This window comes from Dreissena polymorpha, chromosome 1 (assembly GCF_020536995.1).
Source record: "Dreissena polymorpha isolate Duluth1 chromosome 1, UMN_Dpol_1.0, whole genome shotgun sequence".
Taxonomy (NCBI): domain Eukaryota; kingdom Metazoa; phylum Mollusca; class Bivalvia; order Myida; family Dreissenidae; genus Dreissena; species Dreissena polymorpha.
This window is the reverse complement of record NC_068355.1, coordinates 12,969,819-13,113,997: the sequence shown is the minus strand read 5'-3', so window position 1 is coordinate 13,113,997 and position 144,179 is coordinate 12,969,819. Positions and strand designations below refer to the sequence as shown.

Sequence of the window (144,179 nt, the reverse complement as noted above, 5' to 3'; positions counted from 1 at the left end):
TGAGAATATATCGTTGCAGGAATTTTAAATAAACCGTTAAACTTAGTTAAGATTCACATCGTACATGCATGATATACATGCTGGCGAATTCGACTATACAGCCGTTTTCGATTTCAGAATTAAATATCTGGCTTATTTCGCATTTTTCGACACATGTTCTTCTGAACTTTTATTTTATTTTATATTGAAATATATATATAATAAGTTTTTTACACATTTTATATAAATTCATTTATATTTGACAAAATTGTATAATCTCGCTTTAACGAAAGGGAATAACCATGATTGATTCTGACAATATAGTTATGGACTTAGTCATCGGGATTTCCTTTTAAAATTACCAAAGCGTTCATAAAATGGAGAGTTATAACTCTTGTTCTTTAAAAAAAAATACTGACAACGTATTTGTGGTCTTTGTTCCTTGCACGTTTTCTTACTGCTTTCTATGCCTTGCTCTAGGGAGATACGAAAGAGAAAAAGCCGCATAAAGTCTTAAGCGAGATATAGAGGATATTTGTTCATGTCACTCGTGATCATAGAAAATAATATTTTCACTCGTGGTTGTCCCACTCGTGAAAAAATATGTTCTATTATACTCGTGAAATAACAAACAATCTTACACTGACATGAACAAATTTTCTTTTTGTATTGCCCTTTATCAAGAAAATAAAGTTACCCTTTCTCCCATGGCGTGCCTCAATACATTTCAATACACAAAATGACGTCATAAGTGTTTGTTATATTCTCCGGTAAAACTCTTTTACAATGTAAATAAACGGTGAAAAAAGGATAAAATAAAAAGAAAATTGTTGGATTCGGTGGAATGTCGATTTTAACAAGCAAGTTCTTGTTAAGTGGGTCAAACAAGGGAAGTAAATCTTAATATGATAATCTAAAAATAGAAAAAGTAGTTCCGAAAATTTTTCATTTTCACCGGTGAAAATAAAAATTTGTTTATTTTCACTGCTGCTATTTCACTGCACAAATGTCATATTTTGTCATAAAGTTTAAAATAATTATTGTTCTTGTACTCTGAACGGCCATTTAAAGCCCTCTAGTATACGGGCCGTGCTCTGTGAAAAGGGGGTTTATTGCATACGCGCAAAGTGCCGTCCCAGATTAGCCTGTGCAGTCCGCACAGGCTTTAAAGGGACGCCACTTTTCGCGTGAACTTGATTTGTGTTAAGAAGAGACTTTCCTTTTAGCAAAATATATCATAAAGCGGAAAGTTTCGTCCCTGATTAGCCTGTGCGGACTGCACAGGCTAATCTGGGACGACACTTTACGCACATGCACTAACCCCCTTTTATCAGAGCACGGCTTAAATCATTATTTCAAGTTTCATTGGAAACCTCAAGATTAGACGGGCGGATTACTTCAACCGTGCCTGTGTTACACGTATGTGTAAATTACTTGTGTTTAACACTTTTTACGGATAACAAATCTATTTGGATACGTGTTTATAACTATAATACAGTCATTTATATTCATAATATCGTTTTGAAGCGATTCAACATTATTGTGTTGTTAACTCTAGCTCCTCATTTATTCGGTGCAAAAGCTGGGTATTGCGATACTTCGATAACGGATAGCACTTCGATAACAAAGAAAACAAATTTCACGCGCGAAAGATAAGTTCCATGTTTTTTTAAACGTATATCCTTAATTAGTTTTTGAGACACGGTAGATGGTGGAGTTAATAAATTGTATAACCTTTTGTATTGTGATGAAATATTTCAATAAAAATAGTGAATATTTGTAAAAAAAAAAGATAGAACATTCAATCGGAAAACAGCAAAAACTGAATAATTAGTACAAATGTACACATTTCAACAAAATAAAAAATACTTAGACATCTTGCAATAAAGTGCTTGCATTTCCAGCATGTAGAGTAATTACTGCGCATTAAATACTGAAATTTTGAAAGTGTTCAATCGAATATTAACGAAGATAGAGCATGTTTAATTAGGTGATATTCATGATTTTGTAGACACTTTGATTCCCGATAAAAGACACTTCGGATAACGGAGACTTTCAACAAATCGGGCACTCTGATATCCGAGTTTTCCACCAGAACTGCGTTTATGTATATATAGACAAGTCTTACCAAATATTTGAAGTAAGAAATCAATATGCATAGTCAAAGGCGACATATCGGAAATCAATGCATAACTTAATTACAAAGACATGTAAAATATAACCAAGGCGTTGTTCGTTTTCAAAAATCACATTAATATAAAGTTATACTATTCGTGTTATAAATTCATTTGGTATACAAAACTAAATGCCTTTATCTGAAGAAATATAATTCAAGCGACAACACAGTCAAATAATAGTCTACATAAGGAATTTATTTTTTCGGCATAGCTGTCTATGCCAGCTTTTCACCTTACGTGACCTTTGTTAGCGTCAAATAGAATTCAAATAAAACTTCCCGCGGCTAAATACAAATGAATACACTTCATTGACTGCATTGGCTGATTTGAGCATTTAACACAGAACATTGGCATCAAAACCGCGTTCTTGTATTAAAGCCTGTAACACTGTTCATTGAAGGGGATGCGGACTTCTAATTGGAGAGAACAATTTGGAATTTATGCCATGTTTTTCCTTAGTTTACGAAGCATTATAGCATGAATCACACGTCTTTAAAATTAAAAGAAGCTGATGTTTACATGCCGTAAAGGGGCGGTCACTAAAACGCATACGTAAAAACGCAGACGATCAAGATACGGTTGGAGGTTACATTACGCTAATTCCGATTTGGGTCGAAAGCTCTCTCCGAGCCACGTTTTCAACAAAACATCAATATTTAAGAATCAATTATTTATTTTCAACATCAAACATTAAAATTCAAACAACGAAACAATAATAAACACCATAATAACGGACACCAATTACCGTCTGCATGTTCCTTCTTTGTTCATACGATATGCATTTTTCAATGTTACTAACCGTCATAATGTAAAGTGTGTGCGTTTCCCGTATGCGTTTTAGAGAGACCCCGAAATTTGCAGTGTTTAGTGAGACCCACTAAATTTGTAAACAGCGTAGTAATACTCGTACACGTCTTAAGTAAAAAAAAAATGTAATAATTTATACTAGTGTTTGTCTATTGCAATATTTATGTTACTGATATGTTAATTAAACGTGTTATTACTATTAATCGCTACAAGTGGCATCATAATTTTTATGGAACTATATTTCCTCACATTTAATTTATGCCGGTGTACTGCGGTTGTGTATTGCGTATCAAACCCAAGAAAGAATCAACGATTGCTGAAGAATTATTCATTTCAAGATGGTAAGAATAATTAATTGAAGATTTCACCAAACGCATATTATATCTAGTTTTCCGGGTTGTCAATGTACAGCAAAGCTCTGGCTGCAATTATGTTTATCCGTTGAAATTTAATTCAAACACCCGATTGATTGACGATGTTGACCTAATTCTTGATTATTTGCTATATTCCGGTTTGTTTACGGAGGTTTCGTAACACATATATTTCAGCGAGTCCGGAGAAATTGCCTCCCTGTGATTTTCTAAGTGATACGTTATAACACTGACTTATGCATGCTAAAGTGGATCAAATCATGGAGAGCCAAAACGCTCAAGAGTATGTCGATGCGATTATGTCTTCACAGGTAATCACCAAGGTGAACACACCGTGCACAGCTTCTCGCAAACGTTCGCTTTCAGATTCATCACAAGTTGAACTTGAAGGTTCTACAAAGAAAAGGTGTGGTAATTCAAGGAACCTGCCATTTGCGGTAAGACGTTCTTTATATAATGAATCGGACTCTGGTATTGTCATTACCAATGCTGACGTTCATGTTGACTCAAATCCTACAGTTGAGCAATTAGTCTTGAAATTATCAAGTGACATGCATCTGTTGTACTCCAACCTTAGTGAACGTATGGACAAGATGGAGTCTAATCTAGAGCAGAAAATCACGACAAAAATTTCGCAATTACTAGATAAAAGAATTGGCTCTGAGTTGATTGAAATAAGAAGTGAAATCAAGGCTGACTTGAAATCAGATTTGGATGAAATGAGTGTACGCATGGATTCGCCAGCGGAGGCATGCAAAACAGAGGAAAATATAGACTTGAATGTGGTGATACGTAATCTACCCGAGTCACAGGGAGAAAACATTGAAAATAAGGTTAGTGCATTGTTTCTTAAAGGGTTGAAGCTGCCAAACGTACACTTTTCTTCCGTCACTCGTAAACAGTCAGCTGATAATGGGAATGGAAACAAAAAGGTGTCATTGTTAAATTCCAAACTGCTGAAGATAAGAAAATGGTTATGTCAAACAAGAAAGATTTGTTCAAATCTAGACAGTATGCGAATGTGTTCATCAATCATGACCAACTCAAGAATGAACGGTTAATGGCGAACAATTTTAGAACATTGTTAGCAGCCCTGAGGCGAAACGATAATAGGATTGGTATGAGGGGCTCGCGTGTTGTCATTATGAACCATTCTGATAGCCGGCAGAATGGATTTTCTGATTCGAGGAGGGATAACGATGGTTTTCATCATAATTCAAGGGGAAACAACTTTGACAATCGCATTTCATCGGATAACGGAGGGGTACCAAACTACGCAAACCGTGGTTCTAGAAGCGGTAACAGAGGAGCGCTGGTGGCCAGAACAACGGGGGAACTCAGTGGCGAGAGCGTGGTATTAACAGAGGTCGTGGAGGAAACGGTCGAGGAGGAAATGGTCGAGGTGGAAACAATCACTTTGGTAACAAAAACTTTTAGGTCAAAACAGGATTTTGAAACGTTCGCGGGTGGAGTAGTGATCGTAATCATGAAAATTACTTATTAAGGTCATCTTATGTATTTAACGAGAACTTTGACATACTGGGTGTGGCAGAGACGCATTTACAGAATGAAGATACCATTATGCTCGACGGATATACCTGGATCGGCAACAACAGAACATTAGTCCACAGAAACGCCAGGCATGGTTCTGGCGGTGTCGGCTTTTTATTAGAAATGAACTGTACAATATTTTTGATGTTTCTGTATTAGATAAATCTAATGAAGGTATTTTGTGACTTAAACTTGAACATAAAAATATGAACATTTTAATTTAATTCCTTGTGTTTATTACTTGCCACCGGAAAATTCTTCAGGTTATTTTGACGTTAATGTTTATCTTGACTCTCTATTGGATGATATATATAAATTTCAGGATAAGGGACTGAAATTTCTGTGCGGGGACTTTAATAGCCGTTGTGGTGATTTACAGGATTTTATTAATGGTATTGTCTGTGTCCCTAGTCGTTATATTGTTGATTTTAAAACAAATCATTATGGAGAGCTTTTAATAGAGTTTTTAACAAATGTAAACATGTGCATTTCGAATGGTCGTATCTCTAAAGCTAATGATTTCACATCAATCTCAAGTAAGGGGTTTTCGATGGTAGACTACTGTCTTGTTAAGTATAATGACTTGCATTTATTTGACAACTTTTCTGTTTGTAAAGCTATTGACTTAGTTGATAAATGTAATATTATTGACGTTACACCATCTGCAAGTATTCCTGATCACTCTTTGTTGTCATGGGACATAATGACAAACTTTTCACAACAAAATGCATATTGTGATAGTTGATTTACTGGTCAGGACAGGTATTTTGAAAAGTTCGACCTCTCTCAAATACCTCAGGACTTTTTATCTGATCCAGAATGCCTTGGCCAGGTGAATGTACTAATTGATAAGTTAGAACATAGCTTGCAACTACAAGATGATGTTGATAGATTTTATGATGAATGGATTAGTGTCGTAAAAGATAATATGTATGATAAGGTGCCTTATAAGTCTATACCATTTGCGCATATTAGTAATTAAAAGAGAAAACCAGGTAAACAGTGGTGGAATGACATCCTCTCTGTTTTGTGGACAGATGTTTGTAAAGCTGAACGTCTTTGGTTGAAATGCCCAAATAACGGTGATAAAAAGGTACTGAAATCAAATTATATTGGGGTGCGTAAAAAAATTGACAGAGAAATTTAGCGTTGCAAACGCCTACAGTGGTACTCATTACAGAATGAATTGCTCAATGATTGTATTGTTAATGAGTCACAGTTCTGGAAATCTATTGAACGATTAGGGGTTGGTCATTGTAAGAAAAAGGGTATCCCGATGGAAGTTATTTTAGATGAAGGATCTGTATCCAAGGATGTTAATGAAGTTTTGGATAAATGGAATAGGGATTTTTGTACATTATTCAGTAGAAATTATGAAGAACACATTAATATTATAGCTGATGAGTCAGACACAGTAAATGAGCCCCTGTTTAATGATGGTATCAGTATCCTTGAAGTAATAACCGTTATTAAAGATGCTAAGCTAGAAAAGGCCTGTGGTATCGATAATATACATGTTGAGTCACTGAAGAATAATACATCTGTTTTACTTTTACATTCACTTTTTAATATATGTTTTAATAGGGGTGTGATTCCCTCTATTTGGGGTAAATGTATAATAAATCCCATACCCAAATCAGCAATGAATGATCCAAGAGACCCACTTTCATATATGGGGATTTCCCTTGCATGCTCAATGTATAAACTATATTGTAACATTTTGAACACTAGATTGGTTAAATGGTCTGATAATAATATATTAGTTGATGAGCAGAATAGTTTTAGGAAAAACCGCAGCACTATAGACCAAATATCTGCTTTGACCAGTTTGATTGACACTAGGAAAAAATCTGGATTGTCGACTTACACCGCTTATATTGATTTCAAAAAAGCGTACGATTTTATTAACAGGGCTAAAGTATGGAGACGTCTTACACAAATTGGAATACATGGAAAAATGTTTTCCTGTATAAAATCTTTGTATAGTTCAGTTTCTTCCTGTGTCTGATTGGATGGGTTAAAGACAGACTGGTTTGATGTCAATTGTGGCTTAAGGCAAGGATGTTCGTTGTCGCCTTTATTGTTCAATTTTTAGCTCATCTATTTTTTGAAAAAAAATTATGAGCTATTGTCATCACCTTGGCGTCGGCGTCTGCGTCGGCGTCGGCGTCGGGTTAAGTTTTGCGTTTAGGTCCACTTTTCTCAGAAAGTATCAATGCTATTGCATTCAAACTTGGTACACTTACATACTATTATAAGGGGACTGGGCAGGCAAAGTAAGATAACTCTGGCGTGCATTTTGACTGAATTATGTGCCCTTTTTATACTTAGAAAATTAAAATTTTGGTTAAGTTTTGCGTTTAGGTCCACCATTTTCATAAAGTATCAATGCTATTGCATTCAAACTTGGTACACTTACTTACTATCATGAGGGGACTGGGCAGGCAAAGTTAGATAACTCTGGCGTGCATTTTGAAAGAATTATGTGCCCTTTTTATACTTAGAAAATTGAAAATTTTGGTAAAGTTTTGTGTTTAGGTCCATTTTATTCCTTAAGTATCAAAGCTATTGCTTTCATACTTGCAACACTTACTAACTATCATAAGGGGACAGTGCAGGCAAAGTAATGTAACTCTGACTGGCATTTTGACAGAATTATGTGCCCTTTTTATACTTAGAAAATTGAAAATTTGGTTATGTTTTGTGTTTAGGTCCACTTTATTCCTATAGTATCAAAGCTATTGCTTTCATACTTGCAACACTTATTAACTATCGTAAGGGGACTGTGCAGGCAAAGTTATGTAACTCTGACTGGCATTTGGACGGAATTATGGGCCTTTATACTTAGAAAATTGAAAGTTTGGTTAAGTTTTGTGTTTTGGTCCACTTTACCCCTAAAGTATCATAGATATTGCTTTCATACTTGGAACACTCGCAAACAAGGGTACAGTAAAATGACAAGTTGCATAACTCTGGATGTCATTTTTACGGAATTATGGCCCTTTTTTGTCTTAGTAACTTTGAATATATGGTTAAATTTTGTGTTTCGATCCACTTTACTTCTTAAGTATCAAGGCTATTGCTTTCAAACTTCAAATACTTTCATGCTATCGTGAGGTTACTGTACGTGGCAAGTTGAATTTTACCTTGACCTTTGAATGACCTTGACTCTCAAGGTCAAATTATTAAATTTTGCTAAAATTGCCATAAGTTCTTTATTTATGATTAGATTTGATTGATACTTTGACAAAACTACTCTTACCTGACATACCACAATAGACTCCACCCAAACCATCGCCCGTGCCCCTTCCCCTCCCCCAATCCCCCTCCCTATTTTTTTAAGATCATCTCACAAATGACCACCACACCCTCACACTTTTTTTTTCCCCTCTTTTTCGCATTTTTGGAAGATAATATAATAAATGTCCACACCCCCACACAATGCACCCCCCTTAACTCCACCCCTCCCTCCTTTGTGATTGAAAATGAGAGTCCCTTCACCTTTAAAAAGAAAATAGATGAGCGGTCTGCATCCGCAAGGCGGTGTTCTTGTTATATTAACGATCTAGCTACTTACTTAAAAGCTACTGGCATAGGTATAAAGGTCGATGAAGACATTATTTGTATTCTGTTATATGCAGACGAAATTGTATTACTAGCAGATAGTCAACACAGTCTACAATTATTGTTAAACCATTTAGATAGCTGATGTTCGTCAAATGATATGGTTATTAACGATAAGAAAAGTAATGCTGTTCACTTTAGACCTAATAGTATTCAACAATGTGATAATGTGTTCAAATGTAAATGGTAAATCAGTGGTGTCAACCGTGGATAGATATACCTACCTGGGTATTTTATTGCAAGACCATTTGGACTTCAATATTACAGCCAAGGTGGTTGCACAGAGTGCTAGTCGGGCGTTGGGGCTCCTTATTGCTAAATGTAAAACTGCAGGGGGGTTTACATACGATGTCTATACTAAGTTGTATGATAGTTTAGTTTGGCCCGTGATAGAGTATGGCGCGGCAATTTGGGGAACAAAATCCTTTTCATGTATTTACGCAGTACATAATCGGGCAGTGAGGTTTTTTCTAGGGGTTGGTAGATATACTCCCAATGCAGCTGTAGCAGGCGAAATGGGTTGGGTTCCTACTATTGCGCGACAGTGGAAAAGTATTTGCAGTTATTGGTGTCGACTGTCCGCAATGCAGGAATGCAGACTTAACAAACGAATTGCACCCTGGGCTCTATCTAAGGGTAAAGGTAACTGTAGAAACTGGTGCTATTTAGTTAAAACTAAGCTTAGCGGTTTAAACTGTGAAGAGTTTTGTGATTTGAGGATCTTGAGTACTAATCATGCACCTCCTGTAATTGTACGATACAAGATTTTTGAACAGTATGTAGTAGACTGGCATACACCTATAAATCGTGAGCTAAGTGGTCGAGGTAATGGGCATAATAAACTTAGGAATGATTGTTTGTTTAAAAACATCTATGGTTCTGAAAACTATTGTAAAATAATCCTGCCTTTAAGTCATCGTGCAGCGTTTAGTAAATTCAGGTGTGGTGTAGCACAACTTAGGATCGAAACGGGGCGTTATGAAAATTTAGATGTCGATGACCGCAAATGTCCATTCTGTGACTCGATTGAAGATGAGTCTCATGTTCTGTTTCAGTGTTCTGTGTACAGCCATATAACACATGTTCTTACTCAGAAAGCCTGTATATTTAATCCAAACTTAGAAAATATGTCAATGTTAGAAAAGACTATTCTTGTGTTATCCGACCAACTTTTGATAAGAATAACTGCCAAATCCTGTTTTGAAATTCTTAAATTACGCTCATTTTATCTATGTAAATAACTAGATAGAGGCCTTTTAACAACCTGGTCAACAAGTATTTTATTCACCTATGTGTAATACGTTGTATTTTAATCTTTGAGTAATTGTACTCAACATGGTTGTAGATATGTATAGTTGGTTTTAAGGTTGAATAGTGACTGATGCTCTCTATTTCCTAGCAATATAAACTGGAAACCTATGATGTATCAATAGCTGACTTGTGTCTTAACACTTTCTTCTTCAACACCAAATTCTTCAATTATCCAGTGTCGCCTTGTTTTAGTACCATTAAAACGTCAAGTAGCCTTATTTAAGCCAACATCGCCTTTTTGTCATGTTTTCCAGTTTTCCTATTATTTGTACAATGATTAGCAATGGTTAATGGGTTTGATTGTACAGACAATATATGTTGATATGTTTGTTTATTTCGTATCGGATCCAGAAGGCCAATAATGTATATATATCAAAATCTCTTTATAAGGCTTTTGTATAGTGGTCATATGCAATATATCAATTTTATGAATCTTAAATGACATTTTTACAGTACATTGTATATGCTGGGACTAAATTATCTAAACTTGCTTCCTAGCACTTCTGAATGTTAATGAAGGAAAGATGGCTCTGCAGGGCTTAAAAGTAGATGTTTTAATGATAGGGTCGAAGGAGTTACTTCCCTTCAATCTGATATAGAGCAATTGTCTACAGTCTGATAACTGATTGTAAGTTTGTACTAGGTTAGAAGTATTTATTATCACCACTAATCAGCTTATCATGGTATGCCATGATGGTGGAATGTTTTCTCTTGGTGGTTAACTATTTATGAAATAATGTCACAATTCACATTGTTCGATATTTTTTGGCAACAATTTTGTATGACAAATAGTAAGATTGGTGGTGGCAATATAGCTTTTAACATGCATATTGATTGTCATGTAAAGTACATTGATAAGCTGTAAAAGTCTTTTATAACTCATTTTATGAGTGGCCAATGTTTTATCTTATTGTTTTATATATGCATAACTGTCATAAATGTAAATATTGGATGAGACTATAATAAATAAATAAAATAAAAAAACACTGCAGTTTCGTCCCACTGAATTTACTGTAGAAAACGGGTAGAGGGTTCGTCGCAATGGTAATATATAGGTGTGAATAATACCGGGAAACTTTAGCGCCTTTGATTAACACCTTTCTTCCATGTTAAAACAATAGTTTTTGTGCTGTTCTGTTCATTAATTACATACATTTAAACTCAATAAACGGTATAATAATATTATACATGTACTTATATATATATATACATTTCACAACACATCCATTTATTTGCAACCAATATTACACCAAACATAAATATTTACATATAAAACATAAAGACATAATCAAATACAACACAAATTCGCAATACATTAAAATACAACTGGGCTAGATTGCACTTTACCGGTACACGGTTGTTTACCACTATCGACAAAGCGGTGGTTTGGGGGCGGTAGCCCTAGATACTAAGAAAATATATAGGATAAAAAGGATTATTAGGTGTTGCGTTAGGTGTTCAGTATTAAGTGTTGCGTACCGGTAAAGTGCAATGGCCCCTACAACTCTACTCAATAAGACTACATACACAGAAATCATTTCATATATTATGTACACAACAAACAGTACAGTCAGACTTTTAGCTGTTATATGTCTATGTTCCTTTTCAGATGCCTTCGTCGTGGATTGGGTCATGTGTTGAATGGGGCCAAAGCCATGCGATGTGTCTGCATCTCCTCATTAGTTGTGTGGTGAGGATTTCATCGTCCTCATATTTGTCCCAGGTGTCGAATAGTTTTCAGTGGATTTTCTTGAATTTCCTCCTATGCTCACGGGCAAGCGCGTGCTCAGACACTAGTTGAATCCTCAAGTCCACTGTCACCGCCTTACCTCGTAGAAAGGGGATGAGCATGTAGAAGCCTAGTTCGGCACACCCTGCTTGCGTATTGATTCTTCGATGCCACCCTGAAATCTTTTGTGTATGTTTTCGCATGTCGTATCTATCATAAATTAATTCTACAATAAAAAAACTTACCATTTTCATATTTGCCCTGTTTTGAACATGCATTATTTACATAACTCCCATGTTCATGTAAGTTGTTGACATGTTTTACATATGAAGATTGTTATCAAAATATCTCTTGCATATATGTTTTTTTATATGTTATTCAACCTTTATATTGTGTACATATATTTGCTATGATTAATTTGAAAGTCCACGTGTTCCTTAATATTACATTTTTTATGCCCACGGTAGGGTGGCATATAGCAGTTGAACTGTCCGTCTGTCCGTCCGTCCGAAAACTTTAACATTGGTCATAAGTTTTGCAATATTAAAGATAGCAACTTGATATTTGGCATGCATGTGTATCTAATGAAGCTGCACATTTGAGTGGTGAAAGTTCAAAGTCATCCTTCAAGGTCAAAATTAAAAAAAATACAATCCAAGGTAAGTAATAAGCTTTTTAAGAGAGATAATTTCTAAACCTGCCAAATGATGTATTAAACTTTTATTTCAAAGCGGTGCAATATGGGGCATTGTGTTTCTGACAAACACATCTCTTGTTATTTATATGCTTGCAATGCTTATTTTGATTTTGCATGTGTTTCTCGTTTAAACATCGCAAATGTGTTGTCCTACTCATTTCCATTATGACTAGCTTGTATTTCATCTATTATTAATGTCGGATTGTCCAACATTATGCAAATAAATCTTTACAATTTCCTTCAGTAAATACTTAAGTTTAATGTGACAGTACAGTTTCTTTACACTGTTTTGTTACTATTGCATTTACATTAATTTCGTGTTGCATACTTTCTAAAAAGCTGATTACACCATCACTTTACATGTACATGTTTATTGTGCCTTTTCCTCTAATGCAATAAACACCACATTGATGTCTTTTGCAACATCCATAATCCTTACATAACATAATGTTTATTTTAATTTAATATCCTTGTGTACTTCTCTCAAACTATTATATAGAACATATTAACTTCCTTAATGTTCACTAGGATTACTAGCTTATTTAAAGTCCTGCACTATAAATCTCTGGATTGCACTTTCGATTCCCTGTGCAGCCAAAAAAAAGTGTGAATATGTATAGGAATATTCATTTATTTTCATTCATGTTACATTTGGCAACATTGTTGTCCGATTTGCACGATTTTTACTTGTTTCTATCCTAATCTGTCTTTGATTTATTCTTATTTATATTTGCGTTTATTGGTGTAAATATATTTCTTTGTACTTTGTTTTGTTCATTTTGTTATAATGTTCTGTGTTTCTGCAAAAAATTCAAATCACTATCATGCTTGCAATATTGAGTCTTTTATGTTTACATTCTACTGACATCTTAATACATTATCTTTTATTTCATTCCAACATAAGTTCATAGTAGATCTCATTATCTCCTCCATAGACACCAAGTACTGGTTCTTCCCAGGAAACGGACTCAACAGTGTCCGTATCTGCCTATAATAGGCCATCCTGTAATAGTCAGCAATTGACTGTAGGAACTACGAAGTAGAAGTATTTCAGTGGCAAATTTGTTTTCTTTTGATTTTGAAAGTAATGTATTACTCATTCAATACTTATTGACAATAAAACATACAATTAATTTCACCTCTTCTTGTTCTTCATTTTTTATTTGTATATACGGTAAAATATATTCTCTTATTATCACTCACTACATTCATTAAACTACATGTTCGCTTCATTACGTCTCCTTTCACTGGTGGCAAACATAACAACATCAACGCCGTATATCTTTTTAAAGATATTTCTTGTTAGTTGTAATTGGAGATTTAGAGAGATGACATTGCAAGTTGGCAACAGATCATGTGGGTCAACACGATCGTTTTAAATTTACTTAAGCAGGGCTCTATATAGTGGGAAACAATTGGGTCTTCAAGAGGCAAATACATATGTGTTTTTCATAAAATCATCGGTCGTTGTTCATAAGAGTCGCATCATCAAATCGATTGTAATGCGTAGCCACAACATTAAAAATAGTAAGCGAATAAAAAATTCCTTTTGATGAGATCTTTACGATTCACCTGACCCTTAATCACTTTATGTGTTGAATGAAAAGAAACACGGGTAAACAAAATGAACTAAATAAAAAAATGAGTCTTTGGAAAAACAAATGCATACATGAATTGTTTACATGTCATATCGCTCCAATTATGCAAAAAGGTACCATGTGCCTTCTAATTTCAATGTCACATGGTACCTTTTTGCACCAAGGGGAGGGATATTATGGAAGCAGATTCCTTTTTCTTTCGAATGTATTCCTTTTTTATTTTTACAGGATCTGAACCCATGAATAAGAATGCTCTGCCAAAGTATAGGTGCTTCTATTGTACAGCGCCTACATACATAACAGGAATATTCCGAAATCTTGCCTGAAATGAGCATTGTGTCACAGGCAACAAGTCCCTGACTTTAAACTATAGAGTACTAATTCTTCAGTTAAACTGAAACTGCATTGCATTTGCTTGCTTACTATAACTGTTTTCCACAGCAAATTCTGCATTTCTGATTCACTAAAGTGAGTGTGATGTATCTGATAAAAAGTGTCAAGTAATCGGGAATAGAAGTGTCATCGACATGATCGGTAATAGAAGTGTCCATTAAAGTTTGGCATCCGACTCTTCAAACATTTCCTAAAATACGTTAGTAAACTTAAATGTAACATGTTGTAACATTAAAGGATATATATGGATCTTTTATTTTGAATTATAAGCACGTTTTAATTTATTTCGAAATATTTATATTTGTTAAAATGTGTACTGATCATCCAATTCATGTGATTTATCGAGTGAAATTTTATCGCTTTTTATAAATAATTCACCGTTCATCAGTGAGTGTTTCTTTCTTTGCCACACCATTAATCGACCGAACAATGTTCCCTGTAAGAAAACCAAATGAACATAATATAAATGCAAAAAAAAAGCTGACGAGCTCACCTCTCGCGCGTGGCATTTGTTGTTCTCTGTTATCGATGTGCCATCTGTTATCAAAGTATTGCCATGCCCAGTATGATCACGTTGATTGCAAAAATGCTGAAATACAGACGTCTCACATCATTGACTCATTGAGTGAAAGATTATAAATACTGATTTTGGAAGTCAACAACTTTCAGAGCGATTTTTGTCACTCTTACTTATGTTAACAGCAAAGACCTATACAATACATTTTTATAGATCTTTGTTAAAAGTCCGACATCGCTTTACTTTACTTTAACTTTTTTAGGCCGGGTACGTTACATCAAAGTTAATTGAACAATATGTTTCACACCGGACACTAAACTTGATCGGCGCTATCTTGCAGTATTCCTGGTTAACCAAATAAAAAGTCGTATACGATGGCGATGACTATAAATAAGAAAATCCTGACTGTACTTAAGACTCACAAACAATTTCTACTTCGAATGCGTAAGATTGAAAATGTACAAGAATTAGTGGTTTTGTTTGTTTAATAAATATACTTACCTAGAATACCTTCACCGGTTGAGGAATACACAATATTATTAAGGGCGATGATGTCTTTTAATTGCTCCTATACGTACGCTTTGAATGTTCAAAAAGCAGAGTATGGCCACTTTTGACTCACTATTGCAATCGTATCATTATCACAACGAACGGCTCTCTATAGAGGGTAATCAAGTGATAGTGAAGATGCCGTTTATACCATTTATTACTTGTATTTATTGTTTAAATGCCCTCTTACTTTCCAGCCATATCAGCAAGAAAGTTACAAGCGTTTATTTCGTGTTTATATTTGCTCTTTATCTCACCTTTACTCGCTTCGAAATTTCTTAGCGGGATGACCTAATTAAAGCTCAACTACGAAAATTTGCGGGGAGTAATGTCGAGATATAAAGCGAATTTTAATACGAATTAAACGCTAACCACACGTTTACTGATATGGCTGGAAAGTGAGCGTCATTTTATAATTCACTATATCTTGACTATCACGTGATTACCACCTCTGCTCTACAAAGCTGCAAAATATTCCGTTGCAGCGTTGCTACATGTATCAACAACTATTATGTTACTCCCTCAACGTTGAAACAAAATAGAGCGGACATACCAGATAATGTTAGCACTTAAAAATTCAACCTGCGTTAAATACATAAAGTTTACACTCCATGAACACAAATGCTCAAATGCCATGCTTTGATTCAAATATTTATGGGCGTATATGCACACATGCTGACACAGCGAGATGACGTCATAACATGTGAAGTGTTACAAGTCATCCGAACACGGGCGACTATTGTAGTCATTATAGTAATGTCGAGTTGAAAGCAAATGGATATTATTAGTGCTTTGCGGTTAATGCTAAAAGGAATATTACGCTTGTCGATTAGTCCAAGCGTAAGTAGCAGTCTCATGGCTTGCTTTATGGCGCAGAGACTGCATAACACAATTATTTCAATTAAAATACTCTTTTGCCAATAGACAACCGTAATATTCCTTTTTTATTGACGTAATCGAAGTGTACATAATTCAATAAAATAATGATATGTCCTGCTTATGGAGCTTCTTCATGTTTCAGGTGAATTTGATTCAAATAAAATTACCTGCATAATTTCTTTTCCTGAATAATGCCGCTGAACGTTTGATAACAGCTGTGGTAATGTGTATAATATGTAGTTAGTATAGGACAACATACAACCCAACGAAAACGCGGAGAAGTAATCCAAATTAACCTTGTAGTGTAAACTCTCATTTTGTTTGAAGTGTTGTTTTGGCTGCGTGTGTTTATAAATTAAGTGACACAGTGCTAATGCCTTTTATTTAAAGGAGGCAAAATATGTTTGTTTTTCCCGCATGTCCAATATGTTATCATCACTAGATTCAAATATAATTGTGCCAGCGCTCACATTTCCGAGTAAGTAGTTACATAGTGGTGATGCAGCCTCTTCACCTGGATAGTTGGTTATCATTAGTTCTTTAGAAGTGACTAAACGGGATACGGATGACGTAACGTCTAAACTGCATTATTTTTGTTAACTGAACAAAACGTACTTAAATAATATCCATTCGATACCGAAACAGAAAAATATAAATAAATTGATCGATATTGAACAATGTCTTTGTGGCTTTATGTGACTCGGCGCCTACATCAAGTAATGTTATTATGTTAAGATAATTAAAACCTATCAAGAGGCGCTTTATGTTCAAGTATGCTTTAGACGGTTGAGAGGATCTGCGTCCGATTGTCAATAACAGTGCAAAAAAGGTACCAGGTGCCTTCTAAATTCAATGTCACATTGTACCTTTTTGCACCAAGGGGGGCAATATTGAAATATAAATAGTAACGATTTTAGACAAGCAAATCGTCTAGAATGATTGGACTCGTCTCAGCAACCTTCGATTCAGTATATTTAGTGTTTCGACTGGATAAGGTTATGTACCCAGTAATCACGCCGGGTATGCGAATACATGCTAATCAGGGACAACACTTTCCGCCTAAATTGGATTTTTGCTAAGAAGAGACTTCATTTTAACGAAACATGTCATAAAAGCGGAAAGTGTTGTCCCTGATTAGCCTGTGTGGACTGCACAGGCTAATCTGGGACGACACTTTACGCACATGCTTTATGCCCAGTTTTCTCAGAACACGACTCAATTGTTTTCTTTCAGGGACTGTCGGATATGCGTATTCGTCCCCACCGACTTGCACATCAATGCAACATGCATTTGATATCACCTTTCGTGACGGGTACCTTTCTGAAGAGTATGACAATCTAACGCTGGCTGAATGTCTAGCCCATGTGTATATATTACTTTGGTGTACAAGCGGTTCGCTATCACTTCACTAAATGCCTCTGTGGTGTAACGCAGAACTGTACGGAGATTCAGTACACAAGAGAGTTCGTTGTGTTGATGCGACGCACTTGCACCACAGGTGGGCATAGGTTGTTATTCGGAACTCAATAAAAAAAACTGTTTCAGCTATTATCTTAGACATCAAAATGATCTTAATCCATATGATAATGTTTTTGGAAATAAGTAGTATATTGTACCTCAAATTCTTGTCTTATGCGAATATTCGTGACATACAACTGCCAATAACGACAAAAGCATTATTGCGCCTTTGTTAGAGTTGAATATCGATAAATGTTTATTTAGACAATCTACTTCTAAAAACAAAGACACATTTACATATCAATATGGATACCCTACTTTTTATATGACACTACATATTAAATAACAATTCAAAATTTTCGCACGGTTGTAAATCGTAAAACATACGCCGGTTCATCCGGAAAACTCTATAATGCTATTGTAGTGTTGTGCGTCTTTTGATGCACATGCTTGTTTTCGTTTTAGATTGCCTTTTCTTTGAGTGCCATCTTTATCAAGGGACACTCGAAAATACGACAGCTCTCATTACTTACAATGCTACAGCCGATGCCTGTTTGCAGGGATGTTTGGAAACTAACGGATGTATTGCTTTGGTATATGGTTTTGGTCAATGTTCGCTTTATTCCAACTGTGGTACTCAATGCTATGATGATGACGAATGGGAGCTAATGAATTTTGTCGGATGGAGAAACTGTATAAGTAAGCATCGATTGCCGCATACCATTTGTCTTATTTAAATATACCATTGACTAGCCATGCACAGTTTGCGTGAAACCAATAACAAAGTTTGTAAATTCGTATATACATGTGTGTATCTTCATTCCTTTTTTAATCGATTTACGATAATGCTTATCATTTGTAGTGTCGCCATTTCCAATACTGTTGACGAGATTTGAATGTCAATTAAGGATGAATAGTTCATCCACGTTAACACATTCAGTCACTAACGTCCCGTCTGAAGTTGCATCCTCCTCCACCGAAACGTCTTTTCCAACTGAAACAGCGACAGTTGCCGTAATCACCCAGCCTGTATTATCAATTTTACAAACTGCTCCCGCCATAATCATCGAACTATCAACAGAAGCAACACCGTTCAACGTCAACACCAAACACCCCTCATCAGCTTCCGTTTTATCAACCGAAACGAAATCATCAACTGGATCGCCAGCATCCTCCTTGAGTGAAACTACACCAGCGAGAAGTACATTTGAAACCCTATACATAATGGCGTGCATATGCTATAAAAACAATTCATTCGGAAAATTAACTCAACGCCAAATCATGGATCTTTTTATCAACAAAACACAAATCGATAAAAAAAGTACACATTCTTTTTATAATAAACTAATCTGCAGACAGGATACCCGCATGTCATCACGAATGATGGGCTTGGCTGGAGTAGCTGTGCTTTTAATAGTGATATGTATTATAATTTCTTCAGACATTGTAAATGTCGTGTCAAAATTACAGCACACACGTAGGGTGGCTCATAAGAGTACCGTTTGAAATATCTAATTAAGGGTGCATAATAATGTATACATGACAATGTGATCTTACTTTAATTAACAAAAAGTAGGCTGCCTTACAAAGATCAAGATTTACATAAACATAAAGCTTGTTTAGAATCTTTAGTCTTTATACATAGAAAACATATACTATATGTCCTTCTTATATGATTTAGTAATAAATATTAAAGCCGATATAGATTTCAATAAAGGGTAATTTTATCAATTATATATATCAGTCAAATTAAAAAAAAAATGTACATCATATGTCCCTGAAATAGTATGAGAGTTTCCACCCACAAAAATGTTTCAAAACGCTCTTTAAATCATGATACTAATCATTGTTGTGTGAAAATAATCACTGATTGAAATAGCTGAGATACTTGACCATTATGGAGCCTCTCATTCTCTTCATAGAATTGTGTAGTTTCTCGAAACCCAATGTCCCGACCTGTATGTATAGAAATTGATGTCATCTTTCTTATATCTCAAACATGCTATTTTCATTTCAATTTACGCTAAGAAGTATATAAATAGACCGCCAAAAACCAAAATAAAACAAGCTTGATCAAAACTTTACTCTTATATTGTATTTGAGCTGTTTAAATGCCGTCCCTATGTTTAATTTTTCCGAGTCATTATCGTTACTACTTTGTTGATTTATGGAAATGTGCTAATTACTTCCCCTAAATTTGCTCTTCTTTGTGTGCCGTCATCAGTTTAAACGCAGTATTTTTTAATGTTTAAAAATGCTGGTACTATGGCGGGCGAATTAGAGGAAAAAAATCAAAGGTTAGTATGATGGTATTGGACATGCATCTTTATAAAATTCATTACCGTACGTCAGTTTTTGTATATTTATAAACAATTTATGTCGACTTTGACCTTCAAAATGCATTACATGTGTGTGTTTACATCAGATGAAATAAACATAGGCGCCATTTGGTTTATGACGGGGCACATTTGGTGAATTTGTATATAATATTCATTACCGTTTCCTATGTTTTTTGCAGTAGAGCGTAACGGTAATGATTGATATAATAATAAAGGAGACATTTTCTATAATATGTTATATATATGTTACAAAATAAAATATAAAATATAATTGCATAATGTTTATTAAATGATAAAAATAGTATTCAAGTTTTCAAATACATAATGTCATAAAAACACGTTATCTTCTTTTCAATGAAACCCGTTGTGACTTTATTATCCGTCGTGATTATTTTAAAATCGTATCTACAGCCGTTATTTTTATAAACCAAAATCTAAATCGTATATCAAAACATTGAAACATATTCGGTAAAGCTCTTTAAAATAGCTCTTTTAATAGTACCACGACTGAACTGTAGATACAATTCGAACAATCACGGCGGATAATTGAGCCACAAAGCATACTCTTACCCAGCGCCTGTGATCAATAAATATTTCAAGTGTTTAGTATATCCAGAAAACATTATATTAATTGAATAAAACTAGTTATTTATAAAATCATTAATTAGATCACCTTTGTCCAAGTATGTTTTTCAACTCGTATTGTATAGTTTCCGGGTTAGAAACTTTATTTAATTATAATATGAGTTTAAAAACGGTGTCATTAAGTCGAACCTTACACTTAGTCTTAGGTCAACAGGTAAACAATTCAGGGAAATCATGGTCGTCTTGTATTATATATCGACTTCTTTTCATTTACAAAATTTCTCTGAATGCTTCAGACAGAAGACTTGGTGTAGCAGAGAAACTTTTGCATGGCCTACTCTCACAAAGGGGCGCTAAAAGGGAGCTGATTGGCAACGATAGTGTGTAATCTAGCGGATATCATTGCCAATAGCAAGGGATTTACAAAGATGGCTTTGTCAGCAAAGGAAAGAATGGCAAGATGGCGGGCTTAACAATGGGCAGATAGAGCAAGCCACGAGCTTTACAAGCAGATAGAAAGAGAACGAAATCAACGAAGAAAAGAGACAAACTAGTTCAAATCCGTTCAAAATATGACGCCAAGAGAAAAACGCCAAGTCAGAAAGAGATGGCGCATAAACTCCAGAGAATACAGAGAATGAAAGAAGACACTTACAAATATTCTAACACCCCCTAATTCTCCTAATACCAATGAAGAGAATCCAAATCCTATACCTGAAGATAACCGACGCTCCCTGTCAGTGAGAAGTAGTCTGTCCAGGAAACGAAAGAATCAGAAGGCTAAATGTTACCGACAAAATTCAAAGCTAGTTATTTAATTAAAATGTCATCAACGTCTAACCAAAAGATACAAGAAAAGATATAACCGTCGGAAGAGAAAACAAATGATGTTAACAATGATGGCAAACATGATCAAGATACAAACCAGTTGTCAGGAAGGGCATACTCCTTGTATAAAAGCATGATAAATAACATTAATCGCAGATACACCGGCGCTAAATAAAATAAAGAGAGGCGTTTTATTGCAAATTTAGTAGACAGAAAACGCATATTAAAGCAATATGGTCTAATCACATTTGTAAAGTCAACGCTTTCCTTGTCAAGGATCTACAAAAGAAACCTCTGAGAAAACCAAATGTCAATAGTTTGCAAAAAAAGTCAAACGTAAAATCCTTTTATGAAAGAGATGACGTATCACAGCTTACTGCTGACAAGAAGTCAACTATAACAAGGAAGGGAGTCAAGAAACAAATCCGCCTCTTAAGTGATGATCTAAAAAAAATCTACACTTAAAATACATCAGTGAAAAGAACATAATATCATACATATTGTTCTGCCAGCTTCGCCAGTTTTGATCATTAAACCTAAAGAGAAAGACCTCAACACCCGTTTGTGCAGGATCCTTGACAATATTCGTCTAAAACTGCATGCTGCTCATACAGTTGGAATGGTAAGAACACAAAAAGGATGTAAACACTTTGGTCACAGAGATTGTTTGTGATGAAACAAACACGTCTTGTATGTACAGAGAATGCACACAATGCAAAGATAAGGTTCCAACCTTTGACTACACCAATGATAATGACGAACAGGTAAAATGATTTGAGTGGAAGACTAGAAGAGAAGAAATAGTGGACAAGGGAAGAAGTAGTTCTTGGACTGTGACAAAGACTGTTAAGGACCAAGATCAATGTACAAGAGAAGTGTTTCAGCTGAAATAAATGCTGAAATGCAGAGAGCATGTAGGCACATATTTAACATTATGAATCAATATAGAACACTAAAATATTTAAGATTGAATTTGACGCATGCAGAAATAATGGTTCACATTGATTTCTCTGAAAATTATGCACGCAAGTACTCAAACGAGATCCAGTCAATGCATTTCTGAAGCTGCAGAAATCAGCTTTCTCTCCATACGGGCGCTATTTATCTTCGAGTTGAAGTGATCCCAATTTGCACTGTGTCCGATTTTTGCGGTACGATCCCGCCGATATTTTGGCTCATCTCACATCCATTTTGAAATATGTCACAAAAGATAGGAATATCGCAAGCATTCATTTCATTAGTGATGGGCCAACTACCAAATACCGCAATGAAAATAACTTTGACTTGTGGGGACATAAGATCGCTGAGTACGACGGCTTCAAAAAATATATTTGGAATTTCCTAGAAGCAGCATATGAGAAAGGTGCCGCTGATGGCGTAGACGCTGCTGTTAAACGTGCAGACGACCAACAGGTCATATTGAAAAAGAATGACATAACGTGCGTTAAGGACTTCTTTATGATGCATCTACATTCACAATGAAAATGTTTCTGGTTGATGAGAATGAACTCAAGAAAGTTGATGCTGAATTATCTAGTGACCTTCGTCCTATTACAAGCACAATGAAAATCCACCAGGTATACGAGTGTATTTTTAACCCATTTATCTTTATGTAAATGCTTGTAACGTGTTACAGTTTGAATTTATGATTAGAATAATAAATACGATAACAAATAATAATAATAATAATAATAATAATATAATAATAATAATAATAATAATAATAATAATAATAATAATAATAATAATAATTATTATAATAATAATAATAATATTATTATTATTAATAATATTAATAAGGAATATAATTAGATCTAATTAAAATATATTTAATAACAATATTTATAATATTGACGATAATAATTAAAAGTAATCACAATTATAATGTAAATAAAATTCATATTATAATTAAAAATTAGACTGATGAATAATAATCTCAAAAATCTGTCACACTTTTTTCACATTTCAGATGATCATTAAGGGTCGGGACTCATTCGCAACGAGAGTGGTGTCATGTTTCTGTAAGCATCCAATAAAGTTACTGTGCGACTGTTATCGGCCAGATACTCACCAGTTTCCCCCGAGAAAGGGTGGTTCCGTATTATTTGAATATAATAATCATATAAATATTTCTAAAGTTACGACAATACTGACGGTATTGGAACTATGTCAATGTTAGTCGATTATAAACTTCAATTTTAATATAAACCCAATACTGGAGGATGGCTGCAAAACATGTCACACAATATTTGCTTTCCAAATTAAAGCTTAGTTCACTGCAACCGTTTCAAAAGATGATAAATTTATATCTGATTTTCTGACTTCAGTTGCCAGCGGACGATGAAAGAGAGCTTTTGAAGCAAGCTACTGAAGAGACGTCTAAGGTAAAGACGTCTATGGTAGAAAAGGCAAGTTCCATTCAAAATTCTTATTACATGTGTGAGACCTTTCTAAAAACATGCGCTGTTGACTAATACAAATTAAGTTTTAATCACTTTTGTAAAAAGTATAACATGTTGTATTAATGTGTAGCATACATTTGTAATTACTTTTATAGAAAGTCAATTTTGCATGTCAATTACGATCAATATGCTTTTTATTTGAGTTTGTTTTACCATTTAATTTCAGGAGGCAACAGTACTGGAAAAAATTTCATGTGTAGAGGAATCTCTCGTTAGAGGCTATGTGGTTGTAAACTATGATGGTATGCCCTACCCTGGTGTTGTGCAAGCTGTCGCTGAAAATGATCTTGAAGTACAGGTTAGTAAGGCAATCTTTTTTTTAATATAAGAGGTTTATTTTGTGAAGAAAAAATGCACTCATTTAAATCCGCAGGTCCCTAAAATATATATTGACTTCAACATTATAATGTCAATGACATTTACTACATACTATATAATTTTATTGTATGACAATAACTTCATATTAGATCACCTTACAATTACGACCAAATCAAATTATCTCCAAAATTTGTAAAACTTGACCATAACTGCTATTCTCACAAAAATATAAGTATTATTGACAGATCTAAAATCTAAATAAGAGAAATTCCATGCGTCTCCATTTTCATCAATCTGTTCTATAATAAATATGATATCGTTAATTTCAGGTTATGTAAAGAATCGGCAAAAATCGCTTCTTCTGGCCGATGATGAAAGATGTGTTGTGGTATAGGCAGGACACAATTATAACACTGCTCCAAAAAGAACCAGAGCAAGTTACGTCAAGACACCGACAGATACCACCTCATCTGTGGATGTTTATTGAACATGAACTCGGCATTTAAATGGCATTTAAACTAAACTAACACTTTTGTGCAACTAAAACTATACAACAACAAATATCTAATGTGTTGGGTATAAACGAAATTAATGTTACAAGGACGTTTGTGTGAGATTAGACTTGTAAACCCTTGAAAACAAAATATCACATTCGGCATCTTCTCATGTGGCATTTTGTTTTTAAGGTTATCAAGATCAGTGTCAAACATGCTGCCATGTAATATGAATAAGCGAATCAATATGTTTATAATATTAACAGATGTGTTGTGTTTTACATAAATTGTTTCTAGGTTGTGTTGTATAATGTTATCGCTACCGTTACCAAATTGAAAATACCGTTACGAGTTATCATTACCGTTACAGCAAAGTTTAAGTGATTTCTAAGCATGATGCTCATATTCTAGTTTTGTATTCTGTGACATCAGTAAATAATAGGTTGAATAGTATGTGTATGTGCAAGAACCGTCTCAAATGTTTCGCTTGATAAATGGCACTAAAATAGTAAAAATGCGCATTTTTGTAGTATTTGGAAATTCTTCCGTATATGTATAAGTCTTGGGTACATTATTCATAACGTGTTTTCAAAAGCGACTGTATTTAAAACATGAAAATGAATATCGATAATTTTGTAGCACTAGCTATTATTTGTTAAATAAAGCGTGTTTTATTATTTGTTACGGTAATGATATTTTTCCTTGACAGATGGTCAATAAAATAATATGAATTACATATTTTTGTGATCAATTCGCCCAATACCTAAAAGGCCATGCGATTAATATATTTCAATCATATAAACGCTTCTAAGCTTTAATTGCAAGCTATGTATTCCTAAGTATCAAGTGGTTTCTCTCGTACGTTTTTAATATATTGACTGATCACGTCTTGTGCTTTTGTGGAAATTTGCACATGCATAACGCGCAAGGTTCAAAATGGATTTTCGGTGATATGGACCAACATGACCAAGAGCTAGATGTAAGTAGATTTGCTATTTTCAGCTTACTCAGTGGCTAATTATGACACTGTCTTTATTAATCTCCTGCCTTTCTATAATTTACATTTACTTATAACAAGTAACAACCCTATGATTCGTCTGAGTCAGAGACAGCATTGACCTTGTGACCTGTCGAATATGTTCAATTTTAATTTTCCAAATAAATTAAAACTAGTTTGGTGTTGCATTATGGAAAAAGGTCACTGTTAAAAGCATGTAATATGTTTTAAAGTGATACGACTTATTTCATTCATGATGGTTTAGGTAAATTGCTCTCATGTTCAGCCATTTTGTTTTCTCTTTCACCGCTGAAAAGCGTATGCCAGGGGCGTAGCGATACGAACAAATAACAACAAACTGTACGGTTTTAAAACGCACATTGATTAAAAAAATGCATGTTGTAATCAAAAAAACGTTATTTTTACTTTATAGCAGCATTTCATGTGCGTATATTTTAACAGAAAACCTCATTCCACGGGCAGTTTACAGCATCGATTTAACTCGACGTTATGTAACAACGAGTAGCTACGCTACCGAAACCCGTACTTTATTGCGTCATCCAGTTCACGGCTTCTTAGAAATTTGCCTTACTTTGTTTTTGTTTTGACAGTGTTTATACGCAAGAATAACACGTGTAAACCTATTTTTAAATTAAAATTAAGGTAGAAGATAATCAGGAATATTTTAAGATGGAATTATCAGCAATGTGATGTAGTGTATGAACATTGATAAAAACACCCGGTCAATAAATAAAAAATTGAAGCTATAATATTCTACTCAACAGCATAAATCAATAAGAAATAGTTCAATTTCCTTCTGTTTAATCGATCTAGATTTTCGTACGTTATTAAAGGGGCCTTTTCACAGATTTTGGCATATTTTGAAGTTTGTCATTAAATTCTTTATATTGATAAATGTAAAAATTGGATCTAAAAAGCTCCAGTAAAATTTCAAGAATAAAATTTAAAAAAAGAAAAAAAGGTAACCCTCAGCAGGGCTCGAACAACTGACCCCTGGAGTCCTGGAGTACTTAGCCCACTCGGCCATCCTTCCTGACACAATGCCATATGTATGTTATGCTTTATATAAGCAATCCTCGTAGTTTCACAAAAGATAATGACAACAACAGAACTCTCCAAATTATTAATTCTTTTCGCGTTGCAACGCTTTATAATTTTCAAGTTTTTAAATCGTCAAAAGATGCATATAATGGCTATTTTAGAGCATGGTTAATGTTCAGTATTCCTAACAAATATCATAACTAAAACGAAAATTTACGAATCTGAAACAACTTTTTTTCAGTTTTGTCAATTTACCCAACCGTGAAAAGGCCCCTTTAAAACGATAATAAATGTGTTTTCAATAAATATTTCATTTTGACACATTAAAGTCGGTCTGTGTATATACCGTCTTTTCCATTTTCATGTTGCATTCGACATAACGAAAAACAAGAATCAACGTATATTATTTCATATTCCGATTTATTTATAACTGGAACAAAAAAAAAACAAGTTGAGTTCTTTGTATCGTTTTTCGATGTACTTATAACAAAACAAAACGCCAAGCGTAATTCCCTATTCATATTTCGTTTAAATTTTAATAATAAAAAACAATATATGAAAATTGAAACACAGTGCCTGTTTCCATTTACCGTTCTTGAATTGATATCAAAGCGCTGAAGGCACTGAAGATGTTCGCTATTGCATAATTTAACACACAATTCATTTTTCAAAATCAATCAGTTTGAAATGAACACACGCCATTCAACTTTCTAAAGTGTGTGTCATAGCGCACGGGTCGAGTTTTGTGTGCACTTTTTATCATCCTTATTATTTCATAGAAATAACTTAGACAAAATAAAAACAACATGCTTTTTGGACGTTCTGAAAGCATAGAAAGTATGATGAAAATGGTAATGAGAACTTAATATAAAGAAAATTTGCAGTCACCATCATATAAAAGGAATATTTTTTCTAATATCAAATAACTATTTTACAAGAATATATATTAATAATGAAAGTTCCGTGAACAAAACTTTTGATTTTTGACACCATATTCAAATTCAAAATATACAATCATCTTCGTATCTTGTATATGGAGGAATAAAAGTATATAAACATTGCAGTTTATGCTTAACTTGTTACCCGAGCAGTTCACACGGTGTCAACAACGCTGACATAAACATAGGTATAGAGCACTAATGCGCTTTTAGGCGTAGCTGTTTTACTCAGTTTTCCTCTCAGTGACTTGCATAACGCCAACAGACACGCATGACATTTTCGAATATTTAATAAGCTGATTCGAGATACAACCTCTGAATTTTTGCTACATCACTGCGTATGTGCTCAATTCAAAGGATGTAGCACTGTTCACTGTAAGGAATTCCGGACTACTCTCAGTATGCTTAAACGACAGAAATTGTGGCCCTGTTACAATTACTCGTTACAATCCATCTCGCAGAATTTCACTTTCGCCTCGAAGATGAGAAAACAATCATTAGCGAAATAGTATAGTGTCACGATAAGAGAAAAAAATTGTTTAATTATCATACCACAATGTTTGCCGTACTTGGTCAGCACGTCTGGAAATCATTCCTTAATGTGTGGATAGGCTGCCATTATAAACAAGTTTGCTATTTTGAATTCAATTTTGTATCAAAAAGCATTGTTCTTAAATGTGGCATTTTCAATTCGCAATAAGATTTGTAATGACCCTCGTCATGCGAAAATGGGTCTTATTACATATGCACCCATCATATAAATAGCCCACTCAGCTATCTCTCCTTCTGGTAAGGAGAAACATAACATATTGACTAATTTTATAGCGAACAGCATCGCCTATGGCTTGACTGCACAAAAGCACATGTTGGGTTTAACAAACGCTTGCCGAAACGCATATGACCCATTTTCGCATAACGGCGCTATTGACGTGTGATTTAAATGTGTCGAAAGAAAACTGCGTTTAAATCAAATATCTACATACGATATATTTCGATAGTGAAGAAAGATACTCATAACAAGGCATATAAGGACACATATGAAGTGCTCTCCCGTAGCATATTTTTATCTACTCACACTAATGTGTGGTTTGACAATGCTAACACACATTTCATGCGGTGAATATGCAACTTACAAGTGAAAAACACAACACAATAGTTTAACTTTTGTTTAATTGTATTTATTTATTTAGAAAAGTAAATTGCAAACTTTAGTTCAAAGTCAGCGTATACGCCGACTATATTTTTAAAAGATATTTATTGTTATAAATATATTTAATATAATATATTTAGTTGTTTTCGGTTTTAGCGATTATATAGCATTTTCGATGTTGCCTATAGTATGGCTGTAGTAATTGATGAACTCATATCCAAATGTCTATGTATTGAGAACTGTGAGTATAAACAAGCTAAACCTTCTACTAACCTTCTACTATTGCGTTGCTAGCACCCGTAAATACAAAAGATCGCCGCTCTCTGTTGAGAACCAAAGAACGTTTTCCAGAAATACCCGCTGTAGTAGCATGAACGAGGATACGAAACAGGTCATTCGTTTTATTATTATAAATTGTTTGTTTTATTCGGGTTTAGCGATTATGAAACTTTTTCCCGAATCTATTTATAGCCTCAATTTACGAATGACCTGTACTACGTCATTGAGGTGTATGTGAGAGCGTAACCTATTGCGTTGTTATCGCCCGTGGACTTTCCTTTGTTTATCGACAGGCGCATCTATTAATAGCCTCATATTATGAATGGACTGAGTAAAAATACTACGTCATGAAGACGCTGCAGAAAGTGGACTATTTTATTCATTCATAAACAATCTCCTCCGCGACACGTACAATACGATCATTGTTTATTGATTCTTTTCTATAAAAGGCACCGTTCGAAACTATTGCATTTAACACGATATTAATATCATGTTTCCATTTGTGAATGAATATAATTGGAGAACTCAAACCTCTTGCACAAGTTATACAACTCTTTCTGGCGCGGATACGCGTAGTAAGCGGTTATTGGGCTCCTAGTAGCTAAGGCGTATCGACCTGAATTTTCGACTGACCACCTTAGACGGTCGCTGAGCGACCATCTAAAAACGGGATTCGGAAAACGAGGGGCGCTCCGCTGTTTTGGGGAGATTAGTCGTGATTGATCTTTTTGCGCAGTTTTCTCCCTTAGACATTATTATTTTTGAATACATAAATGTAGACAATTATAGAAGAAGAATAGTCGAGTCTAAGGACAACTATTGTTGGCTAGACCTCTACTAAGATTGGAAAATAAATAGATCTAGTAACATAAAATTATGATAGAAATGTACATGTCTGCTTTTGTTCAAAATCATTGGATTTGACTACATTTATAACATGCCTTTCGATAATCATGGCACAATAAAATATCTTTTTTTAAGCATAGCTTTTCTCTTAAAGTAAGTACAATTGAATTATTTACTACGTTGTATTAATAAATGTAAAACAAATGAAAAAAGCCCCACATAATTGCTAAACATATAATTTCCATAAGTATGGTGAACAATTCCCCTGAGAGCATAGATTGCCACGTGAAATTTAACATGTATTTGTACTTAATCGAACGAATTGAAATTATATATCAAACACCTTTTAAATTGCACTTAACCATTTCATAAGATTCAAACAATTTTGTATTTATTCTCCTTTTGTCCGGTTCTTTCTTTCAATATTGGCAGTACTTATACAATTTAACATTCTATTATGTAAGGTGATATTAAAAGTAAAACATAGGGGGCATTTTAGCAGACGCCGCCGATTATTGTGCTTCTTAAAGCATCATTCGTGTCTAAGGGGTAATACTTATTGAAATACGGGACTCAGGGGAAGGGGTATTACAGCTCTTGAAATGTAAGGACCTCCCCCTGATTATAGAACTAAAACGAGTTTTTTGTAAAATTATTACTGAAGTTTACAAAGTTTAGGGGATAAGAACAAGAAGTGTCATAAGAGGCCAATTTTAGCCCTATAAAATGGTTGAATCGACATGAACTACCGGTACGTTGGGAAACATTTAGAAGACAGATTATGATCATTTCAATTTGGAAAAATACATTATTTGAAAAAAAAAACCTGAAAATATCTACATCTTCTTCTCTTACGGAGTGTTTTTTCCTCCCCCAAAATTTCACGTAAGAAGCCTTGCTGATCGAAATAAGTGTTTTATCCTTATGTAAAGGAAAAAAGTACGCACAAAAGCCAAGAATGAGTTACCTCCCCAAGACCGCAGCACAGAGCAAAGATCTATAAATAAAAATGTTTATTTATAGATCTTTAAACAGCGCCACTCGTTTTTCGTTTTTTGTAAATCGTAATATCAAACCAAAGACCTATAAAATACATGTATTGTATATGTCTTTGGTTTTAATCATTGATTTTCGTTATATGAAGATTGACACGAAATTTAATGGGGTAATACATTTCGTATTCTGTTTAATAATTAGAACAACGAAAAACGATATAAACATGTTAATTTTGTTTTCGTACTTTGTTTTTTGTTTCGGTTTTTTGAATATCGGAATATGAACTAATAAGCGTTCATTTTCATGTTTCGTTGTGTCGAATATACGGTATAGACGGTATATATATATACGGGCCAAAGTCCCTAACTCTATGCGTGTAAACTTATCAATGAAGAATTCTGAAAACAATTAATGCACTTCAATGATCACCAATGTTTAAACAAATGTGTTTACGCTATTAATTTTTTTAGGAACTTAAAAGTCTCTACTCTGAGCATTTTGGTTGAACGCCGGTTTCCACCCCGTACGCGTCACAGAAAACAACTTTAACTTCGCCCGAAACTATACGCATCCAGTCAAACCTGAGAACAGCGGTCAGTCAAGGGAAATGACCAAATTGACCGTTGTTCACAGGTGACCGTTGTTTTCAGATCACAATTTTAATATGGTTGGTCAATTGGTAGTATTGCTACGTCGTTACCCCACCCAGTCGTTTGCATACAGTGTAAAACAAAGGCTCATTGCCGATGACTAAGCATAATAACATAATTAACTTACATTGAATAATACAGAATAATATCTTATAGATTGATTTAATTTCGTATTGTTAAACTAAATCAATGACTTTATCAACGCTAGTATAATCATGCATTTCGTTCATTCAGTAAATAAAGCTTTTCACGTGCTATTGACGTCACGACCGAACAAGTCTTAACAGCAGATTCGCTGTCATAAACCGGTAGTACGGTGTAACTGTACCGTTCTCATTCATAGAAAAAGACGCAAAAAGTTTGTTAAAATTTATTCGTAGGCAAACATCACACAAACAGCATTTTCATTCATTATATACCTTATACAAAATACAAACATTCATTCATTCTTTATAAAAAAATATAGTACATCATGCACACACAACAATAACTAATCACGCAAAAAACTTAAAAACACACACAACCATTCTCACTCGCAACAATCAACACAATGCACTCCACGCTAAAAACTCGCTAATCTTCTTTTGAATGCTAGAACACTTGACCCCACACCGTTCAATCGACTAACGCAACGTCTGTGGTTCATCTATCGGCTGAGGTACTGTGTACATGTCGGTTAAAAGCGCAGTGCAAGTATTTCCCTATTCTTTATATTTTACCTATTAAATTAAGCAAGTTTGCGTGTGTTCTTTGAGAGCCTAAGTAAGAAGGACTATGAGAACGTAATCCTTACCTTCCTAGCTGCTTACTTTTAAAGAAATCCGTTAGAATGCGGTCAAAAATCAAACAAAATTCACCACTCTCTCTGTCAAACTCTAATTACACAGGATTCAGACCAAAGATAAATATGAACAACATTTTATTGAAATCTTTAATCATTTGTCTTCGGTTATTCCAAATTACAGCATCCCACATGAACAGACAACATTTTTATCAACGTTTAAATTCGAGTGGGGTTTGAGAAACGGCTTAAGACAACGGCCGTGGCTACTTATTAGATGGTCATGCCATCGGCTGCGAAAATAAAATTATGCTCAAGCCATCGGCTGAGGCAATGAAATTTGGCATGATGAGATGTGGACGTTACTAATTGACCATATTCGATAAAACTATCAGATATTTTGATCACAAAAACAGTTATAAGATTTTCATTCATATTTTGAAATAAAATGTGATGTGTGAGTGGATTTCTTTTTAAATAATTCATACTTTGACATTCTTGAACCAAGTCATTTACACGCAATATGTCTCCGCATCATGTAGAGTACACTTGACTCTCGCTATGCCGAAGACGGATACATCGATATTTCGTGGTACATTCTCGCGCATCGCTTCGTGTATCGCGCAAAATATCGTTTGTCGCTTCGTGTGTCGCGCAAAACACATTGTGTCGCTTTGAGTATCGCGCAAAATATCGTGTGTCGCTTCGTGTATCGCGCAACATATCGTGTGTCGCCCTTTGAACGCGAGACACGAGTTTTAAGATTTTCAATCGTATTTTGAAATAAAATGGGATGTGTGAGTGGATTTCTTTTTAAATAATTCATACTTTGACATTCTTGAACCAAGTTATTTACATGCAATATGTCTCCGCATCATGTAGAGTACACTTGACTCTCGCTATGCCGAAGACGGATATATCGATATTTCGTGGTACATTCTCGCGCGTCGCTTCGTGTATCGCGCAAAATATCGTTTGTCGCTTCGTGTTTCGCGCAAAACATATTGTGTCGGTTTGAGTATCGCGCACAATATCGTGTGTCGCTTCGTGTGTCGCGCAAAATATCGTGTATTGCTTCGTATGTCGTGTGTTGCCCTTGATGAAAGAAGGGCGAGATTATTGAAGGCGCTATCCGGACTCGGTATCTGCGTGATAATTAAACGTTCAACTTGTTAATTTATTTAAATGTGAATTTTAGCGGTCATTTAATTAGCAATAATTACTTTATACGTATCACAAACTCTGACATATTTTCTTTGGAAGATACACCCATTAATTTAACCCGGAAAACAAACCTTCTCAACACCCTATTATTTGTTTACTCGCAGCGTGCCGCTTTTATAATATCAAAGGCAATTACCACTATCAGACGCTTTACTTGAAAAATAGACGGACACATGATGTGCTGTGTTTTTAATTTTCGTGACTCGAGACGACTGACGCATGACCGTTGTTTTCAGTTCAAACATGAATTTATTAGTGGAATATAGTGGCAGTTGACCGCTATGGACAGGTGACCGTTATTTTCAAGTGTAATATAGAGTGATTTTCGTCGGGGGAATCCAGACTGACCGTTGTCTGCAGGTGACCGTTATTCTCAGGTGGCCGTTTGGTCAGTTTCGACTGTACTAGTGTTGACAAAAAACTGCAGCCATTTCCTTATTTTACAGGGCTCGCTTACAGCCACGTGGACAGTGGCTTTGTCGGCATTAAAAAGCGGTTTAGACGTCGCGATGTCAGTACGCTTGCACACCTGTCTGACGTCATGAGTGATTTTTCCCACTCCAGCGCCTCCGTCCCAGTGGCAGTGGGAAGATTGGCGCGCTTTCCTACAGCCAAAGTTCAGAGCGTTGCCGGGCATTCGGTATTGATTGTTTACACTTAATACGTGCTGTATAGAGTCTTTAAACAATTGTCACTGTAGCCATATAAAGAAAACTGCCATATCCTGTTTCGGCCATGTTTTTTTTAACAAACCGAGCCTTTATGGAAATCAGCTGAGTTTTCATGAGAACAAATGTTCCGACCAGGTTCATGAAGATTTAACCTGAAAAGTGTTAACAAGGCTTTACTGAAGCCATATCAGGAAAACAGACCCGCCCCTGGTATCCAGTTCTTTTTTTTAAAACTGGACCACTTTCGATCTCAGCTGATATATCATAAGCATTCATGTTCTGACCAAGTCTTATAAAGAATGTGCGATTAACGTTACTTATTAAATGTTAACAAGCTTTTTCTTTAAATTTACGTTCGGACCTAATGTGACTCAGTTACAACACAGCCGATATATCATTGAGACAAATGTCGTGACAAAGTTTCATGAAGATTGGAAATAAATGTGGCCTCTAGAGCGTTGAAAGGGTGGATGTTGACGACGCACAACAGACGACGATGAACGACTGACCAACGGTGATTACGAAAGCTCACCATGATCACGTTGTGCACCCCAAAAAGATAAATAATTAAACATAAACCAACTAGACCGAACAATCTATGAAATTCGTTTTAAATGTAGGTCCTATCAAAAATATATATTGACGTATCCAGTTATCCAGTTATTGAAAGGGCTGAATAAGTAAAAAGGAACCCGTTTCACTTATTTCGGTAAAATAGGACTAGTTACCAAAAAGACCATGGCAATTTGCTCGGTCCTCATGACCTTTTATCGATCGTGTGAACATGTCAAGGTCGCCGGTTAAACCGTTGTCATCAAAGAGAGAGAAAACGCGTTTTCAGAGAAAGCAAATTTATTTAAATAAAAACTTACACTTACAGATAAATATATAAAATGGCAAATTAACCAAGTTCATTGATGACAATTCAATTTTATTGTGTCTGCAAATGTTAGTATGCCTTTAATTGAGTTGTTTTAGTTGTAGTTGGTGTAGTTTTTATTTAGTATTAGAGCAAGTCCTTTTAAGCGGCATGGTGATATTGGTTCTTCATAAAAGTTGTTGTTTAAACACAGTCTTGTAATACTTTGTTCGGTGGCATATATTTCAGATAATCATTTTCAGTTTTAAACATATTTGGAAAGATACGAAATAGAAAATCTCGATGACATAAAATGTCTAAATTAACACAGTACTAAATAAGGGCACCATATAGTAAAAGTGAAAATGTCTGCTTAATACTGCATCAGCCAGTGCCGCTTTAGTAAATCAAATTGCTTAGTAAATTTGAACGTTATGCTCAAATAGGGCAAAATCTTTCGTTTCATCTAAATGCATGTATTCAAGACAACATTAAAAAGAAAAATATGCGTTCTCATTTTTTTTACTTCAAGATAACTTGACGTTCATCCGAGCACACTGCAATCAATGGTTATATAGAACAGAATTTGTTTTTAATTATGTTTCACATGTCACATAATATAATAAACATACATGTCTAGTGACAACAGGCGAGCATATAAAAATAATGTAATTACACAGTTTCATGAAACATTTGGAAATCCGTCAGAGAAAAACCATAAGAAATATATGGTTGAGGGGGAGGTGATCTTTGGAGTTTAATCAGCTATTAATCCGTTTAACAGATTTTGGCATGTATTGAAGCATGTCATTAAATGCTTTATATTGATAAATTTAAACATTTGACCTAAAAATCTCCAGTACAAAAACAAGAATACAATTTAAAAAGGAAAAAAAACAGGGCTCGAACCACTTACCCCCGGAGTCCTGGGAGTAAAATGTATCCCGCTTAGACCACTCGATCATCCATGATCATGCTTTAGCGGATGTATTTTTTACCTATATAAGACATCCTCGTAGTTTTCCAAAATATAACTACAACAACAGAACTTTCCAAAGTATTCAATCGTTTCGCGTCGCACAACGCTTTATAATTTTCAGGTTTTCAAATCGTCAAAAGATGCATATAATGGATATTTGAAGGCTCTATAAAGGTCACAAATCCAATTATTATGCATATCAACTGGTCTAATTTTTACCGGATTTCAGTTACTCTTGCATAAAAACTGCTAATAACACAGCTTAGGTACAAAGTTGTCAAAAATTATGGAAGATAAACCCGTTTCATAATTGGAAGAAATGTTTACATTTTTGCAACTAACGTGATGTGTAACCTCAGAGCGTTGACATATGCTAAAAAATGCCGAAAGAAAATTCAATTTTAATTCTATTTTAACAACTTTTTACCAGCAGAAAGTAACTTATTAGATCACTACAAACGTTTTAACCATTTAGAAAAGACCTACTTTGTGAGTGATACCGGAAAAAGTTAAAAGTCATCGTTATATTTTTGGTGACATGAGTCACTTTCACTTTCTCTTTCGCGAGTTAACAGCGATGTTAATAAACTGAATGTTTGTAAACACAATTGACTTGGAGGACACTTTATTTTGAGCTCAAAACAAGTTGTATTGCTCATTTTTTATGTCCAATAGCATGTATATATTGTTTTTTGATAAACTTTTTAAATAAAATATGAAAAAAATATTTTAAAAATCTGTAAATAATTACGTATCTTCACCTTTATAGAGCCTTTAAGAATATGGTAAATGGTCAGTATTACTATTTCCTAAAAAAATATCATAACAAAAACGAAAATGTGCGAATCTTAAAAAACTTTTTTTATTATTTTTTTCAATTTACCAAAACGTTAAACGGCCCCTTTAAAAGCGATTATAGAAGGATGTCATTTTACAATTAACGAATGTGAAGAAACAGGGAAAAGCTAGATGGCCCAAATGAGCATTAGCCTGGTGAAAATATAACGTACAATTCTTTGTGGTAACAAGAACAAAACGGAATCGAAGTTTAGATTCAAAGAAAACGACGGCAATATGCATAAAGAATAATAATTATGGTTCATAAAGGTTTGTAAAGATACATAAAAATAAGTTATTTATCAGAAATATTTGTAATTGTAAGAAAACGAAAAGAAAAATAGCAACACAAAATAAAGTCAGAACAACCAAGAAATATCTTTAAAAAAAAGATATACGGCGTTGATTGTGGTCGATGTTTATGGACGATCAAAAGTTATCTCTATGAGATAAAAAGTAGCGGATGCCTTTTTTTCTGCGCAGTTCTTAGCTACATCACAAGCAAATCAATTACGGGGTGTTGCGCCAGATTTCGTGGCTTATTTTGCTTTAAGTGATATTATTACTCAGATATCTATATTTACAGAATAGAAAAACACAAGAAACATGAAAATAAACGAGTACAAGCCGGCAATTCTCGAATCTTATTTAATTGCATAATTAAAGTATAGTGAATTATTGTGCTCATGCTTAATAAACTGGTCTAAATGGATAAATATTTCTAATTAATTTTATCAAAATTGGTCCTTATCATGCAAATGTTGAAAACATATTAAAAATCGATGATTGACATACCACAATAATATCGCCGAATATCTTTATTTAGTATCTTTCTGATCAAAACAGACTTCAAATGCACAAAAGTTACGAGACGGCGTTTATATAAAGATTTCTGCAACTGACCGCAAACTGACCTTGATACCTTGCGGATTGGAATGCGATGCATTAAAGTTAGGTAACAATTCTGCTGCTGAAACGACGGCTTGTTTACGCCAACTGTACAAGACCAAGGCAACAGCTGTGCCTAAAATATTGATATATCGACAAAGCGACTAAACGAACTATTTACTCCATCAGACAAAAATAGCATAGATTCCAATTTTTTCCTTCAATGAAAAGATCGCAACCCCTTCTGCGAACTCCGGTGATGAGCTGTATATAAACTCTGACTTTCACACACTGGCCGCGAATTGACCCGAAACCTCGCGAGTTGAAATGCAATGCAAGTAAGTACTTAATATGAGAATATAGCCTTCAGTATAAACGCTTTTGCGCTGGTAATTCTTTGAAATAAAAGGTGAACGCACAAACTGTATTTATGTCGAAAATTGATTGTAAAACTGTTCTATCTATTGAGCCTTTTCATTAGAGATAAAATTGTTTCATGCAGTAAAACAGTGTTACAAAGACGCGGATATGTTTCCAATGTTCTGGTGTTATACAATGGAATAAATGAAGTGTATTCATTCGTACCTAGCCGCGGGAAATTTTATTTGAATATTATTGGACACTTACACAGGTCAAGTCAGGGTGAAAAGCTGGCTTAATACAGCTTACGCCGAAAAAAACAAAAGTAACCATTTAGAAATTTAACATTAATAAATAAAGAACTTATGTAAAAGAACTACAAAAAGAAGATCCGTTGTTGAACCATTTAAGTACTAAGTATAAGAAGTCAATAACCTATCGATTATATTAAATTGTTATCTACAAACAAAAATTTTGACGAAAGTATAACATTATTTGATTGTAAAAGAAACAGCTTACATCGATTCGGCAGTTTTACATAGAGAAAGGTAAACAACCATCATGATAACATTTTATTTATTTCCTACCCAGTAAATTCCGTCTTTCCGTCCGGCACTTGTGTGTCCGGAGCCATATCTTGGAAGTGTTTTGGCGGATTTCATTGAAACTTGGTATGAGTATATACATGGATAAGAGGATGATGCACGCCAAATGGCATTGTACACAATCTGTTAATAACGGAGTTATGGCCCTTTGTATCTTGATAAAATGCTCACTTGTGTGTCCGGAGCCATATCTTGGAAGTGCTTTGGTGGATTTCATTGAACATTGGTATGCTTATATATATGGATAAGAGGATGATGCACGCCAAATGACATTGTGCACCATTTGTAAATAACGGAGCTATGACCCTTTGTATCTTGAAAAATGCTTTTTAATATAAGCTTAGAGCTTTATCTTCATTAGCACATGAGCCAGAGCCATGAAACTGCTATAGTTGTCCTCAATCATCTGGGGGTGCTTCTCATTCAACACCCATAATCCAAGGGGCTAAGGTCACAAATTTGATGAATTATTCATTATTTAGTCATTCCTTTACTAAGCATCAAGGGATTCTGTAATAACTGCCCTCAATTGTTCTCCATTATCTAGCTGAGTGTCAACTACATGTTTTTATAAGATCCGGGTTGCTAGGGCCATGGTCAAAGTCGCACACAAAGGTCAAAATCACACATTTTGATTAAACATGTCTTATTTGGTAAGCATTCTACCATACTGAAATGGATTCTCAAAATGTCCTGATGTTATCGTTCTCAATTATCAGGCAAAGCCCTTCACTTATACCTTTTCTTTTAGCTCTACACCCATCCGTAAACAAAATTTATTTGGCGGGGGATATCAATTTAACGAATGTGCTTGTTAAACTCGTGTTGAGTTCAATCATCTGGACAGACGTCATCCAATGTGTGCGTATATTTTGGTATATAATACTGCCTGCATTGTATGAACATTCAGGATAGGGAATCGAACATAGGAGTTAACAGATCATTTCGTTGTTTACGTGTTAACAGGACTTCCGCCATGTACAGAAGTCCTTGAAATGTTAAAAGTAACTTAAAGTATTGTGTGTATTAAGTAAATTGTAAAGAATTATTCTGCGAGTTTTTGTGTCTGTGTTACCGGTAATATGCGACACGCTGGATAACAATATATTATTGGGACAAATCTTCTGACCAAGTTTCATGAAGACCGCCCCTTGGAAGCCATGTGTTTCAAGCAAACATAATTATTTTCGAACTAATCCAAGATACCATTGAGACCAATCTTCTGACCAAATTTCATGAAGATTGGACAATTAATGTGGCCTCTAGAGAGTTAACGAGGTTTTACTATAGCCATATAAGGAAAAATGCCTCGCCTCCTGGCGGCCATGTTTTTCAACCGAAGGGCATCATTTTTTTAACTCTTCTAAGACATTAATGGGATGAATCTTCTGACCAAGTTTCATGAAGATTGGTCAATAAATGTGGCCTCTAGAGTGTTAACAAGATTTTACTATAGCCATATAAGGAAAAATGCCCCGCCCCTTGACAGCCATGTTTTTCAAGCAAATGTTACCATTTTCAAACTCATCCAAGACAGCATTGGGACAAATTTTTTGACCAAGTTTCATGAAGATCGGAAAATAAATGTGGCCTCTAGAGTGTTAACAAGGTTTTACTATAGCCATATAAGGAAAAATGCCCTGCCCCCTGGTGGCCATGTTTTTCGACCAACCGGCATCATTTTCAAACTCTTCCAAGATATTATTGGGATGAATCTTCTGACAAAGTTTCATGAATATTGGACAATAAATGTGGCCTCTAGAGTGTTAACAAGATTTTACTATAGCCATATATAGCCATATGAGGAAAAATGCCCCGCCCCTTGGCAGCCATGTTTTTCAAGCAAAGGTTACCATTTTTGAACTCATCCAAGATCTCATTGGAAAAAATCTTCTGAGCAAGTTTCATGAAGATCTGAAAATAAATGTGAACTCTATAGTGTTTAAAAGATTTTACTAAAGCCATATAAGGAAAAATGCACCGCCCCCTGTCAGCCATGTTTTTTCAACCAACCGGCATCATTCGTCCAAGACATTATTGGGATGAATCTTCTGACCAAGATTCATGAAGATCAGACAATAATTGTGGCCTCTAGAGTGTTAACAAGATTTTATTATAGCCATATCAGGAAAAATGCCCCGCCCCTTGGCAGCCATGTGTTTCAAGCAAACGTAACCATTTTCGAACTCAACCGTCATATCCAGAAAAGACATGTTCTGACCAAAGTTCATGAAGATTGGACCAAAAATGTGACTCTTAGAGTGTTCACATGTTTTCACTATATACATATAGAGAAAACTGACCAGCCCCCTGGCGGCCATGTTTTTTCACCGATCTGGACCATTTTCGAACTCTTCCGAGATATCAATGAAACCAATGTTTCCACAAAGTTTCATGATGATTTGGCAAAAATTGTGACTTCTAGAGTGTTCACAAGGTTCCTCTAAAGCAATATAAGGAATACTGCCCCTGGCGGTCATGTTTTTCAACGGACCGGAACCAATTTTGAACTCAACCAACATATCATTTAGACAAACATTTTAACAGAGTTACATGACGATTTGGTATCAAATGTGACTTCTACAGTGTTCACAAGGTTTTTCTTTTTGTTGACCTAGTGACCTAGTTTTTGACCCAGCATGACCCAGTTTCGAACTCAGTCGAGGTATCAATGGGACAAATGTTCTGACCAAGTTTCATGAAGATCGGACAATAAATGTGGCCTCTAGAGTGTTCACAAGGCAAAATGTTGACGACGGACGACGCACGACGGACAAAAGGCGATCACAAAAGAAGAAAAAACATTACACTTCAGTGTGGATAATCGTCATCTTAAATGAATTCATTATCAATTAATGGCCAAATCAGGTGGGAATCGGACAACAACAACGAGCGAGGCCTGGTATAGGGGAGATAACCATGGGTTATGGTTAGGGTTAATGCTAATCCTTACCCAAACCCGACCCCATAACCCTCTCACCTCCCCTTACCCTAACCCTCTAACCTCCCCATGCGCATTACAATACCAGGCCTCGCTTGTTGTAGTTGTCCGCTTCCCAAATCGGCCTCGCTCGTTGTCGTTGTCCGCTTCCCAAATCAGGTGCTCTTAATTAGATACCTTTACATGCCAAACATAACAATTTATAGCCTCTGTGTGTGTAGATATTGAATGCAACAGCAACTTCAAATGTCCATATTATTATCTAATTAGCAAAACATTGAAAAACATGTCTTGTTTAAAAAGTGATATTGACCTCGTTATACAACGAATCCGGGCGATTTTGTAAGCAATGTGTTACTGACTCACTCACGAGTTGTTACTGCCTCATGTTCTAATTCTTACATGAACATTCCGATTCCTTCATCCATACATTTCTTTCTCAACAGGTGTCATATTTATTAGGAATAATCCCTGGTAGTTTGTGACATCCTAGTATGTTAAACAAGAAACCGTCGGAGACGGGTGATGCTTCCCAAAGGTTTTTTTGTCATAATATTGCACTATATATTCAGATAAAAGGAAACGTCTTAAGGGGCATAACTTTGGACAAAATAATACGATGGATGGTTTAGCAACTTAAAAATTTCAAAGGGCCATAACTCTCTAAACAAGAAATCGTCGGAGAAGGGTGATGCTCCCCAAAGTTTTTTTTGGTCACAATATTGCACTATATATTCAGATAAAAAGAAACGTCTTGAGGGGCATAACTTTGTACAAAATAATACGATGGATGGTTTAGCAACTTAAAAATTTCAAAGGGCCATATTTTTTGAGGGGCATAACTTTGTACAAAATAATAGGATGGATGGTTTAGCAACTTAAAAATTTCAAAGGGCCATAACTCTCTAAATAAATCATCTAACCCGAACCCACAAATAACATGCGCATCTCCTCAAGGTAGTTAAGCGTCCCATAAAGCTTCATTGAATTCCAGTCAGTAGTTGGGGGGACAAGAATAGCACTATATGTACAGTTAATGGAAAATTTCAAAGGGCCATAACTATTTGAAAAATAATCCGACCAGAACCCGCTGGTAATATGCACATCTCCGCTTGGTAGTGAAGCTTCCCATAAAGTTTCATTGAATTCTGGTCATTAGTTGCTGAGAAATAACCCGGACAAAAATTGTGCACGGACGGAAGGACACACGGACAGACGAAGTGGCAACTATATGCTCCCCCCCAAAATTTTGGGGGAGCATAATAAATCACCTAACCAAACCCACAAATAACATGTGCATCTCCTCAAGGTAGTTAAGCTTTCCATAAAGCTTCATTGAATTCCAGTCAGTATTTGGGGAGAAATAGCCCGGACAAGAATTGCACTGTATGTACAGTTTATAGAAAATTTCAAAGGGCCATAACTCTGTGAAAAATCATCCGACCAGAACCGGCTGATAATATGCACATCTCCTCTTGGTAGTGAAGCTTCCCATAAAGTTTAATTGAATTCCTGTCATTAATTGCTGAGAAATAGCCCGGACAAAAATTGTGCACGGACAGACGGACACATGCACGGACAAACGAAGCGGCGACTATATGCTCCCCCTAAAAATTTAGGGGGAGCATATAAATGCTTTTGATAACGTTAATTTTACTTAAAGGATTACATTGTATTTGACAAAAGAAATGAATGTGTATACCACTGCACCAACAACAAGAGGCCCATGAGGGCCTGAATCGCTCTACTGCTATAAACACTGTGCAAGTTTGGAAGAAATAAGATGGAAACTGTGTACTAAATCGCGCAAACAAGCATTTTCTCAAATTCAAGGGGAGATTATTGTGTACTTATTTCTCAGATACTGCTCATATTCAATAGGGTTCAAGTCCTCATTGATATAAAGATACTGTGCAAAATTGGAAATAATTGGATGAAAACTGGAATTAATTGCGTAAACAAAAGGGATTTCAAAATTTTCTCATATTCAAGGGGAAGTCATTCTGGACTTATTGCTTCGATATTGCTCTTTATACAAAAGAGTTCGAGTCATCATTGATACAAAGACACAGTGCAAGTTTGCCAAGAATTGGATGAAAATTATGGACTTTACACTCTCAAATTCAAGGGGAGATAGTTCTGGACATATAACTCCGATATTGCTCATTTTCAATAGGGTTTGACTCGTCATTCTTATAAAGACACTGTGCATGTTGGGAAATAATTGGATGAAAACTGTGGACTTGCATAAACAAGCCTTATTTCACAATTTTCTTAAATTCAAGGGAAGATAATTCTGATAATTTTACTCTGATGTAACCCATTTTCAATAGGGTTCGAGTCCTCATTAATGTAAAGACACTGAACAAGTTTGAAAAGAATCGGATGAACACTGTGGACTTTATCGCGTAAACAAGAAAAAGTCTAACGCACGGACGGATGACGGAAACCACGCCATGACACATAATTCAACATTTGGCCTTTCGTCCACACACCAGGTTTCATCAACATAGCTGAAGTACCTTATAAAGTTATTTCAGCATCAAGATTCGGGAAAACAAATAGTCTCCTCCAATGAAACAGGTAGGGGGACTCACAAGCTACTACTAATAATTAAAGTGCGTTTCATTGAGTATCGGACTTAACTTCCTGCGAATGTGTGATGAACTGCTTATTTTAGGGCTTATGATATAACATGTTTCTGTTAATCAAACAGGTTTTCTGCTAAGACTTATTGTTTATGAAGATTTATATGTATATAAACTATATTTTTACCTACACAGTTGCAAATATATTACAGTGCAATATGAACACACACAAAAAGGTGGAATCCCGATTTGCTGAAATGGCTTACTCCTTTAATAACAAACAAGCAAATTCGTTGAATTGATATCCCCCGCCAATATGCTTCTGGACACAAAAGTATATATTTGACACTCAAAAAAGCATTTTTTCAAGATACAAAGGGCCATAACTCGGTTATTAACTGATGTTGTACAATGCCATTTGGCGTGCATCATCCTCTTATCCATATACATACTCATACCAAGTTTCATTAAAATCCGCCAAAGCACGTCCAAGATATGGCTCCAGACGGACAACACCAAAACAATATCCCTCCGCCAATGGCGGGGGATAACAAGTATGGAGCGTGTTTAACACTTCTTAATGTTCTGTTGATTGAAACAAAATCAATAAGCATATAATTTCAACAGCTGAAGTTCACAAAAATGTTAAAGAATAGTGCCAGTGTTCCTGCTTGTACTGATTTTTGTTGACCATATCAGTACATAATGTTATAAGCATGCAGAAAGTAGAAAGCTGCAAGTATACAGAATGATGCAAATGCATTAAACAAGAGGGTCTGAAAGGCTCTAAGTTGCTCACCTGAGATACAAAGGAACTAACCTGTACATTCTTTGCAGCCCAAGATATCATTAAACAATTATTTTGACCAAGTTTCATGAAGAGTGAGCTATAAATGTAACTTTTCAAGTCCTTACAAGGTTTTACTATAGCCATTTAAGGATAACTTCTCTGGCCCCTGGTATTCAACAGACCGCAAACTATTTTAGAACTCATCTAAGATATCATTACAACCAATGTTCACACCAAGTTTCATGATGATTGGACAAAAAATTGTCACTTAAAGAGTTTAAGTTTGTTACTTTAGCCATTTGATTAAAGGAAAAATGCCCGGCCCCCTAGTGGCCATTTTTTTTCTACAAACCTAAAACATTTTCGAACTCCTCAAAAATAACATTGTGACAATTCTTCTAACCAAGTTTCATGAAGATCAGACAATAAATGTGTTAACAAGGGTTTTACAAATTAAAGACATATATAGCCATGGCGACCATGTTTTTCAAGTAACTAAATCCATATTCGAAATTCGTCCAAGATATGATTGGGATTAATCTTCTGACTAAGTTTTATAATTATTTGACAATAAATGTGGACTCTAAGAGCATGAAAACAGTTTTACTATAGCAATACATGGAAAAATGTCCCCCGCCTCTTTCGATCCGGGGGCATAAACATGTGCTTACCAAGTTTCATGAAGATTGTACTATAAATGTGACATTTAGAGTGTTAACAAGTTTTTACTATAGCCATATAAGGAAAAAATCTCCCCCCCATGGCCACCATGTTTTTCAACCAACCAAAACCATTTTCAAACTCGTCCAAGATATTATTGGGACAAATCTTTTTAACAAAGTTTCATGACGATCGGACAATAAATAAATTTCATGAAGATCGGAAATAAATGTGACCTCTAGAGTGTTAACAAGGCAAATGTTGATGCCTCACGACTGACAAAAGGCGATCTTAATGCTAACCATGAGCACGCACATAATGCTCAGGTGAGCTCAAAAAGTTTTTCAGATTTAACGTTGACATATTAAAGTTTCTGGTACAACATCTATCATATTAAGCGTATTCCTGTGGGAATACTAGTCCAAGATATCATTAGGACAAATCTTTTAACAAAGTTTCATGGCCATCGGACAACAAATGTGTACTCTATAGAGTGTTAACAAGGTCTTACTATAGCCATATCAGGGAAAATGCCCCACTGCCTGGCGGCCATGCTTTCAACCAACCGGAAACATTTTCAAACTCCTTACTTAAAGATATCATTGGCACAAATCTTCTGACCAAATTTCATGAAGATCGGAAATAAATGTGGCCTCTAGTGTTAACAAGGCAAATGTTGATGCCTCACGACTGACAAAAGGCGATCTCAATGCTAACCATGAAACACATAATGTTCAGGTGAGCTAAAAAAAAGTGTTTCAGATTTAACATTGACATATTTAAGTTTTTGGTACTGAATCTATCATTTTAAGTGTATTCCTGTGGGCACATTGCAAAAACACTGCATTTTGTATAAACGATTGTAAAGTGTGGAACTAATCTATCTGATATAGGAATGCTGATCAGTTACGATAGTTTAACCCTTAATCCTGTATAAGGAAACTCTGAATGCCACTGTGTTGCACATGATTTATTCAACTTAAAATGTAGAGGCCAGTCAACAGATCAAATGGCCTTGTAAAACATTATTGAAGGATGACAACATTTTGAGATACTATTAGCACAACAAAAAATTCAATGAAACATCTATAACAGCATTATGCAAATAGTTTTAAAAATTCAATATATGAGAATGGAATTCTTGTTGTTAAACACATTTTAACTCGAGTACTCAAGTCGAGCATCACTGATCCCTTGCAGGAATTACCCAGTATTAATTTACTCCATGGTTTCTGTTAAATGAAAAAACTACAATAAATATAGTAGAGACCATTGTAATGAATTAATGTTGTTATCTTGTTACGGTAGACATACTGAAATATATTCCAACATTTTACAAAATATTTGTTTGTGCTATAAATGTAAGAGCACAAATATTTGTTTCAATCTTTTGAAGTAGTACAAAGAAGTTTGTTATGACATGGCAAGTAAAAGAATGTTCAATAGAAACACATTCCACAATCTGAATCTCTGAGTGACAGAAAATTCATGTAAGTTCCAGTATTAAATGGATTTAAACATATTGCACTTGAAATTTTTCCATAGTGCTCGAGCATGCACGGATCTACCTCATGTGATGGCAATAATCCAAAATATATAAGCATTCAAATTCTATTGGTAAAGTTGAACCGAAATTGTATAATTTCTGATCAAGACATTTATTACAATTTAAGTTATCAAGTAGACATGCTGCTCCACCATGAACATGGTGCATTGATTTTTCCGGTCTTTTCAAAACGTCATAAGTGCAAAACAACAACAACTTTCAATTAAAAATTGTTAACATAAGATTACAAAATTATGAAACATTTTAAAGCATTAAAATAATTGTCCATATGTAATTAAGTAAACAAGTAAAGCATAAAATAAAATTCTAGTTTTGTTTATTTTATGGTATCAAAAGGCATTCAATGTATTTCATCATACCCATAAACAAAAATATTTTCATACATGTGAAATTGATCATACAGAGATTTAAATGACTGACATTAAGTTCTAAACTATGGCATTATCCACGAAGCTAACACCTTGTAAAGGTCGATGCACGAAGGCATATTGGTAACACGAGCTAACGAGTCCCATTGAAAGGGAGGCAAGTTATCACAGCCTGGTGGAATACATTCCCAGGAGTCTGGAGTCATCTTTTGTTGCCATGGCAGCCCGGCTGCTGGTCCTATCGCATCTTGTATCGGAGAGTTTCGGCCATGTTAGAGAGCTCCCCCTCAAACTGGACCTCTACCTCAAAGTCAAGGTCACGCTGCAATGCACAAAGAGGGGGGTTGCAATAAATCTCAAATGCCATGGAGTAGGAAAAATGTCATTTTTAAATCAAAGTTAGGAGGAGAATGGCCAAATAAATTATTGATCACACTGTGTAATATCTAACCTATAATGTTCAGATAGGTCATTTGTCACTCTACCAACTGATATAGCTAGCCCTACAATGCTTTCAATACAAACATATTTGGGACATGCTCTGACAGACTGTGAAAAGGGGGTTTAATGCAAGCGTAAAGTGTCGTCCCTGATTAGCCTGTGCAGTCTGCTCAGGCAACTCAGGGACAACACTTTCTGCTTTATGATATTTTTCATATTTTTCGTTTTCAGAAAGTCTCTTCTTAACAAATATAAAGTTTAGGGGGAAAGTGTCGTCCCTGGAAAGCCTGTGCAGACTGCATTAAAACCCTTTTCACTGAGCGGGCTCATCTGTTCATATAAACATGTGTACATATCAAATTCCTAGAGAATATAAGTTGGCTGGCTGAGTATGAAAACTGCAGTCGTCAGTGCTGCAGTCAAACTAGAGCTTTGTCACAGACATGACGTATACCCACATGCCGCATTGACACAGACTATTTTGCATGCTGTCTTCACAAAAACAAGAGAATCTAATTATGGCGATTTTTAAAAATTATTATGCCATTATCATTTCTGACCATTTTGACCTTTGAACTCTCTTAAAATCTCATAATGAATGACATAGTTATGGCCTGGACAAGATCATTTACGGCCATTTTTGACCTTTGAACACAAAGTGTGACCTTGATGTTGCAGATATCGACGTAATTCTTTCGCGCGACACACCATCCAGTGGTGAAAAAATGTGCCAACTGATTTCAGGGTTAAAAGTTGGCAAAACTGAAAAACCTGAAAATTTTAGCTGGGGGCCGCCAGAACCCCCGGTGGGTCCATGGCAAAACGCTGGTAGGGGACCCAGAAGCTCCCGAGACTTAGCAAAATAACAAATAAAAAATAGCCTAGAAATTAACACAAATCTTAAAAATCACACCTGTTGTTCATTTTATAAAGGAGAGTCAATATATTTATTCTTTTTAAAATTTCAATCAACAATGAACATATACAGTTTGTCAACTAGTTCTGGATAATCAGCAGTTCCGATTAATTTGTTTTTAATTTTCCATAATGCCACAATAAAAACAAAATGATAAGTGTCTACGGTAAACATTGATAAAGGAGTAAATTAACCAATTTTTAGCAAGAAAGCTTTTGTATTATGCTTACAGGGGGGATAAATGCAGCAACAAGTTAACCGGAACTGATTGAATGAGTTATGTTTTGAAATGTGCATATGAATTATAGAAGGCTTTATTATTTTCAAATAAGCTTTTTGCTGTTTGAAAACAAATGCCATGACAATGTTTTGAAATACTAATTCTGCAAGTTGAATGATTTTAATACTTTGCTGAAAGGTGAACTTCAATTGGCTATTTTTGACAAAAATTGCATATATGCCATCTGGCCTAACCTGTTAGCAAACAAAATGAATTTTACCCTTTATTTTTACATCTTCTCACATTGACACTAAATCCCGAAAGAAATTATTGTGGTCAAAAGAATTAAGGTGTTTTGCCGGGTGATTCTAAACTTGTTGACTGACTGTACCAGGCAATACATTTTTTCAGCAATTCGCGAAATTTAACTCCACGTTCATCAACTTCAGCCAACCACTCCCGTCGCCATTTATTCTTGATGTCTGATTCTAGCACCTTTGTACTCTTAATTCGGCTCAAAGAACTTCATTCTTTTTATAAGTTTTACGTCGAAAAGCAACTATTTTTTATTATGGTGCTCGTTTGACGTAAATGATTTGACAATGTCCCAAACGCTTGCCTCCCTTTATTTTTCACGCGGATCTAGAATGTAAAGAACGATGACTCTTTCAGGCACCTGCTTTTGTTAATTTACCGAAAAAGCCGCTCATTCACCAAAACACATTCCGCAATATCCATTACAAAGCGTCTTTTTTTAGTTCCGTGTTTTTCTTGATCTTGACCTTGGAGATATTGACGTAATTTTTTCACGCAACACACTGTCCAATGATGGTGAACAAATGTGCCGTATGATTTTAAAATCTCACAATGAATGACATGCTTATGGCCCAGACAAGCTCATTTATGGCCATTTTTGATCTTTGAACTCAAAGTGTGACCTTGACCTTGGAGATATTGACGTAATTCTTTTGCGCCACAAACCGTCCAATGATGGTGAACAAATCTTACAAATGATTTTAAAATCTCACAATAAATGACAAAATTATGGCCCGGACAATCATTTGACCTTTGAATTCCAAGTGTAACCTTGACCGTGGAGATATCGACATACTTTTTTCGCACGACACACCCTCCCATGATGGTGAACAAATGTACCAAGTCATTTTAAAATCTAACGATAAATTATGGTTATGGTCCAGACAAACTTACGGTTTAAAAAACATTAAGTGACCCAATGAACTAGTTTTTGACCCGGCATGACCCATATTCAAACTTGACCTAGACATCATCTTGATACAGCTTGTGACCAAGTTTGGTGAAGATCGGATGAAATTTCAGGACAGACAGACCGACAAAGTGACTCCTATATAGCTCCCATTACCAATGGTAATGGGAGTATAATAATCTACTAGGTGATTTGACCCACAATAAAATGCTTAAGACACAACTTTATGCAGAGGACAAAACTATTTCAATAATGCACTAGTCCTGATGGATGAGTGCCTTTCAATTTGCACTGGTGCTGCAAACACATGCCCTAGTCCTTCAAATATGTGTGACATAATATATGGCTTAAAAAGTTTCTGAAAAGGTAATACACAGCAACTTTGTCATATAGCGGATAGCATTCAAAACTTAGGACTCATGTACAACATCACAACATTCTTCCTTGAGGAAAGCATGGGATTGAATATTTGATTGAACAATTAAACTTTGTAGCGCATTGAACCCTATGATCTTTAGTTTTGGCTAAAAAAATGTGTGGACCACAGCCTTGAGATAGGTAAGAATTGATCTGTGAAATGTACCTATATTATATACAACTTCACGTGGGTACGACATGTATTTGGCTGCCTGTGCCCTTGATGTTGGGCAAGTAGAATTATTGTTTGTCAAACTACACAAGCGTAAATGTTATGTTCAATGAAGGCACAAACATCTGGACCAAAATGGATTTAGCAATGAAATTCTTATCATACAGAAAATTTATGTGCACGAAAAAAACCTTTCTGTTCTACTTTCGGAATAAATATACTTTTAGAAAAAGAATTTAATTCAATTAAAACGAAATTGGTCAGAAAATACATGTTTTCATATCAGATCTTTTCACTCCTCCTGTGGGACCAGAGCTTTTGGGAAATTCATTCATCCTTTCAAAAATTAACTCGTCAATACAAGCTGATTAGTGAAAATCTGTTTCCTTTGTAGATGAGTTCAGTGAGAGCCTTACATTGTTCTTCTTGTTCGGCTGCATGGTGATGGTCCCAGTGATCTCTTCGCCACGTTTCACAGTCAGATCTGTCTCGTTAAAGTAGAACACGGTCTGCTTCCAGTGGGTGTACGGTGCCTCGGGGGCTAAAGGGTAGATAAACAGACAAGTTGGGAACAAAAGCAAAGCTGTGACCAAAAAATTGCAAGATAGTAAGCTATTAAGTAAGATATCAGGTTGCTATCTTCAATATTGCAAAAGTTAATGCAAATGTTAAAGTTGGCGCAAACAAACACACAAACAAACCAACAGACAGGGCAAAAAGAATAAGTCCCCCACTATAGTGGTGGAGGACATAAAAAGGCACTGACCAAACAGCAATTATGCTAAACTCAAAGAATGAGACGCAACAAACCTGTGGAGAAGCCGGTCTTCTTGTGACACTTGGTGAAGTCAATGTTGAAGTATGTGACGAGAGCGTGCACATAGTCATTGCGTCGACATGTCAGGTGGAACGGGGCTGTAAAATGAAGGTCTTCCTCCTTTACTGTGTAGATGTCAACCTCCTGGAAACAACATCAAACAAAACTGTTACTATGACACTCGTTCTTTGCCAGACACAATGGTCGTGATTATAGAGAATCTGATTGGCTGATAAGTTTATTAATTTACTGATGGCAAGTGGTCTTTTGCATCAATATTTGAGCAAATTGTAATTGGCTTGCATCAGTAACATAGAATTCTGATCGTACTGAAATCTTTGTTTTATCACTTATGACAAAATATTTTAAGACTTTTCTAAAACAGGGTTTAACCAAACATAGGTATTTTCAGTGTAAAAATGCTTGCTAGAAACTTGCATTTTAAACCTCAAACAGTTGCAAGAACAGGGAATGCTTGGGATTATAACTGAATTTGTTTTTAGAATCATGAGACCAAATTATTCACCATTTTTAACTACTTCACTCATATGACAGCAGTATATTTTTGTACAGCTACTCAATGTTTCTCTGATAAAAGCAGTAAACAAGAATCAAACTGGAAATACTCGGCAGATACAGACCATTGCATTACATGAATGTGAGACAGGGGGCAATGGTAGTAAGGAATAATGATTTGTAAAAACCAATGTCAAAACCATATCCACAAAAGGCTCAGATCTTACCTTGACAAGGCAAGGTGTGGAGACAATCTGTTTAGGGTCTATAATATCAAAGAGGGGCTAAGATCTTACCTTGACAAGGCAAGGTGTGGTGACAACCTGTTTAGGGTCTATAATATCAAACAGGGGCTCAGATCTTACCTTGACAAGGCAGGGTGTGGTGACAACCTGTTTAGGGTCTATAATATCAAAGAGGGTCTCAGATCTTACCTTGACAAGGCAGGGTGTGGTGACAACCTGTTTAGGATCTATAATATCAAACAGATCTTACCTTGACAAGTGTGGTGACAACCTCTATAATATCAAAGATCTTACCTTGACAAGGCAGGGTGTGGTGACAACCTGTTTAGGGTCTATAATATCAAAGAGGGGCTAAGATCTTACCTTGACAAGGCAAGGTGTGGAGACAACCTGTTTAGGATCTATAATATCAAAGAGGGGCTAAGATCTTACCTTGACAAGGCAGGGTGTGGTGACAACCTTAGGGTCTATAATATCAAAGAGGGTCTCAGATCTTACCTTGACAAGGCAGGTGTGGTGACAAGTTTAGGGTCTATAATATCAAAGATCTTACCTTGACAAGGCAGGGTGTGGTGACAACCTGCTTAGGGTCTATAATATCAAAGAGGGTCTCAGATCTTACCTTGACAAGGCAGGTGTGGTGACAATCTGCTTAGGGTCTATAATATCAAAGAGGGGCTAAGATCTTACCTTGACAAGGCAAGGCAGGGTGTGGTGACAACCTGCTTAGGGTCTATAATATCAAAGAGTGGCTCAGATCTTACCTTGACAAGGCAGGGTGTGGTGACAACCTGCTTAGGATCTATAATATCAAAGAGTGGCTAAGATCTTACCTTGACAAGGTAAGGTGTGGAGACAATCTGTTTAGGGTCTATAATATCAAAGAGTGGCTCAGATCTTACCTTGACAAGGCAGGGTGTGGTGACAACCTGTTTAGGATCTATAATATCAAAGAGGGGCTAAGATCTTACCTTGACAAGGCAGGGTGTGGTGACAACCTGCTTAGGGTCTATAATATCAAAGAGGGGCTAGTAAGATCTTACCTTGACAAGGCAGGGTGTGGTGACAACCTGTTTAGGGTCTATAATATCAAAAAGTGGCTAAGATCTTACCTTGACAAGGCAGGGTGTGGTGACAACCTGTTTAGGGTCTATAATATGAAAGAGGGGCTAAGATCTTACCTTGAAAAGGCAGGGTGTGGTGATAACCTGCTTAGGGTCTATAATATCAAAGAGGGGCTAAGATCTTACCTTGACAAGGCAGGGTGTGGTGACAAACTGTTTAGGGTCTATAATATCAAAAAGTGGCTAAGATCTTACCTTGACAAGGCAGGGTGTGGTGACAACCTGTTTAGGTTCTATAATATGAAAGAGGGGCTAAGATCTTACCTTGACAAGGCAGGGTGTGGTGACAAACTGTTTAGAGTCTATAATATGAAAGAGGGGCTAAGATCTTACCTTGACAAGGCAGGGTGTGGTGACAATCTGCTTAGGGTCTATAATATCAAAGAGTGGCTAAGATCTTACCTTGACAAGGCAGGGTGTGGTAACAACCTGTTTAGGGTCTATAATATCAAAGAGTGGCTAAGATCTTACCTTGACAAGGCAGGGTGTGGTGACAACCTGTTTAGGGTCTATAATATGAAAGAGGGGCTAAGATCTTACCTTGACAAGGCAGGGTGTGGTGACAACCTGTTTAGGGTCCACGACATCCACTAGGGGCTCAGAGATGGCCACCTTCCTGATAGTGCTCATATCAAATCCGTAAACATTGTCCCACCCTGAAATCAGACATCAAAAGATAAATAACCTAGATCACAGATTAAAATATGTATGTTTTCTCCGGCAAAATTCTTTACAGTCCCGCGAAATTTCTAATATCGCCAGTCCTTGTGACAAGCCAAAAAAATTGTGACTAAATACCAAAAAGTCTAATACTTGCCAAAAGAATGAAAACACCCACCCTCTTTTTGTAAATTTCGAGCCTTTTTGTCATTAAGAACACTAACGCGTCACTAGTTTATAGGAGTGCTCTCCCTTTGTTTTTTTTTCCACAAACGTCAATTTTATTGGTCCGACATATTACCACCTATCCAATTACAAACGTTGTAACAAAAACTACACATGAAAAAATGTTGTTGCTAAAGTTTCAATGGCGCTAGACAAGGCCAGATAAGGAAACTAAGTGATGAGGAAAAAAATAAAAAGAATATGAAGCAAAACAAGTAAAAAGAACTTTTCAAAGTAGTGGCAGTCTGACAGAAGTTGGCTGCATTATGACAAGTCAAAATCAATATGTATTGTAACGTATGTTGAAACGATCCAATACCGTGCAAGTCTACTAATCAATGCGTAGTCATGTTATGCTATTTTGTTTTGAGTCCGACTATAATTTAAAGCTGTTGTCCATCATAAACTCTAATCACAAGAACATGCAAACGTTTTGTTTAACTTTATCGAGTGTACTTGTACACAGGCTGCACATAGCAATAAATATGAGTTAAACTTTACGTAATTCTCTCATTATAAACTCACGCTGGTCAAATGAATTTTTGTCAGGACAGGCAAACTTCCATCAGCCTGTCCGGTTGACAGGCACTTTTTGGGACTTTTCAGGAAGCCTGATAATCCCCATTGGTGTTGATCCTTACAGAAATTACATAGTAACATTTGTTGTGAAATGGTCTGTTAATCAATTATAACTGATATTAAGGACTGTCAAGAGTAAGCTAGGCTCTGAGGTACACTTCTATGGTGTAGACAAGACTTAAAGAACATCTGCAGACTGGAAAACTTTGGGAGTTAATTCTCAAATGGATGCCACAAGACACAGATTATGTTCCACTATTTGTCGTTCTTTTCATTTGTTCAAACAAGAGCTGTGTTTGTGAAACACAATGTCCCCTACTGCGCTTTGAAGCCGCACAGAAGCTATACCTCAATGAGATGCATGCACTTGTGAAGTTTAAAGACCCAAGAGTTTTCATTTTATGAGCAAGGTTAAAGTTTTGGGACAGACACACACATACAATGACAGACAGGCCAAAAACAATATACCGCTGATCATTCGATCCGGGGGCATAAAAATTCAGATGTATTACCCAATGAACTACAAATAAGCACTTGACTGTTATTTTATAGAACTCGTGATGTCCAATATTCTGAAAATTCTCTAAGGACCCTGTGCAGTATTACTGGCTTTGTTTCATGGCCAACAGACATTTTCAGAGAAAACTTAATTATGAGGCAGGAACTTTTTCAAACCAAAACATCTATAAAATACTAACAGTTGATTTTCTCATCCTTGTACTGCCTGTCCTCAATGGCCGTCACATACAGGGTTGCCCTGTCTGGAAAGATCATACCATCTGGAGCCTGAAACCACAAACGTAGGTAAAAACTGTGTACATGATTTCCTAACATCTTCGTTTTCTCAAAAAGGTAAAATGCGTTTGAGTATATTCATTTTTTGTTTACGAAGAAATAATGGGACCTATTGACCATTTAAAAAGCAAAACTAGAAGGCCACATGCATGAGAAACATAACTGTTCTGAGGACTTAGGGTCAAATCCGTTTACTGGTTAACTGAGAAAATAAAGTATTTAAGTTATAATTTTTCGAGTTGTTGATTTCAAATTGTAAACTTTAAAAATCTTTGTTTAAAAAAAACTTTGAAGTTACAGCATAATTGGATTAACAATTACATCTCATTAAAACTAAATTCCTTTTCTTTAAGTATGCATGTATTCCATTAAATCCATTACTTGCTATTGTTTAAATAATTGTTACTGCTTTAAACTTGTGGCCTTAGCTTTTTTACATTTCCATTGCAAAGTCCGATTGATTAAGTAGAATGACTTACCAGCCACTTATCTCTAGCATATAGCACTGTCTGCAGCATGGACTCGTAGAACAGGCAGTATCCCATCCACTCTGAGATGATGATGTCTACCTTCTCGATGCCGTCAGGTAGCTCCACCTCTTCTACCTTGCCCTTCACCAACACTATGTCTGACAAGAAAAACATTTGTCATGGATATCTCTTTTGGATAAAGTGCTATCATATACTTATTTAAGAGATTTATTCAAAATATTGTTTTTTAATTTACTGGTGAAAGGATGTACAAATACTCAATCAGCACTTGCTAAACATGTATATACAAGAGAAAATGCATACATCATCTTCAATCAGCCATGTTTTTTTCCTTCTTTATTAAGTACCCAAAAACAGCCCTTTCCTAATGGGAAAAAAAACTACAAATTTCCAAATAGCTGTCCAAAAAATCTGAATAAAAGGTTACCAACAAGAAAAAAAGCTAGATTGTAAGCAAATTACATGTTTTTGTATTCTTATCAGATATTGCCTTGCTGATGGCCCAAAACTGCCATTTGTTTAAACATAGAGATATCAACAGCACTAATCATAGCATACTTTTGTCTAGCTTGTTGGACTCGATTATTTTCCTTGCATGATCGATGATGCCGGAACATTCAATCTAAAATACAGATGTTCATTATTAAACAGGTTGAGAAAAACATTCAACTGTTTTAAAATATTTCAGATCTTTAAAGAACCCATGTCGCATACAATAACAATGATCAATATGTTTTTTATTAATTAAATGAACAATTTTATAAGAATATCATGAACAAGCTGGTTGCTAAACTTATTTCATGACAGTATTATTATTGGTCTGCAAGACACCAATATGGAGAGCTTTTAGATTTAAGTCAAATATTACTTTAGAAGAAATTCCAGAGTATTTATGCACAATAACGTCAATAAGGAATTAGAGTTAAAAAAAGACAACTTCTCACCCCAATAACTTTCGCAGCCCCAGCCTTGGCAGCAAACATGCAGAGTATGCCTGTACCACAGCCAACATCGAGCACAACCTTGCCCTTGAACAGGTGCTTGTTGTGATAGATAGAGTTCCTGTATGTCAGCGTGCGCACTTCATCTTTCAGCATTTCCTATACATACCAACATCATTACCCAATTTATGCCTAGTGGACTATCCCATCCTTCTTAATTGGATCAATTATTTCCAAAATTAGGGATGTCTAGTATATTTATTTCTATATTTAGAATATTTTTTTACAGAAATTTCTTTAAGTAAACAGCGTAGACCCTGATGAGACGCCGCATCATGCGTTGTCTAATCTGGGTCTACATTGTTTGCCAAGGCCTTTTTTCTAGTCGCTAGGCATAAATGGGTTAACATACATTATTAGTAAACTTGCTGCTCAGATATTGGTCTGAATTATAAGACATGGTTTAACAGGCTCACCAAAAAACAATTGATACGGCATCAACAAATTCTGTCAAATATCAGAAAGGAATGTAAATACATGTACATGTATTTCCTGAATATGGTGACAAATTCCATGCACTTTATTTGATTAAGTCAATTCTTAAAGCTTAATATTTTTCTGCTATGATAAATTATTTTTTATAGCACAGTTTGATTTCAGGTAAGCAGGACGAAGACTGTCAACCACAAACGACGAAAAAAGAAGTTCTTAAATACATGTACCTTTTTTTAAATTATAAGTTTTATTTTATATTGATTAAAAAATATCACTACTGGTATATATTACATTACTTGAAAAAAGTTCATATTTTCAGTATATTCGGTAATAAAATTTTGCGATGTGGAATCGAATAACATCGCGAAAATAGGTGACAGAAAGATATACACACAATAAATAACGCAAGTAGATTTCTCATTTTATATATAAAATTATACAATTCACTACACATGCACAATTTGCATTCCTGGGTTTACCATGTGACGATGATGATCAATATACTTGTTTTATATATAGTTAACTGGTAGATACCTGGTAGACATACCCAGTAAAATGTTATTACCAAACATACTGAAAATATGAAAACTTAACAACTTTTTCAAGTAATGTAATATAGTTGCAACAACTTTTCTTAGCCAGCAAGAACCATGCAAACCATAATGTTTAAATTATATTTTTGTTATATACTTTTCAACTTACCTCATGAATACCAAAGTGGGCGTATGAGTCAAAGTAGTAATCTTTTGATGTCATCTCCTCTCCATTTTCTCCATTGACAGTACTGCTCGGGCCATTTGTAGTTGCCTGGAAACCAGTATTTAGTTAATGTGAGTAATGGGCGAGTACATTACAAGAAACACTGAAGTGATCTCTTGATAGGCAGGGCCCTCGTTTGGCCGTTTTTGGGGCTGATATTCGGCCCCATTCCCCCTTAAAATAGTATACTTTTTTCCCCTATTTCAGCTAAAAATTCCCCCCTCTAACAATTTTTTATTTTATTTTATACATTTGCCAACTGTTATCGTGCTATTTACCTTTGATTTAATGTATATTTATGTAAATTACATTATAATATAGAAATTTTAAGTGTTCAATGGTTGGTGAAAAGAACTTCTAACATTCTCATTTTCACCCAAAACGTTGCGAAATTCCCCCCTCTATGGGCCCCGGCCCCAATCCCCCAAAGTGTAGCAAGGGCCCTGACAGGGAACTGTCCATAACAGTGAAACCAATGTATGAAACCCATTTTTACTGCAATACTAAACTTTCTATGTGTGACTTATTACTATCCATGTATGATTTTCACATTTATTTAGAATACAATAGACAGAAAACTAACAAAAGAAGTGTCACCGTACACTAAAAACATGGTAAAAAACAGATACATTGTGTAAGTCTACTATATTCTACAGTGAACAACAAGTTGTGAGCCATAATTCAGCCATAACTAACTTGTTGCCCAAAACCTTTTCAATGGTCATCTACATGTATCTATTAAGGTTATTCAGCTTTGAAAGTTTGAGATAATCTGCCAGGCATTCAGAGAGGTAAAAAATATATTCTTGGGACCACTTATATTAATTCCATAGAGGAAAAAAAATACAAAGACGGGGATGTGATTCTGAAAAACAAGACAGACAAAATTCAACTCTGTATTTTCGTCAACAATTTAAGGTAGCGCATCTCTAATGATTTCCCGCGATTTATTTTACGATCATTGCCGATCTTCAATGATCGTTTTTTTCCGAGAGATGCATTTTATTTTTTTCAAACTTCGAATTTTTATATGTGTTTACCTAATATATTTAGAATACATTATTTTCACTATAAATATTGACTTTGATCCAATTATCATCTGAAACATACGATTTCGCGATTTCTTCAAAGATCGATGAGCCTTTTTACCTATTTACTTATGGATATCTAATTTAAGGTTGCACTGACGTGAAGTTGTCGTGGCCCAGTGGTTAAGGCGATGGACTAGAAATCTTTTAGAATCTTCCCGCGCAGGTTCGAATCCTGCCGACATTGCATACTTTTTGCGACGTATTTTATTTCTTTTCTAACGTTATTTGATTTAATATAGCATAATAAGCTATGTTTATTGTTAAATATGTTGAAAATTGTATGCACATCCTTCAATTTTTAAAATTAAAACAACGTTATGGCTAAATTGGGTAATTTTCTGCTGAAAATACGAATGATGCATGTTGCATTTTTATTTTTATTTAAAAAAGTCAACGGTAAATCTGTCTATTTCTTGGTATTTTTGCTGTATATAGTGTTTCTATAAAAAAAATTAGTTTAAAATATAACTTGAATGATACTATTTTGAATTATATGACACTTTGTTTTTAACCGACCCAATTTTTACTTAGCTGAAATCACTTACATTTCATTGCGCTATTCCGTAGATAAAAATTTGTAAAAAATAAATGTCTGTAAAAGAATACTTATTTCATCTTGTTTAAATTTTAAACACCTTAACTGCATCTGTACACACCAACTGCATGCCCATATAAGGAAATTTGAATGAATTATGGAACTTTTATATACCCCAGGGGTGAAAATAAACTGGACAAAAGCCAGGCGTGAGGGTGGTTTTGAAAAAAAAGGTATATTTTTTTTTAAAGCATGGAGAGCCTACCTACAAATTTGCATGTAGTTCAGTGAAATGATGCTGATTAGGAAAATAATTAATTAAATTATATTTGGATATGTGCCCATTAAGGGTGCGCTACCTTAAGCTCATTAAAATTTCTGGAAAAATCTGTTTCAAGTTATAAGAGGAGTTGGTAACACAAAAAGTTTGGGCCCATAAAATAATCCTATATATAAACAAGAGCTGTCAGAGGACAGTGCGCTCGACTATTCGAGTGCTTGACAGTATAACGTTAGCCATCATGGGGAAATTGTTAATATTCAATAATTTATTAGACGATCTTTCAAAAATAAAAAAGGAAACAAAAAAAATTGGGGGGGGGGGGGGTGAGAGGGGGTATAATGTGGCAGGGGTTTTTCTGCCAACTTTGGGAAAAGGAGTCTGACCAAATTGGGAATTTTTTATCAACAAAATTGCCCATTTTTTTAATTTTTGTTTTGTGAAACGGCTCATTTTGGGAAAAAAAAATGAACTAATCATGCTAAAATAAGTCTGTGGTTTAACAATTTTCTTTATATAAACACATGCAAAACAAACACTGCCCAAACACAAGTTTCAGCAACATTTTTGGCCGAGCTAAAATAGAGCCATGGGTATTTCATTTCATACTTTAATGTATTAAATGACGATTGAACTACAACTTTCTTACAAGGCTCTGAGCATTCAGTTGCCGATTTTGTGATTGACGGCCCTGACATTACTTCTGTTGCTGTTACATTTTGCTGCGTATCGTCCGAGCCTGTCTGTTCAGGGTTACTCGCGGCAGTAATTTCGGAAGATTCTGAGCGTTTCGAATACATCGTTGATATTGTTACACATCCTTTAGCGTCTATTTTTTGTGTTTTTTTAATGTAATATTTACTATTGTGCGAAGCCATGATTGAAAACAAGCGTCTACAGATATGGTATAGAATGTGTATTGTGCGGCTCTATATACTCTTGTATAATGCGGAACAGTTCGAACGTCATCGCTGAGAGTAAATGCATCCGGCAAATACACCAAAAAATCTGTGTCACTAAAGGCTTTATTACGTCGCGAATGAAGGGAAGTCACTCTTTCGATAAAAATTATGTTTACTTTTTAACGATTTTGGAAGATTTTATTTTTTGGAATTGGGAAAAATGCAATCAAAATTCGATTGTTGGGGGGGGTGGGGTGGTAGTGGGGGGGGGGGGGGGGGGTGAGAGGGAGGTATAATGTGTGGGATGGGGAAATTTATTAGGTGATGTTACAAAAAAAAATTTGGGGGGGGGGGGGGTTGGAAGGGGGGGGGGGGGTGAGAGGGGCGTATAATGTGGGGTGGCGTAATTTATTAGATGATGTTAAAAAAAAAATTGGGGGGAGGGGGAGGTTGGGGTAGGGGGGTGAGAGGGGGTATAATGTGGGGTGTGGTAATTTATTAGATGATGTTTTAAAAAAATGGGGGGGGGGGTTGGGGGGGGGGGAGGGATTCTGGGTAGGGGCGTGATGTATTGTTTGGGTGGAATCCATTGTGGTATTCAGGTAAGTGTTGTTTTGTCAAAGTTATAATAAAATGTGATCATAAAAAAAGAAGTTTTGGCAATTTAAGCCAAATGTTCAATAATCTAAGTGTAAAAGGGGCCATAATTATGTCAAAATGCTTGATACAGTTGTCTGCTCTTGTAAATGTTTATAGGTTGGGATCATGTTGGTAAGCAAGAATGCAAAATATAAAAGCAATATGTCAAAGGATATAGGAAATATTTGGGGTAGTACATGTACGCAAAGTTTAACATACAGTACAGCCAAAGCGGAACAAACGTATTTCGCGATCCGCGGCGGCAAGGCGAAACGAGTCGATGCCGCGTCAGTCGTTGAAGCCGCATCAGTATGCGGCGGCAAGTCGCATTTCGCCGCGAAACTTCGCATCTGTCCGCCGCGGCATGCCGCGATCCGTGGCATGCCGCGATCCGTGGCATGATGCCGAGTCGATGCGCATCAAGAAATAAAAAATCTTTTTTAAAATTATTAGTTACATGTAGTTAACAAATTTTGAAAGAACAATTATAACAAGGGACAAAATTGTCACAAAACCAGGTTTTCATTGTGAAAAAAAAATCTGATAAAGGGAGAAAACTCAAACTGAACTTTTGAAATGACCAAAAAAAATTAACCCCCTTTGTAAGTTTTTTTTTTTTTTTAAATCTATTTTTAGTCGTGGCGACCTTGACATTGGAGATATTGACGTGATTCTTTCGTGGGACACACCGTCCCATGATGGTGAACAAATGTGCCAAATGATTTTAAAATCTCACAATGAATGACATAGTTATGGCCAGGACAAGCTCATTTATGGCCATTTTTGACCTTTGAACTCAAAGTGTGACCTTGACCTTGGAGATATCGACGTAATTATTTCGCGCGACACACCGTCCAATGATGGTGAACAAATGTGCCAAATGATTTTAAAATCTGACGATGAACGACATAGTTATGGCTCGGACAAGCTCATTTATGGCCATTTTTGACCTTTGAACTCAAAGTGTGACCTTGACCTTGGAGATATCGACGTAATTATTACGCGCGACACACCGTCCAATGATGGTGAACAAATGTGCCAAATGATTTTAAAATCTGACAATGAACGACATAGTTATGGCCCGGACAAGCTTATTCCGCCAGCCCGCCAGCCCGCCAGCCAGCCAGCCAGCCCGCCAGCCAGCCAGCCCGCCAGCCAGCCAGCCCGCCCGCATTCGCCAATCTAATAACCAGTTTTTTCCTTCGGAAAACCTGGTTAATAATAATTAAAATCATAATAAATTTATTGTGCGCGGATTGTATTATCATATACATGTAAGCATAGTTAATGTGTCTGGCCAATTAAGTTTGTTTCCCGCCCGAAGTGTATGTATTTCACACATAAACAAGGTCACGTAATTATGTTTTCGCACATACAAGTGGTCAATGCTCCAGCATATGGTGGAATTATAAATTAATTGCATGTTGATTCTGCTATTATATTTTAGCTGAGAAAATTAGCAGTTTGAAGCCACATCAATAATCAAGACGGTGACGACGTATTTGTTGTTTTGTTAATTATCAGCTTATTATAACTATTGTTTGAATATGCGTATATAAACGCGTTTTATTTTGTTCATATTATACAGTTAATATCGCTACTAATTACCCGATAATCCCGTATATTCCAGTCTTAAAGCAAATGCTGGTAAATATTTACGATACACAAACATTCTCTATATTTCCTTAAGTATCAAATACATTTTGGCATTTGTTAGGCCTAAATTAAAATTGAGTTTGTTTGCCCTTTACCGACCGACACACTTTTTACCCCCCGACCCAAAAAATGTTATTGCGATTTCTGAAAACGTATTTTTTTTATTTTCGTTTTTTTCGACGATGATAAAAGAGCCAAAAGCAATATTTATTCATGCGCGTATTTATATCCCTGTCTATTATTATCGCCCCTGACCGATCTAGGTCGCTCCGATGGTTGGAATTTCATACGCCCCAGAATAGACAGTAATGCAAGCGTCTATAACCAGCATCGCGATCGGCTGTGTTCCGTGAAAATGGCCGAACGACATCATACTTAACCATTGGTTCGCGAAAGTAGTCGGACATATACGACTTTACGTTCGTTGTACACATGTTGTTAACGTGATCCAAGATGGCGGACAATTAAAAGAAATAACGATGCTCAGCGAGAACAAATAACTATCGAATTTACGACGGACATCATATAATTAGTATCGATTAATGAAAAGAGCGTGTCATTCTACGATGGAGCATAGGTTTTAGATACAAATAAAACTCTCTTTTTTTTGCAAATGTATGAACTGAATGTCACAGAACAAGTGATGAAGTGTTTGAAAATTGGAATGCAGTCTACTCGCAAAGAAAAATACATCTAACAGTTACAGGATTTTTTTTTGTCGAAAATGCAAAATAAAAGACAAACATGATTTGATTTATATGCAAGTGGATCAGTGTTTAATCAGATTCATGTGCATATTCTGCTTTATTATGTTTGCCACACTGAACAGTTTACTGTAATGGCATGTTAGTGAAATGGATATGTAAAGGTAAACTTATTTAATTTATTAATGTCTCTTAGCTAAATACATCGACAACACTCAAGTATATATGTTTAAAGCGTTAGTATATCCACAAACTAAAACTAACACCCTTAATTTATTTCCCCAAATCAAGTTTTCATGCTTATGTTAGTTGCAATAATACAACTCCCAGCTATTGACCCTCTGAGCTGTACGTATGTACTCATAAAAGCTCAGAGCATTCAAGAAGAAATAATGCTTTATAATAATGTTCAGTTTGCCCTTTTATGTATTTACTTTTCCATGCTGAGACTATGCACTAACCGGTCAAACACTTAAAATTGAGGCCTGTAAAAACTTCAACAGGCCTGTGAATTGTTTCTCCTGGTAGGCAAGTCTGGCCTGTAAAATGTGATGGTCTTTCGCCACGTCTGAATTTTTCCATTAAAGGCTTTGGGCTGTCTTTCTACACTCCTTCAATGCTTGTTGCATGCTAATTAAGCCAAATTTAAGGGAAAGGTTTAAGTTAAAAATAAAAGCTGTCTCGCTGTTAAATAATTACAAATGCATTTGAGCAATTAAAATAATATAATGAACAAATATTTGATGTAATAACACACAAGCATGCATTTGATATTAATATATGCAAGAAACAGCAAACAAGATAATGTTAAGCTACATAGGGCTTCGTACACTGCAACAGTTCTTTAATATAAGTGTTTTAAATATTCATAGACTATTAGTGTATTAAAAATATAATTTCTCAAAATAAAATAAAATAATTTTCCTACCTACCTACCCACCTGTAAAATTTAGGGTCGGTAAAGGGCAAACCAACAATATTTTAATTGTGGCCTTACTATTTATAGAGATGATGAAATAACGTCTAATCAGGGCGTTTTTCCCCCCACTGAACACGCGATTTACGCCTGACGTGATGTTCATGTATTTATACAACACAAAATACACCCAAACTTTCCAAACGACGTTCTACATGTCTGCATAATTTTCGCGCGCTTTTTATGAAACAAAGGATATTTTAGCACTGTTTATTTGACGCTAGAATTTGCCAAAGGACGCGTTAGCATTAAAATTCGGAAGTGTGTTTCGGATTACAAATTTAATAATGATAATCAAACGAAACATAAACAGTTGCGCGTAATTAATTCTACGCTACACATACATGTATGTACATGTAGGTGGATATCTTTTCACTCGATCCGCGGCGTACGTATGCGGCGGATTTACTCCGCGAAAGTACGCGAGGTTAATACAGACTCGGCGTCGTTGCGCGGATCGATGCCGAGTGCCACGGCGATACGCCGTGTGAACACACGATTCGGCCCCGCGGACTAATAATCTGGCCGTGGCATAGCCGCGGATTTTGTTTGTGCCGCTTTGGCTGTACTGTAGCTTTATCGATAATATGCATATTCTAAGTTTAAAAGGGGCAATAATTCTGTCAAAATGCTTGATACAGTTGTATGCTCTTGTTTATAGGTTGGGGTCATGATGGTAAACAAGTATGCAAAATATGAAAACAATATGTCAAGGGACATTGAAAATATTTGGGGTAGTACGCAAACTTTAACATTTGCTGCATATTCTACATGTAAGTGGAAAAGGGGCCATAATTATGACAAAATGCTTGAGAGAGTTGTCTGCTCTTGTTTATAGGTTGGGGTCATCAGGGTTTTTTTTGGCCCGATTTTATAGCCGAAATTCGGCTATGTTCCCAATCCCAAAAAGTGTACTTTTTTCCCAAAGTGTGGCAAAAAAAAATAATTCCCAATTGCCAAAACAAACAAAAAAATTTTTTTTTTTTTTTTTAGAAAGAAGTCATATGTGTATTTTATCTCAATTTCAATTCAATTACATCTAAAAAAGTATTATTTGATTTTTTTCTTTTAATTTGAATGATTACAGGGGTTTTTTTTACTAAGAAAGTGACGCCGATATTCGGCGTCTTCGCCTACCAGAATTTTTCCCCTTAAAATACAATTTCCCCACCAAAAATATCATTTTTGACCAAAATATAATATTTTCTCTCAAAGAAATGTTTATTTTTCCTTGGGGCTTTCGACAATTATCCAATTTGCACCATGTACAACGAATTTGCGCTCTCTCTCTCCAGACGAACACACAACATCTGGGAATCCCAGTTATTCTAAATATAGCTCTTAAATAACGTCATGTAAACTGGGCAACTAATCGTAATAATTATGTGACTATTTTACTGGATACCGGTCTTGCGCGAGAAGGGTGTTTCGTCAATTAATTACCGGAAACCAGTCGAATTTTCATCCGGGCTATGTGCAAGCCGAGGTATAAACGTGAAAACAGAAAAAAATGTCTCACAATTAGCGTTCTTACACAAACAAAATAAAACATTCGAACTCGGAAGATACTAAACGCATCAAGGCATTTTTTAAGAAAGAATCATCGAAAACCGTTATAACCCAGCAAGATTCCGAGGTAATCAACATCGACAATTGTGAAAGTGAAAGTAGACAATCGGCAGCTGCCGCTCCTTTCCCTTCCAATACTGTAGCAAATCAAGATCGTCAACCCATTCATCATGAAATTGAAATCACAAAATTGACATCGTCCCCCGGCCGCAGTACAAAAATATAGTTGAAAACATTTCCCATTATTAGATCTACACCTGCAACTTTATTAAGGACTTTGACTTTAATACCTGTTAAATGTGTTTAAGAACAAAAAGGACAGAGACAAGTCTCTTTTGATGAGTTATAGACATTGAAATGAAGAGTTTTTATTTTTTCCCCTAAGGCCACGACTTTTTTTTTTATTGGTTTACAAAAATTATTTTGAAAATGGTCCATCGGGCGGTCTAAAAAAAAAAAAAAAAAAAAACATTGGAAAAAAGTTAATACTAATAACATCAGAACAAAGACAACATATCTTTTATAACCTTAACACAGAGACAAAAAAAAATAAAATTATGCAATGAAACACATCTATATCTTCAAATGAAATGAGTCCTAAAAGCACCTTTTGTAATAGTCCAAATAATTAGACGTAAGCTACCCCGCTTATGTCGATGTAAATCGACCTCATATTTATAGGAGTACTTTTGTAACATCAGTCAATTTTAAACACTCCATTACATGACATGCGTTCTCCTCCCATTAAAACGAAAAACTGCGCTTTATTTCCGTAATTCGATGCGCACCATAACGCAATGCGATGCCTGTTGCATAAATCTTATATAATATAAACTAAACTACACTTACAAAAATTATGTGTTTGCTCTTACTCGACTTATTAGATCGTCCATGAAAAAAAATCCAGGTAGATCGATTCCCGCGTCGTCGCGGTAATGTTTGTTTAAGTTGTTGTTGTCATGAAAACTCATTGATTTACAACACAAAACGTCTTATTTGAACTGACGCGAATTAATTTAATCATATTTGTCAACTTCGCTTTTGCTTTATTTTGATAATTTAATCCAAAGTTTAATGTTAGCAAGTGTTTTTGTACTGGCATTGTAAACAAGGAGTCAGTAAAAGTCTTCCGAAAATGTGCAGTCTGTGTGAATTGACAGTTTGACGTCATCAAAGGAAAGCCGCTTGCTGTCTGAAGCAATAAAGCGACAAATTTCGCGCCAACAAAATTGGCTTCATTTGTCTAGCATGCCGAACCAATCGTGTGTTTGTTACTCAATTGCAATCCTCCAATTTAATAATAGCACGTGCATAGCTCCGCCTTCGAATCTTTTGCAGAGAACGGAGGGGGAGTTTAACAGTTAATTGAGCTAGTGTTTTACACAAGTTGAGTTCCGATTTGCCGAAATTACTCAATGCCCTAAGCATTGAAACGACAAATACATTTATCAATGATTTTCCGAGATATACCGATTTGTTCCGATTTCCAAACTTTTTGTAAAGTTCCTATAAACTATGGCGGACGTGTTTACAAAATTCCTTAACACATATATCGTAAATAATGGGAGTGTTTTATTGGATTATTTATACTAATTATTAAATTGCAAGGTAATACTTTTTATCTGCTATAATATCGGGTTTGTTTAATATAATTAACATGTTAAACAATATATTTGCCTCACAGACTCGGAAATAAATTTTGATGGGGTCGACATTTTACTGACGTTGATTTTCCTATTGTCTGTAATTTTTGCTAGCGTAATTTTTACCCAAAATAAATTTTGAGAAGTGCCCATACAAGGACTGGTACATAATGTGTCACATTGAAAATTATCCCGGTCTCTGCAATATGCAAAATATGTGAACCAATCGTTGATTGTACTTACTTGATTTTATTCGCAACAGTACTCAAACCGGATGGTTTTCTTTCTCGTTTCGCTCGTTATTCAATGCGGTCGGGAATAACATATATAAAAAAAAGACGATTTTCCGATTTTATTTTTTTCCCCGTTTTCCAAAAATTAGGGTCGGCGGTTTTGTAAACCAAGAAATATAAAAGTCGTGGCCTAATATCTCTCTTTCGCACTCTTTTTTTCCCCTTTCACCCAGCGTCCAGCGTCTTCCCCTTTCTCTAAAAAAAAACCCTGGATTATAAAGAGTTAAATCAAATTTAGTATTTCCCTAATCAGTGGACTTTTCGTGTGGAAAAAAAGGCTAATGAATATATTTTCCCAATTTCATGAAAATGCCGATAAAATTCCCAAATCCAAAGCCATGGGCTATCTTCCCAAAAAGTGGAAAAAAACCCTGGTCATGTTGGTTAACAAGTATGCAAAATATGAAAGCAATATGTCAAGGGGCGATGAAAATAATTGGGGTAGTACGAAAACTTAACATTTGCACACTAACGGCATGGCACGGAACGCCGACGCCGGGGTGAGTAGGATAGCTCCACTATATATATTTCATATATAATAGTCGAGCTAAAAATTGACAAAATACCATAATTAACTAGATACAGACAAAAATCCTTACTTTACATTCAACTACAACACAGTCATGATAGATTTATTTAAAGTCACTATCACGCTCACCAATACATACGGCTACTGTATTATGCTATATAAAAACATTCGACAACTAGTAGTACCATACAATGGTTAATTACAATAGGAAGACCCTAAAAACAAGTAACATTGATGTAAAAACGTTATATTACAAGCATTCGGCAAGTTTTAAGCATCTAAATATCGTTCCACGATGTAATCTACTTTCGCTTTCGAGTCAGGATCGGATTAATTCTGGTTGCGTTCATTTGCATAATTTATACATGTACAAGCCATTTTCGCATTCGCTAAGTTCCAGTTACCCAGAATTCATTTGGATTTCACAAAATGATTATTCATGAGAGCTACATCATGCTTCCGACGCTTACCGTGTCCAATATCGTGTTCGCCCGTAAATGTTCGGATATTTCACGGGAGATATAAATGGAATTATTTGTGGCCACAAAAAATAAAAACGAGCACTTTGTATCTCAGAGCTCCAGATAAGGGTCGTATTTTCGTAATTACGAAATTTTCAAGTCTGTTACGTATTTATTTTAAAATCTTGTTGTACCATTAAGAATTACAAAATCAAGTTACGAATATTATTTTTACATCGGTTCGTATCGATTTTTATTGAGTTCTTTTCGAGTATTAAAGATCTTTGCGGTGCTTATATAGAATGGTTATCGGGTTTGTTTAACAAAGCGCATTTTTTCCAATAAAAGCAGCGTATATAGTCTATCTGTCAAAAAACAATGGCGGCGCCCAGAGAGCGTCCTAAAAACTGCAAAGCTTCCAAAAACACGCTTTTAACATATTGTACGCAAAGTGAGCCGAAGTTAAATGTTTAGAAAGACATTATAGAAATGATCTTATACGATGTTGTATGTTCAGTTTCCGACACAGTCGGAAAAGCTAAACAAAAACGCGACACGACGGGTCCAAATTTAAACACACAAAAAAACATTGAACAAGTTGAAGGGACAAGTCCCGTGGCTAATCGTTAAAAAGATTGAAGGGGAGACACATTTTAATTGTGAAATATGTAAAAATTCATCTAAGGCATGCAATCTAAGCACAGTTTGGGCATATGAAGGTATTTGAAAAATAAAATTGTATAATACTAAAAAGACACTGCTGAACTCGTATAAATAAAGTTGCTAGTATGTTTATTTTGATTTTTTTGCATGAAAAGAACCATTATTATTTATTATTAGGTCATTTATAAAAAATAAGAATTATTTTCCAAAACTTAGTAGTAACGTAAAGAATAAAATTTCAGAGTTAAGAATTCTTTTTGAAAATCTGGTAGTAATTTAAGAATTTTACAAAACCTTATCTGGAGCTCTGTATCTCGTTAAATCAATTCTACCAGACAACATCTAACGTTGAAATTTTGCATTTTGCTAAAAGGAACATTGATTTCTTTATGGGTTAGCTTTAAAGTTTATTTAACGAAATCAGCGATTTTCCTTGTCCAATTGGGATAAGTACCCGTACCGGTCCGATTGGGAAAAATTGAGTCGTGAAAACCTCAAAATTGGGAAAAATCGAGTCGTGAAATCCTGAAATTGGGAAAATCGCGTCGTGAAGTTTGGGTCTTATTGAATACATCATACAGTTCATACTTAAATGAACATATCCATTTAAATAATCATTTGCAGGCATGCCTTAATGACCATTAAGTTATAAAGTTTATATAAATAACAAAATATTATAAAGAACACACCAAATCAATTACTAGTTGTTTTAATCTCTTTTAAAGCAATGTCTCTCTCTTTCATTTTTGTGAAAATTTCAACAATCTTTGATGTTTGATCATCACTCAGTTGCTTGCATCCCTCCCTGCACAGCATCATTATTGCTGTTAATGTGTCCTGTGATAGATGGTTCCGATTGGTTTTTTGGCATAATATTTGCTATTATGACTCATTTCAAACTACGATAAGGTTACAAACCGACGTAAAACAGTACGCTGGCTGCCTGGCAAAAGAACCGGAAACAGTAACAACTCTATTGATTGAATGCGCTGAATAATAAAACCCGAAATTAATCGAGCGCGTGGTTACACACAACTATACGATTTTCTTTGTTCGCTCGCCGAAAGTTGGTTTTTTTACGAAACTTTCTATCGTTTTGAGAAAAAATTCGGACGCTGATTGGGATTTTTCCAGATGCCGATTGGGAATTTGGGAATTTTCGCTCGATTGGGAAAGTACCGTTTTGGGAATTTGGGAATTTTCGTTCGATTGGGAAAGTACCGTTTACCGGTACTTTATAAAGAAGGAGGAAAATCGCTGGAAATATTCGATATTTTTGAGCGTGATTGTTACTTTAATTAAGTAAGCTTCAGCATGACCAGACATTCTGTACAGTGTTTATTTTTCACCATTTTGGGAATGGGGCCAGGTCCCTATGAATTGGGAAGATTCGCGGCATTTTGACGATAACAATTGGGAAATTATTGTTGTTGCTGTTTTGCAAAAAAATACTTCAAATTCAAAATAGAAAAGTTTTCAGTATTATTTTTACTATGGTGTTCATAATGTCATGGCTGGATTGGAGATAATAACATTTTTTTTTTAAAACCTTCTATTGGGAATTGATAAATTCCAAGAAACGCTAACGAAGGCCAAGCGTCAAAAATTGTCGCCGAACAACATTTGGCTTCCTATTGGTTCACAAAACTAGACTGACATCTACAATTATTCGTTGCATTGCACAACAGTCGCACACACAGAACTAGTGTTTGAACTGTGTATTTAGAGTTCATTCAACTGGTGAAAAAATACATCTAACAAGATTATCGTTCAAACATGGAAACAGACAAACATGATTTGATTCATATCAGAGTCCTTGCTACACTTTGGGGGATTGGGGCCGGGGCCCTAAGAGGGAGAAATTTTGTTTAGTTTTGGGCAAAAAGAGGAATTTTAGATCTTTTCAACAACCATTCAAAACTTAAAATTGCTATATTTTAATGTTATTTTCATAAATATACATTTAATACAGGGTGAATAGCACAATAGCAGCAGGCAACACAAGTATAAAAGTATAAAAAAACAACATTTTTTTTGCAGGGGGGAATTTTTAGCCGAAGTAGGTAGAAAATGTATACTATTTTAGGGGGGGAATGGGCTGAATTTCGGCCCCAAAAATGGCCAAACGAGTGCCCTGCATATGTTCGTGTATCTGTGCATAATCAGATTCATGTGCATATTCTGCTTTATTACGTCTAACAAGAGATGTGTTTGTCAGAAACACAATGCCCCCTACTGCGCCACTTTGATTTTTTTTTTTTTTTTTTATTCTATCCCTTTAAATTGTTTACTTCCCTTGTAAAAATGATCTGTACATGCCAAATGATAAATAGAAATTATCTGCCTTTAAAGCTTGTTACTTCCCTTGGATTTTTTTTATCTTTGACCTTGAAGGATGACCTTGACTTTTCACCAGTCAAAATGTGTAGCTCCATGAGATACACATGCATGCCAAATATCAAGTTGCTATCTTCAATTTTTCAAAAGTTAAGGGCAATGTTAAATTTGTCAGACGGTCTGACTGACAGTTCGACTTCTATATACCACCCTACCGGGGGCATAAAAACCCACACTGTAATAACAAAATAACTGTGACATCCAACATGGATTTGTTTTACTAAATTAATGTTTGCACTAACAAATAGACAAAAATGGACTTACAAATTGAAAGATCACATCAATTTAGGTTTGCATACCAATTTTCATTTAATGTTTTATAATAATTTGCATTTAAATAACATTTGAGTTCATGCCTCTAGACACCAAGAGTGTGTGTGTGTGGGTTTAATCCTGTAACTTTGAAATCTCATTACTTTGGATGTGGTGATTATTTGAAAAATTCAAAGTGTTCTGATATTTTTTTCTAGGAGTTCTTTGATAATATATGCAATAATTAATGATTATGGCAAAAACTAAAATTATCTTGGGTGCTAATGGCACAATGTGTAAAAATGTTGATGTGATCCTTGTTAGATTTAATGATTCATACCATGTGTTACTTACCTAGCACTAAATACTAATGCATTAGCATCTCCAGAATAAATCCAGCCAGGGTACACTTTCAATATTTCCTTCACAATGACAACACAGAGACATTCAATGTTACCAAATGACAGAAATGTGCACACAGCAAAACATTGGGACACTCTCGTGTGCTGTGTAAAGTTTTAAAGTAACAAATCTCTGTATCTCTATCTGGTGGTATACGTAGAATAACGATTGGTTATATTTTTACGGGGGAGAGTTAATCATTAAATAACCTTAAAACAGAGATTCTTACCATTACCAAATAATAAATTACAATTTTATTAAAAAAAATATTTCTTTGTGGATATGCAGGACTTAAGAAGTGTTGAAACGGCTGAAAAAGGATATGACTTTCCTTAAAACTTCTACCTGGTGATGTATCATACCAGGCACGTTCCGACAATACAATAGTGAACTCGTAAAGGTTTTAATTGTCTATAAGAATTAATTTTTAAATACCTCCATGTGGTCAGCCATTTTCTCTTCGCACACGTGTTGTGTAAAACGTAAAACACACAGAACGGTTGCTTATATTTTATATTAGTAACTGCTACTATTGGATAAATAAATAAACCAGTCAATGCTAATATCGATGACGCATTGTAGTGCGGATCAACGAAAAGGGCCAGTAGTAAAATCGGTCTTAGTTAAATTGGTCGTAGTTAAATCGGTTGTGAAGGGGTTTCGGCTGCTTGAAAGCTATCCATTTAACGCTGCACAATACCGGACCAATGGGGTTTCTTCTAGGTATGCCCCCAAGGCTAAAGAACACATTAAAACAGATATCTTCTCATTAAAACATTATTTTTCTCTTCGCTTATTAAATCGATCTGAAACTATATTTGCCCCATCTTTTAATGATAACAATTTGTGCTGAGCAAGATATTTGTTTAATATGAAAGACCCGTGCAGATCGAATGGTTTATGTTAATGGTAGTATTGCTGTAAGTACTAAGCCTAAGAAAAAGATTATCTTCAAAGCCATATTCTCTAGGACCAGTAGTCAGCGAATGAAGCTCTTTTCTATTGGTCCAATTCCTTTAACCATATGGCACATTGTCAGGTGCCTGCGAAAGAAAGATGGTGTATGAAAAAATAATCAATTACTTATCCAGAGCGCACTCCTGGTTAAAAAAATGATTTTAAATATCAACTCGAATGTGTATTTTCATCAATACAAATCGGTAAAATTATTAAGCGTTTGCCACGCTCAAAATTAATCCATAATTTTGAAAATACTTGCATTAACATTAAGAGTTTAAATGCACTATGTAATTTAAAATGGTCCCAAAGGGACAAATTATTAAAATATCGGAAATGACAAAATATTAATGGCATGTAATAAATAGCTAAACATGATAAGAAAATGGCTTAATTATGCCTTCTAAGATAAAAAAAAATTAATATGGGGCACGTTTGTTGGGCACATTTTATGTTTTACATTTTGACGCCATTACTGTGAGCATTTTAAATATACATTTGCTAGGCACCGTATTTACCAAGTATGATATTGCATTTGGTTAAAGCGATGTCAGTTTTCATTTTATGGAATATCAATAACTCTTGGTGTTTCATTTTATAACTGTTTGCTTATTCATTGTGTTGTATTTGCTTACAAGTACTTCATAATGACATGATTGTTACCAATGCAAATTTACCAGTCCTGTTTCCAACATTATGATCAACTTAATTAATATGTTAGATTTTGCTTTGAAAGGTGCCTTAAGGCGAACTTTGTATTTGACGTTTATTCTTGCTATTCTAATTTTTAATATACTATAGTTCATAAAATATAGTTTCGTTTTGTCTGTAAATCCCTTTCAGCAATAACAATGTTACAACAAATTGGGCTTCGAATGGATTAACGAATGTAAAGTGTGTTTATCTATGCTTCGGCAATGCAATGCCTTTCCATTTTTTTGCTTGGGCTTTTAAATACAAAATACCTGGTTTAAGCGGAATATGCTTGTTTGAACAAAAAACATATATTGCAGTAAATACCAGTGGCGTAGCCAAACCCAAATTTTAGGCGAAGCAGTATCTAAGGTCATTCTAGAGGGGTCCGGGGGCATGCCCCCCCCCCCCTCGTAAATGTTTGTATAGCTAGAGCGTCTCTGGTGCGTTTTAAAGGCCATTTAAACAACATTTTATACCTAAATTATCGGAATCGTGGACGCTATATATGACCGTTTAGTATCAATAAAGCTGTTGTAGTTCAGACAAGTTCACCGTGAAAAAAATCATGTACGATTTTTTTTCCATTAAGAGCTTGACAGCACCATAGGGCTCTTTAAAAAAGTTTAACTACATTAAATCAAAAGTGTTTTCAATCATAATTGCATATTAAAAGGATAATTGATGGAAGTTTTTTGAAAAAAAAACGCACCTACTGGAGTTAGAACCAACGCAGTGGCAATATAATAGTGGACAATATATCCAGAGTCTTACGCGTAACCAATTGCGTCACAGGGACATATTGATTATCACGAGGAGAACAAATATTTAATTTAAATCAGTAAAGTTTCTTGCCTTTCTTTCAATTTTCGTGTGAAAAGTTTTGTCTTAGCACTCGGTCATCATTTGTTTGTGAATATCATAGTGCCTAAAATCGTTATATTGCCTCAATGTCTTATAAAGATTTTATTCTTTGAAAGCAATTTTCATTTTTTTCCTGGTAATCTCAAGATTGCTCTGCAAATGTTAGCCGAGGCAATTGCCTTTGTGTGCCTCAGCGTGGCTGCGACGCTGAATACTTTTTACAGAATACATTTGTACCGAATCTTTGATATCTGACCATCAGCGGTAACCCAGCGTTGATTCATCGCGTATACTACATTTATTATTGATGCTATAGTATAACGGTCTAACACACATATGTGTTCGCTGATGCAATGTAGTGACGTTTTTCGTGTGGGTTAATATTCAAACAGGATGGACAAAAGGCTGGTAAATAGCGTTACATTTAATGATGAGTCCTTGGGATGCTTTCTTATTAACTGTGTTTCCCATTATTCTAAAATAAATATATACGTCATTAACGTGTACATGAAATTAACCCACCGAAGATTTCCATTCGAATGTTCTGAATCAAATGTTCAGCGGGCAAGAAATAAATCTTATATAAATGATAAAATAAATAATAATTGTAAATATGCAATTGGCATTCTTCCTATGCTGCACACGATTTAACTCAAGATTACTTGTTCATAACAAATAGGAAATATAACATTACGGACGTACTGGATCGCACGAGGTGATTATGTGACGCTATATAGAGTGAATACGCATATATGTTGCACGTACTTTAAAGGGGCCTTTTCACAGATTTTGGCATTTTTTAACTTATTCATTAAATGCTTTATATTGATAAATGTAAACATTGGATCGTAAAAGCTCCAGTAAAAAATCAACAATAAAATAAAAAAAAGGAAAAGAACATTGCCCGGAGCAGGTTTCGAACCAGTGACCCCTGGAGTCCTGCCAGAGTCCTGAAGTAAAAACGCTTTAGCCTACTGAGCTATTCCGCCGAGTACACATACTTGACGTATTTTATACCTTATATAAGCAATCTTCTTAGTTTCACAAAATTTAACGACAAAAACAGAACTCTCCAAATTATTCAATCGTTTCGCGTTGCAACGCTTTATAATTTTTAGGTTTTAAAATCGTCAAAAGATGCATATAATGGCTATATTAGACCATGGTAAATGTTCAGTATTACTGTTTCCTCACAAATATCATAACTAAAACGAAAATGTGCGAATCTGAAACAACTTTTTTCAATTTTGTCAATTTACCAAAGCGTGAAAAGATCCCTTTAACGGAGCCTTTTTCACAGATTTTGGCATGTATTGAAGTCTATCATTAAATGCTTTATATTGAGAAGTGAAAACATTGGATCTAAAAAGTTCTAGTTAAAAAACAAGAATACAATTAATTAAGATGGAATGTTCACTGTCGGCTCGGGTGCTACTTACAAGTACCTCGGGTACTCTAAAGTATACTTTAATGTACCCCGGTACGGAAAATATACTAACACGTACCCGGCCAATTTAGACTGTTCCCGAGTATTATTCGAATATTGACATAAATGCGAACATAATGAACTTGAAAAATAAAGCCGACAACGACCAATTTAGCGTTAGAATTCCCGGATACGTTTCAGCATATTTTCCGTACCTGGGATACATTTAAGAATACTTAGGAGTAACCGAGTACATTTAAGTAGTACCCGATCCGACAATGGTCAATCGAGCTAAAATTAAAGAACGTAAAAAAGTAACCCTCAACTGGGCTCGGACCACTGACCCCTGGAGTAAAATTCTATCGCCTATACCACTCAGTCATCCGTACTCTTATAGAGATTGTTGTAAATTATAGTTTATATAAGCAATACTCGTAGTATCACAAAATTTAACAACAACAACAATTTTCATAGTATTTAATCGTTTCGCGTTTGAAACGTTCGCTTTATAATTTTCAGATTTCTAAATCGTCAAAAGATGCATATAATGGATATTTTAGAGCATGGTAAATGTTCAGTATTACTGTTGCGTCACAAATATCATAACTGCAACGAGAATTTACGAATCTTAAACATTTTATTTAATTTTGTCAATTTACCAAAACAGGAAAAGATCCCTTAAAGACATTGTATATTTTACCACCGCAATAAGTAATGTTTCAATGCAGTTCATATACATACTGTAAAACTAGGCGGGTTATACATGTCATATAAATATATATTTTACCATTAGTGAAACCTAGCGCAAGTGTTTGATTAATAGAGGTATAGAATGTTCAAACGCATGAGATATCTCCAATATATAAATGCTCATACCTTCATTTACATAAGAATGTTAAGCATGCACAGATGTAAACATGCCATAGTCCCAGATATAATATTGCGCCTAACGCATTTAGTGTTTTGGGTATTTCCTGAACAGTGCTGTAAATGCTCATGGCGCTTGTAAATTCTTTATAGATCTTCACGAAAACAAGCATAACTTAGTTTTAATTATGTTGCGAATTCATTTTCATAATTATTTTTAAACAAACCTCATGTCCATGTTATGGGGTTTTCTTAGGCAGTGGCTAGCCGTACGGCCGCATGAACAATACGGTAGTTTAGACTCAATCTCTATGTTAAGAGTTGGCCAGTTCAATACATAGAATTATAAACAAACATCAAAAACATAAATGGGAGAATCAGTTAACTCTTTCACACAAAGTATTTTAAGACATCAATAAAAGATAAAACCCACTACATGTATAAATGGTACTGCTTCAATAATGTAAAACAACAACAACAAACGAGTACCATATAATAACTTGACGAGTCTATATATCCACACTGTACTAAGTATGGGTAAATATGTTTGACAAAGTCAGTCAAGGAAGTCTGCAAAACCTCTCCCCTCTCTATTGAATTTGCTCAGCACATAGTTGGTGTGTCAATCCACCTGCAGTCAGCTCCACGGCTAGGATATCGGTTGGAGCATTACCCAAAGGCATCTGGGTCTCATCTTTTAGCAGCTGGAAAAGCTCCTTGCGTTTCTCTATTATTATGTCTAGTGCATTGAAATCCACTTTGTTGATCAGCTTTTGTATCACAGGATCCATATGAGTCACCTTCTCAGGCACGGCTGCTACGACGTTGAGCAGTCGAAAGTTGATCTTATCTCGCTTTGCCTTCTTCATCATCTTGTCGTCCATTGTGCTCAATATGGCCTCATCAGTGATATCCTTCGTTGGCTGGATGTTCTTTGGAGATGAGATTGGGCTCATCATATCATAGTCCTCATCATCACTCTTCTTTTTCTTCTTCTTTTTCCTTATCTTCTTGCCCTTGGTTTTGTAATCAAGTCTGACAATATTTATGTCCATAGACTTTCCCACATCTGCCATCAGCCTTAGCTTCTCAGCGTGCTGCTGGTGCATGTAATCCTGTAGGGCATACTGCTTAGTCCTGATGAACTCTATCGAGTAGTTCAACTTCTCCATGTACTGCCCTGGTACACTCAGGCCATCATGTAAAGGTGTCTGTGCATGAGTGATCACAGCCATATCCGTCATTATTGCCAACTCGTGGTAAGAAAGCTGGGCGGGAGGCAGTTTCACCATATCCCAACGGGCCCGGGGCTGTGTGAGCTCAGGGTTTCGCGGAGACTGGACGTTGACCACCCCGTAAAACATACGATCGCAGTATGGCAATCTATTTAGGTTGATGATGCAGTATTTTGCCAAGAAGTCCAGTAAGTCATACAGCTGTTGCACTTCCTGAATGGCGACCGGAGCTTCTTCAACCTTGGATCTCCAAGAGGCAGGAGACGCATTGTAGCTTAGTTGTATTTTTGGAGAAGGGGCAGTTTCTTCTTCTCATGGGGACGTTCTAGCATCATTCTATCAGTTTCATCTCCTTCTTTACAACCTTAGACTGGTACCGCTTCTTTTCAGGTATTTCAGGTAACTCTGGAATTTCAACTGGAGGTAACTCTGGGATCTCAATGGGAGGTAACTCTGGGATCTCAATGGGAGGTAACTCTGGTGCACTTGGCTCTTGAATAAAGCTTGCCTCCCTTGGCGAGTGGAATTCCTCGGAGGGCTGGGGTGTTGGTGTGGTTGCCTTGGATACGTGGTTTGAAGAAGGCTCATCTTCAGTTTGCTCAAAGGGTAGTCCTGGTGTTTAAGGCTTATTTTCCTTATTTTCCTTTTTAACAATCTCTCTCTTCTTGGGTGGTGTCACGGAGCGACACGTGTCTGACCAGGCCTCTGCTGCCGCAATCGGAGATCACGATATTTGGAAGTAACATTCTGAGTCACAGAATAAGGCCTACTAATAATACTACCTTCTCGAATGTAACAAACATCGTCAGGTAAGGTGTTTTCGCCATGGTGTCCCACCTCCGGAACGTCTCCTCTGGACCGCCCGTCACATCGCCGGACATCCGGTCTGTTCCGCTGGACCGCATCATCAAATCGCCAGAATCCGGTCTGCTCCATTGGACCGCACAATCACATCGCCAGACATCCGGTTTGATCCAATGGACCGCCCCATCACATCGCCGATGACTGTTATTCCTTCCTCTGTTCCTTCTTCCCAGATTGCCTCCTTGATCCGCGCTTCCTCTACCTCGCTCTCGTGCTCAAGCAACTGGCGTTTGTGCTTAAGTACACGCTGTTCCTGTTCGAGTACACACTGTTCCTGTTCGAGTACATGCTGTTCCTGTTCGAGTCTGTGTTTTTCTCTTAGCGTTCTCATCTTGTGTTCTGCAAGCAAGCGTTTCGCCCTGGCACTTCTTAAGTTTGACCGCGATGACGCTGTCGTACTTGCACGGCTTACTGAATATATCTTATCGTCATCAGGCGCCTTCTCATCAGCGACCAGCCACTGTGAAAGTCTCTCCTGGAACTCGTCGAAATTTTTCCGAGAACTTTCGAATGATTTCGATAAATCTTCACACATTTCGTACACAAACTAACACACTCTTGATGAACACATTTTAATGTCTCAAAAATTTCACACAATCTGTCGTCCAGCTGCTTAATAATCGCATAATTTTCGTATGACGACATTTTTCCTTCCAGTTTTTTTTTATACAGCTTCGTTAAATTTGCTATCTGGGTCGAACGCGAACGCTTCGCAATATTAAAGTCTCTTGATCCGTGAGTCGCCACTTCATTACTTATTATAATGTTCACATGTGTTTTCAATCTTGAATCTTCTTCACATTAGCGTCGTTTCTTCACACACTAAGTTGAAATTCGTTTCTCCCCACGGAGTTGAAAACGGGTTATCCACACGGAATAATATCGCGAATTGTTAAGAGTTGGCCAGTTCAATACGAAGAAACGAGATATGCGTCTTTATTTTTATTCGCTGACGATTCTCTAAAAAATAAATACATACATTTATAATATATACAGTCAAACATACCAAATTATTAACATAGTAGTCTATTTAAATAAATAATTCAAACGATTGCGCGTATGCAATAATAATGATAATACATACAGAAATACATATACAATATAAGTACCAACAATACCGATATATATTCTTCCATACACAAACAACCACACTCTTAAAACAATTTAAACTTAACAGATATTTACGTAGAATAACAATGGATAAAATGACGTCGGATGCGTATATATATATATATATATATATATATATATATATATATATATATATATATATATATATATATTTCGCGCCAACGTATTATTTCCCGTAAAATAACGGCGTTAACACTCTACAATCGGTAACTATAGCAGAGGCGTATCCAGAAAATGTTCAGAGGGGGGGCTCAACAGGGGAGGGTGCGGGAGGGGTGTCCCCTTCCTTTGTCGAAATTTTTTTGAAATGGCACCTTGAAATGATGCGATTTCCTGCTATCTAATCAGCATTTTGCATGATAAAAGTGCATGTAAAACAAATAAGAACTTGAGTTCACACATAAAGTGTGACAGACACACGGACAGACAGACACACAGGGGTAAATCAAACGTCTCTCAAACCATTAAAGTGGTGGGAGACATTATCTTTATCCATAACTTTTTTAACGGAGTTAGATGTGTGGATCTCCTATTTAACCTTGTTGGATATCCTACTACGTCAACTTAGGTACAACATTAAAATGTTTATGTCCATGTCCCTATGAATGGAAAGCAGGCACACAGCGGACAACCTGTCCTGACCCATTGATGATCTTAGTTTTGTCTTAACAAGTCCCTGGGCACTGGTACTCCTTTCACACTCGCATGATGTGACAGGGAACACACATGATATTGACAAAACAGTGTAAATGATGGGGTACAGCTGGGAATCACAATGTGCAACAGAGCCCTGAAGGGAAGTAGGTGGGTTGGGTACACCTTTCCACCTAGCCTGCCATATAAAGTGCAACTCGGCAGGGAGGGACTGAGGGGAAGGGAGATCATCATTGAACCATTCAAGGTCACTAGCACTGACAGGAGAGGAGCACATTTGTTCAGGTATAAACTTCATCCCATGGCTGCCTTAGTCTGCAAATCACTGAATTGGGTGTCCATTTCGTTCACAAAAGTGTCAACAAAGGGAGTCGTTAGGTTTCTTGTGTAGTTTAATTCGGGTGTTGCTGCCTCGATATTGTCACGCTTTAAGGAAATGATTTAGTTTCATATAGCAAAGTAATTCTTCATTTTTGAGTCTTTTTTAAATATTAAAAATATGGATGAACATCAAAGCAGTTAGCCCGATTTGTAAAATACCAAAAACAAAACAACAAAAAAATAATTGCCATTCATTAAGTGTGCAGTTGAATTTCACTGGCAATAACTTGCTACTCAAAAGGACTATCACTCTAAAGAGCTAATACCAATTAAATTCATCAGAGAAATTACCGAAAAAATAATTATGATTGTCCATTGCGTTCGTCTAAACTCTTTAATTGCTACAAATTGAACTAGAAATGGCGCGGCAGAGGCCGACGCGTATCCCCACGCCGAATGTTTGACCTAGGTGTGCCCAAGGGTTGGTAATGGGGCCATGCATAGCTGAGATTGACCGTATTGTCATAAGAGAAGTTCATCATCAATTAGAAGTGAATTGGTGTAGAAATGAAGAAGTTATAGTAAAAGGCAATTTTGGGTGGGTATGACATATGTGGGCAGGGCGCCCCAGGGTTGGTAATTGTGCCATGCATAGTTGAGATTGACCGTATTGTCATAAGAGAAGTTCAGTATCAATTTGAAGTGAATCGGTGTAGAAAAGAAGAAATTATAGTAAAAGGCAATTTTGGGTGGGTGTGGTCTATGTGGGCGGGGCCCCAGGGTTGGTAATGGGGCCATGCATAGTTGAGATTGACCGTATTGTCATAAGAGAGGTTCAGTATCAATTTGAAGTGAATCGGTGTAGAAATGAAGAAATTATAGTAAAAGGCAATTTTGGGTGGGTGTGGTCTATGTGGGCGGGGCGCCCCAGGGTTGGTAATGGGGCCATGCATAGTTGAGATTGACTGTATTGTCATAAGAGAAGTTCAATATCAATTTGAAGTGAATCGGTGTAGAAATGAAGAAATTATAGTAAAGGCAATTTTGGGTGGGTGTGGTCTATGTGGGCGGGGCCCCAGGGTTGGTTATGGGGCCATGCATAGTTGAGATTGACCCTAATGTCATAAGAGAAGTTCAGTATCAATTTGAAGTGAATCCGTGTAGAAATGAAAAAATTATAGTAAATGGAATTTTTTGGTGGGTGTGGCCTATGTGGGCGGGCGCCCCAGGGTTGGGATTGGGGCCATGCATAGTTGAGATTGACCCTAATGTCATAACAAAAGTTCAGTATTAATTTGAAGTGAATCCGTGTAGAAATGAAAAAATTATAGTAAATGGAAATTTTTGGTGGGTGTGGCCTATGTGGGCGGGGCGCCCCAGGGTTGGGAATGGGGCCATGCATGGTTGAGATTGATCGTATTGTCATAAGAGAGGTCCAGTATCAATTTAAATTGAATCGGTGTAGAAATAAAGAGTGATAATTTCTGACGCGGCCCCACCCCAACCGCTATAACTTTTGACCCAGGGGTCAGATCAAAATTCCAAATAGTGCAGGGTCGCACATATGCTCATAGCTACCATGTGTGTAAGTTTCAAGGTTCTAGTGCTTTTAGTGTAGGAGGAGATAGTGGCCAGGACGGACGGACAGACAGACAGACAGACAGACAGACGGACGGACGGACGGCGGAGATAACCACAATATCCCCACCTTTTTTTCAAAAAGCGTGGGGATAAATATTGTTATTCACAAGTCTCATGCGGCAGCCATTTGTAAACATTTATCTATAGCTAAATGTATGGATGAATTTCATTAGTTTAATGTATCTTCTTCAGCCAATCAAATAGCGCAGTTTATTACTTACAGTCGATGAAGCGTGCACTTTAGCTGACGAAGGTTAGATCGTCTGTACACATGCCTGGGGGCTAATCACACAAATCGACAGCTGTTTATGGCTTAATTAGGGACACATGACAGGAAATACACAAGTGGATTAAAATTGTAAGGGGCTCATTTTATTAAAAATCGTGTCTAGCCAGCCAGCTGGGGGGGGCTTTAGCCCCCTAGCCCCCCACCTAAATACGCCTCTGTATAGTGGTACACCATACCAGGGTGCAGAATCAACGGGGTTTTCAGGCGGTTACACACGGGCTAGACAGAATGTAAACACACCGTTAGGAACATTATTTTTGCAAATATCTCAAGTTCTTGAAATAAATTTGCAAAAATATTGAGCATAAAAGACAGTTTTTCTTGCAGTTTGTGCCGATATCTTAAGGTATACGAATAAATCATTGAACACGTCTGAAATCGGTGACAAAATTACACCTTACGTGACACGCAGTACTGTACATGGATTTTTCAACAAAAACACGTGCTTATTTAACAAAGTAATTCTGATGTATTTCACATTTCCATCTGCAGCATAAAATCTGTCTTTTGTGCACAATTTGAAATTCTTCATAGGTTAATGTCGAAATCGGCTGAAGATGCATACGTTATCCAAGCAGACTATAAACCGCACCTTTATATTCGAACGTTTAATTGGAAACCCCAACAAAGTCACGTGATCCTCCATACTGTAATGCATTGTGTACACTATTATGGCGTACCATTTGAGTCGAAAATCAATAATACCTTCTAGGTAAACAGAGAAATGTACTTCGACGTACATAAATACAAAAATTATACTTCGACGTACAAATATGAAATACACTTCGAAGAATATATTTGTACGTCGAAGTACAATTTGTACTTCGACCTACATGTTTGTACCTCGACGTACACATTTTCTGAACAGCCAATCAAAACGCTCGTCTCTTGAGCCGCTTTTCCTTCAGATTTTCATAATAAATGTTTAAAATCTCTTTAAATTGAAGAAAAATGAATGAAAAATATCAAAATTGAAAAAAAAATCTAACAAACAATTATAAATAAGTATCTGCTTGGGGGTAAATTGGATGAAAGAAATAATTACATTTAAATCGAAAAATTCAGTCGCGGCGACGAGTACACATATTGTTGAACCCGTGTTTGTGTTTTTCTAAGGAACGGTATTTATGCCTCTAAACTCGCAAAAAGTGTCTAGTATATCTACATACTCGTAAAAGTAAGATTTCCAGCTTTCAGGTGATACTAGATTGGTAGAAATCGGTCGAAAAGTAAATATACAGCAATTGAATAAACAAACCATGTAGCAAAAGAACCGGCGTATTATCCGTCATTAAAGGGGCCTTTTCACAGATTTTGGCATTTTTTAACTTATTCATTAAATGCTTTATATCGATAAATGTAAGCATTGAATCGTAAAAGCTCCAGTAAAAAATCAAGAATAAAATTAAAAAAAGGAAAAGAACATTGCCCGGACCAGGTTTCGAACCAGTGACCCCTGGAGTCCTGCCAGAGTCCTGAAGTAAAAACGCTTTAGCCTACTGAGCTATTCCGCCGTGTACATATACTTGAAGTATTTTATACCTTATATAAGCAATCTTCGTAGTTTCACAAAATTTCACGACAAAAACAGAACTTACCAAATTATTCAATCGTTTCGCGTTGCAACGCTTTATAATTTTTAGGTTTTAAAATCGTCAAAAGATGCATAAAATGGCTATATTAGACCATGGTAAATGTTCAGTATTACTGTTTCCTCACAAATATCATAACTAAAACATGAATTTGCGAATCTGAAACAACTTTTTTCAATTTTGTCAATTTACCAAAGCGTGAAAAGATCCCTTTAAAAGGCGTCTTCTGATTTGCTAACACGCAAGGGTCGGTAAAAACTGTACTTCAAAGTACAATTTTGTACGTCGAAGTACACAAAATGTACTTTGACGTACATATTGTACGTCGAAGTAGCGCATTTAATCGAGCCCGAAATAGTAAAGTATAATAAAGTACATTTCTCTTTTTACCTAGTTGGTCTTGTTGACTTTTGACACAAGTGGTACGCCATAGTACACACCGGTCTTACTGACAATAACGTAGTGACGTCACCATCTATGTATAGAATGTACTGTAATGTGTTTTTTCGAAAACGAAAGTTTTCCCACTGTTCTATATTTAGATGGAAATTCCAACACATCAAACACGCATGCAGTTTTGAAACAATTTTACTAGCATGCAAACCATAAGCGCTCTTCACACTAGAAGCATGGAATGTCAATGTGGAAATTCGACATTAAAACAATATTTAGATACGGACGATGACACTATCATCGGGTTTAACTGCCCGCATTGCGAACAAGAATGGCTTACAAACGGGTATTACTCTGCCTGTGGAGAACCGAAAGCAAAACTCGTGTTCAATAGACAAGAGTATTTTCAACAAGAAAACGTTCTCGAGAAGGAGCAGGAGGTGTTTCAAGTTAGGGGAAGTCGAACCGAGTTCGGACAAAACGACTGGAGAACGCTGCAACCGGGTGACCACATTACGTGGCATCGACCATATATTATATGGCACCATGCTATAGTCCTTTCCGTTGATGAAGGAAAGAAACAAGTATTGGTTATACACTGGACTACAGCAAAAGATGATCAAACCAAGTACGAGGTTGTCGAGGAATGGCTTATCGTGGAAGAACAGTCGGGAACTCTATACCGCATTGATTACCCGAAGGAAGTCACTGATAAAAACTCCGCCAAGCTTGTTTTGTCACGGGCGCGTTCTAAACTTGGGGAAACCAAGTACAACTTGATGGCTAACAACTGTGAGTCTCTAGCGTCGTTTTGTAAAACCGGAGTTAGCGAAAGCTGTCAAGTAAGATGGCTTTGGGGAAAATTGAAAGAAACGGCCAATATTGTGAATGCCAAAATATATACATCTGTTCCAAAAGTTATCGCCACTCTAACGGTACAAGAAACGCTAGAAAGCGCTGTGGGATTGACACTGGCCGAAGGAGTTGAGAAGGTCTCGAAGGCAAGCAATTACGTAGGCGCTGGAATCGTCGTGGTCATAGAAGGAGCGCATATGGTATGGGACTTGAGCAAAATGTACGAACGTAGGCAAGACGGTAAGCTGACACGGAAGGATTTCATTGAGTCTAGCACGCAAAGATTCATGGAGGCATTATGTGCCGCTGGATTGGCAATCGTTGGAAGTCTCGGAGGCGAAGCTTTGGGTGGAACAATTGGGGGCGTCATCGGTAGTGCTATGCCAGTTATCGGGACGGCAGTCGGTGCCGCGGTGGGCGTGTTTATCGGAAGTATCATCGGAGGTGCCCTGGGTGCGATATCAGGGCGGGCGTTCGGCTCCCTTCTCGGACCTTTCGTGGGAAAGGCTATCACTTCGTTAATCAAACGTGATGACAAGGCGGTGAGAGTAATCAGCGATATTTTCCCTGGGGACCAGATCATTTTCTGCCCGTGGTTTTTGCACCCAAGGTGCCATGCTATTGTAGTAAAGATTAATAAAGACGAAAATACAGTTAAGGTGATACGAAGTTCATACGCGAAGGGGGTTGTGGAAGAATGGAGAGACTTCTGCGAACCCATTTACAAGGTGATGTACAACGAGAGTGACACGTACGATCCTGAAGTATCCATTTCAAGAGCCAGATCTAAACTCGGACAAAACGAATACTCGCTTTTGACCAATAATTGCAAACATTTTGCATGCTGGTGTAAAGAAAAGGACAGCTGATTTTGGTGTTCAGAACAAGGCATTTCAATGCATAAAATAAACGTTTTCTGTTGTGAATTCTTGGTAGATTGTGTTTATGTTCCTGTTGATAAAATGGTTTCAATTGTGTACATTACTAACCAAATACATTTAACAACATCGTGCAATATATTTGTATATTATTACTTCTGATACTCACCCTTCACGATCTTAAGTAAAACGTCTTATTATTTAAACTTATTTATGACACATGTTATAAAGACCGGAGCTATGTAGTAAGTGCATTATATTATTTACAAAAAAAGCATTTATCAAACATCTGGGCCTGTATTCACCATCTGATTCTTAGCAATTCTTAGACTTAAAAAAAATAAGAAAATAAGTTAAAGAAAAAATACTTGAGTCTAATTCACGAACTCGTATTGCTAAAGTATATTCTTAAGAATAGAGAATTCTCCTTAGAATTATAAGAATGTTGGTGAATACGGCCCCTGAATTTAAATTGTAGTTGTTAAGCAATGTTTTCCGATTGTTAACGATGGTACTAACCAAATTGTTGTGGCATTATTTGTATCCTTTATTTAACAAATAAAAATGTTGATCGTTTTCAATATTTGAAAGCAATTTATTTTTATCATATCGATTTAATTACGAATAAAGATGAAAAAAAACGTATTTAGCGAGTCTATCGTTAGTGCTGCTTGTTCATCATCAACAGTGTGTTATTAACTTTAAAAAATACAGCTCAAGATGTGCGCTGTTTATATTGCGTTTTTAGTCCCATACCGGTAAAACCGGTTTGCGCTCAGTCAGTCTGTCACACTTTTCTGGATCCTGCGATAACTTTATAAGTTCTTCATATTTTTTCATGAAACTTGAAATATGGATATATGGCAATATGGAGATTTTGCACGCCATTTCATTTTGTTCCTACGTCAAGAATTCTGGTTGCTATGGCAACAAATAGACTAGAGATATTGCTGAAAATGGTGGAACTTTAAAGTTCTTCATATTTTTTTTCATGAAACTTGAAACATGGATAGATGGCAATATATAGATTGTGCACGTCATTTAATTTTGTTCCTACGTCAATAATTCTGGTTGCTATGGCAACAAATGGACTAAAAATATTGCTGAAAATGGTGGAGTTTCACCAGTAGAGGACTTTCGTTGCTTGGCAATAGTCTTGTTTATATCTAGAATGTGACGTTTCACATTAATCTGGAGACACCAGAAGACTCTTAGAAAACCAGGAATAGCGAAACAGTACCTTGTTTACATGTTTAATGCCCAAACAAATAACAATGCAATACAGTCTCGATAATTAAGGAACAGAATATCTCTTTAAGTACAAACAATTTTAGTGCAATTATCTAGTGTCTAATACTTGAATATTGTTAAATGACATATGGTAACTTAAGTTTCAAATAGACATTGTCATACAAGTGAAGAAGAATATCCCCTGATGTCGCTTGTGCCATCATGCAGCTTTATGTAATAAAACATGGAAGTTGAAAAATGAGCTTTACTATTGTAACTTTAGAGATATGGAAAAAATAGCACATTTTCATGCCATTATACGTGCAAGTTTGATTGTTGTTTTTAAAATATGAGAAAACTGCATGCAGTTATCTAAGTTTGTGTCTAAGGACTGAGGACGAGACTGACGTTATTGGCATTTTAAATACCCCCCCCCCTCTTTACTCCATCATGGAGGGATATTATAATAAAAACAAGCAAATTCATTCAAATGATATCCCTACAAAATACATTTTGTATATTGATTGGTGGAGATGGATGAACAGGACAATGCTTCTCATTGATATCTATACACGCATGAAGCTTCACATTGAAATATTGTATTTAATCTGATATATATCCCTTAAGATCTTACAAACACAACACAAGAAAAAGGTGAATGGCAGTTCTTCTTATTTGTTATCTATACATCCATGCACTTTTCATGAGATATAGCCCTGAACACTTACATCATAAAATAGGACAAAATACTCTTATGTAAGAAAGTGTAGGTCTATGGTTCTTGTGCATGGTACTTCTCATTGATATCTATACACCTATTAAGTTTCATGTTGATATCTTACATAGTTTCTGATATAAAGCCCAGAGAAGTTACATAACAACAACAACACAAAGCAATAAGTCTTATTCTAGTGTTTAATACTAGTTGTTGAGCATGGCACTTCTCCTCATGAGTGTCTATACACATATGAGGTTCATAAAGAAATCTTACATAACCTATGAGATAATGCCCCAAAAAATGTGTAATATACAGACATCATACAGAAAACAACAAAGGGCAATAACTCTCATTAAAAAAAGATTGTCTTAAAGGACCAAAGTTGCTCACCTGAGATACCAAGGAACTTATCTGTTCTCTGTGCAGCCCAAGATATCATTAGAACAAAATGTTCTGCCCAAGTTTCATGGAGAGTGAACTATAAATGTGACTTAAAGAGAATTAACAAGGTTTTAATATAGCCATTTAGGAAAAGAGCCCCATCCCCCTGGCGACCATGTTTTTCAACAAACTGGAACCATTTTTAAACTCATCCAAGATATCATTGAGACAAATAATCTGAGCAAGTTTCATGAAGATCGGACAATAAATATGGCCTCTAGAGTGTTCACAATTTTTTACTAAAGCCATATAAGGAAAAATGACCCGCCCCTGGCTGCCATGTTTTGAAATCAACTGTATCCAAGATATGGATATGTTTTGACAAAGTTTCAAGAAGATCGGACAATAAGTATTGCCTCTAGAGTGATAACAAGGTTTTACTATAGCCATATTAGGAAAAAATGCCCTGCCCCTTGGTGACCATGTTTTTAACCAGCCGGAACATTGTTTAAACTCGTCCAAGATATTATTGGGACAAATTTTCTGATCAACTTTCATAAAGATCGGACAAGAAATGTCGACTCTAGTGTGTAAACAAGGCAAATGTTTACGCGGCTAGACGGACAAAAGGCAATCACAAAAGCTCACCATGAGCACGTTGGGTTCAGGTGAGCTAAAAAACTGTAGGGTTATGGTTCTTGTGCATGACATTTTACGAATTCATACATGTGTATCTATACACCCATGAAATTTCATGTTGAAATCTAACATAGTTTATGAGTTTTAGCCCTAAAGGTTTGTTACACACAGATAGACGGAACGAAAACACCAAACCTTTATCCCTCTGCCTTTGTTGGGGGAAAATAACAATGCATGACTGCAAGGATATATATGACAATCAATTAGTGCAGCTCTTGTTAATTAGGGACGACACTTTACGACTTAATTGGATTTTTGCTAAGAAGAGACTTTCTTTAAACAGAAAATATCATAAAAGCGGAAAGCGTTGTCCCTTATTAGCCTGTGCGGACTGCAGAGGCTAATCTCAGACGACACCTTACACGCACGCATTACACCCACTTTTCACAGAGGCTAGCTCTTATATATTGTATTTAAGCCATATGAACCAATTTCAGTTATCGTTAAAAGATTTTTGTTTAGAAAAGCAAAAAACTGCAATGTAATTACTTTATTATGAAAAATAGCAGTGCATGTCATTGATGAAAAATAAAAACAGTGGCAAAAAACCATTTTTAGAAAGAAAGGAAATAATTTAAATAGCATATGACAATCGTCATACAAACTTTGAACAACAAAAATATACCTTTCTTAATAAAACAAGAAAGAATAATAAGTTGGCTTAAAATAAATTTTGGAAAATGGAACTAAAAAAATTGAAATTAATTGGAGATTCAATAATTCCTCTTGCTTTTCATTTAACAGTATGGGAAAAAAACATGTTATACTTTCAAATGAATATTTGTTACATGGTAAATTTTAGATGACTTAAACTTCCATTCATGTTACCTATAAGACTTCACTGAACAGTAGCACAAACATTTAACAATCAAATAATCTTCGCACTACAATGTGCAAATATAATATGTCTTGAAAAATACCTACGGATAACATCATTGACATTTTTTCAACATATATTTTCCAAATTATTTTTTGATGTTTATAGTATTTTACTAACACTGAAAAAATCCTATACTTCAGATACTGACAGAACATGGCATTCACAGCGATTTCTTAAATAATAAACAAGTCAAACACAAAATCATAGAAAATACAGTTTATAATAAGGTCTGTCCTTATATAATATGCCATGTAAACAGATAAAAAGGAATTTCTTTTCGCTTTATTATTTTGTGTTTTTTACTAGCCAGTAGGACTTTGATTATAATACCGTTTATCATTACAACTTAATAATCTCTAAAGCGTTAAAAAAAAAAATCTTCTCTTTTATGTTTTTTTGAGCAAATAAATAACTCTTAAATGGAGAACAATATCTTAATTCCACTATAATAAATACAAATGTTACAGCATCCTAAAGTTTAAACCTATTCAAGTTCCCACCATGTCTTCATTTCTTGGGGTTCTTTCCCCTGACTTCTCATCTGTCTCTATTTCTTGCTTCTCATCAGACCCAGTTGTTCCCCCTGCCTCTGCCCCTGTCTTACAGCCCCTGTTGTCTGTAGAAAGGGGTTGATCCTCCCTGATTCTGAATCGCCCCGTGGAGCATATTTCCAACAATTCCCTCAGTCCTCTGTTCTCTATTTCCAGCTGTGTGAGACGTTCTTTATCTGCTGCAGATGCGTCTTCGTCAACTGTGACGGACTTCTGCATGATGTTGGCCATTTCACAGATTTTGTTGATCAACTTTTCCATTTCCTGTGGAAGTCAAGACGATGAGCATTCCATGTAGAAAAAAAGCAAAAACAAGCAAATATGTTGAATTGATATCCCCGCCAATATCCTTCTGGACACAAAAGTGTTATATTCAGATTTTTCAGATACAAAGGGCCATACTCTCTTATAAACAGATGGTGTACAATGCCATTTGGCTTGCATCATCCTCTTATCCATATATTTACTTGTACCAAGTTTCAATGAAATCCGCCAAAGCACTTCCAAGATATGGCTCCGGACACAAAAGAGCCGGACGGACGGAAAGAGGGACGGAAAAACTGACAGATGGACAGACAACGCCAAAACAATACCCCTCCGCCTATGGCGGGGGATAACTAGTTATTGTTTGAGTTGTATGAAAAAGTCTGATGATTGCATACCATATTTATTAATAATAGTAAGAAAATGAATGATGATGACCCATACGTAGTTTGAATTAACATATTTTACTTGCTTTAGTTTATATTGTTAATTGTAGAAGGGTCCCCTTGTCTTACTTGTTATAATATAATATAAACATTATTAAGAATGCCATTCAACAAAGCAGCACTGAAATATATTAAAATCTATTACACAAACAGTCAACAATTTTTGAGTTGGAAAATTCTTAACAACTGCCCCTTAATGTGAATAATTAATATAAGAGGCCACATAATTAAAAGGCTGTAAAGTCCACTATAGTCTCATAGCATGAATGAACAAGTTAAATTATATTCAAATTAACTAAATAATTACTTATATGACAGTATCCACCACATGACTTCAATTAACCAGCTTGAATCAATATGCTATCATTGAAAACTGATTAAATTGTCACTAGTTCAATTAGACGGAAACATATCTAAAATCATATTTGCCTAAATAACATCAATGATTTCAAAAGCAAAAATATGTTGAGTTAATACTACATGTAGTAAGAATGAACTATGTGAATAAAATTCCTGGAAACAACCTGTGTTCTTGTACAAAATGCCAATCCATTTATGTTTGTGCCACACTTTTGGTAATTTAAACATGAATTAATAGACAAACCAGGCAGTTCAACATATTGCTACCTACTTAGCTATGGAAACTTTTCAGTAAAGGGATGACCCTGAGTGCACATACATGTAAGTAACTAACTGAAACTTCAAACCTTGGACTGGTCATTATTTCCCGCCAGTGCCTGTTCACAGTTCCTTGTCTCTATTAGCGTGACGACCTGTTCCCGGTACTTCTTCATGATTAGCTCCAGCGCTGACTGGTGTTCCTCTAGAGCAATCTGGAGTTCTCGATTCTCCTGCTGCAGCTCCCGAATCTGCCGGTTCTCCTGCGCAATTCCTATCACCAGGTGCGACCTGGGTCGATGCTTCGCTATCTCGTTAAGCTCCGTGATATCGTCCTGGTACTGGAATATTGTAAAAAGAGGTGTTTTCTTTCCATGGTAACTTAGCAAACCTCTACTATTGAATCAATTAAACATGAACAAGGGCTTATGGAGTTTAAAGCCATTATTGAGTCATATTCTCAACTGAAAAATTAACCATTTTCTTAACCCTTACCACTAAGACACGTATTTTGAAGCATTAGTGGTCCCTTAGAAAGTAGATTTATTTTAAGACCTTTCTTTCAAAATTCAAGTTTCAAAGGCTTCATTTCCAACTCTTAGATACTGATCAGCAGCAAAAAGCATTAAACCTTAACAGACTGCAAGCTATTCACTGGCTGTTCTGGTTTTATGCTGTTTGCTTATAACTATTTTCACTTTGCTTCTGATTCGAAAGAGGGTTTAACCAGATTTCATGGTTTGAATATGTTTGGTAATACAAACCTAAATAAGTTATCATTTTCAAATATTTGGATTCTGTTATAGACATTTGTAGTGTGTGTCAGAAATGTAAACAACTCCTTACTCAATAACAAAAATAATCTAATGCTTTTCATAAAAAAATTAAAAAGCCATTCTAAATATAGAATAAAACACTTCACAAAGTGAAACAAGAGCTGTCAGAAGACAGCGCGCTTGACTTTTCGAGTGCTTGACAGTATGACGTTAGCCATCATGGGGAAATTGTTCATATTCAATAAGGTCAAGGTAATATATTCATATTCTAACTGGAAGAGGACCATAATTGAAACATATTGATCGCTTATGTTTTAAAGAAGTGGTACATTATTGACATTTCTGAGTTCAGGTATCTTTTCCACAATCTATTGTACATTTGTAAAGACATAAAACAAACTAATAAGATTGTATTTCAAGTTTTATAGCAATAGCTTGGGTGGGATGGTTGGACGGTCTTAAAAAATAAAATAATAAAAATTAATATTTGTGTGTTTTTTTAAACCATGTTTCACAAAAAAACAAGGGACAAAATTGTCACAAAACCAGGTTTTCAATTTGAAAAAAAAGTCTGTTAAAGGGAGACCAACTCAAGATGTGCATTGTTACTGATTGTTCAAAGTTACCCCCTTGTTTCAAAATCAATCTATTTTTAGTCTTGGCGACCTTGATCTTGGAGATATCAACGTAATTCTTTCGCGCGACACACTGTCTAATAATGGTAAACAAATATGCCAAATGATTTTAATATCTCACAATGAACGACAAAGTTATGGCCCGGACAAGCGTGATCCGCCCGCCCATGAGATACGCATGCATGCAAAATATCGATTTGCTATCTTCAATATTGCAAAATTTGACCTTTGACCTTTCACCTTGAAGGATGACCTAGACCTTTCGCCACTCAAAATGTGCAGCTCCACGAGATACGCATGCCTGCCAAATATCGAGTTGCAATCTTCAATATATTGCAAAAGTTATGACCAATGTTTAAGTTTTCGGACAGACGGACAGATACCATATATTTGACCTGTGACCTTGAAGGACGACCTTGACCTTTCACCACTCAAAATCTGCAGCTCAATGAGATACACATGCAGGCCAAATATCAAGTTGCTATCTTCAATCTTGCAAAAGTTATGACCAATGTTAAAGTTTTCGAAAGGACTCACATACTGAACAGTTCAACTGCTAAGGAAACAAGCGATGTGTTTGTGAAACACTAAGTCCCCATATATATGACCTTTGACCTTGGAGGATGACCTTGACCTTTCATTACTCAAAATGCACTGCTCCATGAGATACACATGCATGTCAAATATCAAGTTGCTAGCTTCTATATTGCAAAAGTGACATTAAATGAGCGATTTTGACCCATATATTTGACCTTGAAGGATGACCTTGACCTTTCACCACTCAAAATGAGCAGCTCCATGAGATACACATGCATGCCAAATATCAAGTTGCTTTCTTCAATATTGCAAAAGTTATGACCAATGTTAAAGTTTTCTGACAGACAGACTGACGGACAGACTGACAGTTCAAAAACTATATGCCACCCTTCAGGGGAATAAAAAAACACTTTGGACAAAAACATTTTCATCTATATTCTTAATAACATATATTTGCAAAGGTCTCTTTAATCTTTTACAAGTCATATAGTCATTATATTACTGTTGCTATAGATAGAGAATACTAGGTTAGTGTTGAATAGAGAGAAGTCTATGTTGCTTGGCTCGAACACCGAAAGCACTCACCAAAGCTCGCGCTCCGGGCGTTCTAAGCCTCGCCAAGGCTCAGGCTCCCGGCGTTCTAAGCCTTGCAACTTAAACTTCTCTCTATTCAATGCTAATCCTTGTATTCTATTAATCCCATCGCATTTTGACTAAACAAGAAAAATAACAAACAAACGTGGCCTGTTTGGAAACTTCAAAAACAATGAAACACAGTATTCTATTTATCCCATCACATTTTTACTAAACAAGAAAAATAACAAACAAACGTGGCATGTTTGGAAACTTCAAAAACAATGAAACACAGCGAACGATTGTTTGTTTACTAATGGCAAGCGACAGGTTTATTCAACAAGCTGGGATAGAGGCTAGTCTATTCCATGGGAAGTTACAGTGCCAATGTCGTGGTGAACATGGGATAAAAGTTGTTTTTGAATAATAGGTGTTCTCTAGAAATTCCTAAATGTCACCTAGTTTCAATGGCTAATTTATGACTTAAACAATGGAATCTAGCAACTGAATTTCAAACATAAAAATGTATCAATAAACAAATATTTTTCTGGGCTTAAAATAGATTTTAAGTGTTTGTTGGTATCACATCTTGATGAATTTCCTAGAGTTTCAAGCCAGTTCTGTGTTTTACAATCAATCAATCTTTGTTAAAATGACATTGAGAATAATTCCACATCTCTTGACTTAGCCAAACAACACTAAATCCATAACGGTACAAAATGTTTTTGACAGATGCACAGTCATCCAATTAGTTCTTCTGATTTCGTTGTGCCGCATTACAAACATGTAACATAATATAACTAGAAATGGCGCGGCAGAGGCCGACGCGTATCCCCACGCCGAATGTTTGACCTAGGTGTGCCCCAGGGTTGGTAATGGGGCCATGCATAGCTGAGATTGACCGTATTGTCATAAGAGAAGTTCATCATCAATTAGAAGTGAATTGGTGTAGAAATGAAGAAGTTATAGTAAAAGGCAATTTTGGGTGGGTGTGACATATGTGGGCAGGGCGCCCCAGGGTTGGTAATTGTGCCATGCATAGTTGAGATTGACCGTATTGTCATAAGAGAAGTTCAGTATCAATTTGAAGTGAATCGGTGTAGAAATGAAGAAATTATAGTAAAAGGCAATTTTGGGCGGGTGTGGTCTATGTGGGCGGGGCCCCAGGGTTGGTAATGGGGCCATGCATAGTTGAGATTGACCGTATTGTCATAAGAGAGGTTCAGTATCAATTTGAAGTGAATCGGTGTAGAAATGAAGAAATTATAGTAAAAGGCAATTTTGGGTGGGTGTGGCCTATGTGGGCGGGGCGCCCCAGGGTTGGTAATGGGGCCATGCATAGTTGAGATTGACTGTATTGTCATAAGAGAAGTTCAATATCAATTTGAAGTGAATCGGTGTAGAAATGAAGAAATTATAGTAAAGGCAATTTTGGGTGGGTGTGGTCTATGTGGGCGGGGCCCCAGGGTTGGTTATGGGGCCATGCATAGTTGAGATTGACCCTAATGTCATAAGAGAAGTTCAGTATCAATTTGAGGTGAATCGGTGTAGAAATGAAAAAATTATAGTAAATGGAATTTTTTGGTGGGTGTGGCCTATGTGGGCGGGCGCCCCAGGGTTGGGATTGGGGCCATGCATAGTTGAGATTGACCCTAATGTCATAACAAAAGTTCAGTATCAATTTGAAGTGAATCCGTGTAGAAATGAAAAAATTATAGTAAATGGAAATTTTTGGTGGGTGTGGCCTATGTGGGCGGGGCGCCCCAGGGTTGGGAATGGGGCCATGCATGGTTGAGATTGACCGTATTGTCATAAGAGAGGTCCAGTATCAATTTGAAGTGAATCGGTGTAGAAATAAAGAAGTAAATGTAAAATAACCTAAAAAAATGAGTGATAATTTCTGACGCGGCCCCACCCCAACCGCTATAACTTTTGACCCAGGGGTCAGATCAAAATTCCAAATAGTGCAGGGTCGCACATATGCTCATAGCTACCATGTGTGTAAGTTTCAAGGTTCTAGTGCTTTTAGTGTAGGAGGAGATAGTGGCCAGGACGGACGGACAGACAGACGGACGGATGGACGGACGGCGGAGATAACCACAATATCCCCACCTTTTTTTCAAAAAGCGTGGGGATAACAATTTCTAGGATATCGATCCTCTGTCATACTAATCAATTTACACCAATATTTAACGCATTTTACATTATGTTTAACACATTTTACATGATGTTCTATACAAGCTAAGGCTGCACCAGGCAGTAAATGAGTTACAGTATGAGTAATCCAGATTACTTCTCTCATGGCCTCCATGCGTTTGTGGAGGTTACTGGTCTGTGAGATGAGGATGTCGGCAATCGTGTCATGTTCCTTCAGTCGGCTCACGAGCGTGGCAGCATCCGACAACAGCTTCTCAACTGAATAGGCCATCAGTCAGGATGTGTAGGCATGAAACCTGTCATCAATCCAGAATGGGTAATTTTAATGTGAACATAGGCAAGAGGTCCATATGTCTCATAATACAATATCAGTAATTTTTCCACCTTTGGAGGAAAGCAGGCACACGCTGGTTAGGCAAGGCGCCTCCCTTTCCATTAATTGAATGTGATCCGGATAACATTATGTTCCAGTCTAAAATGTTTGCTAAAATTTTTTAACCATGGCATTGGAATTTTGTATTTCTCTTCCCATTTGGTATAAAATTATGAACAAGAGCACCGCCTTGCGGGTGCAGACCGCTCATCTATTTTCTTTTTAAAGGTGAAGGGACTCTCATTTTCAATCACAAAGGAGGGAGGAGTGGAGTGAAGAGGGGTGTATAGTGTGGGGTTGTGGACATTTATTACATTATCTTCCAAAAAAGCGAAAAAAAAAAAAAAAAAAAAATCGGGGGGGGGGGGGGGGGGGGGGGGGGGGGGGGTGCGATGGTTGGACGGTATTTCAAACATAACCGTTTTAAAAAAAAATGGGGGGGGGTATAGTGTGAGGGTGTGGTGATAATTTGTGAGATGATCTTAAAAAAAAAAAAAAAAATCAAAAAAAAATTGGGGGGGGGGGGGGGGTGGGGGTATAGTGTGAGGGTGTGGTGGTCATTTGTGAGATGATCTTTAAAAAAAAAAAAAAAAAAAAAAAAAATTAGGGGGGGGGGGGAGGGGGGAGGGGGGGAGGGCACGGGGGATGGTTTGGGTGAAGTCTATTGTGGTATGTCAGGTAAGAGTAGTTTCATCAAAGTATCAATCAAATCTAATCATAAATAAAGAAGTTATGGCAATTTTAACAAAATTTAATAATTTGACCTTGAGAGTCAAGGTCATTCAAAGGTCAAAGTAAAATTCAAGTTGCCAGGTACAGTAACCTCATGATAGCATGTAAGTATTTGAAGTTTGAAAGCAATAGCCTTGATACTTCGAGTGGATCGAAACACAAAATTTAACCATATATTAAAAGTTACTAAGTCAAAAAAGGGCCATAATTCCATAACAATGACAACCAGAGTTATGCAACTTGTCCTTTTACTGTACCCTTATGATAGTTTGTGAGTGTTCCAAGTATGAAAGCAATATCTATGATACTTTAGGGGTAAAGTGGACCAAAACATAAATCTTAACCAAATTTTAAATTTTCTAAGTATAAAGGGCCCATAATTCCGTCCAAATGCCAGTCAGAGCTACATAACTTTGCCTGCACCGTCCCCTTATGATAGTTCATAAATCTTGCAAGTATGAAAGCAATAGCTTTGATACTGTAGGAATAAAGTGGACCTAAACACAAAACTTAATCAAATTTTCAATTTTCTAAGTATAAAAAGGGCACATAATTCTGTCAAAATGCCAGTCAGAGTTACATTACTTTGCCTGCACAGTCCCCTTATGATAGTTAGTAAGTGTTGCAAGTATGAAAGCAATAGCTTTGATGCTTAAGGAATAAAATGGACCTAAACACAAAACTTAACCAAAATTGTCAATTTTCTAAGTATAAAAAGGGCACATAATTCTGTCAAAATGCATGCCAGAGTTATCTAACTTTGCCTGCCCAGTCCCCTCATGATAGTAAGTAAGTGTACCAAGTTTGAATGCAATAGCATTGATACTTACTGAGAAAAGTGGAACTAAACGCAAAACTTAACCAAAATTTTCAATTTTTTAAGTATAAAAAGGGCACATAATTGTGTCAAAATGCACGCCAGAGTTATCTAACTTTGCCTGCCCAGTCCCCTCATGATAGTAAGTAAGTGTACCAAGTTTGAATGCAATAGCATTGATACTTTCTGAGAAAAGTGGACCTAAACGCAAAACTTAACCGGACGCCGACGCCAACGCCAACGCCGACGCCAAGGTGATGACAATAGCTCATAATTTTTTTTCAAAAAATAGATGAGCTAAAAATGCTTCTGCTTACTAATAGACAACATGTGCCCCTAATGTACGTAAATCATCAAATTAATACAAACAATGGTTATAGTTTAGCCAAATACAGTGTAACAGTCAAAGAAAACATAATCAAAACAAAACTCTTTTTTACATTTTTCACACACATACATGTAAACAAGAGGCATATGAGGGTCTAAATCGCTCTACTGCTATAAACACTGTTTGGAAAGAATAAGATGGAAACTGTGTACTCGCGCAAACAAGGAGAATTTTCTCAATTTCAAGGGGAGATTATTGTGAACTTATTTCTCCGATACTGCTCATATTCAATAGGGTTCGAGTCCTCATTGATATAAAGATACTGTGCAAATTTGGAAATTATTGGATGAAAACTGTGGAATTAATTGCGTAAACAAGCCGGATTTCAAAAAATTTTCATATTCAAGGGGAAGTCATGCTGGACTTATTGCTTCGATATTGCTCTTTTTAAACAAGAGCTGTCAGAGGACAGCGCGCTCGACTATTCGAGTGCTTGACAGAATAACATAAGCCATCTTGGGAAAATAGTTCATAATGAATAATTTATTAGACGATCTTTCAAAAATAAAAAAAGGAAAAAAAGGAAAATTATTAGGGGGTAGGGGGGGGGCTGAGTGGGGGTATAATGTGGGGTGTGGTCGTTTATTAGATGATCTTTCAAAATAAAAAAAGGAAAAAAATATATTAAAAAATTTGTGGGGGGGGGGGGGGGGGGAGAAGGGGCGGGCAGGGATTCTTGATTGGGGCGTAGGGTATTGTTTGGGTGGAATCCATTGTGGTATTCAGGTAAGTGTTGTTTTGTCAAAGTAGTAATAAAATCTGATCACAAATAAAGAAGTTATGGCAATGTAACTAAAGTAATATGCATAATGGAAAAAGAGCCATAATTCTTACATTACGCTTGATACAGTTGTCTGCTCTTGTTTATAGATTGGGGTCATGTTGGTAAAGAAGTTTGCAAAATATGAAAGCAATATGTGAAGGGACTGTGCAAGTTTGCCAAGAATTGGATGAAAATTTTGAATTTATTCACATAAAAAAAATGATTTTTCAATTTTTTTCTCAAATTCAAGGGGAGATAATTCTTGACTTATAACTCCGATATTGCTAATTTTCAATAGCGTTTGACTCATCATTCAGATAAAGACACTGCAAGTTGGGAAATAATTGGATGAAAACTGTGGACTTTATTGCGTAAACAAGCCTTATTTCACAATTTTCTCAAATTCAAGGGCAGATAATTCTGGACTTTTTACTCTGATGTAACCCATTTTCAATAAAGTTCGAGTCCTCATTAATATAAAGACACTGAACAAGTTTGAAAAGAATCGGATGAAAACTGTGGACTTTATGGCGTAAATGTGAAAAAGTCTAACGCACGGACAGACGAAAACCACGCCATCCCATAAGCTCTTCTGGCCTAAAAACACTTTCTATTAGTCTGTCTAGACAAAACAATGGGTTTGACTCTGGTATGAAATGTCACAACATGGGCTAATTGGGTTGTAACACATATAATTAATATATTACAAATATTCATTAAAATCGCATTAAATTATTTCATTAATTTTGAGTACCAAGAGTAAAGTATTAGTATTTGGTACAAAGTTTCAAATCATGTAAAACAAAACTCATTTTAATAAACTACACAGATTAAAATATCAGACTCTACATGTAGCACGAAATCCACTCTAGGGCAAGTTATTCTGGACTTTTCAAGCAGAAAACTGCCCACATCTGAAAATGCATTTTTTCCAAAATGGCAAAGAAAAAGCCAGAAGCTTAATAGTTGTAAAATTATTGCATAAATGTATCATATGGTTCCCTGATATTGAGCGTTTTACAAGGCTCTTGTGCTGATGTTGCAAGCATGCCCTCGGAGAATTTTTTATCAACTTGCATTTCTACGCTTAAAAATAAATACATACACAACCAAAATACAGGTATTATTGCATTTCAAAATCTTACTTCAACTAAAATAATCCAAATGTATCCATATTTCATTCATTTTATTGGTCCTCTTCATTGAATTTCCCCCATAATTGCAAAAAGAGCAGACGACTGAGCTAGTGCAGTGTTTTTTCATTCAAATTTGGGTCCAGTAAGGGATCTATTCCTCATGTAAAAAAGGATATATTTTTCCCATATGGGACCAATAAATTCCCAATTGAAGGTTTCAAAAACAACATTATTTTTTTTAATTAGTATCAACATTTAATTCATCTCAAGTCAAGCTAAATAAGTTGAACCTTAGTTTATTTAAACTTGAAATCACTTGTAGACTAAATTAAAGTATTTGTTTGCACAAAAAATCATTAAAACTAATTTCCCAATAGTAGTGAAAAACACTTAATTTTTCCCAAAACCAAAGGGACCCAGCACCATTCCCAAAATGGTGAAAAAAAACACACTGAAGTGTTAACACAACACTTTAATTGCTTTGATTTATTGCACAAAAATACTTTCACTTTCTGCAGATTCTCAGAAATTGTTTTATAACAAATTCAAGCATAAGAACAGTGCGCACACATTGCGTCAGGGATAATACGCATGTTCGATGGAAACACTCTTTGAAGTTTATTTAATGAAATCTTTAAATAGTTACATATATGCCAAAAGTTTTAAGTTTAAATGGCCAAATGCCTATTGCAATCAAATGCTCTTCCTTTCCAGTGTGATGCTCAATACAAGGTATCAAGGAGCGTAGTTGATTTTATTGCGGTGTGAATGGAAATATCAGCTTTGAGTGGTTAACCAGGCTTGGTGGTCGCAGTGGTGTTATAGAAATGGTGTCCACCTAGCCACTTGGCGGTCACAGGTTTGATCCTCACTATGGAAGCGTTTTATCGCATTTTCGAGCTAAAAAATTAACGCAGACTATGTCAAACCTTTTTCTGGAACGAACTGCAGAGTGTGCGAATGTTCTATCATGGCATTTCATGCAATCTCTATAACCACAACTCTACAAGAACCCACGACTCAACCAGAACCGACCATATACTTGTTTTACCTTCCTTTAAGTCATGTCTGTATTTATTGCAAGTGTACTTATGTTAGTTAAACAACTTACTCATCGCGCATACGTGATTGCGTGTGACGAGAACCACGTTCTTTATGTATACTAAGTGATCGAAAAATTAGGCTACGCTTGATATAAGGGAATCATATGTAAGTAAATGGACTCGACAGTGTCCATATCTGCTTATAATAGGCTTTCCTGTAATAGTCAGCAATGGACTTTAGGAAGTACGAAGTATATTTGTAAATTGTAATTTGTAGGACGAACGGACACAGAGCGAAGGCAACCCCAGAGCGAACGTGAAATAAAAATAGATACTCGCAATGGTGAATAGCTATTATTTTACAAGTTTAGATAAATGGCGAATAAATATCAAATTTTGTTTAGAATATAATAATATCACCATTAATAACGTGTCGAAATACAATGTACAGTAATGTTCGTTTTCTATTTCCCTATTTTCTGTATTTAACAAAAGTCCATTTCATGTAATTCGCAAACATTTAAGGGTTATGTTCAACTTTGCTAGCAGGCTCTTTCGGCCCAGTCCGAAATTTCAAGCTGATTCGGCCCCAAGCTTATTCGGCCCCAAATCGACCAGGCTCATTCGGCCCCATATTTTATAACACCTATTAACAGCTGGTGTATGATTGAATAAAGGTGTTCAAAATGATATATATTGTGTTGTCGGTGTGTTCCTTTGTATTGCTTTTGATTATTGATGATAAAATGAAATTAATTGAAAACCATTATTGTTTTACAAACTGTTACCAATGTTTGTAATTGTTTAAATTGTGCCGGCTTTTATTTGCATCAATTGTCGGTTTGTTTGTTAAATATTGCGTTTGATTAAAGGTATAAATGTAGGTATTAGTTTCATAAGTTCTATTGTTGTTTTTTTTGTCGGTTATTTCACAGGTGGTTAGCGTGTGGCTATGATATTAATTAGTAAAAACATCATTTTGAATGATAAATAATCATATTATAACGAAAAATTAACTTTTATGAAAAAAAATTCACTATCAAATATATATATAACAAGGTATGCAACTCAAAATCACCCCAAAACAGGGTGCATCGCTTTGAACAGCCATATCTTCATCAATTGTGCAGCGATTTTCACGATCTCAGTCGTATTCAACGCAGAAATGAATTTCCTTTCTGGAAATGTATATGTCTTGCAATATTTTTACAAATGCTGGGTCAACTTTTAAGAAATAACACGATGCACAACTCGCATGACCCAGTTGACAATGATCATGCAGTCTTTAAGACTGAAATCTTCACGTAGTAAAGGGCATCTTCACTACAAAGTTCATGTACCTCGATACCATAATTCAAGAAAACGTATGAAAAAACATTATTACCGTTCTTGTCGTTACATTATGCATCAAGACTAACTGTCCAGCGCCGTTTGAAACCTTTGTTTACATGCATTTCAACTAACTGACATTTTAAACACACGAGTGATTTCATTGGTCCAATGCGGAGGTGTGTCTTTACAACTGGAGATTTCATTCATAAAGACTGCATGATCATTGTCAACTGGGTAATGCGAGTTGTGTATCGTGTTATTTCTTAAAAGTTGACCCAGCATTTGTAAAACTATTGCAAGACATTTACATTTCCAGAAAGGAAATTCATTTCTGCGTTGAATAAGACCGAGAGCGTGAAAATCGCTGCACAATTGATGAAGATATGGCTGTTCAAAGCGATGCACCCCGTTTTTTGGGGGGGGGGGGGATTTTGAGGTGCATACCTTGTTATATATTAATTTGATAGTGATTTTTTTTCGTTATAATATGATTATTTATCATTCAAAATGATGTTTTCACTAATTAATATCATAGCCACACGCTAACCACCTGTGGGTTATTTAGCAATTCTTAACGGAATTTTGCAAAAACGTATAAAAGTGCTATTAGTGTTTTCATTGGTATCATAAATCATTTTGCTGTCTATGTTATACTTTGGTTACTAGTTCTATAATCGTGCTGTAAAATTTGGTATGATATGTGATGTTTCTTGTGTAAATCGTAAATAAATTTCAACAAACAGTGTAAGTGTTAGTGTTTGTGATTGTGTATTTGTGATGGACGAGGACAAGTGTTTGGTGTGTAAGAAGGCCGCTCGATCGCTTCAGCAGGTGACGTTTGCGACAAATGGCAGCATCGCACCTGCAATACAGGTAAGTGTTTATTCAAACTCTATTTATTAAATATAATGTCTAAGATTTTCGACAGTCAATCGATTGTCCAATATAAGCGAGTTTTTTTTATGTCCAAGTAACCAAGATTTTCCACTCGGCCCTCCCCTCACAAGTTTTAATTTCTGAGTGTATTTCGCATATATAATCTACATATGTTTTATGTATACGATCTTTAATAAACAAAAGTTTCGTTTATACAAATACCAAATTCTTAAATTAGAAAGTTGTATATGGATATCGACAAAATCTATTATAGCCGCCCTAGTATGCATACATTGATACTTTTGGTCACAAATACTAACAATAAAATTCAAAATTCTCTCGCGAAACATTGTAAAAATGCTTTTAAATGAGAACTGAGACATTTAATGCAAACGTGAATTAATCTAATTGCCTTATTACAATGTGTTAATCTGGTTACACACATGTATTTTACAATCTGATAAAGGTCATAAAACCGGGCATAGGTGCGGGTGCTATTCATTGGCTTCACTCGATTATGAAAGACGGGGTCGTTGTAATTAATGAATTATGATATGGAGTTTATTATTATAGTCTCATCCAATATTTATATTTTTCATAACTTTGATTACATATAACATTAAGATGATGATGCAATACAGGTTAGTGTCAATGCCAAATGACTAGCTAAGATTACCGACAAATAAATTGTTTTCCTAAGTAAGCTTGAACATGGGTCTAATTTGCCAATTTTGTAATTTATTTTATTATCATGGTTATAGTTTGCAAATTTTTTAATTTGTTTTATTGTCTGTTCAAAGTTAACTGATTTATCAACTTAAAGGGGCCTTTTCACAGATTTTGGCATTTTTTTTTAACTTATTCATTAAATGCTTTATATTGATAAATGTAAACATTGGATCGTAAAAGCTCCAGTAAAAAATCAAGAAAAAAAATTAAAAAAAGGAAAAGAACATTGCCCGGAGCTGGGTTCGAACCTGTGACCCCTGGAGTCCTGCCAGAGTCCTGAAGTAAAAACGCTTTAGCCTACTGAGCTATTCCGCCGAGTACACATTATTGACGTATTTTATACCTTATATAAGCAATCTTCGTAGTTTCACAAAATTCAACGACAAAAACAGAACTCTCCAAATTATTCAATCGTTTCGCGTTGCAACGCTTTATAATTTTTAGGTTTTAAAATCGTCAAAAGATGCATATAATGGCTATATTAGAGTATGGTTAATGTTCAGTATTACTGTTTCCTCACAAATATCATAACTAAAACGAAAACTTACGAATCTGAAACAACTTTTTTCAATTTTGTCAATTTACCAAAGCGTGAAAAGATCCCTTTAAATTTACATTTTTTGTTACCTGTTAATCCGAATACACACCAAACATGTATTTAACAACCTGATAAAGGTCATAAAACCGGGCAAAGGTGCGAGTGTGCTAGACAATGGCTTCACTCGATAATGAATGACTGGGTCGGAGTTATTAAAGAAAACAACATCTGTTTAATGCATTAACGATGTGTGAACAAGTGTATGCTGTCAATAAGAATAAAAATTGATACTCTATTGGTTATGATGATAATTATGATGATGATTATTATTATACTGATGATTGTGATGCTTATGATGAATGATGATGATTAATATTAATATGATGATTATTATGATGATGTTATTGCATTATTAATAAAATGAACAACTTGTGTGCAGTAAATTATGTATTATGTAATTATAGTTAATTGATGTATTGTGTTGTTAAGACGTATGTATTCCTTATCGTAATAACTTTAACCTTGTCCAAAAATATGTAATATAAATTATTTTATAGGTTTTTTTATTTTCAACGGCGTCTTATATTCTTGTATCTATTCTTCTCATTTCGACGACGATATACCTGAAGCAAAAGACACGATATTTTTTTCAAATGCATAAATCCTCAATAAAGATAATATATTACTGTAATAAACAATATTCCATAGTTTTAAAGAGTTTCGACCAACATATTTTCAACGATTAATTCCAATAAAAAACGGGGCCGAAAAAGCCTGGTACTTGGGCCGAATAAGCCTGAAATTGGGGTCGAATAGGCCTGAAAAAACCGGGGCCGAAAGAGCTTGGGACCGAAAGAGCCGACAACCTTCAACTTTTATGGTTACTCTACACTAAATCCCATTACTATATGGTCCAATATGGAACGGCCAACTTGTAATATAAGGCATTTTCCGTCCTTTTCTTTATTTCATAGTGTGAAAGGTTAGCATCAGTTAAAAGATGAAAATGTCTTCTTTTTTTTCAAAATTTGAATAAAAAAGAGATGTGATGCAACTTCCAAGAAAATCGTATTCGCCCAAATGCAAGCACATCGGAAAACACAGTTTTGGCAGTGAGATTTCGACATATAAACACAGTACTTCAACAAACGCCCAGAAACATTAATTGTTCAACGTAGTCCCAAAGGACTGCATTAAAATGTCGCAGTAGCACATATGATACAGGAAATATCCGCATAATTCATGGGTGAGTTTTATGATGTTCAAATTAATGCACCACTTCAAACGGCTATATTCTAGTGCCACGTTGTTCAATTGAGCATTATAAACGTACCTAATATGATAATATGCGCATGATTATTTACGGACAAAAGCTTACTTGATTGCTATGTAGGATAATAAACCAATACATGTCAAGAAGTTATTGATAACAAGAACATGTTAATGTTTTTAATAAAATAACTATGTAAGTAAAACAATTAATTGTATTTTGTTTCTTGACGAAACACAATGCTTTCACATCTTACAAGCTATTCGAATCTATATGTTATTTAATATGTTCGTGCATTTGGGTATTTTTTTCTGCCGCAGGATCGAAAAGATGGCTATAGCTTTTAATTACATCATAAATTATTTAAACATATGGTAAACATATATGATTTTGTTTAAGTACAAAAGACTTGTTTGCAATTCAACTATATAGTAAACACAGGTAGTTCGGTGGCTGTACGTATTTTTGGCCTTTTATTGTCCCAGTTTAAATATTTGGTTAACACTAAAAAGTAACCCTTGGTAGCCATTCTTAAATCATAGTATGCAATGCATATATTTATGTTGAAGGTGTATTGTAATGAATGATAGGGCAACACATGTTACGGATTTTACCAATGTAACCTGGCGTTTATTGAATATGTTCTTTCTTAGCATATTTTAACTGCCATGGTATTCTGCATCCTAAGTAAACGTCTAAGAAACATACCGAACAATTAAGGAGTCTCGGACATTATAAGTTGCTAAACCCAATATTTTTCGTTCACATTTTTGTCAGTACCACCGTAATACAAATTTTACTCATATAAACATAAATATTGATAAAGACAGACTAAATGTATTGATACATATGTGCGTTATATTTGAATGTATGGTAGCAAATTATTTGCTATGATCAATTTCCCGGCTATTGGTCTTCCGCGTTGGTGGGAGTTGCAACTTATTAAGGCTTTTTTCGTGTAAACTCCCCGCCTGAAATCCTGGTGGAACTTTAATCGGTAATATGAGCCACATTTACTATTTTATGGCTTCAATATACACAAACACATAAATATATCCCTTGTTCAATTAAAACAACTCACGTGATATGGTGTGCTCGCATAATAAGGCTATTCAGTTTCAAACGCGTCAATGGTTACATTCTACATCCCCGCCCCGCCCCCCCCCCCCCCCCAAAAAAAAAGTCACGCCTTCTAAGAGAAATATAAAGAAACTAATTTTTTTTTGTCGAACCCTCTGGCGGAAAGTTCGATATAGCAGTAACAATGGTCATATGTGCGAGCTTGCGATCGATCGATCTTGACAGGACTGCAAAATTGTGATTCATCTTGAATCTTAAAGAAATTTCCACAAATGTTCACAATGTATCAGGATATGTTGTTTACATGAAAAGCCATGCAAAGCTACTAACATTAATACCGTATGGAAACGCAATTAATATAACGTAATTTTCATATTTCTTATCAAAACTATATTTTTAAAATACTAACGAATGGTCGGCGATTTTCTTTTATAGAAGTTCCCGTGCTTCTTGTACTTAGCCAACACCTTTCAGAATTGCAGGTGCAATCGGCTGCTTTGGTAGCAGAGGAAGGGGAACATCGCTAGAAGTTTTACTTAACATTAATATGTTAAGAAAAAAAATGTAGAAAATGTCCATTTAGTGAAGTCCAGGGCTTATGTTGGAAACCCCCCAAAAAAAGCTTTAACAATGCCTTCAACATTAACACATTTATAATGAAGTTGCTGAGTGACGTGCTGAACTATGTTAAGATTTGGTTCTAACCATTTTTTACATCAAAAATTTTGATCACTCTTTCAGCACTTTGCAAAATTGTTAATACATCATCAAAAACTCACTTTCGCCAAATTCAAAAAAGTTGTCGACACACTGGGGCAACATTGGTGCAATTAAGATCATGTTATTATAATACAAACAACAACGGAGCATTTTACACTATGTTTAATAAATAGTTTTACGAACTGGTTTCGTCCAGTTTTGTGAACAGTCAGATCGAGAGATGGATGTACAAGCTGACATGAATAACATAGGATTTACCAAATATTTGCTCCTGTCGCCAGTAGGAGACCACACCACTTTTATACAAAAGAATTTGAATGCCATGTATGATTGAAAGTGAGAATTATAATTCACGTACCTCATTGAAAATCCTTTCAGCAGCCAACAATTGTAGAAATGAATAAACAAATCGATTTTTGTGTTCTCTTCAACAGTTGTCAGCTTGAACGCACAGGAATGGCAGAAGACAATTGTTCGAAAAACAATAGATATCACGATTTGTATTCATATTGACAACCTTTTTATTTTTATTGATAAAAACAAGGCTTTGATCCTTTTATGGTGACACTCACTTTTAAGACATAGTGACATTTGTATTGTCCTTAATACTTATTATCAGGGGTGTGATTTGAGTACCATATCAGGGAAGGAAAATGACCTACCCACCTTACAAGCTTATACTAAACTCTTCATTTATATATAGATCCGGAAGTTAATAATATTTGTGAAATGAAAGCAGGAAAAATTCCACTCTTGATTAGATAAAATAATGCAATCCAATTGATCGATGCATACAAGAGTTCTTTTACATTCTAAATAACTATATAATGTTTACTAATTTTACAATAGCATCTCGCCTAGCTCCGCATTTTGAGAAACTGAAGGTGTATGTATCACACCAGACATTTGATCTCTTCATGAACTGAGTACCAGGCTGTTTAATTATCACTTAAAACATAATAACCATTTTTTTCTATCATGTCTTTTGTTCTTATCGAGTTATGTCATTTGTCTAAGACAGACGGATGAGTTGAGGGATTTGATAGGCAGTCAATCAGCTAATATATAGCCAATTTGTAGATTTTTTATCTCATTTATTAAGCATTTGTTGAGTCATTACAGCAAAAAGCTTTGTTCGATTTACACAGTTATCTGACATTTAACCAGTGCAGAAAAAAATACTACAAACAATCCTTACATTTCACAGTTATCTGACATTTAACCAGTGCAGAAAAAAAATATTACAAACAATCCTTACATTTCACTTTATAAGAATACCACCTGTCTGCTGTTTTACATTGCTTTTCAATTCAATGTTACAGTATTTGACAATTTTGACACACCTACAGATACCTTTGCCTGGCGCAGTAACTCTTTCAGAATGATGTTAATTGTGACATTCTAATCATGGGGATATTCTCCTAAGTCGACATAAGCATGAAAGCTGCCATCTCCGTGACTCAACACTCCTGTTACGTGGGTATGTAATAAATCCACTGGATTAAGGTTCTGCAAATAAACAAAATAACATGTGCATCGATTTCACGTCTTGATTTTGATCCCATCTCACGGTCAGTATGAAATAGTGTGAAACATATTTACTTACTTTTTGAACGTATAACAGCTACTCAAGTATTGAAATTTGTATGTATTTTGTGAAAACATGCTAACATGAAAGTTAAATAAATTAGATTAAATTAATAACGAGATGTCTCATGAGAAGATATTTAAGAGATTCAAAAGACTAAACGCCTCCGTTTTATTCGCGAACACATTTTTTTTACCTTTGGACTTCTTTCAGCAAAATGGGGCAAATTTGTCTTTGCTGTTAAAAATATACATAACTAATTAATCCTTTGCAATATTATCTTGATTCTCACATCTGAAGACGCCATTTTGCACTTGGCTTTATTAATTCAGGATACTAAGCATCGTTAAAGGTTTTTTTCACAGATTTTGGCATGTATTGAAGTTTGTCATTAAATTTATATTGATAAATGTAGACATTGGATCTAAAAAGCTCCAGTAAAAATAAAAGTAAGAAAGAAAAAAAGTAACCATCAACTGGACTCACTCCACTGACCCCTGGAGTAAAACTCGATCGCTTAGACCAATCGGCCATCCGTGCTGATACAGTGAGTGTATTTTATACTTTATATCAGCAATCCTCGTAGTATGACAAAATATAACGACAACAACAGAACTCTCTAAATTAGAAAATCGTTTCGCGTTGCACAACGCTTTATAATTTTTCAGGTTTTTAAATCGTCAAAAGATGCATATAATGGATATTTTTGAGCATGGTAAATGTTAAGTTTTACTGTTTCATCACAAACATAATAACTTCAACGAAACTTTGCGAATCTGAATTTTTTTAATTTTGTCAATTCACCAAAAAATGAAACGGCCCCTTTAAATGCTCGACAGAACAATATTAATACATTATTCAAACACCTTATCATATTCACCTAACATATTAATATGTTAGCTTATACTTACAAGATATAACTTTTAAGTCAAATGTAGAGGTCTAGCATTATACCAATCTCTGTTACACAATTATTAATTAAATTATAATGCTAAACCATTTGCATCTATGACCACAGCATATTTGTATTGAAAAGGACACTCGGACATCAGTGCCAAATTGATGTGATTGGAAAACTGTGACATAGTCTTCAAAATCAAATAATAAAGGTACACCAATTCCTTTCCAATGTTCATAACGATTTATTTCTATTTATTTAATTGCAACACAACGTTTTCCAATGTTAAATATATGTTAAATGTAATGGCCTATTGGCCCCATGACAATAACAAATTGTGTGGCCGTTACGTCCGACCGTGTACGTGAATCTCTTTTTTACCACCCTCTACTGAAAAACAGTGACATCGAATGCTGTAAATTTCAACGGGATCTTGTGCAAAACCACATGCCCGAGACAAATAAGGAAGTCCGCTATGTACATGAAATCATACAACATTCAATCTGCCGGCTGCATACCCCTGACATTTTTAATTATCGAGATAAGCAAGGAGTTATGAATTTGGTGTGTTCGTCTCGTATAGTTTGATTTTATTTATAATAACAATATGTATTGGTCATCTGATATCGTCCTGAAGCATGTAACCGTTAATTCATTAATTAGCTGTTTTTTTAATGTAAGATATTGCTTATAGTAGGATTTTTCCAATTGAATTTCTGTTATTTTCCAATGCGTATAGTATTCTGTATACTAATATTTAATATAATATTAAACTTGTTACGTTACAAAACAACACATGACCAATAAAATAGTGCAATATATATGTAACTGGCTTTGCTGTATTTGCCCTTATAGCCCGTGTCCAGCGTTATTAAGAACGTAAGACTAATTTCTTATCGAATAATTATTAAAACACATCGTCAACATTTTCTGTGTCTAATTAAAAAGCGCGCGGGTATATTCGCATACAGTTGGAAATTCGAATACGAACAAAGCAACTGCGAGTTAAACATGATTTACCGCAAGACGTGGGACTCCTGGAAGCGGTTTCTTTATTTTATTTGCTGGCATTAAGCGTCCTGCTGCGATGGAAATGGTTATCGAACCAGGCTTGGGGAGTCAAATGACTTTATTGTTGGACGTTGAACTCAGCGTGGAGCGTCCCATGCCGTTCGGTTGGTTTCTAATGACAAACAAGTCAAACAGTTATCCGAAACTGAAACTGCTTTTATGTTTATACTTTTTACGTTTCTGGTGAAACAAACAGTATGTATTCTTCATTTGCCTTTACGCATTACTAAGCCAATATTAAGATTATAGAACCCGCATAAATAAATATTGAGGGAAATCTAATTTGAAATAAATCGGTTCCACTTTCAATGAATAGTATAATGTGGATAAAATATTACCCATATTAGCAAAGCAAACTGAAGTTGTTTTTTTTTCAAACATTTTAATGTTAATCGACCTCTACACAAATAGCCAAGCTTTAAGAAGAATGTGAAAGGCATTTGAAGGTTAAGTTTACTATTCTTCCATGATGATGTTTTGTGGATGCGATCCCCAGCAAAATGATTCTATAATGTATCTGATGCAAATGAATTAATAAATCAATGTCGTTATTCTACAGTTTCGTGATTTTAATTAGCTTAGTTCTTTCATATATGTATGGAAATTAATTATTTACAAGTCGCAGTACTACGATTGAAATGAGTGCAATCGTATTTTCAAAAGAATTGTTACTCGAATAGCTGATTTTATTCGCGCGAATTAATTGTGAATTTGTATTCCCAGTGAGCGTATTTATTTCTCGTCTTTAAATTGCTATGAAGGTTTTATATCCTAGATCATTTACAAGCACAGAAATATGCTTAGTATGTGGAATATTCGAAAATAGAATTTGATTATTCAGTGATAATATAAAACTTTATTGTGTTTCCTTATCAGATTTAATGTCTAAACCATCAGCTATTGTAAAAAGTATCGTTATGAAAGTTCAATCATAGGTATTTAAAGCGACCTTATTTAATATCTGAATGCACTTATGCCATCCATCCGCTTCTATTTACATTAGTAGCAACTTTTAAATAACCGCCAAGCACAAAGCAAGTCCATTAAAATCAAGTCAATCCATCTTCAAATATTAAAACAATTACACAACAAGAATTCTTGCATATCATGGTTTTATAACGTTTAAAAACAAGTTATTTTATAAACAACTTACGTCTTCAAATGATATAGTGGTGTAATTTTATTTAAGGACCCATGCAACTGCAATGTAAGAATATCCATATGGATGTATGCAGTAACGAGCTTTAACTTAGGAAATAAATACATGAGATTACTGATTAAAATTAATAGAAAAAGGTTGTTTGATTTTATATGTTGCTATTTACTTACCAATCATTTGCCCGTTTTGTATGTTTTTTTCCCATACTTTTTTCATATCAATTGAAATTGGTATATGTTAACAATTGATCACTTGTGTGTATATCGGAATCTGTGAAATAAATTCTGTATTCTGTAATTACTTATCATGACACAGTTTGAAATTTATTTATCACATGCTATACCCTGTTTCTCATGTAAAACAACCATTACATATTTTTTATATTACAAAGGTGTAATACAACATTTTTAAGCGTTTTCATTGGCTTAGGTTTCGTTTATTGACCAATCGCATTTTGTTATTTTGCTGAAATGATGTTGCAACGTCAAATGACGTCACGAAATGTAAACAACATTCGGGATTGATCATTATGTTTGCGTAAATATTTATTTAATTCGCTCATTTAAAAGCATGTGATTAAAAAGATCTGACACTCGTTGTCATATCATACCATATTTTATTAAACTCGTCCAGGAAATTCGTAAGTAAGCTCGCCAAAGGCTCGCTTACTAACAAAATTCCTGAATTCGTTTAATGAAATATGATATGACAATGAGTGCCAGATCCTATACATACGCCCGATGAATCGACGTTATGTTCATACTATGAAAGAGGCAGAAACCAGGTCAGCGCTTACAAGCACCATGATGCCAGATCATTCTGAGGTGATTCGATAAAAATAATTTTTCTTAAATCGCGTTACTAGATATTAATTTAAGGTAGTATTATTACGACGTGATCGTAACATGAAGCGGCTCATACAAAACGAATGCCATGATTATAACATGAAGCTGCTCATACAATATGCATGCAATGATTGTAACATGAAGCGGCTTATACTTATTGACTGCCATGATTGTAACATGAAGCGGTGCATACAATACGCATGCCATGATTATAAGAGAAAATGTCATATATATGTAGTGTTAAATAGAAATACATTTTACAAAAAAATAAGGTCAGAAATATGTAATTATACCTATATTTGTAAACCTATATGCATAACATTGTGTGACCACTGTGTATTAAACCCATCCATGTACCATTCTCACGAAATATGTTCACGAACTATGTTTATTTCGTGTTTATTTAGATTATTTATTCTTTAAAATGATGTGTGTTTTTGTGTGTACTTCAACGCATGCTGTTATTTATATGTATGTTAATGACGATGAGCTTCACATGCTTAAGTCAAAAATAAACTATTCTGTTCTGTTCTGTTCTGATTATAACATGAAGCGGCTTATACTAAGTGAATGCCATGATTGTAACATGTAGCGGTGCATACAATACGCATGCCGTGTTTGTAACATGAAGCTGCTCATACTAAATGCATGCTATGATTTTAACATGTAGCTGCTCATGCTAAATGCATGCCGTGATTGTAACATGCAGCGGCTCATACTAAGTGCAAGTCATGATTGTAACATGAAGCGGCTCATACTAAATACATGCTATGATTGTAACACGAAACGGCTTATATAATATACATGCCATGATTGTAACATTAAGCGGTTCATACAATGCGCATGCCGTGACTGTAGCATGAAGCGGCTGTTACAATCAAATGCACTGGTTGTAACATGAAGCGGCTCATCAATATGCATGCCATGATTGTAACATGAAGCGGCTCATAGGAAAAGCATGCCATGATTGTAATTTCAAGCAGCTCATACGATATGCATGCCGTGATTGTAAAATGAAGCGGCTCATACAATATGCATACCGTGATTGTAACATGAAGCTGCTCAAACGATACGCTTGCCGTGATTGTAACATGAAGCGGCTTATACGATACGTATGCCGTGATTATAATATGATGCGGCTAATTAAGCTGCTCATAGTAAATGCATGCCATGATTGTGACATGAAGTTTCTTATACAATATACATGTCATGATTGTAGCAGGACGCTGCTCATACGATATGCAAGTCATAATTTTATCACGAAGCGCATCTTTGTAATTGCATGCAATTATTGTAACATGAAGTTTCTCATACTAACCGCATGCCATGATTGTTACATGAAGCAGATCATACAATATGCATGCCATGATTGTAACATGAAACTGATCATTCTAAACGCATGCCATGGTTATAACATGAAACGGCTTATACGATATGCATGCCATGATTGTAACACGACACGGCTCATACGATACACTTGCCGTGATTGTAACATGAAGGTGCTCAAATAATATGCCCACCATGATTATAAAATGAAGTTGCTCATACACCCTGCATGCCATGATTGTCACATGAAGCAGCTCATACTAAATGCATGGCATAATTGTAACATGAAGAGGCTCATACGGTATGCATGTCATGATTGTAACATGAAGCGGCTCAAACAATACGCGTGCCATGATTGTTACATGAAACAGCTCGTACCATATGCATGACATGATTGTTACATGAAACGGCTCATACGAAACACAGGCCATGATTGTTACATGAAGCGGCTCATATAATACGCATGCAATGATTGTAACATGAAGCGGATCATACAATACGCATGCAATGATTGTAACATGAAGCGGCTCCTACCATACGCATTCCATGATTTTAACAGGAAGCGGCTCATACGATATGCATTTCATGATTGTGACTCGAAGCCGCTCAAACGGTACACTTGCCCTGATTGTAATATGAAGCTACTGACAGATACTCATCCCATGATTGTAGCATAAAGCGACTCATACGATACTTGTGGGATGATTAAAACATGAAGCGGTTTATACGATACACATTCCACGATTGTGATATGAAGAAGCTAATATGCATGTCATTATTGAAACATGTAGTGGTTCATACGATACTTATGCAATGATTGTAACATGAAGCGGCTCGTGAGATACGCTTGTGGAAACATAAAGCGGCTCATATGATACGCATGCCGTGATTGTAACATTAAGCGGCTCATATGATACGCATTCGATAACTTTAACATAAAGCAGCTCATATGATACGCATGCCGTGATTGTAACATGAAGCGGCTCGTACGATACGCTTTCCATGTTTATAACATAAAGCGGCTTGTACATTACACATGCCATGATTGTACCATAAAGCGCCTCATAGGAAACGCATCTATAATTGTAACATGAAACTGCTAAAACAAATATGCATTCCATTATTGGAGCATGAAGCAGTTCGAACGATATGCATGTAAAGATTGTAACATCAAGCGACTCATTAGATATGCATGTCATTATTGAAACATGAAACGGCTCGTTCGATATGCATGCAATGATTGTAGCATACAGCAACTCAAACGTTTTTCATGCCACAATTGTTACATAAAGCAGCTCATACAATACTCATGCCATGATTGTCACACGCAAAGGCTCATACGATATACACGCCACGATTGCAACATGAAGCGGCTCACATGAAACGCATGCCATGATTGTAACACGAAGCAGTTCATGTTTTACGCATGCCGTGATTGTTACATAATTCGACGCATACGATGTGCATGCCACTATTTTAACATGAAGCGGCACACACGATACGCATGTCATGATTGATACATGTAGCTGCTAATACGATACGCATGCCGTGATTGTAACATTTCACTGTTCATACAATAAGCATGTCTTGAATTGTAACATGAAGTGGCTCATACGCTACGCATGCCGTGATTGTAACATGAAGCAGCTCATCCAATACGGATGTCTCTATTGTAACATGAAGCGGCTCATACGCTACGCATGCCGTGATTGTAACATGAAGCAGCTCATACAATACGGATGTCTTGATTGTAACATGAAGCGGCTCAAAGGCTACGCATGCCGTGATTGTAACATAAAGCGGCTCATACGATTTGCATACCATAATTGTAACATGACTCAGCATACACGATACACACCCCAGCATTCTTATATGAAGCGGCTCATACAATACACATGTCGTTATTGTAACATGAAGCTGCTCATACAATAGCATGCCGTGATTGTAACATGAAGCGGTACGTACACTTTGCATTTCATTATGGTTATATTAAGCAGCTCATACGTAATGCATCCATTGATTGTAACATGAAGCGGCTAAAACGATATGCAAGCCATAATTTTAGTATGAAACGGCTCATAAAATACGCATGCCGCGATTGTAACATGAAGCGGCTCATAAGATACGCATGCCGTGATTGTAACATGAAGCGGATAATAAGATACGCATTTCTTTATTGTTTATCCCATAATTAGTAGTGCATTGTCAAAATAAACCCCCGATGATTAAAAGTTGCTTAATTGTCAGCATTGCCGTTGTTTATTTACATGGCGTTATTCGATTCTTGTTGTTTTTTGCAACCTCAGATTTTTGTGTTTATTTTTAAGACCATAACCTTTTAAGATTAAATAGAGATAATGAGATAAATAGAATACCAAGTAAGTTTCTAAAGCTCGGAACATAAACACCAATTACTCGCTTAAGTTCGTATTTCAGGTTTTCTTAGGCAAGCTAATTTAATCATCTGTATTCAATACTAACCGAGATCCCAAGATAGTGTATGGTTTTCCAAGCCAGAAATATAGACTAATTATCTTTTACAAACTATGATTAGAATTAGATGTATGAGATATTAAATCTTTGCTTAAATACTGAACTACTCAGTATATAGTACGAATTAAATTTTATAGGGTTGGACCAGACGATTACCAAGACTAGTAAGTGACAGCAGGTCGAACAGCGACCTGGCATGCTCCAAACGGGCAAGAACAAAAACAGATCAATTTCATGCTGGCTCCACAGCGGTTCAAGTCTAGTATTTACAAGGTTTTCTGGTGCAGACATATGCACTGACCAGGACTTAATGCGCACCACTAAAGTTAAAGAGCAAGTTCATCACAAAGAACCCTCGCATTAGATTTGACTTGTAGAAATAGAATCATCCAGTGATAGCAGCTGTATTTCAAGCACAGATTGATGGTACGTTTGCACCCCGGAACATATTATACAATGACATTGACACCATTAGCGATAACATCAAGGATGCCCTACTGTCGTCAGCTGAATAAGTGCTTGGAAGAGAGAGTGCTTGGAAGAGAGAGAAGAACAAACCATGGTTGACGACCGAAACCATGGACCTTTGTGACGAAAGAAGAAAGCGTAGGCTTTAGAAGTACAACAGCATTGATTTTAGGGCAAAATACTAGAAAGCGAACAGGGAGGTACGAAAGGAATTGAAATAGGCCAAGAAGGAACGGATTTACGAACAATCTAATATCATCGACAAAGAGATGACCACATGAAGCAGTAAGAAGTCCTTCAGCACCCATAAGACCCTCAAGAAGACCAGTCAGCCGAAGGACAGTGTTTTATCAGACGCTGGCGGGCATCTCGTTACCGAAAAGGCCATAGTCCTGCACAGATGAGGTGAATACTGCAGTGAACTCTACAACTCTCCGCTCCTACATGACTCCAGTCTTCTTCAGAACGGTCCCAGACCAGAATCGGACGACGAAAGTCCGTCCAAACTTAAGACAGAGTCGGATGAGGCATTGCGTTGTCTTAAGGCAGGAAAATCTCCGGGAATCGATATTTCCCTTCTTAGCTGATTTAGCACGGAAGATGAGGCAACGACTGTAGCATTGACGACACTATACCAAAAGATCTTGGAGAAGTGGCTCAATGAGTGGCTCAATGAGTCATTGGTCATACACCTACTAAAATGGCAACCTCAAATTGTGCGAGAATAACCACACCATCAGTCTAATAAGTTATCCCATCAATGTTACGCTACGTATCATCCTTGATCGATTGAAAAGTAACACATGCAACACCAACGTGGCCTCTTACACAGCTTGATTGACTTTAAGAAAGCCTTCGACCACGTGTGGTATAATGGCATAGGGCATGCTATGAACTAAAGTAATATTGACGAATATCTGATGCAAGTCATTCAAGAACTAAACGGAAACGCCACCAGTGCAGTACTTTTCAACGGACAGCAGGGGGACTTTTTGAGGGAATCAGTGGGCGTCCGTCAGGGATGTCTGCTCTCTCCCGTCCTGTTCAACATTTTTCTTGAGAAGATAATGCAGGAAACTCTCCATGACTATCGCACCTCTATCTCCATCGGTGAAAGACCCATCTCAAACTTGAGATTTGCCGATTATATTGACCTCATGGGTGGCACCATAAGTGAACATCGTGATCTAAACAACAGACTCTAGGAAAGAGCAAGAGCATACTGGATGAAAATCACCAAGGAGTAGTCTCAGATCATGGTGAACAGCACGACCAACACCAACATTGACATCACCATGAAAGGCGAGATGCTTGAAGAAGTGGCCAGCTTCAAGTACTTGGGCGCAACCTTGTCAAAGGATGGTAACAGTAACGCCGAGGTCCAAATGAATATCGCCATGGCCACGGATGTAATGTCCAGACTGAGCTGGGGTTTTTTTAACAAGCAGTTCCATCAGCTTCCCAACCAAGTACAGGCTCTACAAGTCTCTCTTAATAATACTACTCTAATGCTGCGAGACCTGAAAGCTTCAAGCTAACACAGAACGAAGGATAAAGGTATTCGAACATTATTGCCTCTGAAGACTGCTCTGCATCTCCAATACGGAGCACAAGACAAGCGAGTACCTCCGGAACATGACTGCAACACTTATTGATCCACGTTTGGACACGTCACTAGGCACGATTCTCTAAGCAAGCGTGTTCTCTATGGGCACGCTTGAGAGAGGTCGACGTCGTGGCCGTCAGACAAAATGATGATGACACAAACTATGGCACATTCTAAAAAACAACATAACCAAGCTGGAATACTTCGATACTGGTTGTGTGAATCTTACCTAATGGCAATAGTTCAATTAGATGCGGTCGTTTGTACAAACTCAGTTAATAGAAAAAACACTGGACATGTGTTATTGTTTTGCGTCATTGTTTCAAGTTATCGTTACCAATAAAAGCATTTTATCGGGTAACCCGATATGTGTGCAGTATATTGTGAACATGTTTCGCTTCTAAATTAATTAAACCCGACGCATTTTGGTACGTTTCGTTTATTCGTTTTGTTTATTTGTATTCACTGCATACAATAATTTCTACGAAAAAAGAGAATGTTTCGCGCTATTTTTATCATATGTTTGCAAGGTATCGAAACCAATCATACCATTTTCGCGGATAACCAAAAGAAACCCGAGATTTGTACAGTAATTCAATACTGATTTGTTCCGACATTAATCATTTTTCCGACGGATTACATGAAAGTTTCGCGCGATTTTACATACTTCTTTTTGAAAAGTTTTAATAGACTTTTGTTCCGACAAAAGATAAAATGAACATTAATGATCGCGTTTGTAATTCAATATATTTTAGGTGGGGTCCCCAAAGGCTTTTGATAGCTATTCTCTAACTATTCGGTGATTTTCCACTAGGTCAGAAAGTTACGTGTACTTTGTCAAGTGATTACATAATGATCATTTACATCATTAATAAGCCGCTTCAACGAGAAATATTTAGAGCCTTAAGTCGCTAATAGTACGCAAACATTGTCATTGGGTGGGTATTTATGGAAATCACCAAGTATACATCCGGAGGTGGATTACATTGTGCAATAAACATTGAAGCGACTTTACGTGTGCACTTTTAGTGACATGCATATATTAGACACATGCCTACCGTTCCACACGTTTGGACACATTAATATTGACGACGTTAACGGCATAATATAGAAATTATAGGCATTTGATGTCAAACAAACAGTTATACAAAGACCGAAATGTAGCGTGTTATTTTATTATAAAGACCGCATTATAGTGAGTATTCAATGTTAAACAAGACAAGCTTATTTGGTGCATTATCAGACATTAAATTAATGGGGCTTGTAAAAACGTAGTATAGAAATGCCTGGTGTACATATTTTGTTCTTTAACTCAATAAAACAATGGCGCATACATTAAAAGTTAAGAGATATTCATCTTTCATCGCTCCTTCGTGACATGATATACCAGAAAGTTTACTGCGTATATTTGTTTGAGCGGTTTATATCCTCAACTGATGGGAAAAAAGCATTTTATAAGCGTTTATGTTTCTTGGAAATAAGTCAAAGAATGCTTCGTTTTATACCTAAGCTTTAATCAATTTGAACATATTTAGCAAAGCACTGTAATTATTTTCGACAGTAATACCCCAACAATTCACTTTGTCTGAAAACTCAAAATTTTTGTCAAACATTATTACAACATATTCATCCTGTTATTATGTTTATAAATGTTCGTCCTTATATCAGCACAACTGTTTTAAATACTTAAAATGTTTGTTAAGTTTCGTCATTCGTGCAGCAAAACTCTTTGATTTACGCAATTGTCTTTGAAATGCAATACTTAGCTCTAAATAAATTGATGTAAGCTCTAAACGCAATAATTCCAAACAAAAAGATAAAATATCCCTTAATATAGTGTATCAAAATATTTGTGTTTAGAAATTGCTTAGAGGGATAGCTTATGTCGAAAACGCCCGAGCACAATTAAACAGGTGTGCAATTTCACATCCTGGTTTACTTGTTTGTAAATTATCATTCCCATAGCAACATACCTGCTTGAGTTACCGGCGACACAACAATCCGACAGACGGACGATTAGACGGAATAACAATGGCAAATATATGTACTTCCCAGCCCAAATCCTTGTTAGGTCTAATTATTTATTTTTTCTCTGCCATAATTTTAAAGTATAAAACTAAACTCAAGATACTTAAAAAAAATGACATTATGTTCAATTTTATAAGTCAGAGCACTTAAAAAATATTTTATCACTTAAAGTTACCTGTTCAAAAAGAAAATATATCTTCAAAATTCACAGTTACTATACATCAACATGTATCATTATTCCTTTATTTTAAATATTTTGCTGTATTCAGCCATCCCCAAATTTATAGAAATAGAAGATTGTTGTTGTTTTGTTTTAGAAAATGGTATCACACATTTCTTTCATAAATGTGTATTATAGATTTTGAATAAAAACGGAAATGTTCAGAGGCCATGTTTTGTTTGCAGAGTAACTTTGTAAGAGTGTGATCGTACAGTGTTTAATTAATTTTCATAAAAGGAAAGGCTTTTGTTCTTACCGAAAATGTCGCAAAACACTATATCAAATGATATCTGATGATGCAGCCATAGTTATTTCATCGTGTTCTTAATTTTATCTAGTGTTAGAAAACATTCGATTCTCATGTTGAATCTGTACAATACCCATTTTAACAAAACCGGCTATCTCAAAAAGGCTGATTCATCGAAACGCTAATATGAACACTAAAGAGATAAATACATAGAAGCCCAATACGATTTTTTTTAGGAACGAATGAATAAACGGTGTAAGCTCATTAGAGCAAAGCAATTGTCATCGTCTTTTATTTGCCATACGTCGTCCGTACTTTTTCTTAAAAACGATAGCTACATGTAAGGCGACCACTGGTTTTCACGACGCTGTACCGTAATATTCATCGGGTGACGTTTTTTTTTCAAAATTATTAGTAAGTAGGTTACAAATATAGATCAACAGAGTCAAACTTTGTGTTAGAAGTGAAATGGTGTCTTCTCTGAAACTACAAAACCCACATAAGTATTATTGGGTATGTGACATTATTAATTGCTACAAACCGAGTTTGTTAAAATCGTGTGCAGTTTGTCACAACTTTCCACGCAGTGAAATTCATATAGGTTTTATATATTTCAATCCGACACCTCACATTTATGTAAGTGATACTAAGTTATCAGCATTGCATTGGCCTGAAAACCTGTGTCGCCAACAAGAGAACACCTTACATAATTATGACGTTTTTGTCTCAATGTTTTAAGGAACGTATTTAAATTGAATCAGGGGAAGCATACTAGTTAAATTTTAATCACATGAATGGACTATGACCTAGTGCATTTTATTTTAGTGTATTATAAACAAATTACAATTAAACGATTGGAAATAATGTGCTTTGCCCATACAGTTACTTGTGGCATTATGTTTTGCTAGCATTATATTTTACGTTGAACATTTGCACAAGTCAAACAGCTATACTATGATTGAAAAACATGCACATGACACCAACATAGAAGTTTTCCAAACAGATGTTCATGCAGCAAATCACAGATGGCGTTTCAACCATTGTTTATGATAAACGATAAATATTTAAATAAGAGTGTTTACACTTATGTTAGAATAAGATTGCACTGATGTGGCATTTGTAAAACAACACTCTGTGATATCATTTATACTTTAGATAATGTTTATGTCTGACCAGGTTTATAATTATTGACAGCTATCTATACAATATGTAATCAATAATTAATACAACAAATTCTTAAATAGGTTTGCGACGATTCTTGGTTCCAAAGTGCTTAATTGTAGAGACTTTGTTTTAGATAAATAACGCATTAATTAATGACAAGTTGTGTGCTTGCAAAAATAAAAAATTGCACTATATTTGCATGAAAACAAGATACTCTTTTCACAAAAAAAGCAAAATCATTGATTTAATATTACTTTTGTCACATGTTTGATTTTACTTTTTTCCTGAAAGAGCATGACTTTAGGCTAACTCGGGGAAAGGGGCATTCCGTGCGTTACCACTGCACCTATATAGTGAGGAAGAAAACAACTGGCTTATACAATGAAATAGCCACACCATACAGTTGTCAATATACTCCTTGCGTTTATTCACATCTGAAGTAAATGAACAATATTTCGTCTTTGCATAATGCATCATTAAGTATAACAAATTAAGTACTCTTGTTATGATGCAATACGATGTTCAATTACATTTTATTTCATATTACTGGGTCAGAGCAGTTTTAAACCCTTCTAGACAGGTGGAGTCAGTGACAAGGATCGGCAGCTGGTACCACTGGCTTATCGTTGTGGGATAGAACGAGTTATATTAGACAGTAGATTGTTAGGTTGCACGCTGCAATCTTGATGTTTCTCTAGTTCTTGTGTCGCTCCGTGATAGGATTGGTTCGGGATCTACATCTAAAAGATGATGTTGTATCTTGTAAAGGAGGGTCAGAAGATGGTCCTGTCTCATCTCCTGTAGTGGCCGCCATCCAAGATCCTTGAGCATATGTGACACACAGCATGGTGATCTGTCCCAGTGGTTGTTGTGAACAAACCTAGCACCTTTTCTCTTGACTTGTTCCAGCAGATTGATGTCTCTGGCCTGGTAAGGGTCCCATGTAGCTGCTGCATGTGGAGGGTTGGTACAATAAGGGAGTGGTAAGTTAGTTCTCGAGCTTTCTTGGTGCAGTTGAAGAGGCTCATTCTCAGTAATCCGATTGTCTTTGAGGCCTTGGCTGCAGTGATGTCGAAATGCTGTTTCCATGAGAGGTCTTCAGTAAGTCTCACTCCCAGGTATTGTCTACGTCCTCAAGAATGTGTTCATGAAAGTTGAACGAGTGTTTTCTGTGGAACCGCTTGTTGGTACACATACGTAGGACTTCTCAGCATTTCTCGGGATTAAAGTACATCTGCCATCTTGTCACCCACTGTCCTAAGGCATTCCGGTGCTCTGTAACTCAGCTGAATCCGCCTCTGTCCTAATTTCTCTGTAGAGTAGTCCATCATCTGCAAACAGACGTGTCTCTGATGTTATAACTTCTGGCATGTCATTCATGAATGACAGGAACAATAGGGGTCCGAGGACTGTACCCTGAGGGACACCAGACAGGACGTCTGCTTCCGGAGAACGTGGTACCATCCAGGAGAACCTGCTGCTTCCTCAGCTACAGGAAGGTCCTGATTTAGCGAAGAGCGCTGTTTCTCACTGCATAGAAATAAAGTTTGTGTATTAGTTGCTTGTGTGGCACCTTGTCGAATGCTTTCGAAAAGTCCAATAAGTGACATCTACTTGGTGTTTTCCAGTTCGAAGCTTGCTGGTTTTCCATGAAGTGTAGTGATCAGATGAGTTTCGCAAGACCGTTGCTTTCTGAAGCCATGTTGGTTGTCGCAGAGGATGCTGTTGTTCTGGAAGTGGTTCATGATAATTCTGTGTACAATATGCACAAGGATCTTGCAGGTCACAGATGCTAGGGAGACTGGCCGATTGTTGCTGGCTTGATGTTTATCGCCTTTCTTAAAGATAGGAATGATGTTGACTTTCCTCTAGTCTTCAGGTACTCTGTCAGTGTTGAGTGATTTCATGTAGATTTTTGTTATTACTGCAATGCGTTTTAATGTGTGTTTATGATATAAAATGTAGACATGCTGACATACATGTCCGACTGAATTGCAACACCGGCCAACTAGTTGGGTGCACTTAACCGTTATCGTATCATACCGCTGAATATGGATTTCGGATTTGTCATTTACATATCTTCATTTCCGACGCATACGTGCATGCGGATAATACTGAAGTGACCCACTTTGCTAAACTGGAGAAGCGAACCTAAAACAATTAAACTACGTACATTGATTGAGATATTATTTTACAATTAAGAGGGAATCTGTATGTCGGTTGCATTATGGTGCCTACAAAACAAACTCATGTCCAGATATCTTGAAGTAAAAATTTGCAAATTAATTGCTGGTTGTAAATGTATTCAAAGCGATTGCATTGTTAAAAGGTAAACGGGTACATTTAAATATAGTTATAACGTGTAACAGAACGATTATTCAATTGCAAACGTTCTATAATTTGTGCAGACGATAATAGAAGCAATGCTTTTACTATAAACCCCACTTTCAAACCACTTACAAAGCTGAAGACTACAGACATCCATTCAAGTTCAGGTTTATTAACACCAAGCACATAAAGATATGAGGTAGGAGGTACACATTTTCTTTTAAAACCACAACATTTTTTTAAATGATCACCTTAACCACCAAAATACAATACAAAAACACCATGAAATCGGTCGAAATATAATATAAACGCATCGTCGGATTCCACGATATCGATCCCGTTGTTTCTACATTATGAACAGAGAGGGAACTGTCTAGGCATTTTGCTTTTATCATTTTTTATAAGTAAATATAATTATTACTCCTCTAGTTTACTCTTCAAACGGATCACAGTAAAAATGGAATGTGACCAGATACCTATAAATATTGCAAAGCAAGCACCGTCTGAATTCAAACTGACCTGGGCACGAGTCATCTCATTTGCTGAATGTCCGCGCAGAATGGGGAAGGGAAACGAACGCGATGTGTAAACAATATGGACGGGAAACGAACGAGATGCGTGCAGAATATGGAAGGGAAACCAACGAGATGTGTGTAGAGTGGAGACGGGAAACGAACGAGATGTGTGGAGAAGTGGGACGGGCAACGAACGAGGTGTGTGCAGAATGGGGACGGGAAACGGGCGAGATATGTGCAGAATGAGGACAGGAAACGAACGAGATGTGTGCAGAATTGGGAAAGGAAACGAACGAGATATCTGCAGAATGGGGACGGGCAACGAACGGGATGTCTGCAGAATGGGGACGGAAAACGAACGAGATATGTGCAGAATGGGGACAGGAAACGAGCGAGATATTTGCAGAATGGGGCCGGGCAATGAACAAGAAGTCTAATACATTATTTATGATACGAAGTTTTGCTAGCCTTATATCTCACGGTCAATAAAAAAGCATATTTAAGAAAATGGTGATCCGACGATGATAATGGCGTACAGTTAACTATTTATTCCACTATTCATTCCATTCGTAAATAGCTATTTCCTTTTTAAACATAGTTAAGTGAAGTTCTTACAAATGAAATGGTTTTCATTGAAATAAAAGTATTTTTTATAGTATATGATTTAAGAGTAAATTGAATTTTTTTGTGAACTAACGCTGTAAGATTTGAACGAAAATTAAAAAATAAATATAATTTTACTCATTTATATTGATATTCGAATATCCTTAATATGACTTGATCCATTTTGTGATACAAAACAAAAACAACAACACCAAACATACAAACAATACAATACAATTTTCTGACGTCAAAATACAGTTTCTCTACAGTTTTCTCTGTAGTTTATTGACCATTCTTTTCAACATAGTGATCGTCGACGACCGCAGCTGTTTGTTCAGTAATAAATTCAGCACTGGATTCACAGCAACAGTCAATGAGCTTACAGCTCCCGTGAGTGCTAACACTATCATATCGTTTTCTGACATTAAAGCCGTGTTTGACAAAAGCATTGTCGCCATGGGCAAAGGTAACCATAAAACGGCAAAGGAACCTATAAGCACAGCTATTCGTTTGGCCGCCCTCATTTCAATGTTTCGCCGACCGGCGAGTTTGTTCGTTGGATTCATTACACAAACAGCACCAACGACAGGATAATCAATCATCACATTTTTATTCACCGTCCCGTCATACTCAAACACATCTATATAACTAGTCTGTGTCCCCACTTCATTACCGCCAGGAAAAATTGAATATTGTTGAACAACGATATTGTTTACTGTACCAATACGTTTCTCATTGGAACCAGAACTGGCATGTTGGTGTGCATTTCCATCCATGTTTTCTTTGCAGATTGTATTAGACGCATATACATTGGGATTACTTACCTTTGCTGAAAAAGATGATGTATGTCTTTTTGTTACAGGGATTTCAATAGAAACCCCTTTGTTTGGATTATTTGTTGAATCCGATTCGATGTCCCTGTCAATTACACAGACTGGTATTGAATTTGCGTTATATAAACTTAATCGTGTATTCGAATATTTAGAATATTCGCCTGATTTAAGGTTGGCACACGACCCGTGAGCATCTTTAGAATTCTCACTATGTTCAATATATCGAATCTTGTTATCATTAATAACCGCACTGGTCGTCATTGTACCGCTGGATTTTTTTTGTTTTTCAACTGGGAGCCGTTTCATCAACGATTTACGACTAGTTGTAAATTACGATTTACATAAATTACGATGTTTCAATGAAATCGCGTTTCATCAAGCAAATCGTAAATTAAAATTACATAAATTTCATACATAAATATACGACTGGGTAAGGGCACCCGTAAATTAACGTAATGGCGGTCGTTTTTGTCATCCACGATGGCAGGAGACGAACAATTACCAATGCCAAGGCTTTTAAGGGAGAGAATTGTTTTCGAAAACCAAAGATATGAGAACATTGCTTCGATATATCGTCTAAGTAAGGCCAAGGGCGGGAATAGAGCGATTGTTGGTTTTGATCGGGGAAGACATAGCACCAACTTGCCGGCGAGCTCATCCCTTTCATTCCGTCGCTTAGGTATGTAAATAAGGCGAAGAAATCATTGATTTAAACAAGTATAATTATAAAATTGTATTTATTTTCAAATAGCAAATAAGTAGCATTTAACCCAAAAACTTTAGAGTAGTTGCCCTTTGTTTACTTAGCATTTGACAACTCGGATTTTGCAAAATGGTGGAAGAATAAGTAATTGTTGTATCTTTTCTTAATAAAAGCATTCGATGATTACCGTTATTAGTTTAAGCATTTATTGTTGTGTTTCTTTACAAATGACTTTATGTTAAACGCATTCTATTTTGTGTCGACGTGTACTTGTCGATGACTTTAAGTGCAGACTGATTTACCCCACCCGCTAATGTTGAACTTGTAGTTGTTCTACTTCCAAATGTTATGATTGAAAAATACTTTACCTCGAAATTGTTGATTATAACATCGTGATCATGAAAATGAATATGACATCATGATATTGTTTGTGTTTGCTATTTTTAAACAAGTTATTGTATTGGTGAGTTAAGTAGATGCTGAGTAATGGTACCTTATGTATTAAATAATTGTAGAAAAATCACCTTAATGGTTCTCATTTGATTACAATGTTGTTCGATTGGTCATTGTCAGCTCGGATACTACTTACCTGTACCCCGGGTACTCTTTAAGTATACTTACATGTAGAGCTAACCCTGTTACAGTTAATATACTTTAATATAGCCGGAAATTTAATGCTAAATGGGTTGTTGTAGGCTTAATTTTTTTAATTATGTTCACATTAATGTCATTTTTTTTCTCAAATAGTCTTTATATCATCCAAATTTATACTCAAAAAGCATATTGATGCAGTTTTTTTCAAAAGGTAAGTTTAATTTAGATAAACAATATGGCTTTACATTTATCTGTAGTGCACTGTACCACATCGAATTTTGGGCAGGAATACAACTCGGGTACAGTCTAATAAGGACCGGCTACGTTTAAGTATATTAACCTTACCCGAGGTACATGCAAGTATGCTTAATGATACCAGGGGTACATGTTAGTAGTACCCAAGCTGTGAAAAACCAATCGAGGGTGAGTAAAGTTGATTGTACATTATGTCTTTAATAATTGCAGAACAATTACCTTAATTATTTCTATATTGTTTCCATTTGATTACAATTTATTTATTTGTCAAATTCAATTCTGCAGTGCTATAAATATGCACCCCCCCCCCCATCCAAAAAATTTATTTCGTGCATATTGATGGGGCTTTTTTATTTATTTACTCCTTTTCTGCATTCCTCCCTTTTGTGTTGGTAATGTGAACATGAAATGATGAGCACTTTCATGTTAATGAATAACTTTTATTTTTTTTATAGATCTTGGCATATTGCATATTGCCAAGGGAGATGTTTACTGAGGATTCCATGCCAATAATGTGCAGGCTGTTGCTGACGCCAGCATGAGGTAAATGTAAATACAGTATTATGATTCATTACCTTATCATTAAATTTGGTATAAAAGCAGATAAATACCATAAAAGGTTGAAATAAGCGTAATGCTTATCATCTTTGACATATCATTAGTTACGTACATGCGCAAAAATCATTAACTACCACAATAAGCACCATTAGCACTGTGTGATCAAGCTTTTGTTCTTTTATGTGTTAGCCAATGCAGCTATCAGTATTATCTTTAAATATTGTCTTAAGTTACATTATTTCATCTAGGTAACTAAAATATAGTGATTTGATAATACTTAAGCTAGTTTTGTGAAAATTATTGAGATGCTTTCCTACCTTAATCTAACAATATTAACTGTGGACTGCTGTTTTATCAAAGACAAAGCAACTGCCAATTTACTGCCCAATAAAATATTTCAATTTACAGCAATATCTGAGCACCAATGATGAGGGTCATCTGCTGGGAGATAGTGGGTATCCGTTAAGGACTAACCTGATGACCCCTTAACCTCATCCCTCCCATGCTGCGGAACAGGCCTACAATGACCATCTATGTAGAGGGTGGGTAGTAGAAAGGGCATTTGGAGTGTTGAAATCACGAGATTGGTAACATATTATATAGGTTGTGAAATATAAGTCTTATTAGTGCGAGATCAACTTACCACACAGTATTTAAATGAAGTATTAGTATCTCTTTCTCACAGTGTCTTAAATCAAACGTAACTTCTAAAGCTTGATAACGTACAACTTTAATAATCAAATTTTAGAATTTATATGTAAATTATTTTTTATAATAACTGAGGGTTGTTTGCATGCGTGAATATGATGTTTCATAAAAAAATGTCGTTTAAATAAACTGATGATTTATTCATTTTATTTTAAATCTTAAAAATTCATTTTGCTTATCCTCAGACTCTATGTATGAAATATTGTTTACTAGTGCATTTAAATGATATTGTGCATTAATAGTGAATACAGGCACAAATAAAGTGTTTTGCAGGCTATATATTATATATAATTTATATTGAAATTAAATTAATGTCAATGGTATCAGGACAATATAGTCACTTAGACAAATGTCTATGTTAAAGAAATACTTTTGATATTTGTTTAGATATCTGCATGCCACTGGTGGATGTTGGCCTTTCAAGTCCAATAAGTGCTGTGAAATATCAACTGTGTACATGCCCCTGCATAACCTGTGTCTGGATTCAAACGTTCCACTGATAGAGGAATTGGTTGGAAATGTGATGGAACCGGAAGTTATGAACAACACACCAGTACATCGAGCAGCATGTGATAAGAGGCAGCAGCTGATCAAACTGTTTCATAAAATGTGTTAAAAATTTATAGTTATAAATGTTATAAAGTGATAGATGACTTGAGTCTTCTCTGAATAGGCAGAGCTACACTACTCAGCCAAATGGCGTAAAGTTGTGTCATAGCTGATTTGGAAGGATTGGTATTCCTGGTCGTCTAGACACAATAGTTACAACAGCTGATGTTTGCATGTTTTATAATAGTGTATGCATAATTTGTCTAATATTTACTTCAAGGTTATAGGTTTGTGAAAGAAAAAAATGTCAATGTTCTGAGGACCAATAAAAAAAGTTATGTGTTAGGTATTACCAAGTGCTTGATTTAATATTTATTTTAAAGGGAACTTTTCCTAAATTTTGGCAGATATTCAAGTTTTTCATTAAACGTTTATACCCTGATTAATAGGTTACCGGTAATAAAGTTAAATGAAAAAATGCAGCAATACTTTATCCCCATAAAACAGAGTACAATGAAAAACAAGAGCACCGCATAACAGGTGTGAATGCTCGGCTACGGGTGCACTTTTTAACGAATAAAAGCTTGTCAGAATTATTTTAAGGTCCTTCACCTTTGACCTTGTGACCCAAATATGGGTGAGGCGTGTAGAACTCGTCAAGGTGGAGCTGCATATGAAGTTTCAAAGTTATAGGTGGAAGCACTTTGATTGTATGGCCAAAGTTCAATACATTGACAAAATGTTAAGGTTCGAGCATGACACGGACGACAAGACACGCTGGCTATGACAATACCTTGGGTTTTCTCTGAAAACGGCCAAGCTTTAAATTGAAAACATAAATTGTTACATTTTCATTGTAGGAAATAATTAGCAGTCAGCTTTACTATAGTCTATAGAAAAAATAAATAATTACTATTTGTTGCTTCTGCCTTCAGTTTTATGTTTTAATGTAGCTGAGTGACACAACTTCTGTTTGAGTTTTGTCAACCGTGTTCTCTGTCCATTCAATTTTGGTCCTTCAGCCAGTATTAACATTTTCTTTTCTGGAAAAACAAAGAAATGAAAACTGCATTTGTGATCTTTACATGTAACACAGTTTTGTAGAGAAAGCAATATAAATCAATGTTGATTATTTACATCTTGTGAATCAACACTATAATAAATTATTGTGGACAATGATATTTATTTAATGCTTTTCGGTGGTTTATAGAGAAATATCGGTGGATTAAAACGGATAATTTCACTATTTCAAACAATGAAAATTATCAGTGAGAATTATCGATAATTTTCATTGCTTAATGTGAAATGACGTCATTTATTTGACAAAATGACGACATAATCCCAACGACATTCTTAAGCAAAACTCTTTTTAACAATGTATATAAACTGCGAAAAAAGCATAAAATAAAAAGAAAATTTGTTGGATTCTGTGAAATATTGATTTTAATTCACTCGTGATCATAGAAAATATATATTTTCACTCGTGGCTGCGCCACTTGTGAAAATATCATTGTCTATGATCACTCGTGAATTAAAAACGATGATCCACCGAATCCAACAAATATCCCCTATATAATAGACAAACAAATAGCATTCTCAATGATATGACATTTGTGATTACTAAACATGTTGTGTCATGTGAATCTAATACCTTATTGAAATAAAATATTTGATAATTGAACACAAAAATGCTGACATGACAAACTTTCAATCCATGATGTCTTGTTATTGTCAGCCTGAATTCCGATTGGTCTCTATTAAATTATATTATTAAACTGTTAATTGATCTACACCACAGTCACATTTCTGCATAGAAATAACAAAACAATTAATCTTACCAATACATTTTTATTCATGGATAAAGAAAATAAGCAAAAAATAATCTTCATTCTTGTCAATATCAATTGCCGCCTTAGAGTCTTTTGGTGATTTTTGCTTTGGCAGACACTTGGCCGAAATAATTCGCGTTCAGATTTATCCTGAACGCGAATTATTTCAGCTGTCTTCATTCATGACCAACAAGTTCTCAACTCACATTTCAACCGTCTCCATCCAAAATAACTTCTTTTTGCGTTTAGTAACGGAAGGAGAGTGTCGGCCAAACAGCAATCGGTAGCCTTCCACACCGGTCTACACGTCGTTTTCCAGTGTTTGTTTTTGTTTCGATTCACAACTAGCATTGTTTTTGTTAGTCCAAATAATTACACGTAAATCGACCTCATATTTATAGGAGTCAGTATGTTTTTTTGTGCGATGTTTGCCTTAGCTGACAGAACGCGCGAAAATTACGTCATGCAATTTTTCAGACTGTGTCACTATTTTTTTCGGTTACAAAATACGTATATTTAAGTAGTCGTATTTTATGTATGTTGCATTTACGATTTCGTTGATGAAACGGAGTTTATGTAAAATCGTAAACGACTACATTAATCTCGATACATAATTTACGATCGTATAAAAATACGTAATTATTGATGATGATGCGTGTGCGTAACTCGTGAAGTGCTTTCAACTTGTTTTAATTTCTTTGGAAGGTCATCGCTTTTGAAACACAATTTGCTTGCTGTATCTGACAGTTGAGGGGTAACGGTGTTGTTAAACACATTTTTCTTCCTTGCCATTTTAGTCGCATGCCCTCTGAGTGCTCTAATCATGAGCACATAAAACAATATAACGTTCACTATACAAACGATGCCGATTGGCAAAGTTATTATGCCTTCACGAAAATATCGTGGTTCTAAAGGTGACATTTCAATTGCTATTCGCTTCATATCGCCACGAATATAGCATGGGTAGAAAGTAGCACCATCGGGAAAACTAACAGTACACGATATAGCTAGTATTCCGCAAACTATCCAAACAGAAATCACAATAATTAATGTACGCCTTTGATTTCCCTTTTTATCAAATGGTTTTGCTATAGATTTAAACCTCTCAAAACTTGTAGCAACGAGCATAAACGGCTGTACACTATCGCACAACGTCTTCAGAAACACCTCCCCTTTGCAAAGGACCAGGGATGCAACAGGCAAAACTCCATCGGAGTTGTATAAAACAAATCGAATTGGGATCACGAATGCATCTGCAAATGCAAGACTAACAAGGTCAATGTTCATTGGTGTACGTAGTGCTTTGTTCTTCAAAATAGTCACAATAATAATGACGTTTGCGATGAATCCGCTTATCATGGTTACGATATAAATCGTACTTATCGCCAAAATAAAACGTGAATAATTCTTTGATTCGGTGGTATTGTATTCCAAGATCTCCATTATAATTTATTTCCTTTGTAGATGCCGTAAGATGCTTGTACACTTACTCAACGTTAAAGCACTTTATTATTTTTTTATAATACATATAATAATCTATATGAATTAAAGCATACCAAATATATAATTAAAGTATATGAATAAAAAATCCCTTTTGCTAAAACATATTTCAACAACTCGCTAAGTCAACCAACTATTATTTAAACGGAACATCTTAGGCTTGACAACACTTCGAGGATTGTTTAAAGAGCCACAATCTTCTTGCACGTCGGCGAAAAATGACGCGCACGCAAACAGAAGGAGTCGATCCAAATTACTTGATATGTCCAATCGGTCCCGTGCTTTAGTGCAGTTGCAGTCTAATTAAATTCCATTATTTTGCGTATCCCGATGTGTCTTTCCTATGGAAGCTATCAGTGTCACTGCTACATTGAAACAGTGATCGCGGTGACGGTGAATGCCGGGACCAATACCGTCTATGTGTAGCTTGCCGTAAACTATTTGTTTTTATATGTAAATAGCATATGGATTTATTTTCTTCTTTATATATATTGCAGTAGGATGAAAAATTCGATATATATTGAACATTCCTTGAACTTGCGATTACGGTATAATATGTAAATGTGCTAAATGATGATTATATTCGATACTTTTTAAAATACGATGCTTTCTGTTATAATCTTATTAATATAATTTAAAATTGTATGAGTTTGATATTTTTATGTATTGATATTAATTCAGGGTCATATGGTGATTTCGACAGACATTCTGACCTTTTAAATCACATTTGCGCACATTTAAGTTTATTAAAAGCCTTAATAACACTTTTGTATTGCTTTTTATAATAAAATCAATTAAATTTTACATTAGTTTTAATTAAAGTAAATCTGAATGTTTATTGTGTAAATGTAAGGGGAAAACACGCATCACACCATTCTGTGTTTTAGACAGACATTCATTTCAAATGGATCTAGACACATAGACGTGCTCGTGCTAATACTTTTTTCCTGAAAAATTCTATATTAGAACATACGTGGATAAAACAAGTAAAATATACGGACAACTTATATAAAAGCTTCAATACCGAGATTAAAACAAATCGCTCTTTTTCTCGTTTTACCAATCCTTAACAGTATTCCAGTCAGTACATGGCGATTTCTGCATTGTGTTGATAGAACATCGACAAGAAAGCAATTCAAAACTATCACGGTGCATTGCAAAAGCCGTGACGTGATACAAATATTCGTTTCATTTTTCGAATAAATGGCATATGTATTCGCAAGTTCATTATCTTTATAAAAGTACTTGAAAATGAAATTAACAGTTTTATAAGATTCCAATTTAATTTTGAGTACTGTACCTATCCTTTTTAATGCTTATGCTGACAATAGAACGGAAGTGTTATTTTTTCTGGTGCGATATTATATAAATTATGTTCTATTTTACCCTACGTGTAAAGTACTTTGTCCACAGGTGTCGCTTCTTAATTCACGAAAGCGACACATACACTTTCAAAAATGACCCTGCTTAATTAATTTGACAGAAGCAATATATGTTCCGAGCTATTTTCTGATCGGTTTTTCTATGTATGGGTGCCATTTAGCGGGTAGCACAAATAAACCCAAGCTGTGAACAGTAATTCTTAATTATTCCGAAATCTTAATTGTTTCGCGCACTTTTAATTCCCCGGTTTTTTTTACTTGACAATTTCTTCTACGGAAGATGTAACAGTTCCGCGAGATTTTTCGTCCCCGCTTTTGCTTTTTGTACAGTGTTAAACAGACTTTTGTTCCGTCGAAATACATTACATTTCCGTCCGACTTTTGGAGCCCTCCTTTTCTACGGTACCGTGTTACAAAAGCAACTGTTTCGACGGAAGATATGCAAGTTCCAAGCTTTTTAGATATTGATTTGTATGTAGTACTTAGTAGTCTTTTGTTACGACGGAAGACTTGAAATGTAACGCGAGAATTTGGATTTTCCGAGATTCTGACGTGTTCTCTATTGGTTAACTGCAATTTTATTTTTCCGCGGCAAGTTAAATTACGCAAAAAATTGAAAATCGGTTTATGACTTTATACTTTTCATGTATTTTAGCGGGGACTCCAATGGCTTTCCATAGCTTTTCAGTGACTTTAAGATAACTGTCTTTTTATTAGGAATGAAACGTCTAAATTGTTCAGTTATTACAAGATGACCATGTTCACGTTGTAACTAAGAATTTAAAAATAAGAACAGCCGCTACCAATTTCTAACAGCTAATATCGAGAAAACCTGCTACACGCCGTCCACGTGGTGTGTTTTTACAATAACCGTAAGCTACGGAATCCGGATAGGCCATATTTTGCGCGACAGTCACGGCGACACACGATATATTTAACACGATATATCGCCCTTGTGTACGTAGCCCAAAAGGCGATATATCGTATTAAATACAAGTATATCGTGCGTCGCCGCGACTGTCGCGCAAACTATCGTGCTTCGCCGCGACTTTCGCGAAAAATATCGTGTGTCGAGGCGACTGTCGCGAAAAATTTCTTGCGTCGCCGCGATATCGTGTATCGCTTCGTGTGTCGTGTCTCACGTTCAAAGTGCGACATTAGAAACACGAAGCGATACACGATATTTTGCGCGTCAGTCGCGGCGACGCACGATATTTTATTATTCAAATATCGCCCATATTATCCGAATATCGTGTATCGCGGTCTAATTTCAGACCGCGACACTAGACACACGAAGCGACACACGATATTTTTCGCGACAGTCGCGGCGAAGCACAATAGTTTGCGCGACAGTCGCGGCGACGCAAGATATATTTAACACGATTTATCGCCTTCTGTGCAACCTACACAAGGACGATATATCGTGTAAAAAATATATCGTGTGTCGCCGCGACTGTCGCGCAAAATATCGTGCTTCGCCGCGACTGTCGCGAAACATATCGTGCTTCGAGGCGACTGTCGCGAAAAATATCGTGTATCGCTTCGTGTGTCTAGTGTCGCCCTTGGTGAAAGAAGGACGAGATTATAGATGGCAATATACGGATTCCATAGTAAGCCTTATCGAAACTTTTACGACAACATCGTCGTTGGGTATTTTTTTTTGCAATATCCAATTAATTTTCAGGAGGTGGAATAACGTTTGCATGTAACACTCATCTGAGTAAACGTAGGCATCTTTTATGACATGACAAACAAAGTATTTCGAGCCACGTTATTAGGTATATCAACATTAACAACCAAATGCGACAAAGCAAACACTAGACCTCATGCAATGGTGTTTAACAAATAGTTATGTATCGTGCGAAGGAACGCGTGCTACATATATTACAAAGCCCAAGTTAGTGACGATTCATTTTGTAACAACATTAAAAGACTGTGTATTCATACTATACAATACATCTTGTAATAAGAATATAAATATATTTATTCGGGACTTTTTATTTACACTTTGAATTTACTCTTAAATATATAGAACATGTATTGTATGAGGGGTGTATTTTCAGACTAGTTTTGTACATCGTCTACGATAAGTTTATGTAATGTAATGTAATAATATAATACATAAGTTAAAATTTTGATTGCATATTATGTTATAATTAAACAAAAAAGTCAATATGTTTCTATAAACAAACAATAAAAATATCATTCTATTTAAAAATATGAATCTTAGCCCAACTGTTTAACAATTAGCCATTATAAGGTAGAACCCCAAATGGAACATATGAAATTATTTTATAATGTAAAAAGACAACATCGAATTCATAAAAAAGTATGTGTCGAATACTCGAATAACATCATTCCATGTAATAACCACACTCGCACGCATATACCAATGGAGTTTTTAATTAACACTGAAAAAATATACTTATGTTTTAAACATATACTTTCACCGTCAAAAAATATTAGTGCATACCAATTGTTCAACTGCAAAATTCAAACACATACAGTTGAATGGTTCACTTTAAAAAAAAGGCTTATTTCAATTAATACAAATTTGAGCAACAAAGTACAAAATCACATCAACATTTTGTACATGAGAGAAAAGACATATAAGCAACAATTAAATAAAACATGCAATAACAGACGAGAAAAATCAGAACATATAAACTTGAATGCTTTGTATTTTTCAAATAAGTACTTTAGATATTATATTGTGTGTTGATTCGCCACTAAATTAATTTAAAAGCTTAGTAATTATATTTGCGGCTGAGACACTTGATATAATGGGGAAAAATAATGGCAAAAGCAAACAATACAGATCTAATTTTGTATATAATAAGGTACCAATTTATATAAAAATGCATATAAATATGACTATTTTACGTTTTTAACTTTTTAAATGATGAAATAGAACATTCCCATGATCCCATTCCACAGGCCTCGTTCATTTTCCAAAATTGACTCTTACAAATGTTTAATTAAACTACTTTCAAAGACATCGACACGTTTCTGTCCTCATATATATACCCACTTACAATTAAGAAAACACACATACACATTCGCAATCTTCATCGTCGTTACATATTCATTCTTAAACTTCATCGACGTTATATATTCATTCTAAAACCTGATCGTCGTAACATATCGTCGCTTTATTGCTATAGTGCTCTCTCTCCATGTTTTTCAAAAATGTGTTTTTATATCGCTGTGTTCGTGAGAAATATGACGTAATCGGATACAAGATTCAGTCGTCACAGAAAACGTTTTTTCAATTCCATTTTGCTCTATCTCCCACATTTTTACAAACGGGTGAATGCTGTACTGCACCATCTCCGTGACTTTGAGCAAAGTAGAATTCACACTCTGATTAGCCTATCAATTGCCATACATAATAATTGCCATATCTCCATAAATAAAATTGCACATAACATAAACGCATAATTTAACATATAATTTACTAAAGTAAATATTTAATTATATTCATATTCTCCGTTGGCTGATAAACACTCCGGTATATTTTTGTCCACTTACGTGCATAATTATGATAGAAAATAAAAGTTAATCCTTTAAATGCGTTTTTCTCCAAACAATGAAAATGGTAGTTAAAGCACTAAAGCAATCAAGCGATGATATTCATTCTAAAACTTCATCGACGTTACAAAGACATTCTAAAACTTCATTAACGTTACATATTCATTTAAAAACGTAATCGGTTTTACATATTAATTCTAAAACTTAATCGATTCAAGTGTCAAATGTAGAAATTGTTTAAACGATAACGGATTTTGAAACATGTATGTACTACGACTATATACTTGATGAAATTATTTCGATACTCAACACTCCTGCGATTTTTAAATATCTTCAGGACTGAAACTTCATATACATGTTTAGGAGGTAACTCTAATTACCTCATTTGATGATCGGTATGTAGCAGCCTCCTTTTATAAACCTTTAGAAGAAGTGTCTTTTGAATACACAGATACAGTGATTTTTCTTTCGTCTTACTTTTTATTTACAAATAAGTAAATAAATAATGTATAAAATAAAATCGATATTTTTCTGATCTACTTAGCAATACAAATGTTGTACCATATCACAAAGGTTAACACAAAATAGTTACCACAAAATCGATGTTTTATACCTCCAACCATTTAAACGGAATATAAGAGACTTATAACATGTTACATATTATTATTTAGAGCAGAACACCAACTACAGATAAGTTTCAAGTTAAGATTTCAACAAAATATTCCGTATTGGATATCATCAATCCGCCTTTGTAATTATTGGCTTAAATTATTGATTCTACTCGGATTGCCAAAACAGAATCTAATGTATTTCATTAAAGTCGCGTATATGATATTTAATTTTAAAAGACGTAGCATGTTAAATTATAATGCCTTTGTAGACAATTCATAAACAATTTACAAATAAATCATCACTTCATTACAACACGCACACGCAGGCATACCACAAGGACCTTCTCATTTCTTTGTTGTTTTCTTACAAGTTTTGCCTCTATAACGCTCAAAATCAACCAACAATTTCGTGACGTATTTCGTAAAATAAAGTTAACACCTAAACCATCGGTGTTCCTTATAGCAATAGCCACAATTTCAACGCTAGATGTGGTATGATTTCAGAGATTTCAACGCTAGATGTGGTATGATTACAGAGATTTCAACGCTACATGTGGAATAATTACAGAGATTTCAACGCTACATGTGGAATAATTACAGAGATTTCAACGCTAGATGTGGTATGATTACAGAGATTTCAACGCTAGATGTGGTATGATTACAGAGATTTCAACGCTAGATGTGGTATGATTACAGAGATTTCAACGCTAGATGTGGTATGATTACAGAGATTTCAACGCTAGATGTGGTATGATTACAGAGATTTCAACGCTAGATGTGGTATGATTACAGAGATTTCAACGCTAGATGTGGTATGATTACAGAGATTGTTGTAGATACAAAAGGCTAATCTTGGACAACACTTGCATTAAACCCAAAAAATTACATTTCACAGAAACCTAAATATAATTCGCCGTAAATGCCACGTGGCATACTTTTACTAATCACGGCATGGATTTTACCAAGTTAAAGCACACACTGATCAATAATGCGCTTGTTTCCGACGTGAGGATCGACTTGTTTCAATTATATATATATATATATATATAAACAAAAACGCTGTATTATTTTTTGCCGAAGCTTTCGACCTCACGGTCTTCATCAGCGGCCATTTTTTATTTCAAGATGTTTCAAATATGTACGGATATGACGTCGTACATATTTGAAATTTCTTGAAATAAAAAATGGCCGCTGATGAAGAACGTGTGGTCGAAAGCTTCGGCAAAAAATAATACAGCGTTTTTGTTTAAATACAACAAGGCTAATAGAGACTTTGTTATATATATATATATATTTGTATGCATATTACCTCTTGTAAATTGTGTATCCTATTTTCCCATTTTGATGATATGATGTGAGATAACCATGTCGATGTCACTTACATATTTGTTACAATACTTCATTAGGTATTTTCGAAATAATACGGAATAGTGTAGTGCCATCGTTGTAAAACATTAAAATCCAGAGAGCGACAATGCGATAGTGCGATAGTACGATGGCGCCATTGAGATAGTACGATGACGATAGTGCGACAATACGATGGCGACAGTGCGATAGTACGATGGCGACAATGCGATAATACGATGACGACAGTGTCAACGAAATAGGGTTGTTTGTTTTGTGTTAATGTTAATATAGTAAATTAGAATAGCCAGTATAAATGTTACTATAAAACGGCTGCGGGATACACATGCAAGTTTTTTGAAAGCCCTGAATTCATGAATCATGCTGTCAAATCCAATGGGAAAATTAATAGAGATTTGGGGTCAGTTCTGGGGTATGGGGATACTTGTGTTTATTCAAGGAAGCCTGGTTAGTGTTTGGGAGGGTTCGAGAGTTTTCTGTGTGTTTATGAGTCAGTCGAAGTTGGGCTTAAGACCAGAGCGTTTGTTGTTTGAAAGGAGGTGCCATCA

General features: G+C 35.7%; 3 protein-coding genes and 1 long non-coding RNA gene across 4 annotated transcripts; 1 reads left to right on the top strand and 3 right to left on the bottom strand.

The window, feature by feature from the left end:
- Positions 1-46,722: 46,722 nt before the first annotated feature.
- Positions 46,723-74,310, bottom strand: LOC127871709 (protein arginine N-methyltransferase 1-like). The gene is made up of 10 exons (XM_052414852.1): positions 74,168-74,310; positions 58,684-58,788; positions 57,490-57,645; positions 57,104-57,167; positions 56,534-56,682; positions 55,958-56,045; positions 54,336-54,451; positions 51,904-52,054; positions 51,510-51,634; positions 46,723-48,024 (listed from the first exon to the last, which is right to left on the bottom strand). The coding sequence occupies exons 1-10, from the start codon at positions 74,183-74,185 to the stop codon at positions 47,941-47,943; spliced, it is 1,056 nt and encodes a 351-aa protein (XP_052270812.1). The 5' UTR covers positions 74,186-74,310; the 3' UTR covers positions 46,723-47,940.
- Positions 74,311-89,632: 15,322 nt separating this feature from the next.
- LOC127871751 (FGFR1 oncogene partner 2 homolog) lies at positions 89,633-104,664 on the bottom strand. Its single transcript, XM_052414920.1, has 4 exons — positions 104,530-104,664; positions 98,994-99,153; positions 94,269-94,520; positions 89,633-93,115 (listed from the first exon to the last, which is right to left on the bottom strand). Exons 2-4 carry the CDS (start codon positions 99,126-99,128, stop codon positions 92,789-92,791), a joined length of 714 nt encoding a protein of 237 aa, XP_052270880.1. The 5' UTR covers positions 99,129-99,153; positions 104,530-104,664; the 3' UTR covers positions 89,633-92,788.
- A 15,494-nt stretch (positions 104,665-120,158) lies between these two features.
- On the bottom strand, positions 120,159-136,163 carry LOC127865139 (uncharacterized). The gene is made up of 3 exons (XM_052405029.1): positions 135,988-136,163; positions 129,532-129,960; positions 120,159-120,225 (listed from the first exon to the last, which is right to left on the bottom strand). The coding sequence occupies exons 1-3, from the start codon at positions 136,161-136,163 to the stop codon at positions 120,159-120,161; spliced, it is 672 nt and encodes a 223-aa protein (XP_052260989.1).
- Positions 130,844-133,510, top strand: LOC127871803 (uncharacterized). The gene is made up of 4 exons (XR_008045572.1): positions 130,844-130,893; positions 132,054-132,141; positions 132,565-132,698; positions 133,252-133,510. It is a non-coding gene; the product is annotated as an uncharacterized LOC127871803 (long non-coding RNA).
- Positions 136,164-144,179: the final 8,016 nt, after the last annotated feature.

What these genes read in the sequence shown, in the direction of transcription:
- LOC127871709 (XM_052414852.1), bottom strand. An exon ending in ATGCTAGAGATAAGTGGCTG is followed by an intron (nt 56,046 to 56,533) that starts GTAAGTCATTCT and finishes TTGTGGTTTCAG; the next exon opens with GCTCCAGATGGTATGATCTT. An exon ending in GAAGACCGGCTTCTCCACAG is followed by an intron (nt 51,635 to 51,903) that starts GTTTGTTGCGTC and finishes TCTACCCTTTAG; the next exon opens with CCCCCGAGGCACCGTACACC.
- LOC127871751 (XM_052414920.1), bottom strand. Translation starts at nt 99,128, where the DNA reads ATGGCCTATTCAGTTGAGAAGCTGTTGTCGGATGCTGCCACGCTCGTG. An exon ending in GCATGGAGGCCATGAGAGAA is followed by an intron (nt 94,521 to 98,993) that starts GTAATCTGGATT and finishes ACAATATTCCAG; the next exon opens with TACCAGGACGATATCACGGA. An exon ending in GAAATAATGACCAGTCCAAG is followed by an intron (nt 93,116 to 94,268) that starts GTTTGAAGTTTC and finishes TGACTTCCACAG; the next exon opens with GAAATGGAAAAGTTGATCAA.
- LOC127865139 (XM_052405029.1), bottom strand. Translation starts at nt 136,163, where the DNA reads ATGTCACCTTTAGAACCACGATATTTTCGTGAAGGCATAATAACTTTG. An exon ending in AACACCGTTACCCCTCAACT is followed by an intron (nt 129,961 to 135,987) that starts GTCAGATACAGC and finishes CCAACATGCCAG; the next exon opens with TTCTGGTTCCAATGAGAAAC. An exon ending in CTGAACAAACAGCTGCGGTC is followed by an intron (nt 120,226 to 129,531) that starts GTCGACGATCAC and finishes GGAGCATGCCAG; the next exon opens with GTCGCTGTTCGACCTGCTGT.